This window comes from Haemaphysalis longicornis, unplaced genomic scaffold, assembly GCF_048455015.1.
Source record: "Haemaphysalis longicornis isolate Haplotype H1 unplaced genomic scaffold, Haemaphysalis longicornis Haplotype H1 scaffold_3, whole genome shotgun sequence".
NCBI classification, from domain to species: domain Eukaryota; kingdom Metazoa; phylum Arthropoda; class Arachnida; order Ixodida; family Ixodidae; genus Haemaphysalis; species Haemaphysalis longicornis.
The window spans coordinates 19,805,726-19,945,666 of NW_027526335.1; the positions used below are offsets into that span (position 1 = coordinate 19,805,726).

The following is a 139,941-nucleotide window of genomic DNA, read 5'->3' on the forward strand; positions in this document are numbered from 1 at the left end:
TTTTTTACTGTTTGATACAGGAATTTTCGCCTGGATAAACTATTTCTTTCAATTAGTTGTGATAAGTTGTCTCTGGGTAACAGGGTAGAAACAGAAGTGCACAAGAAGCTGTTATAAATAAATCGTACACCTCTCTTTTGTATGGTTTCAATCTTGTTAATACTGATTCGAGCTAAGGGGTCCCAAATTATAGCTGCATAATCAAAGGAGGAAAGGATAAGCGCTTTATATGTGATCATTCGGAAGTCATGTGTACTGGATTTTAAAGCTCTTCGTAAAAAGCAGAGCTTACAGTAGGCATTTCTTGCGACATAATCAATGTGTTAAGTCCAATTTAAGGTATTTGAGATCCAGCGGCTCAGGTATTTGTAGGGAGAGGTTCCCAGACAGTTTATCGAACGCCGTTTTATCGAACGCCGTTTTATCGAAAAAATGCCCGTTTTATCGAACGCCGTTTTATCGAATGCCGTTTTATCGACCCACCTACGTCCGTTTTATCGAAAGTGCGGTTTTGCGGCTTGCATTGTAATTTTCGGGGTTTATTTTGTTTAACTGGCCATCGCATTAACCTAACCTTCCTCCTACATTGTCTCTGCCGTGCATTACATAAAAAACCTATCTATATATGTTGACGCGCCTTTACAGTGCTTTCGATAACCTTTGTTTTATTAAATTATTTTTACTTTTTGAGTCTTTATTGATTTCACTCAAGCATGTATGACCCCCTTGTTTATATTACAGAATTTGCCCCTATAGTACCAACCCCAACCCCGTGCGCAATATTCCTTAGATGTGTATCGGCGTGTTTAGGTTAGTGTTCAAAAATATATCCCTTGCGCCATGGTTCATCATTACGTGATCCAGAGTCTTGTACCCCACAATTGTTCTAGTCACGTGGTTTACCCGCGACTCCTACTCGGACCTTGGGGTCACACTGTTTGCATCTGGAGAAATGTTGGGCCAAGAACTTCTGAAAGATTAGTGCTATGTGACTGGAACAGGGGGGTTCCGACAGTGATAGTGAGACCCCAACAGAGGTGGTGGAGTCTAGGAGAATCGTCACAAGGGAACCTGTCACAGCCAACTCGTCATAGGTGAACTCGTCAAGTAGGACAAGTCGTCAGAGGTCATCTCGCACTAGGGAAACTCGTAAGCTAGTACAGCTGGACAATTGCCCATCCCACCACAATTTACGTTTTTTGTTAATCATGCTCAAATAAAAAAATACAGGATTTCGTATAATTTTCTACTTTTGCGTCAACACTCTTAGCCCCTCTTTTGATTCACCAACCTTACGTTTTCGTGGTGGCCTTGGAGGAACACGCCCGACCAGGCAGCGCATTTTGTTGGTTTTTTGTGTGCCTTGTTCAGGTATAATCGCACGGGCCATAGTATTGCTCGTTCTCATTTTTTTAATTTTTCCATTTTTATTTAGAGGTAATCGGGTCACGACGCTGTATTTTGAGTAGACCTTCATGATTTCTCCATTTTCGGTGTTTACTATTTTGATCTTACTGTTTTTATGCCTTATGATAAAAAGGCAAGAGCATGCACCCCAGCAGACATGCTGGGGTGCAACCAGAGGGAGATGAAAACGAACCAACCTGCAGTACGGTGACAATTTTGTACCTAACGTTTTTCTCGTTAGTTCATGCAAGGCAACGAGAACAGTAGTACAAGGCTTGGTAACCTCTTAGCAACTGAACTCAGATCCCATTAAGAATTAGGAATGCAGAAATCGGGAGAGACTTTTGCTAGCGTTCCAGTTAGGTTTTTGACATTGGACCCTCAAGCGCCAAGAAGTGCTTTACAACATACGCGGCGAAATAATTAGATTATGTGTCGACACAAAAGCGGTTTATACAAAAAGGTACGAAGCATATCGAGGCATTTTAATCAATACGCCACAATGCCGTGATATGCTTCGGATCAGAGGGGATAGAGACACAAGGAGATTCGTTATGGCAGTACCAGTTGCGCAATGAACACAGCAAAAAATTCTGGTGACATATTTCGCGCATCACAAAAACAAACAAAAAAACACGCAGGAAATAAAAGTCAACTAGAAGACAGACTATAAATGTTTTTAAATAGGCCTGCTGTGGAGACAAGATTTGCAAATTACATAGAGAGGAGGAAATTAAAAAAACGTATCGCAAATTCTGTTACTCGAAAAGGCCGAGAAAAACGCTTTCGATAAAACGGCTTCGATAAAACGTCCGTCGATAAAACGGCGTTCGATAAAACGGCGTTCGATAAAACGACTTCGATAAAACGGCGTTCGATAAAACGGCGTTCGATAAACTGTCCGGATCCCGTAGGGAGATACTTCCTGTACGACATTGTTGTTCGCGGAATAAGTAAACGTTAAAAGACTTTTTCGGTGAGTAATTCTCATGAATATTGTTTTTTCAAAGTTGATGCACATTTGCCACGTGTCACACCAAACAGCAATTTTGTTGAGTGTGTCATTTAAAGGGACACTGAAGTGATTTGTAAACATTGCGGGATTACTAGCTCAAATTGTAGTCCGGCGTCCATAGGCCAAGTTTCGACCATTCTGAGAACGTTTAGGCGAATTAAAATGGTAGAAAAATCAATTCGAAAAAGCTGTCCTCCTCTCTGCATCCTCGCCCATTTTCTGTGGCGTTTTCGTGTGACGTCAGGAGGAGATGACTTGGCTTGATTGAGCTACTGCACGACTCGCAGACCTTCCGGCAGAGTCAGTCGTCCCAGCGTTTAGTCCGCCGGCCGCCGACGGGTCGTCGCAATCCGTTCGCTCAGTTGAAACGAAGCCACGACACGTTTGTGAAGGGAAGAATGTGCCTTTCTTTACTTTGTTAGTTTGTACACTGTATCTATCTCCATGTCAAGGTCGCTCCACACAAGCGCTGCACAAGCGCACATGCGACGCTTCGCTAACTGATACGCTATAGTAGGAAAATCTAAGGCCACTTGAAGGCGGAAGAAGAGTCAGCGAAGTCAATATAGGTACTAAGGAAATGAAATCAACTGGAACTTTTACCGTTGTTACGAATCGGCCAGCAACACGTGTTTTCCCGCATCAGCGACCACGTGGGAATCGACCATGTGCGCCCGCGTGTTGGTGAATCATACTTTCGTGTCTCGACATGCCGGGTCAGTCACCTCGCTTTGCAATGTGCTTCCGGCAGCTGCCAGCGCCACACCCTTCAGGCACCTGCCTGACCTTCCCGGCTCAGACGTTTCACTATCGGCACGATCAGCAGTTGATAGCGCGACCCCGGCACCTTTCAGGGACACTCTCCCCCCTCTCTCGGACGCCACAAGGGGCGAAGATGACTCGCGATCTTGGAAAGACTGTGCGTGTGTGTGTCCATGATTTCGTGGCGTGTTACTCTTGGGGGCGTTTTTTGGGTATAAAAGAAGCAGCACAAACGCTGATATTCATTCCTGTCTGAGCAGCGAATCCATGCGGTCGCTCTGCTCTAGTCCTGTATTGTAACCTCGCCCGTCAGGGCATTGTACGTTATTTTGGCTTCGGCTCACCTGTCGCTATGAAGTAAACAGTTACGTTATCCTACTGCTCTGGAATTCTTCACGGCTGCAACACCGGCTGGCCGCTCGCACCATACACGCTACCCATCGTATGTTGGAGGCCACGGAGAAAGGATCGGGTGCCCCCGCCCGGTCGCAACAACTGGTTGGCAGCGGTCGGATGACAACTTCGTGACACCTGGAGCCAGCGGTGCGAGACCCAACACCACGGACGTCAAGGCGGCTTCGGACTTCGCAGAATTCACGGCGGTCAAGGGTGAGTGCGGAACTTTTCTTCACTGAGTTTTACCAGGCTTCTGAGGATAGCTGGTAGGGCGTCTGTTTTTGCCGCGTGGGTTATTCGCGCAAAACATTTTTTTGGAACAGTGGGAAAGCAGTACTCTAGACCGGCCATGAATTTGAAAGCGTTGAAAAAACCGCAGTTGTTGGAACTTGCAAAAGAGTTGCGCTTGGATGTTACAGACGCGCTGAGAAAGCCAGAGCTGATAGAGGCTATACTTGCTGTTGGGGCTGACGATGACGAGCTGTCTGAGTGCATTGAGACGATCAATGGCAGGGAGACCGCTAAACGTCAGGCTGCAGAGGCAGAGGCTGTGCGCCAGCGTGAGGAACGCGAGGAAAGAAAGCGCGAAGAGGAACGCGAAGAAAGAAAGCGAGAACAGGAGCAAGAGAGGCAGAAACAGGAACGCGAGGAGAAGGAACGGGAGCGACAGCATGAGCTGGAAATGAAGCGTCTAGACGTCGAGGCGTCTCGAACTAGACGTCAGAGTGGCAGCAGCGTGCAGTCTGCGGCGACTGACCGACCTACGTTGCGAATGTGTGACCTAATGCGACCCTACAAGGTAGGAGAAGACATCGGTCTTTTTTTGGTCAACTTCGAGCGTACGTGTGAGAGGGCCCAGTTTAGCCGAGACTCATGGCCGCAAAAGCTGCTTACGCTTTTGCCAGGTGAGGCATCCGACGTGATGGCCCGCTTGCCAAAGGAGGAGGCGGAGGACTACCAAAAAGTCAAGTCGAGCCTCCTGCGTAAGTACAGGCTGTCAGCAGAAGCGTTTCGCCAGAAGTTCCGTGAAGCCGAGAAAGCTAGGGGCGAGTTCGCCTACAAGCTTAAGGCCAATATGGAAGAGTGGCTCAAAGAGGCAGAAGCTTTCGGAGAGCACGACAAAGTGGTTGAGTGCTTCGGTCTGGAGCAGTTTTACCGCCGACTACCGGAGAACCTGAGACTCTGGGTGCAAGATAGGCCAGGGGTAAAAACTGTGGATCAGGCAGCTCAGCTAGCTGACGAGTTCGTCGCACGTCGAGGGGCGCACGGGCCGAAAGACGGCCAAAAAGAGTTCAGGCCGAGGCCTGATAGGTCAGGGCCGAAAGGCAGAGCTCCCCAGGTAGACGGTGGAGCAAGGGAAGTCGTTCTCGTGGATAGAGAAACTGGCCACGATAACGAAGACAGAGCAGCAGACGCTGAGGAGCAACGCAGAAGGAAAGCTTTTGAAGCGCGTAGACAGGCTGCATGTTACAACTGCGGCGAGACGGGACATTTTGCTGCCAGTTGTAAGAAGGGAAAACTAGTCTTTCACGTACTAGATCAGAGTGAGGACAGCAGGCAGTTTCTAGAGCCGTACGTACGGGAGCTAGTCGTCAATGGTAAACCGTGCCGAGTTCTTCGTGACTCCGCGGCGACGGCAGACATGGTCCACCCTTCGTACGTTGAACCGGATCAGCTAACAGGGCAGTGTGTTTGGGTGAAGCCAGCCGTAGGTGCACGAAACGTTCGTCTGCCGATTGCTAAGGTCAGCATCGGAGGTCCGTTTGGTGAACTTGTGACGCACGCAGCAGTATCCCCACAACTACTTCCGGAGTACAAGTACCTATTCTCGAACAGGTCGGATCAGCTGTTAAGGGAAAAGGGGTACAATTTTGAGAAACTGCCGAGGAAAGAACCAGCTGAGCTCGCTCCGAAGAGCTCGAGTAACGATAGGGTCGCCACCTCTGTGAGGAATGGCTAAACTCAGACCGAAAGCGATGATTGGGCATTTCCAGAGGCTCGCGACGGAGGGCAGCGTAAGTACACTGTGTGTAAGGCCCCTACGCTGAGCGGAGATGTTTCGTCGCCATGTTCGAAGTGCGCTAGATCACTGGAATCCTTGAAAACGGTTGTCGACCCGAACGCGCGCAGTTCGCGGGCAACTGAGCCGTCTTTTGAGACAGGGCAGCCTAGGTGTAGTGTGGTTCTGGCAGGAAGGAAGGAAAACGGAAACACACTTCGGTCTTCGCGTGCCGAGGTTGTCGCTGAAAGCGCGAGGGACGACGAGGTAGTGACTTTTGGGAACTGCAAGGTGCCTAAAGAGCTCGTCGTGCCCGTTTCACTCCCAGCTGATGCTCCCGTCGATAGGCCAACATCAGCTGAGCTAGTTAAGGTTCCGGTGTCGCCTGTGGCTGAACCGAAGTCTGGAAACGACCAGCCTAGAGGAGTGAACGTAAACGCGTTCCGAGGTTCGTTTGCCAAACGCGTTCGTAAAAAGGCGAGCAACGAGGAGGTAGCAAAAACTTCAGCGCGTAATTGTGGCGCGTGTTTCAGTGCGAGCAAAGCCGTGAGCTCGCATCGCGCCGAGGGAACGCCGCCTAGAAGCAGTGCGCGCATAACGTACGAACGGGGGAAAGTCCCGCTCGCTCCTCCGCGCGCTCGACCTTTGTCGAACAAGACGACCGGTGTCATTTCACGCGGTCACAGCAGCGTTGAGAGAACGGCTGCACCTAAAGTGCGGTACCGAAAGGGAAAAACTCAAGGCATTGACGAGAGCTCTAATCGCAGCTCTCGGCGCGAGAAGTGGCCTGTTGACGCCTGACTTTCTAAAATTTCTTTGTTTTTCCTGAAGCAGGTTTCCCCTTTATGATTACGTTTTTTTTTGTGGGTGTATGGGACATTTCCAATCACGCGAAATGTCACCTTTCAGGTTTGTGCACTTGTCTCAAGTACTGCTGGGCAAAAATATAACTAGTGTAGTTAGTTATTAGCGTATTTTTTCGCCAAAAAAAGCCTGGTAGATCTTCAGTGTGGATTTGTCTTCGCACTTGCCGGCGATGCGGTTGTGTCTTGCTGTGTTGTTCTGTTGCTTGCCTGTCCAATCCAGAGACGTTCTTGGGGAGCCACTACTCGTCCAGTGATCGGCCCTGTGAAGCTCCAGCACGGTGTCGTACAGCCCCGGCCTGGAGTCGAGCGTCTGCTGAGCACTTCACTGCGAAAGCATCCCTCCGGACAACGGTTGCAGACCCTTATCCATCGGAATCTCGGACCCCCGGCGGAGAAGCTGTTACGAATCGGCCAGCAACACGTGTTTTCCCGCATCAGCGACCACGTGGGAATCGACCATGTGCGCCCGCGTGTTGGTGAATCATACTTTCGTGTCTCGACATGCCGGGTCAAGCCCGTACTACATGGAGCGATTTCGCCTGCGAATTCGCTGATGCGGCGCCGCTCGTGCGGCAAAACCACCTTTTTTCGTTGCTGCGGCAAAGTGCCAAACATTTGAAGCGGTCGAGCAAACGCCGCTCGTGCGGCGTGTGCGGCGTAGAGGGGCCGGACCTGCGGCCAATAGGAGCACAGCTCGGCACCACTTGCACGCTTGGAAACCAGATGGCGTTGCTTGTCTGAGCGCGACAAAAGCGCGGGCACACCAAAACGTTTGTCTTTTCTGCTGTGTGTGCGTATATTGATAAAGAATTGGCGATTATTATATAAAACCGCAAATAAACTTATATATACCGCAAACCAGGCAGAAACAACTTGCCAAGAAAGTAAAATAAAACCACCCTTGTTAAAATCACAACCTTTGCTGGCGGCAAACTTAATTCAGTCTGCAAACAAGGCACATCTGAAATGCGAAAATCGCGGCGTTCGCAGGCCCCATGTAGACGACAATTCCAGGCATTGCGAACTTCGCAAGTGCGAATGTTCGTTCCAGCGGATTCGCAGGCGAAATTCGCTCCATGTAGAACGGGCTTCAGTCACCTCGCTTTGCAATGTGCTTCCGGCAGCTGCCAGCGCCACACCCTTCAGGCACCTGCCTGACCTTCCCGGCTCAGACGTTTCACTATCGGCACGATCAGCAGTTGATAGCGCGACCCCGGCACCTTTCAGGGACACTCTCCCCCCTCTCTCGGACGCCACAAGGGGCGAAGATGACTCGCGATCTTGGAAAGACTGTGCGTGTGTGTGTCCATGATTTCGTGGCGTGTTACTCTTGGGGGCGTTTTTTGGGTATAAAAGAAGCAGCACAAACGCTGATATTCATTCCTGTCTGAGCAGCGAATCCATGCGGTCGCTCTGCTCTAGTCCTGTATTGTAACCTCGCCCGTCAGGGCATTGTACGTTATTTTGGCTTCGGCTCACCTGTCGCTATGAAGTAAACAGTTACGTTATCCTACTGCTCTGGAATTCTTCACGGCTGCAACACCGGCTGGCCGCTCGCACCATACACGCTACCCATCGTATGTTGGAGGCCACGGAGAAAGGATCGGGTGCCCCCGCCCGGTCGCAACACCGTACAGCGTAAAACTAGGGAGTAGGAAGCACTTTTTTGCGCTGGGTAGACAAGCACAGCGGTAAGCAGCACGACTACGCATCTGCGAACGTCTTTCCGTCTAAGAAATGGAATTGCTAGACGTGAGATATTGTGTAATTTTGGGGGACGCTTACTGCACTAGCGCTTTGCAACAAATAGTCACCTAAGCTGCTTGAAATGCTAAAACTAAATAAAAGTGTAAATTGGTTATACGTTATATACCTTGTATTTCCACTACCGGCAGCGCTGGCCCGTGGCCGAGTAGTCCGGGGCGCTAGGTATATAATTTTGAAAGTCGAAAGTTCGTATCCCCTAGGATATGTGCTTTTTTTAAGTTGCCTTTTTTCGCTTTCGGCCGATGTTTTCTTTTCTGAGGTCACCATTTTTGGGCCATAACGTTCACTGCTCCACGAGCGAGTTCGCAGAACGCGCGCAGACTGACACTGATGCGCTAGCGAGTTCTCGTTGGCGTGCTGTTGCCATAAGCACCGACTGCTTGCGGCAAGTGGGCACAGGCTAGAATCAGCAGACCCTTGGCCTGGTGCGAACACGCTTTTTACGATACAGGCATGAGTGAGGCAAGCTCCAAATATGGGGGAAAAGCGCATGGCATTTGAGTATCTGCGGTGACGCGGACGGCGTTCATCCACTGCGTAGGTCTCGGCTAGTGATTGCTACGATTCCAAGCCGTCCTGGGAGGCTTATCTTAGGCATTTTACAGCCAACATGGCAGAAGCGCGGTATGACGGTTATTGAGATATCGAGAATGCCCGTCCAACGATAACATCGGATGTCAAGCATGTTGTTTTACAGAACCGAAACCCAAACTTGTTTGAATGCTAATCCTGGACATCGTCCAATCACGGTGCATCCCCTCCCGCCGTCACAGCCTTTAGTTGGTGCAGTCGCCGCAGACCGCGCATGGTTTTTCTTCTTTCGCGCTTTATAGAATAATTACCGACTTATCAACCGGATAAGCGATGAAAAGTGTGTAATTTGAGCCAGTCTACGCAGTGCAAGCAAAACCGGGAGCTTGACAAATTCACTTCAGTGTCCCTTTAAAAGCGTCTGATCAGCTATACTGTTCACTTCCGTATAGATCACACAATCATCGGCATACAATCGTATTTTTAGAGGAATGTTGCACACAATGTCATTGAAAAACAAAAGAAAAAGAAGGGGCCCAAGCACCGACCCCTGAGGAACCCCAGAGTCCACACAAACTTCAGAAGTTTCGCCATTGAACACAACAAACTGGTTCCGATTGGTAATGTACGCGGCAAGCCAATTTAAGAGTTGATGGTTACTTATAATTTTACTTAGTTTGTGAAGTAATTCTCTATGAGAGACTTTATCAAACGCTTTTTGGAAACCCATAAAAATTACATCGGTTTGCTTGTCGCTATTAAGGGAAAGCGCGAAATCATGCATTATTTCCGCTAGTTGAGTACACGTAGAATAACCCTTCCGAAATCCATGTTGACACTGTGTTAAAATATTATGCTTATTATAAATATCTACATTACGCAGTTTATAAACTGCGTAACGTAGATATTTATAATGTGTTCTAAAAGTCAACATGGCGTACAAGTTAGGGAGATAGGACGATAGCTTCTCCTGCAGTTTTTTCTCCAGCTCTTACGGATAGGTTTTATTCTGGCGATTCCCCAGTCGTCCGGTATTTGCCCTTCAGACAAAGATTTAGTAAACAGAACACACAAGTATTTTCATGTCCATTCTGCATTTCTTTAAAAAAAAAAAAGCTTTTGGTATGTTGCCCGGCCCTGGTGACTTTTTGACACCTAGTTTATACACCATGTTCAAAATTACAGCTTCACTTATTAGAACATCTTGTGCGGGCGGAAAACTTGCGTAAAAGTGTGGTACTACACTATTATTCTGTGCCTGTGCATCTCCAGGATGTCACTGCCAGAACCAGGAGGCCTGTACAAAGCACCCATAACGTACCCAACCTTACCACAGTACACTTTGCAAAAGAGAGCTTCTACACCAGGCACGTCAGGCATTCTTTTAAGGCTTTATTATACACAATAGCGACGCCACCATCTTTGTTGTTGCGGTATTTTCTATGCACGCTGTATACAGCAGGCACTGTTATAAATTGACGCATGTTACCACGTTTCAGTGAGGATGGCTATGTCAACGCTGTAAGTCAACAACAATGTCTTTAGCTCAGTGCTCAGCTCGCGCTAAAGGTTCAAGGCTGGAGAAACCGCAGAGCTGGCGGCCCCTCTCCGTTCGTCGGAGAGCCGGCTGTTGCACCTCGCATGGATTTCCGAACTTGCCGCTGAAAGTTCCCCATTGCTGGCAGGCTCGGATAGTTTCGTCCGCAGCCGTTCACACCCCTCACAACCTCCTTGGTTCAAACGCGCTAGAACCCGCGACAACTGGCTTCGCGAACTCGGCGTCTGTGCTCCCCACTTCAGGCGCGAACGTAAGTGAACTGGCGAGGGGAAGAATGAACTGGCGCCACGAACGCTGGGCAGAGCGTTTTCGAAGGTCGAGTTGGACGATGCCGGGCGCTCCTCACGAGGCGCACGATCACGTGTGCTCCGTTTTTTCTTGGTATTTTTTCTGCTCATGGACGGCACAACCAAGAGTACAGCTCTGCTGTTAAAACAAGGATGGCTGCCTCGATAAAATAGCGCATGCACCACTAACTATAGATAATGTTGCGTACGTTGTCATTCCACCGCTATCAACCGGTTGCTGCATGCGAGAAGGCCGACCCGAGCAGAGCTCCGTCGCGTACGACATACGTGTGGTAGCGTAGTTTGAAGCGAGCGGCCAGCCAATGTTTCAGCCGAGAAGAAGACCAGAAGCCGTAGGCAAAACGTAACTTGTTTACGTCATAGCGAGATGAGCCGAAGCCAAAGAACAATGCCTTGACGGGCGAGGTTACAATACAGAACTCGAGCAGAGTGATAGCATTGATTCTCTGCTCAAACAGGAATGAATTACAGCGCTTGGAGGTGTCTTATTTATACCCAAAGCGCTAACGGTTGAAACAAGCGTTCCCTCTAGATTGTGCACCCGAATGGCACAGACACACACAACACTCTTTCCAGAGTTCGTGAGCAGTCGGTAGTAGCGGCGCACGCTGAGTCCGAGAGAGGGGAGAGAGGAGGTCTCCGCTGCGAACGCGGGGCTTCCGTGTCCTTGGGCAAGTCTCGGCCTGTTGCGTCGGCACGCACCGAAGGTTGATCGCGCCGATAGATAGGCGCCAGAGATCCAGCCTTGTCGGAGCTTGCTGCAAGCGTGAGTCACCGACAAAGGGGGCCTGCTTGAAAGGCGCGCGTAGTGGAGGCTTCGCCGCACAGCCGCGGAGTATTGAAACGAAGCCCAGCGGCGGGCTCATTAGTAAGAATAATTTATTAGAAACAATCAGCTCCTATTTGCTGAAGTACGGTACTATAAGTTGCGCTGATACAAGGCACGGAACTCTCGAAATAAAATACGTAACTCGCGTTTCTTCACAAACAGGAGTACACCCGCTTCCTACAATTTATAACTACGCTACAAACTGCGCACTCCCTTGCCGACACCACGAACGCATTGGTTCGCTGCACCGAGCAAGGCGAAACCGAAATACCCTATTTACATTTCTTCATTCCTGGGCAGCGCGTATACAGCTGCTAGCCCGGGTGTCTATATATGTTGCGTCGCTGAACATGTACATATAGGCACGCTAGCCTTGGTAACTTGGCTACATGCTTGAAATCCAGTATAATAAGGAAATGAGCAAGGAATCACGCATCACAGTTTTTATCAACAGTTAACCCACTCACCCACTAACCCACTGTACTCACATGTGCAGTGCTGGTTGCTAAAGACTTGGCTAAAATACCAGTAAGCTCGGTACGGCACCAGAAAACAGACTCATAGAAAGCTATAGAAGAACCAACTAAGCATATGAATGCATAAAACTTAGAACTGACGGACCATCAGGGCAACAGGCCAAGGGATGGGTATAGAAGCATACACGAAACGAAACGATGCAAACACAATAGTGCACGTCGTTCTTTTTCACTGCACGCGCAGGACCCACATTCAGAGGCCTGGATCGTTGCATTTAATTTGTCAAAGGACTTAGCATAAAACTGTATTTCACGCTAATACAGTTGGTCTTAAACCAGACAGGAGGTGGCAGTTTAAAACCCACATTGTGCTCACAGATTCCGCGCATGAACACTTGACGTCGCCTTACCATGGCGACACTCACTCTGTCTCGATTGAGTTAAGCACATCGCACGCTTCAAATTAATAGTTCATTAGAAAGGGTGCTGTAGTAACGTCGATCCAGCCTGTTCCGAAAAAAAAATTCCCCGCATTTCCCCGAGGGGAAGAATGTGAAAGTGCGAATGCACGAGTTGAATTTGCGCGGTTCGGTAATGTTCGCGAAAGAGAGATCACACACACACACACACACACACAACTACAAAGAAAGAAAGATGCATTTATTCACAAACACCTATTTGTGTTGTCGTTGTACTTGATTGCTAGAGCGGATCTCAGCTTTGAAATTTCGTGTCAGTACTCCTTTAAGCGGGTGCATTAGCCCTTCTCACGCCCGATTCTTGGCCAATCCCCCACGTGGGTATGTGCCATGTCAGCGGCCAGGCAGCGCGCGCCCATCTCCCCCCGTTGCCAAGAAAGACGAGGAGCGCGCGCACCCGCAGCTGTTGCTATGCGGACGGCGGCGGACGCTTCAGGCTCGCTTAAGAAGTGCATTCGCACTTAAAATTAGGAGTAGCGCGCGAACAAGCGGTACCGACGACGACGGTACTGGGCGCTTTGTCGTAGTGCCCGTGTCTTGTGTACGCTTGCATCCCTCAAAATGAAAACCAGCTAGGCCAGGCGCCATGCAGCTTTTCCTACCAAAGTCGTAGCTCCGGCATCGATACATGTTCTTAATCTGGTAAACAGCATTTGCATATGCGTGTACACACATGCTATACTGCCCCACGTGTCGGAGGCCCATCCATCTGTCGAGGTCCACGTGCTGCAGCCGCAGGTAGAACAACCGGAAGAGAGGAAGCCTGGGAAGCCTCCGCCATGTCGGTTTATTTACACTGCGAGGCCCACGAGGCACGAGCGTCCCGCCATTTCCGCCTGCAGCGAACACGTGCGGTGTCGAGCGTACATCGAACACGCGCTCAAAATCCGCTACGCTACGTCGGCGGCGGCGCCTGAATGGAGCGGTTGCGGCAACGGCCTGCAGATGGCTCGAAATAGCTACGCGCGACGCTTTTAGTAAGCCGATTTATATATACCTGGAAGCGAAGCCACATGTTCGGCAGAACAGGAAGGTGTTGCGTATACAGTTTTAGAGCTGAGCTATATTGGCTGCCTTCTCAGGATTTCTCCGTGCCGTGTCCGTCAGCAGAATACGCTTTGTGGCACAGCCAACTTTCTCGCGAATGCCCCGTAGCCCTCAATGTGACACAGTAAAAGCTCGTTAATTGGAAACGAAAGGGGAAGCCATCTCAGTTTAAATGAATGCAAGGTCGAACTAATGAAAGTGAGGAATAACAACAGTGCACTGCGATTGGGAAGCATTGGGGCATGCCAACACTGTGGTAATTGAAAAAGGCCGTGAATGCAGACTTCCTTTTGTCCTTGAAAGGCGACAGTCAGCACTTATTCCTCAAACGAGGGAATGTAGCGGAGAGCCTCCTCTTCACCTTTATCACAACTGAACAGGCGTGCGGCATTCCACCCGGCCATTACCCCCCTGAACGGACAGCCGAGCTGGTGCTTCGTGGATATATCCCGCCGCGGTGGATCTGTGGCTAAGGCGTTGCGCTACCGAGCACGAATTGGCGGGCTCGATTCCCCGCCGCTGCGGCCGCTTTTCTTATGGAGGCGAAAAGCAAAAACCGCTTGTGCGTACGAGATTTCGGCGCACGCAAAAGATCCCCAGGTGGTAAAAATTAACCCGGAGCCCTTTACTATGGTGCGCCTCATCGCCTGCGTTGCGTTGGCGCGGTAAACCCTACAATCAATCAATCGGTGCTTCGTCGTCACTGGAAGCGACAGTTTCTGCGCTTCTGACCCGATAAATGATAGATCATCCTGCCAGCGCCACACACACCACTGCACTCCTGTCCGCCATGTACGTACGCCATAAAGGTTTCAGATAGCGTTTACCTTGATGTTACGTTTTTTTTTTTTTTTAGTTCTGGGGGCGACTCAGCCTCTCTATGGCCGTTTGTCAGGCCCCAATACGCTGGCGCGTAGTTTGAATTCCGTGGCGGAAACTTCCGGAGTTCGAATTAACAGCTTTTTTTTTAATACATAGACTTATGTGGATCCTGGCCGGACTAAATCGTGCCGTTCGAATTATCTATAAATTCGAATTATTGAAGTTCGATTGAACGAGCTTTTATTGTGTCTTGATAAAAATAATGGCGCGCAGTTGGCCACTAAGACGACTTACCCGAATTTCATTTACTTGTCATAGATATCTTGGAAAATATTTTAAGAAGGCCGTTGTTTCGACACTACCCTCGAGCCCGCCTGGTACCGGGGCCGCGGTGATTTGGCGGCGGTGGTCTGAAAACAGTGCTTTGAGGTTGTTCAGTAGCTTAGTGCATAACATGTGCCGCTTCTCGTGGGTCCTCCTGCGCCATTCGCACAATGCGGACCACCGCCCACCAACACTTGCAGATTTTTTTTTTTTTTTTTACTGCGAAGCAGTATACCTCCGCCAGCCAAGGAAATTTCCGTGTCCGCGTCAGCAGAAAACACCAGGCTAAATGAAAGAAAAGTACTGCACCGCCAGGAGTCCAACCTGGACCCGAATAGAGAAACGGAGCGAGAGCCCGTCGCCTTACCAACTAAGCTACACCCACACGCCCACACGAGGAGACGGGGAGACAGACGGTGTACTCAACGAGCACAGTGGCGGGTCTATCCCCTGCGCCCATTCAAAGCCCTCGTGTGAAGTGCAAACAACATTTTTTGATATGATAACGGCGTTCACGTGGTTTGGATTAGCGGCGAACGGAACAATGTCTGGGGAGAGTGTCAGGGCCTTGGCGGCGACGCATGAAACAAGAGTGAGGGGGAGGCAGTGAGAGAGATGACGCCATAGCCGCGCGTGCCACCCTCCTCCTCACTATCGCCAGACGCTCCTCTCGTTTTCTTTCTGCCGTCGCTGCTGCGTTCGGACGCCGCACCTGCGAAAGCCAGGTAACGGCTGCCAGTCTCTGGTTTCACTCTTTGTAGAGCCACGTGTGCGTATTCAAGTGACGTCGCATTGGTAATCGTTGCGGGTGTCGTTTACAGCTTCGCAGTCAAACCACCTTCACAGCGTGGATTGGAGCCAATCTCTTTTTTATTTCGTGCACACTACTTTCATGGGAAAAGTCTGCCGGGTTTGCGTTAAACAGCGCGCATTATCTGGCCGGGAGAAAACATTTTTAATCGTGGGAGTAAAGAGAAAGTGTGTGATAGTAGCACTTCAATTATTACGGAACTTTGCACAACACATCAATGCGATCGTGACTGCCTGTTAATGCCCAAAAACTATTCTATTAGTGTGAATGTTTAGTGTTTTAACGGCGAAGCTGTTTAGCAAATAGTTAGAGTTTGGCGCATGTAGTTAAAAAACAAAAAAAAAATTCCGAGCGCACGTGACCGCATGCCTCGCGGCAACAGTTAAAAAACCAAAAATGCCGATAACTCGTGTGTGCGTGTCTCGTGGCCACCACCCAGCGTCACCGGCGCACGTTTGTCAAGCTTAGCATACCCACTTAGGGAAGTTGGCCGAGATTGGCCAAAAAATTTTAAAAATCGAGCGTTCGCCGTAGTCGTGACAAAACTTGCTCGGAACGAGAAAAACACGTCATATCGTACTCTCCTCCAGGGTAATGTGCAGTGATTACATTATCACTTAAAAAAATGAAAGAAGATAACATGTATAGCAAATGATGGAGTAAAAAAATTTGTTGCGTCAGCGAAGAAAAAAGCAAATCGGCTGCAATAGTGGACTTTGCCTTCGTGATGGTCTTGACGGGTGCGTACAGCTACGCTATCTTACGCGTTGGTGTGAGCTTCCTTCATTTTTTGTGCTTTTTTTTTACCGAGCGACGTAGGTACTTGCGCAGGGATTCCCCCGCTGACTATAAGTCTGAAAGGAAATAGTCTTTCTTGGCCGTAAACTTTGGTCTGGCTGTCCCTCGATTCAGCCGTCCAGCCAAAAGTTTACGATTCTCTAAGAAGAGGTCTATATAGGCAAAACCGTCCCAAAGTACTAAATTCGCTGGAGCAAGTCATACGTACTACATGTCCCTTTTTTTTTTTAGCGCGAAGGTAACCTCAGGCAGATTTGAAGCAAAACGCGAGCACTTAACCGGTGGTACCCGTGTTCTTTGGTTACGATAACACGTTGGCTTGGTTTTAGCGATAGCAAGTGAAAAACAGAACGCGTTACAAATGGCGCACGTGCGAGATAAAAGCAGTTGAGCACAAAAAGAACAGAGCTCCCGCTCGTGCTGTTACAGAATACAGACAGAACAAGAAGCAATACACAGAAAAGGATATGCACGATGGCCCCACAAATGGCGCGCGAGCAGTGTGAAGGCGGGAAAATCGAATTCAACAAACCTCCATTCAGTTCATAACGACAGGAGCGAGAGCAGAGCGGAAAGAACGTGGGGGGTTGGCGCGCAGAGCGGAGAGGTTGCGTGGAGGAGTGGTACACGGATATCGTATTTCGGGCGACATTTGCAGTTAAACAAGCACGTCCGCGGCCATTTCTAGCCATCTTTTTATACACCCACCCACCCACACCCACACACACACACACCCACCCACCCACCCACCCACCCACCCACCCACCCACCCACCCACCCACACACACACACACACACACACACACACACACACACACACACACACACACACACACACACACACACACACACACACACACACACACACACACACACACACACACACACACACACACACACACACACACACACACACACACACACACACACACACACACACACACACACACACACACACACACACACACACACACACACACACACACACACACACACACACACACACACACACACACACACACACACACACACACACACACACACACACACACACACACACACACACACACACACACACACACACACACACACACACACACACACACACACACACACACACACACACACACACACACACACACACACACACACACACACACACACACACACACACACACACACACACACACACACACACACACACACACACACACACACACACACACACACACACACACACACACACACACACACACACACACACACACACACACACACACACACACACACACACACACACACACACACACACACACACACACACACACACACACACACACACACACACACACACACACACACACACACACACACACACACACACACACACACACACACACACACACACACACACACACACACACACACACACACACACACACACACACACACACACACACACACACACACACACACACACACACACACACACACACACACACACACACACACACACACACACACACACACACACACACACACACACACACACACACACACACACACACACACACACACACACACACACACACACACACACACACACACACACACACACACACGCACGCACGCACGCACGCACGCACGCAAGCACGCACGCAAGCACGCACGCACGCACGCACGCACGCACCAAAAGAAATAAAAAAGAAGCTGCAGAAGTCCTAGAGCTCCTGCTTCAGTGCTTCAGTTGGCTAGAGCGACTCAAGCAACTGCGTGCACTAGTCGGGTCCCACATGGAAGACGCCGCCGCAAGGCCCGTTAAGCACACAGGCAGAACCGAAGGTCGAACCCCGGGTAACTGCATACGGCCCGGACTAGCGTCCCTAAATAAAGCAGCGCAGCTTATTCACTCCCTCTAGTAAGGGTCATATAGCACGCTGGCAGCCTGCATTGAGCCACCAAACGTGCCCGCTTCTCAGCGGGACTCGCTGCTCGCGGTGTCTGCCGCCGCCGCCGTTGCGTAACCTCCCCGAGCATGCCCGGCCAGGAAGGGATCGTGCGCCCCGAAGCCCGTGGTTGCGCAGCGCACGCCGCCGGTGCGTGACAGCCGCTTTTGCATAAGGGGCGCCAAATTGTGGGGTCAAGGGCGAAGAATTCGGCTGCGAGGGAGACAACGTAAAAAGAGACACAGCTCACGAGCAGTTGCGACAGAAAATGCCACTGAAAAGTTGGTAATTAACGCTCGCGTCTTCTTCCTGCTTTTCGTGCGCGTATGTGCGGACCAGCAATACCATGTACAGGTGCCCCAAAAAGTAAACGGAGCGCGTCATCGTGAAATTAGATTAATTTTTATTTTATGCGGCTGCCAGCATAAACAAAATATGTGCGGCCCGATTTTATTCTAGAATGACTTTCTTGAAAAATCACTTAAAGGAGCCATGAAGAGAAAATACAAGTTGGGTTTATTAGAAAGACTGCTTAGTCCCGATAACAATGATACCAATATCATCGCAATCTTCGAAAAAATAACGGAGATATTAACGAAAACGTGTGAAGCCGTGGCGACCCCCTAGCCAATTTCCCGCAACTTTTCTATGACGTCACGGAACCTTGTTTGTGCAATTGGCGCCCCCCTAACTGACCTGTCGCGACGACACATGACTGGACGTCTGTAATGGGGCCTCTAGTTCCATTTTACCGCATCACTTGAATGCTAACGTGCAGTTAACGGACTGAAAATTACGTTTTATTGTTGGCCCGTATGACGTCATTCTCGCTCATAACACGTCACTGTGGCGCAAAATTTGAAAGTTATTAAATACTTTTTGCTTTTTTTTGTTAAAAAAACATCTTTTGGGGCTGCAATGGAGCTGAGTGAGATACTGTATCCTAGTTCTTTCAAATTAAACGAAGTTGTATTTTCGCTTCATGGCTCCTTTAAGGGTTGCTGGCTAGGCATATGGCGAAGAAATCCCCTCAAAATTTTCAAACTGTGCTCCGTTTACTTTTTGGGGCACCTGTACCAACAATGCCCTAACAATCACGCCCAAGGTGTGAGAAGGCCGACGAAGAAGAAGAAAATAACTTTATCTCCACAAGGGTCCCTAGTCCAGAGCTGCCGGGGTAACCGATAGGGTTTTCCCAGCGCGTTCAATGAGTGTCCTTTGCACTTCCGCGCTGCAGAGTCGGCCAGCCTCCTTTGGGGTAGGATTGGGTATAGGGGGAAGACTGACGAGGCACTCGGAAGTTTTTGTGCCCCACAACATGCCCTTCTTTTGTGGGCGAAAGGTGATGTAAAAAAAAAATTACTGCCCTTCCACTCTGTGAAGAAGGATGACCTGCGAAGCTGCCCGTACGCCACGGAGTACACGAAACAGAACACGTTTGTTTGTAATTTACGACTGATCATACTTCCTAGCCAATTACCTGATTGAAATTTGGGAAGGCCCGAGCTTTATCCTAGCCGACAAACGCTCCCGCGTCGCAGACATCTTATTGTTTGTGTAACCCGCCAAACCAATCCGCTTTACCACTGAGGACACCGGACCGGTCGCGCTGGGCTGTTGACGGCCCCGTTTAAACCTCACGCCAACACAACGGACATGTCTTTAGTAAGGACATGAAACCTTTAGCTGCGCGAGCCCCCCTCCTCCCCCCCCCCCCCTTCTCCACTTTCATCAGCGGGTGCTTAGAAGTGAAGACACTGTCGAACATGTCGCTCTGAAAGTCCTTTTGATATTGGCCAACTTCGGCGTTCCAAGTGGGACAGTTGCTGTTCATCCGGGAGGGATTCGCAGCTACTAGACCAGCTGAAACTTGAGGCGGCCACGGCGGCGGCAGCGGCTTTCCGTTGTTTTCGCGCCCATTCACGCTTCTGTTCGGTCTGACGAATCTTCAGTTTCCACTCTTCTTCCTCCAAGCGAACGACATGTGTCCGTCCCATAGCGAGTTGATACCTCGTGGGCCTCGACCATTATCCTAGCGGACACACACGTGGGTGTCCCTTTCGCTGCCCGGTTGTAGGCATCTGATTGTCTGGGCAACACACCAACCCAGACCCAAACCGCTCGATTGCGTTGGACAGCTGACAGGGCGCATTGAGCCATAACACTCCCACGTTTAAATCTGCCACCACCACAACGAGTATGTCATCGGTAGTGGCATCAGGCCCTGCTGTGCGTGCATTCCCCCTATCTCCATGCCCTACCCGTGCACGCCTAAACTGGTAACCGGGGATGGGGGCATAATTAGGCGCGAAATACAATGGCGAAGAGACAGGGATATGCGGCCAGACTAAGACCTATTATTATTCTTCCGCCATAAGCACTATGACAAGCCGGTCAACGAGGGCTGCAAACGCGACAATGTCACTCGGAATGGCTTTCAAGGTAAAGAAGAATTATATGTGCTCGCGCCGGCGTTCCAAGGGGCAAGTTGCTTTCAGCCGGCAGGGACCCGCAGCTTGTGGGCAAGGTGGAATTTGTGGCGGCAACGGCCGCAGCTATATGCTTTATTCTCGGCGGCAGCGATGGCAGCGACTTTCGGGCGTTTTAAATGCAGAGCATTTCTTTAACTCACGATGTCACCCGTTCTAGGCGTCCGTAGTAGTCCGCATCGCTCGCAGGTGCGCCCTCTCGGCGCGATCGTGGCGTGATAAAGACGGGTGTCAGCGAGGCTGGAACGCACTCATCGCCGGGCTCTCTCGTCAGCCCCGCTCCTCCTCGCCTACTCTCCGCTCGCATCGCGCGCTCTCTCCGCGGTCGGTTCGCGCCCAACAGGTGGGGGCGCGCGCGTCGCGGGATCAACAACATCTGTGGCGTGATCGTGACGTCAGCATCGCGCGCGCGTGGCGCGATCGTGGCGTGATAAAGGCGGGTGTCGACGAGGCTGGAACGCACTCATCGCCGCGCTCTCTCGTCAGCAGTTGCCACAAGTCTTCTTCTTTATTCTTTATTTAAAAAAAAACCTTACAGGCCCCAGAACAGGGCATTTGGTAAGGGGGGAAATCGGGAAAGTACAGGACAGATAACATACAGTTTACAGGCAGGGTCAGTGCGCAACAACAAAAAATATAAATGAAATCACATATATCGTGCAACAACATTAACGTAACGCAAACTACTTAACGTCGTGCGCCCCCGGAAATGCTGTGCATTTGATCGTGCCCCTCGCGAGGGGGATTTTTTACACCCACTCGCGCTGCTGCTGATTCTCCGCAATCATCTGATAACGGCGCTACGGCCGCTGTCATCCGACTTCGCAACTTGTGAAAGAGGCATCGATGGTGGCGAGGGCAATAACCGTTGTGATAACCGTTGTGAAAGAGGGGTCAGCGGCGGCGAGGATCGCCAGAGCGGCGCCGAGTAAATCGGGTTCACCGGGAAGGCAACTGGGGGGGGGGGGGGGGGGGGGCGGGAGACAAAAACTGCTTCGCAGAAAAATGCGCTGACGATTGCTATACTCCCTAATGCGAATTTGTGCGCAGGGCGAACTGCAGTCTCTGTCACGGCGCATATCTGCTGCGTCTCAGGAAGTGAGCCTGATGAGGTGTCGACAAGCATCGTCAGACAGTTTCGGGCTCTTTCCATCTCTCCCTCAAAATCTCAAAAGAAAAGAAGAACAAGATCGCGCGATCAGCGAACGCAGGAATGCCACTAACCGTGCCAGTGCTTTTGTCTTTTGGAGGCACGAAGCTAGGCCACTGCCATGGGGATGTCTGTCACGCCATTCATTCCTTCATTTCAGAGACGGCTCGTCTGCCTTGCTAAAATGATACTGATCAGGCTCTCTCGCTCCTCTTTCTTTTTGTATTCCTGTCTTCAACCTATATACTAAATTCTTTCTTCGACTGCACTTTTTTGCCTATCTGGTTCTTTTTAATAATACTAAAAAATCTTCTTGGCCAATCCCCCTGAGTGGGTATGCGCCACCACCACCACCACCACTACGACGCGCGCTACTTAGAGGCCCAACCACATGGACGCGAAATGACGCGTCGTACGAGCGTCAGCGAGGAAACAGCCATAGCATTGGCTGTGTCCCACATCACCACCGCCCGACCCGCGGGAGCTGACGACGACGACTACATACCTGGGAAACTATAACAGACTTGCAAGCCGCCTGCCGTGCATATTCTTCTGGAATCCTCTCCATCCAAGCGAACAACATTCTTCAATACTGCGATCCATCCAAGCTTCCCTTCATTTGTATCGTCTGGACCCCTGGCCATGCCTCCCTTCCTGGAAATGAGCACGCACATGCGCTCTCCCGAGTAATGACCCACCGGGCGTCAGAGAAGCGGACAGAGAGATCCAGGGTGACTACAAGACATCAGCTTCCATCATATCATACCATCCCACGAACCTCTCAACTATACACTCACACTCGCCTACTACCGCACACAAATAAAAACACTACCTCCACCCCACCACTCCCTATCCCGCGCCGACGCCACGTCATGGCGGCAGCTCCAGACGCACAAGTTCCCAAACTTACACCACAAACACCTATTCTTTCCCACCCAATACGCTAGCAACTGCCCGGCTTGCAAAAGCCCCACTCCCACCCTCTACCACTCTGTATGGGAGTGTCCGCGTCCACCAGACGGGCTCCCCACCCTCTCCTCTTGGGAGGCTGCTCTGTCCAGCACTGCCCCGCAAGACCAGCAACGGCTGATCGAGCGGGTCCGCCGGATAGCGTCCGCCATTGCAGTCCTGGACTGAGGACCCCCCTTATCGAGGCTGCTCTTCGGCTAACAAATGAGTTCAATAAATGTTTTCACCACCACCGCCACCGTCGTTCGGCGGCGACGTGCGACACAGAGGAGAGGGCGAGGCACGAGACCGGCGAAGTCACGCGTCAGCCGCTGCGTCGACGTGCGTTACTCGCCACGTTTGTATGAACTCTGCCATCCCTTCTAAGTTACTTTTGATCGTTTATGAGCAGTTATTTTAGATTATTGCTTAAATGCAGTAATTAGGACCTTACATTTGACATAAAAAATATACTTGCCTTACTTTATTCATTGCTAGGGATGCTTGCGGGCCATTTTTGAAATGCTGTAAAATGTATTTCAAGTTATCACAGTCAAATCTGAAGAAGATAACACAGCTTGATGAACAAGAACGCACTTCGAACAACTTATTTTCTTGCAACTTGGTGCGCTACCTTGATGTTTTGTACGAGCTGCTTCATGAATTCAAAACGTGAGCAAAACAAATTTCAGCGCTGCCTTGCTACTGAGGTTGGAGTCGAACGTCACTTGTACATTAAAAGGCACGGTACCCTTTGCTTGCCCCAGTAAAAAAAAAAAGCTGATCTAACCCTTACCGCAAGAAAAAAAAAGGGGGGGGGGAAAGAAACGACGACTCCTTGGCTAGATTCGAACCATTGACCTTCAAAACAGAAGCCCAACACCTGACATCTCGGCCACCTAAGGGGATTTTTTTTTTGTTAAACAACTTTAAAACTTTATTTACACTGTCGTGCGGAAGAGATACAAGTCCAGACCAGCCATCCGTCCATAGTTACGTCCGTGGAAACAGCGGTCAACAGTTCTATATTAACTATCTCCTGATCTTTCAAGGAGATTGGCCATTTAACGACAAAGGAAAACGAAGAACCAGGGAACCGGACAGGGATCATCATCAGCGTGGACTGTGAGAAAAGCGCGTGAGAGCCAGCCGTGTGCCCCGCTTGCTTTGGACTGCCTTCGCTGAGCTAGCATCCTGCTGCATTTTCTTCGGAAATAAACCCATCTTACAACACATAAATGTACACGTTATGCCGCAGGTTACACATGATTCAGGGGTAGCTAGCGGATGTGTCGGTTACACGTTTGGTGTCGTGAGACGACAATGAACGTAAATTAAGGAAGAAAAACACGAAAGAGCAAGAACAATGACAACAGCAACACAGGCTAAGACTTAGATGCACCGGCCCGTTGAGGGCTCCAATTTTTAAATGCGAATGCATTTCTTAGGCGGGGGTTGTCGTGCGTTGGCCGGCGTGCGCCTAGCAACAGCTGTGGCGCGCCTAGCAACCGGAGCACGTCGTAACTCGGGCGGGAGTAGCGGAGGGCAAGGGGAGAGGAGTGCGCTCGGCGTGTGAGGGCGCTCGCATCGAGGAGCTCGGGCGGAGTAGCGGAGAGTGAGTGGAGAGGAGGAGCGCGCTCGGGCGTGTGAGGGCGCTCGCATCGCGGAGCTCAGCGGAGAGAGCTCGCGCTCGAAACCCTCTGACCCCATCGTCTTGGTTGGGGACTTTAACGTTGACGTGCGCAAGAAGAGTGGCGAGTGGCTGGTGGAGTACATGCAGACCAAGTACTCTATGCAGTGTGTCTCTGCCGGCTCCGACACGTGCCCCACTACCATTAACGGGAGTTGCATTGATCTGGTCTTTACGCGAAACTGTGCCGCGCGTATGCTTCTCAAAGACCCTTTGACCGTGCACTTCAGCGACCACAAGGCGGTGATTGTGGCCGTCAGGTACAACGATAACACAAACAGGTGCTGATGAATCAATAAATGGTTACGTTCACACTCTCGTCTCTCTTCATTAAGTACGCCATTAAAAATAATTATTTGCAGCGCACTCATCGGTGCACCCAATGCATTCGCATTTCCGCACGATCCCCTTCGGGGAGGTGGGGGGATTTTTTTTCTTGGGCTTAGAAGTTTCCTTGTCGGCGCCTCTCCTCGTTTGTCTTATAGCGCTTCAGTGCATGACTGCCTCGGGAGAGCGCTCTTCGCAGTTCTAGGTCAGTGTCAGATGTGCCCAGTGCGCTAACCGTCCATTCCACTTTCCGCAGAAATTGTTGCCATGCGGGCTGTGGATGGTGGGCGCACTCAACTGCGTCTACCCACGAACAACGGGGTGGTCCGTTTCCCCGCACAGGAACTTCAGGCCCGACCAGGTGACGTTCCACGTGGTTCGTCAGCATGCTTGGATTTCGTCCCAGAAATAGACTGCCGTGTTGCAGCTCAAAGAAGACGTGTTCTGCAGTCTCCCGCTTTCCACACACGATACATCCTGCGCCGCAGGGTAGGAAGAAGACCGTTCCTGCTCACGCGCTGGCAATACTGCTGCATGTAGTAGTAGTAAACGTTTATTGGAGCAAAAGGGAAAGGGAAAAGGGTGGTGGTGAAGCGTCCCTAGTCTCTTGACCGGGCCGACTCAATGGCCCGAGAAACCAAGGCCCTCTGGCGGGCCGGGTCCGGGCTGGTCAGCTCAGTCTCCCACTGCTCCGGGGTGGGGAAGGGGGGTGGGTTAGGGGAGTGGGCAGAGGAGTATACGAGACGGAATGTGGTGAGTGGGGTGTCGCAGTGTTGGCATTGACGGGGGTAGATAGTGGGTGCGATCTAGTGGAGGATGACGTGATTGTAAAAGGTACTGGTCTGAAGGCGACGATACATTATGGCTTGCTGGTTGGTTAGGGAGTGGTGTGGAGGGGGGTAGACTCGGCGGGTAAGGGTGTAGTGGGACAGAAGGGCATTGTACGTATAATCAATAGGAATTTGGAGGAGGTCGTGGTCGTTCGTGCGGGGTGATGGGATCACTTGACCATTGGTGGAGAATGCCGGAAGTGCAGAGCTCGGGCGGGGGCATGGGCCGCTTCATTCCCCGGAAGGCCAGAGTGTCCGGGAGTCCGGACGATCGTAATGGTGGTCTCGTCAGGTAGACGCTGGAGGAGTGGAATGGCCTGGGGTGGGGCTAGACCTGCCTGGTAGAGGCGGTATGCCTGCTGTGAGTTATAGACTACAGGGATGTGCGGATGCTTGGCGTGGGTAGTGGCTGCGAAGGCGATTGCCAGAGCTTCTGCCGTCTGTATTTTGTTGGTGTGCGTGGTGGCCGCCGTGGAGATTCGGCCGGCATGATTTAGAGTGACCAAAGTTACATGTGCGTCGAGTTCAGGAAGCGAAAAAAAAAGTCTTTGGTGCCGATGGGCTCCGTGATGGGCGCTTGCTTGACTAGTTCGAGCCCATCGTCTGCCCCCTGACAGACAAAAGGCTGACGGTAAAGTGGTGGTGGCAGTGTCTGTGCTACCAAGTCCCAGTAGAGTTTTCGCGGCTTAGCGGCAAGCAGGTAGTTCCACGAAAACAGCATCAGCATCTGCACCTCTTGTAGAATCCGGTGATGCGGGAGCCGTACTCCAGTGAAGCTGGTGAGGCAAGTCATGGCCGCAAGTGAAAGGAGCCTATACATTCGATGGCCGCTTGAAGGAACAGGTCAGCCTGCTGGCAGAAATATAAGAAGCACTGGACTACGAGCTTGAGTTCTGCGTTTATCAATCCAATGCATCCATCCTCCACACTCCAGAAGAAATTGGTGCGTCGCGTGGGTGAGTATTGGGACCGCCATACAAACACTGCAGCCACGACCGGTGTAGCCTCAGTACAGAGCCTGCATCGATGGTGGTAATGCACGCTGCCAGGGCCGTACCCAGAATTTTTTTTTTTTTTTTTGGGGGGGGGTTATGGATTTTGGGAAGGGGGTAGTTTTGCTGAAAGCAACAGTAAGTATTGCTTACGTGCTGCCTGGAAAAGATTTCGGGGGGGGGGGGAAGTTCGAACCCCCAACACCCCCCCCCCCCCCGCCCCTCTGCGTACGGCCCTGCACGCTGCGTACAGAATCGCGGGGCAAGCCACCGTGTCGCACAAAAGGGACTTCGTGTAATTGAATATGCTCCGTTTTTTCCAGGGGTGAAGCTTCCATTCTGCCGCGGCAACTACTGGTTTCCGCCGAGGCGCCACAGCCTGGCCTACGCCGATCTCCACCCTTAGATATGTCTCAACGCGGTCCGAGCACGGCATGTTGAAGCACTTGCGCGGTTTTCTTTTCCCCGCAACCCCACCCATGGGCCCCCTCTGATTATTCTAGGTTCAGCTCTGCACCGGAGAAACGGAAGAACTGGTGTGCCAGTCGGAGTACTTCCCCGGCTTGGGTGACTGTTGAGCAGACAAGGGAGACTCGGAGCTCCCGTCCGTCCATAACGAGGCATTCGATCTAGTTGGACGCAGCAACCATGCGGCACAGTGGCTCCAGATAAAAAGAAAAACTGTGGTTGATTACTCTGTCATAGGAATCGGTAAGATACGAAAGTGATTGACTGTAGGGTTTAACGCGCCGATGCAACTCAGGCGATGAGGCGCGCCGTAGTGGAGGGCTCCGGATTAATTTTGACCACCTGGGGATGTTTAACGTGCGCCGAAATCTCGTACACACGGGCGTTTTTGCTTTTCGCCTCCATCAGAAAAGCGGCCGCCGCGGCCGGGAATCGAACCCGCGACCTCGTGCTCAGCAGCACAACGCCTTAGCCACTGAGCCACCGCGGCGGGTGTAAGATACGAAAGTGAAATGCGCAGCGAAATCTGCAGCTGAGCACGTTTTGCGAGTCGGCGGCTGTCTTGTGGTTGTGCTTGGTGAGCGACGCCCTGCTGGCAGGTCGCTTCGGCAAAGGTGCACTGGCGTCCTATCCGTGACGGATGTCAGTGAAATCTTGGTGTATACCAGCATCAAACACTTTCGTGTTAAAATATAAAACCCAAAAACGAACCCTAAGTATAACGTATTTTTAGTACTAAAGTTTGGGGAGGGGGGGGGGGGGGGGCACCACCTGCGCTCGAAGAAGGTAGACATGTATACCATAGGCTCCGTCTTCGACCTCTGGTAGTGCCGGACTTGTTGGTGTTATCTCCTTGAGTGTGTGCTCTAAAGTGTCGCGAAGTGACCAGCTTCCCGTTCGTGCTCGTCTCCAGCAGATCTGACCACGCGGTGACGCAGTCCTGGCCACTTGAACTGTGCCCGTCAGCTAAGCCTCTTGCACCGCAGCGAGGCGGCCGGCTGCGATGGCGCTCCTTCGAAGACAGCCGGCCGTACCAACGGAGCTTGGACTGAGGACCACGACCACAAATATGCTCACTTCAACTGTGATTAAAGTTTCCCTCTCTCTCTCTTTCTCTCTCTCTCCTTCGGACGTGCTCGGACACCTCGCGCTTGCTCCTCCTGCGAGCTCGCGTATGATGTCGGCGGCACCACCGTCTTCCTCAGAGCACCCACAACTTCCAAGATCGGCGCTTCGTGCTCCCAGTGGCACCTTGCTGGCCCCCGCTGAACTGGTCCTCGCTTCTTCACCGTCGGCGCTCTCGCAAGCTACAGCCTCTACCCCTGCATCTAGTACCCCTGAAGACACGAACGGTCAAGTGATAGAGAGAGAGATAAAGAGAAAAACGTTTATTCGAGCCTTCTAAAGTGGGAGTGGTTGCCTAGTCCGGGAATCCATAAGGTGAGCAGAGAGCCTTCGCTCTGGATGCCAGGAGCTGCTGTACGTCCAGATGGTCGCTGATCACCAGGTTCTCCCACAGCTCAGGGCTCAGGGGTGGGAAAAGGGGATCGGAGAGGTGGAAGTTTGGGATTGCACCCACACGGTATTATAATATGAGCTAGAGTTCCGGGTTGTGAACAAAACTGGCATACAGCAGAGTATTGAGTTTGAAACATACGATGCAGGCGAACTGAGTGAGGAAAGGTATTGGTTTGTAGTCTGCGGAGCAGCGATTCTTCTTCCTTGGATAGTGCAGGGTGAGGGGGAGGAAAGTGTTGTCTGTCGGACCTGTAATATTGCGTGATGTCTTGATATGTTAGGAGCGGGATTGACGATGTGGTCTCTTCGGAAGCCTGGAGAGAGAGGGCGCAGGCTTGCTGATGAGCTAAGTTGTTGCTCGTCAGGGAGGAATGGCCAGGAGTCCAGATGATATTAACTTTCCGGCGGGGTTGATGTGGTAATAGTATAGCTTTAAAGTAGAAGGGGCCACCCTCCCGGCTAAGAAGCTTCGGCAGGCAGCTTGGGAATCCGTGATAATGATTGGGAACTTCGTGTGTATGAGGGCGAAGGCGATAGCTAGCTCCTCGGCAACCAGGTTGATGATGTCTTGATTGATGCACAGGTAATGAGGGCGCCCTTTGTGGTGGCTGCGGCTACTTTGTGTTGACCATTAGGGTAGGTACTATCATCCGTATAGGCGACATCTGTGCTTTTTCCATAAATATTCTCATGTGCTTAGCTTCGGGCTTGTCGGCGGCCGGGATGGAGGTCAGGGTGCATATTTTTGGGTAAAGGGCGAACCTGAATGTTACTTCTCCAATGGTCAGGGAGGGGCTCACAGACAGTAGATTGCGAACATGTGATATGGAGGCTGTTTTGGAGGGCTAGCCCTGCAGGTGTTTGTGTTAAACCAGTGCAAACCTCACTCTGCCCCTGGTCATGATGGCGTGACATGGCAGCAGCCGCGTAACTTTGACGAGTCTGCACACTTAGTACTACTAAACATAATTAACAGTTACTGGGCCTCTCGTGACGTTCCGGACGAACTCAAACTGACACTGGTTCACCCAATACCGAAGCCAAACAAAGACCCTTCTGTGCTGACTAACCTCCGGCCTATTTCTCTTACACCTACCATCTGTAAACTTACTGAACGCCTGATCAACAACCGCCTTCAGTGTTATTTGGAATATTTACGCCCATGGTTCCATCGGCTTCCGTCCTCACGTCGGTACTGACGATTGCCTTTGGCTACTACGACGCGTTCTGAACCGTACGTCACGAGCTGGTAATACAGATTGTCCTCACTTTCGACGTGCGAAAAGCCGTTAACAATGTTAGTCAGACAGCGATCCTTGAAGAGCTCGCTATAGCCTTTCTTAGCCAAAGGACCCAAAACTGGATTCGATTTTTTTTAGAAAATCGACCGATTCCGCTCCACAGCACGCATCCAGGATGGAGCCCCAGGAACTTTTATCTAGATAAGGGCGTTCCACAGGGTTCTGTCCTTGGACCCGTACTTTTCAATTTGGCCATGGCACGCGTCGCCCGCAACCTAGAACGGGACACTGCAGCTCGTTTTGCCATCTACGCTGACGACCTCACAGTATGGGTTGAGGCCGCCGACTACGACTGGACGGAAGACATGGCATCAGAATTGCAGGCGGCGGTGAAAAGCCTTTCCACTACTCTTCCAACTCTCGGCCTTGAGTTAGCACCCGAGAAGACCGAATTTCTCCTGGTCCACGGTCAGCACCAACCACCGACTAGTATGCATCATACAATTTACATCGGCGACACACCCATTTCCTCCCACTGTGGTCATATTCGCTTGCTCGGCATCCCCCTCGCCAGCCACAACAGCGCTCGACATTGGATAAGTCAACTGCGGAAAAATTGGAAGCCAATGATCCACTTAATCTCTCGCCTCTCAAATAAATTTGGCGGTGCTCACAAATCGGCGTGCCTCACGCTCTGTCGGGCGGTAGCGGTCGGTCGTCTCGCTTATGGCGCTCCGGTCTACAGCCTATCCTCGACTCATAAACATTTAGCGGTCCTTTATCGGGCCATGCTCCGCACCATCACTGGACTTCCCAGGCATACCTGCATCGTTGCTCTTGAACGGGCTGCTCCTATGCCTCCCACGGAAGAGCTCCTCGCGTAAACTCTCGGACAACGACCTTAGGCGGACATTAACGCCACAGGGGGCTGCACTCTTCGCCTGGGACTTGCGCATTCTTCCGACGCTTCCCTCGGCCTCACCACTTCCACCTCCTTGGTCAGTCCCTCCTGTCACAATGGCCCATCAGCGAACTGGTATCCCCCGTACCCAACCAGTTGCCCGTGAGAAAGCTTTTCAGCGCGTCCTTGCGACAAAATTGCCAGATGAAGTGGACATTTACACGGACGGCAGCCTTTCGCCTTCCCATATGGGTCTGGCCTGGCGCTGCCCAGCTCGGCCGGACCTGGACGGCTCTGTAATTCGGCCAGGACACCACTCGTCTCCCTTGGAAGCGGAACTTTAGAGCATCCTCGGCGCATTGGATCACCTGACCTACAGTATTGCAACGCCGCCCCCTCCACGTTTTCGGATCCTCACGGATTCCCATCAGGCACTTCAAGAACTCCGCAAGCCCTTCAGTGATCACCCAACTGTGCACGAAATACAACACGTGATCGCCATTCTGGCTCGCAATGGGACCACTGCCCGATTGACATGGGTGCCGGGTCACACGGACTCGGATGGGGGCAACCAGGCTGCACACGATGCAGCAAGGGAGTGTCTCACTAGTACCCCTCCCCTGGACGACGACAAGTTGCGCCCCTCTCCTGACCCTCGCCTTCAACTTGACCACGCACGCCATGCTCGGAAGGTACGCCCTGCGTCCGTTACTCCCGCTGGCTACCTGGCTCTGGCTCCTCCGATGCCTCGCTCTGCGGAAATCTTCGCAGGAACGACGCGGCACCGGCAATGTTTCTTCCGGAGCGGTATCAAAAACTAAACTTTAAATCACGCCTTGAGCTACTGTATGCGATTTTAAGTCTTTTATTATGATAAAAAGTTCCGCATACGCAAAATATAGCGCGGACAAGCATCCAAAGTCAACCGAGCGCAAAAAAACTGCAGGGAGAACGAACCCAGTGAAGCAGACGTCATGGAGACGCGCTACACAGCGCCGCCCGTATACTATAGACGCGCTCATTGCGAATGGAATGGAATACATTATACACCGCTAGAAATCTGGCGTTGATAGCCTTTGTTCGTCACGCACCGGTCTTGCAGACAAGCCCATCATGCTAACACTACAAGCGATGTAGCCAGGGCTCCCTTATTCAACTCGCAAAAAGCTATCACAAGCCCCGATCTCCCCGATGAAAGCTAAGCAAGCTACGAAGGAATGCGCACTTTCCAACAGAAATAGGAGACAAGCGCAGTCCGGAATTTTTGCAGAGAAAACAATGCTGACTACTCATTATGACAAGGCATTCTCAAACCCACGAATCACGCAGAAAAAACACCGTCCACCCGAATGTTCTTGCCAGCACCACGCCGCAAACTACGTTTCCCGTCGGGGAACGCGCTGCCGCGCGGAGTGCCACCTCAAATATTACGTCGTCGCCACCGTGCAGGTAGCGCCGCCGCGTGGTCCAAAGTCCTGTGAATACGCCCATATACATTTTGGCGACGCGCGCCAATGCGTGTCAACGCGGGAAGACGTCGTCGCATGAAAACGCGGAACATACGCGCATGTCGTTCCGCTTCATTTCGCAGCGCGTCGCCGCCGCCGGTGACCACGTTGTTGCAAATCGTGTTTGAAACTCCCGCGCAAATGTCGAGTAGTTCGAATGGGCCACGCACATAGTGGGGCTCTTCGATTTACAGTCTCGGACTCACCATGGACTCCCCGAGAAGCAGTCCAAAATTCGACTTTCCCATGTATCCCGAGAGTGTAAATCAAAGAGCCCCAGTAATAGCGTCTGCCGAAAGTGTGAGGGGGGGGGGGGGGGGGGGGGGCAGTGAGAGCAGCCATAGCAGCGCGTGCCGCCCTCCCCCTGACAATTTCGCCAGAAGCTCGGACCAGCGCCTTGCGCGTGTTCAGCACACTGCTCTCCTCCGCCATTTTCTTCCTGCCTTCGCTCACTCGGTTACGCCATCGCGCCGCCAAACCCCAGTAGCGGCAACTAAAGTGCTAGGGCACTAAAAAAACCCGCCATCACAGGCTACCATGCACCTTCCTTCACCAAGCACTCCACTGACAAATCCAAACACACTACCTCTACTCGAGCCAATCCCACACATGGCCCACCACAACCCTTCGCCATCCCCTTTTCCCACCCCCGCTCGCCTGCATTGCGGGGGCTACGAAGATGCACCCCACGCAATATGGCACAGCCGAACCACGAGTCTTTTCTCCCATCCCAATGTCCCCCACCCCATACCCCCCCCTGACTTGTAGGAGGCTGTCTACCCTCACACACTTGGACGCTCAGTTGCAGTGCGCCATGGTCGACAGGTCTCGGGCCCAGGCAGCCACCGTTCCGCAGCTCAACAGCCCATACTAAGCCTCGACAGGAATAAAACAATTTTCTCTTTTCTCTGTCCTTCTTTTGTGACATCATCAACGTCATCATCAGCCTATCATAAGTCAACTGCGGGACGAAGGCCTCTCCCACAGATCTCCAACCGCTCCTGTCCTACATCTGGTGGCAACCGATCGATGCAGCACCAGGCCACAATATAGTGTCTAGAATATACTGAGCAAACACAACCTTTAGCCTTTGGTCTCCAGCAGCTGCGAAGCACCTAACCATTGTAGTGGTCAGGCTAATGATACAGCAAGGGGTGCAAGAACCCCTGGGCCAGGAAAATGTCACATAATAATGTAGAAATTTTCTTGAAATGTTTTTTTCAAGGAGACATTCTCTATGCAGACTCAAGAAACTTTAGGTGGGGTCTGCAGGGAAAATAACAGATACATAATGCTTTCAGACCAGCGCTGCCAAATTCCTCATGCTACCTTTCTTTAGGATTATGAAAGCAAAGGTAGTGGCAGCGTTTGCTTCTGGGTTTCCCGTTTGCCCGCACTGGCAGCCGACTAAAAGTGGAGCAAAGCAGGGTAACAGCAACACTTTCCTCACAGTCACTTCCTGACTCATGACTTCACCAAATTTTTGGCAGTTCGCTTAAACCTCAGCTCAGTGCCACACAACCTAGCTCAGCTTACGCGAATGCACTCCAGTTGCCTATGAAAAATTGTGTCAATGACTTTTCATATGACTGACTTGAACACAACAGAGAACAGGACATATAGGTATTGGCTTATCAAACACGTAATTAAATATTTTCACCTGAAAAACAGAGACAACAAAAACAACACCACAACAATTTTGACAAATTCGACTTTCCCATGTATCCCGAGAGTGTAAATCAAAGAGCCCCAGTAATAGCGTCTGCCGAAAGTGTGAGGGGGGGGGGGGGGGGGGCAGTGAGAGCAGCCATAGCAGCGCGTGCCGCCCTCCCCCTGACAATTTCGCCAGAAGCTCGGACCAGCGCCTTGCGCGTGTTCAGCACACTGCTCTCCTCCGCCATTTTCTTCCTGCCTTCGCTCACTCGGTTACGCCATCGCGCCGCCAAACCCCAGTAGCGGCAACTAAAGTGCTAGGGCACTAAAAAAACCCGCCATCACAGGCTACCATGCACCTTCCTTCACCAAGCACTCCACTGACAAATCCAAACACACTACCTCTACTCGAGCCAATCCCACACATGGCCCACCACAACCCTTCGCCATCCCCTTTTCCCACCCCCGCTCGCCTGCATTGCGGGGGCTACGAAGATGCACCCCACGCAATATGGCACAGCCGAACCACGAGTCTTTTCTCCCATCCCAATGTCCCCCACCCCATACCCCCCCCTGACTTGTAGGAGGCTGTCTACCCTCACACACTTGGACGCTCAGTTGCAGTGCGCCATGGTCGACAGGTCTCGGGCCCAGGCAGCCACCGTTCCGCAGCTCAACAGCCCATACTAAGCCTCGACAGGAATAAAACAATTTTCTCTTTTCTCTGTCCTTCTTTTGTGACATCATCAACGTCATCATCAGCCTATCATAAGTCAACTGCGGGACGAAGGCCTCTCCCACAGATCTCCAACCGCTCCTGTCCTACATCTGGTGGCAACCGATCGATGCAGCACCAGGCCACAATATAGTGTCTAGAATATACTGAGCAAACACAACCTTTAGCCTTTGGTCTCCAGCAGCTGCGAAGCACCTAACCATTGTAGTGGTCAGGCTAATGATACAGCAAGGGGTGCAAGAACCCCTGGGCCAGGAAAATGTCACATAATAATGTAGAAATTTTCTTGAAATGTTTTTTTCAAGGAGACATTCTCTATGCAGACTCAAGAAACTTTAGGTGGGGTCTGCAGGGAAAATAACAGATACATAATGCTTTCAGACCAGCGCTGCCAAATTCCTCATGCTACCTTTCTTTAGGATTATGAAAGCAAAGGTAGTGGCAGCGTTTGCTTCTGGGTTTCCCGTTTGCCCGCACTGGCAGCCGACTAAAAGTGGAGCAAAGCAGGGTAACAGCAACACTTTCCTCACAGTCACTTCCTGACTCATGACTTCACCAAATTTTTGGCAGTTCGCTTAAACCTCAGCTCAGTGCCACACAACCTAGCTCAGCTTACGCGAATGCACTCCAGTTGCCTATGAAAAATTGTGTCAATGACTTTTCATATGACTGACTTGAACACAACAGAGAACAGGACATATAGGTATTGGCTTATCAAACACGTAATTAAATATTTTCACCTGAAAAACAGAGACAACAAAAACAACACCACAACAATTTTGACAACAATTTTGAACTGGTCAGCACATAACATTATTGATGGAGGAGAAACATTTTTTATAATAGGGGAGGCAGTAAAAGCAATATTAAGCAGCTTTTAATTAAACCCCCCGGTTGTATTATTTTACTCTGACCAAAAACAAAACTGCTTGACACCTCCAAAAGCAAACTGATCCCAAGGTTAAGCTCCAGATCTGGAACCTGCTACATCCAGTGAATCAAAATCATTTTACGCTATGCAAAGCCAAAAACTTATTGTGCAAGGCATCATTAGCAAGTGCAACTGATAAAAATTTCCCAGAATTACCAGCCTTGTGCCTTTGCAGGGCCTATGGCATGCAGTCTACGGGTGAGTATTGAAACTCAGTAAACGAGGAGGGCTGATGCAAGGACGGGCACTTGGCTGCAACATGTGTGCCAAATCAGTGCCGAGTACGTAGCTCTGTTTGTGTCAGTGTCAGTGGCAATGCATAAAGGTCACGCATTTCTTGGGCTGCACAGCCCCGTGAATGCTCATGGGCTGTGAGGAGTGTGCGATGGTTACTACCATCACCAGGTGGGCGCTACCAAAGCGAGCTCAGGCTTTCCAAATTATCGTCACCGCGCTCAACATCAGAATCATAACTGGACTGGAAGCAAGCCTGATGAAATCTACAAGATTTACACCATTTTTGAAAAAGAAGCAAGGTGCGAGGCAGTGCTCAGATGTTTTGCCAGACCAGAGTTCCCACGAGCTTAAAATATCTTAGCAGCTCATTGAAAAAGATGCGAGGGTAAAAGATTCTCGTAAACTTTTACAGGTAGGAAGAAAGATAGCCTCACAGCTTAAATTCTACGTACAGCTGGATTTTGCATTAGTTTAAATTTACAAATTTTTCCGATTAATAAAAACTAGGGGTGTGCGAATATCATTTTTTTTAATTTCGAAGCGAATTCGAATAATAAAAACAAAGTTCGAATCGAATCGAATATTTTTCGAATACGAATACTTATTGTTTTTTGTAAAATTAAAGTTTTCACCATCTAGAGACACAAAAACTGCAACTTTATTGCACAACAAATCATACAAAGTAAAATTAGAAATTACACAATACCATTGCACTCAACAGGTTAAGGTCTGAACTCACTTAAATGTTTATATGGAGAAAGGTTAACTGCTCGACATGTTCGGGGAGCAGTGACAACCTCCTGCTCATCACGACTCCACCAAATACCGAAAGTAGCCGCTCACTTGAGACACTAGTGGCTGGCATGCCCGAGCCCGTGCACATTGCCGCGCGCTGATACAGTAAAATCTCAATGATACTAATCTTGCGGGACTGCGAAAAATATTCGTATCATCCGAAATTCGTATGAACCAACACAGACCGAAAAATTGAGCGCTAAAAAAAGTTTTCGTTTATTTCTTCTCTTACTTTCGCGTGAAGAAATTCGTGATTTTTTCTCCTTTTTTAAACCCCCATGTCGCGAAGCAGTCCTTTCTGGAGCACGTAAAGCTCCGCGCTCGTCTCCTCACTCGCTGTGCCCAAGCTCGCTACACGCCGCAACAGTCAAGCGTGAACCGCATGGTGCGTTTTGCACGCGATTCGCTCGCCTCGGCTCTTCGAGCGCTGTATTTTCACGCCCGCATCGACGATTTCGCGCCCGCGGTAGCGCCTACCTCGGTCAGAAAATGACGCACGACGGGCGCGGCAGAATGGAGGAGCCTGACTACTTGCGATGAGATCGAGACAGCCGGCTTGGCTCCGCCGGAGACGGTTAGGCTTAGCACCCCGGCAAATATTTTACGGGCGCTTTCTAGCGGCGCGGGTGATGTTTTATGGTACCGTTTTCGCATGCATTATCAGCTCCTTTACCGCACAAGCAACTTCGTGTCTCCCTTGAGCCGCATTTTAAAGAGCGGTTAGAAACGGTCGCTCGAGCGCCCGCGCCACTTCGCGGCTGGAGCCGACGCCATGTTGACGCCGCCGGCCGCGCCGCGCGCAGCGTGGGGGTGGTTTCCCGGCGGTGTCAGCGCGCGTTGGGCGTGCGCAGAGCGTTTTCGCGAGCAGAAAACACCGATACAGTCTGCGAAAGCACGTACCGTTCGCCGTGTATATGCTTCGCCACTTTGCTGCTGAGACACGCTCTGAATTATTTTTTTTTTTTCGTTTTGGGTGGTTCGAATATTTCGAACCATAAAAGTGTCATTCGAATCGAATCGAATACCAAAAAATTCGAATCGAATATTCTAAGTTTCGAATATTCGCACACCCCTATTAAAAACCTTTAACAAGATTGGCTTCAAATCTTGAGTTTAATCTTTGAATCTAAACTAACATTACATGTTTGTTTGTCCTTGCAAACGGCAGAACACTTCTTAAAGGAGCACCGACACAAAATTTTCATGCCATGTTTCTGTCGCTGCTATGGGGGCCTGTCAACACAGTAATCATAGAATGGCACCTTAAATGCTTAACTGCAACAGAAATAATTATTTTGAGGACTGGTTTATTCATTTCAGTTTCGGTTTCAACGGCATGAGCATCGAGATGAATGGTCTTGACCTTCTTGTTAAACCACGACCGGTCTAGATGCGCGCGCTAGAGCGAGCGAGCACGTCCCGACCGGTTGTGGTCGCACATGCCAGGGCCGCATGACGTCAGTTCCAGAACTGTGATGTGATACAGAAGGCTGAGCAGCGCGCGCCAACAGCAGCCAGCGCTTTGGCTATGTCACAAGAGCCCCAACGTCAGCACTTTGGGGCGAGGCGCATGGCGCGGCACTCAGCGCGGCACTCAGCGCATCATGCTGATGCCCATGCCGAAAGGGCATCCATTCCGAGCTTTCTCGTGTGTGCAGAGTCTAAAATTGATTTAAAATATGTTATAGTGAATGGTTGCTGCTGAAGTTTCCTGGTGGGGGTATCCCCACACACAAAGGAAGCTTTTATGTAGTAGTCTCAGCTTTGAAATTTCGTGCCAGTACTCTTTTAAGGGAAAGCAGGGAAATGTTCTCCTTGGTGCATATACACAGGGGGCTCAAACCAGCCTGAACCATTTGTTGTGACAGGTGAAGCCTCTGTATGGGTGTCCTTATGTCATGCCTAGACACTAAGTGAAGATGCAAGCTACAATGTCATCTGGCTGCAATAACTATCTCCATCAAAGTCCATTCCCTCCAGACCCATGCCTTTTGATGCAGCCTACAACAGGCATAGTACACACCAAGAGTCGAGAACTGGGTCAGTTGGTAAAGATTTATTGTGATGAAACAGCGCGCAAAACCAGGACACAAGAGAAGACAACACCACGAGCGCTGACAACAACAGCGCTCATGTTGTTGTTGTCTTCTCCTCTTGTGTCCTGGTTTTGCGTGCTGTTTCATCACAATAGTACACACTAACGCTGTCTCAAATTCTCTAGACAAATGCAAACAGTTTAACAAAAATTTATACTTGCCTCGAAGATATGCAACATTTATTTCAGCCACAGTCACGTTTCATTAGCTTCCTATTGAAAGGCTGCAACGAGTTTCAAAGTTTTTTCAGACCCTGTGGATGTGCATATTTTACCTTCATTGCACACCCTCAAGAAGAGAAAAGGCTTTGCTTTAGTGTCAGACACAGGGTTCGTACAGGTTTCGAAGAGAAAAATTCAAGGAAACAAATCTGTTGGGCAAGTTGGTGCATTATGCTTGAAAAGGTAAAAAGCGCGACTTGGACAACGACAGTAGAGAAGGACGACGGGACAAGCGCTCCCGTCCCGTCGTCCTTCTCTACTGTCGTTGTCCAAGTCGCGCTTTTTACCTTTTCAAGAAAAATTCAAGGGTTTTCAAGGACTTTCAAGCCCCTGTGGGAGGATTTTTCAAGGCCCTCTGCGCGAGGTTATTTTGATTTTTTTACATCAAAGATCTGCAGACAAGGCTTTCAAAAGGCCCGACATATTTATTGCACAAAGAAAAAAAATCTCACAATGCAAATTTGCTTGCACTGAACAGAAAAAATAAGAATAGGTTTATCATATATCACAATGCAGATTTGTTCATGTCACACACAATAGAAAATTGTTCTATTGCCCCAAATAGCATTAACTGCACAAAGCAAAAAAAAATTAAGCAGCTCCTCCTAGCCACCCTCTTCAGGGGAGCTCCAGTCGCTTTTGCTGAATTTGGACCTTGATCGAGTGAAGCTCAGCTGTGTTGTCCTTTGCCGTCTTCCTGAGGCTATTTGACTTGACAATGTGTGTCACATCATTTTCTGCCTCTGCTTTTTCCGCATAGGCATCTGCAGAAGCCACGAGGTCATCAATTGTGGCCTCCAGCTTTTGTTTCTTTTCATTGCGTCAAGCTCTTCCTCTATGCAGTGCTTTTTCCTCTGCTTTGAAGCATCAAGGTCCTGCTTTTTCTGGGCTTCCAGGTATGCTCCGTACCTCTGCCTAGCTGCCGACACAGCAATCCTCAGTTCCTTAGTGATTGGAATTTGTAGGACACCACCTGCCTTCTCAACCGCATCACACACAACCCGTTGCGACACGTATGAAAGCTCCTTCAAGTTCTCTACGCACACCTGCCGGTTCACACTGAATCCACGTTCAACTGTTGCTTGGCCGTGACTGAGGACAAGCAGAAGTTTCACAATGCTCCACAACTCCGAGTAGGTTGAATTGAACTTCAAGAGGTCAGCATAGAATTCATCCAGCCTATCAGTGCCCTTGTCAAATTGTCTAAGTTTATGTTTTTGCTCATGCAGGAGCTCCGTGTACTCAGCCAACACTGTCTCGAACGTGGTCAGCCATTCTACCCACAGTGATGAGGGTATCCAACACTTTTCTGAAAAGAGGAAGGCATTCGTCTGGCTTTGTACACATCTGTCTTGGGTCCAGTGAAGAAAGGCCCCTAACAAATGCAAACTTCAGGGGGCTTCTCTCTAGAACCTTCTTTGTGGCATAGATCAAGAACTGTTTACATTCCATCCGGAACTGAAACACATCCTTTGCGCTTGCATGAGAATTCTTGATGATTTGCTCTGCCTTGTAGCCTATATCCACCTTTTCTAGTGGAATATGGTTCTCAGCATTCTCAAGGTCGACCTTCAGCAGGCCCACGATTCCTTTGGCAGACAGGACTGAACATTTCAGAAACTTTGTGAACAGCTTCCTTAGAACAGTCTCTAAATCCCTTGCGAGGAAAAAGGCCATTGCTTTGTCTGTCTGGTACTCTACCAAAAAAGGCTTCAGTGCATTTGCCACACACAATGCAAAATTCAACTTTGCTGGGAGCAAAGCATCACAGCTGAACTCCAACAAGTTGTTAAACGAGGCACATTTAGGCAGGTTGACAGCTGTTTTTCTAGCAGCCTCAATGTACTTGTTGATGTCAGACCACACCAACAACGCTCGCTCAATTACAGGGACATTCTCTAACCACCGGTGGGCGACAAACTTGAGAGGAAAAGTGTGCTGGCCGGTGACTGCAGAAAAGTCCTCTCTCCGTGCTGGGGCATCTTCAAAAAGTGCATTCAGACTAGACAACAGGCAATCAAGTCCCCATTTAGTTGCTGAAACTCCTGCCCTGTAAGCGTTGTGCACTGTGTGAAGCCCGCAAGTGCCTAAGTCCACACATTGAACCTGGTAATTTTGTTGCAAGTGCACTTGGATGTGCCTAAAGAACTTCAGATTAACATTTGGACCATCCATAGATATCTGAAGAACTTTTGCAAGGGGCAATGGCTCAAGGGCACTCAGCAACTTCTCCTGGATGTCATCAGCTGTAGAATGCCCCAGAAAAACGGAGGTATAATACCTCGTCGTCACTTTCTGAGCGGTGTCCCAACACCTCACGTGCACATCCATTTGCTTGCTTTGGAGACAGTCATTTGCCGACTCATCGAAAAGTACCACAAAAACTTCACACTGTTCTATCTCTCGCTGCAAAGCTGAGAGAAAGAAAGGCCTCAGACCATGACATGTCACATAGGCGCATTTCTTTTCACCACACGAAAACGCCTTTGCCACTTCACTGTCCGGGAACATGCGCTGAAATAACTCCCCTGCTTGCGATGACATCCGGTACGACATGTGGGATGTGACGAATTTCAGAGTCCAAATAATTTCAGCGTCAGTAACAAGCTCGTGCGTTTTGCAAGCGTCGTTTAGGCTTGGTGACGGCAACGGAGCCGTGGTAGCGGACTGCCCTGTCTCTCTCGCGACAGCAGTGAGATGGCTGTCCAACACGCGACCTTGCGTTATATTCACTGCAGCAATATGCTTGGCACTTTTCATGTGGCTCTTCAAAGCCGATTCACCCATGGCAGTCACATCAAAGGTTTTGCAGCAAAGCTTGCACTTAGCCCGATGCGGACTTGTTGTGTCCGGTGCAATCCACTGCTTGTAGTCGTCATGGTGGAGCCACGTAGTCTGAAACTTGCTTTTCCCGGGCATTGTCTCACATATCAACGCATCACTTTCACTGAACCGAAGAAGCCACGTTCAAAAAGCGCTGAAATCACGATTAGACGAATACTAGCGCACGGACGCGGCCGTATGACTCAGCGAGTGATGGCGAGGTAGCGATGCGATAGCGATGGGGATGGAAACGGCTCGTTGTCTTCAGTGTTGCCAGCTGCCTAACAGAATCGGCTACAGAGGTATAAAAACCGGTGTTTTCTTGACTGCGGTTCAGAATGATTAAACAAGAACAAAAGTTCAGCAACAAAGTCCGTTTTCTTGATGACAATTACTAAATTAAATATAGAATTCAAGAAATTCAAGACTTTTCAAGGACTTGTAAAAAATTCAAGGTTTTCAAGGGCCTTGAAAACAGACTTCTGGAATTCAAGGGTATTCAAGGTTTTCAAGGACCTGTGCGCACCCTGCCTGAGACAGGAAGCTCTCAACATCAAAAGCTGGCCTCACTGCATTGCTCTTTTTTACTCTTCAAGTCTGTGCAGCAAGTGCAACAGCACCTTACAATGCTGTTTATCAATGGAAATAAGGAAGCACTATCCTGCTACCAAAACACTGAGATGCTCAATCACTCTTCATAGCACTTGACACCTTCTATGAACCTATACATGCCCATTCGAATAGAGCGGCATAGGGCAGCCGCAGCATTACTTAGTCCACAAGCTCCACCATACTACGGTAGTAACACTTTTAGATGCTTAAAAGAAGCCGTCAGAAACTGCTTCCTAGTGTGCTTTCAAGCAACAGCATGTGTAAAATCAGTCAAGGTTGTCCTGCCAAGAAACACTTGTGCTTTGCGGCCACGATGAACTCTGGAAGTAGGGCTCATTTTCTGAGAACCTGCAAGAAGACACAAGGCCAAGCTTCCTTACGAGCTTGAAACCTCATCTTCTCAACGCCAATTCTGTCGTTTCAATATTTTATTGTCAACATGAACACTCGCTAGTTAAAAGCAGGCAGTAGGCATAGTTGTCTCTGCAGCCAACAAAAATATAATCTTCAAACATAACCGGTGATGAGAAGACCTCGTTGTCAAAATGGTACAAGCTCAACACCTCTCCACTCTGGCTGTGAACAATGAACAAAACACCCTGCGTGACTGCCCCGACACAGACGTCCCTGTCGTTTGGGCAAAACAGTGTGGAATAAATGGGCGCACCCAGGCAGGTGCGCCACAACACCTGCCCGTCCTTGGTGGAGATCTTGTACACGTGCCTGTCGTGGCAACCAACGACCACCGCTGGACCCTCCGCACTCACAGTCGGTGACAGTGTTGAGAAGATGGGGCCACCAGCCTCAGTGATCCACAACTGTGTGCAGAAAAAAATGTGAAACTAGGCACAGAGAAAGATCAAGAGGGGGTGGCATCGTCGTCCAACCACCACCACCATTACCACCACCCCCATTAAAGGGAAGCTGAAACACTTTCCGAAAAAATGAGTTAGAGGCAGGTTTATGTATTTTCTCGCATGCTGACTCCAAATATAGCATTGAAATTTATTATACATGGGTCCAACTATCATTTATCTTGCAAGGCGCGCAGAAACGGTGTGCGCTTCGTCTTTGATGCCTCTGACTGGTCACACCTTCACAACGTCAAGAGAGGACACCCTTCAGCAACGCTGGCTGTCGAAAGTGTTGGGAACAATCGCACTGCAGCGGCGCTTGTTTTTTTTTGCGATTTAGCTTGCAGTTCAGTGTTTGCACGTGGCTCCAATGCCATTTTCTACTTCCCAACCTGTTAGTTGAGCTCGAGCTTGAATCTTGGAGCTTGAATTAGCTTTACACGACCGGTAACCGCAAAGCAGTGACTTTGTGGCATCGGCTGGAGGTTTTCATTAGAGCATGTGCAAAGTTTAAAAATGCAGGCAGCTAGCATAGCGCGTTTCTATTGCTTAGGTTAACATGAAGTACTATTCCAGCTGTTTGTTAATATAAAAGTAACCATTCGTGCCCAAGAATCAGCGGTGTTTTATAAACAATGTACTATCGTAGTGCAGGTGCGTTCCGTGTGCGAAAATATAGCGTTCATCTACTGCAGACATATGCGTATGTGGGATAGTACTTGTGTTACCAGTACATGCACAAACCAATGAACGGACTCTGCTCCCCAATTTTCTTTGTTATTTGTTCCCCCCCATCCCCTTAGCACACACATACACACACTCACACACATGCACACGTGTGATGTTGGAAGCAGCTCTACAGTGCCTGCAGTTGTTTAACCCATAGCGTTGGCCTGTTTGACTTGCATTTATTCTTGAAACCTTGTAGCCTCTACAGCATTAGTGGCTCTAGTGGAGCTTGATTTTCATGAAAGAACGAAAAACTGGGCAAGTTGGTAATAATTAATCTTGCTAGAAACAGCGCAAACCAATGTAGTACAGGGAAGAAAGAAGGCAGTGACATGTTCAGCATCTCCTTCATCATCTGTAATAAGTCAGTTTGCTATTTCCTATCAAAGATTTTCGCATGTGCGTTGCGCTTCCTATCAATTATTTTTGCATGTGCGTTGTGCACTCCCACCGGACAATGCAGTTAGATTGTAGTTACATTACCTTCGGTAACGATCGCCACGGGTGTGTGACAATAAATCGTTGGCCTGTTGCACTATAGCTCGATTTAAAGGGACCCTGCAGCACTCTTTGAGCAGTGCATGTAAACCTGCGCGACGTTTAGATTACACTGCCAGGAGTACCTGAGCCAAATATTACACGTGCATGTGAAGCGGTGAGCGCGCAAGTCGCTGTAAAAGATGCGGAAAAACCAACCGCGCTCTCTTAAATTTTCCTCATTATGCACCCCTGACATGGCCTAAACGATGTCATTGTGGCCATGGCTGTCCTACTGGCTGTCGCTGGTCAACTTCACAGCTTATTTCTCGCATTTCCTGTGATGCTCCGCTGTTGTCCGCGCTGTGTACCAACCTCTCCCATGCCTTAACTCAGTGGTTCTCAAATGGGGGTCCGCGGACCCCAGGGAGAGCATTTGAGGGGTCCGCAAAGCCTCCAAAAACTTTTCCCCGCCATTCTTTCCTCCATTTTGCCAGAACTTGCGGCCAATGCAAAAGGGTGGCTGCGCCACATGAAATGCATGTTTAGTTTTTCTGCATAGCACTTATTTTACATCTTTTTTTTGTGCAACATGCCAACTATGATAAGAAAAAACCAGGCACAAAAAAGGCAGCATATAGGTGTTCAGAAGACTTTCAGATTCGAGAAAATCGTTCAACATTATGACGCGCATCATGATAAACGTCAAGGACAAAAAGCAGGCATTGAATAAGTGTGTGGGTGATGAAGTTGCAAGTGCAAATTGTTTGACATTATGACACCGATCCACATATATTTCCTGGTGGGGTCCCGCATCACTTTCGCATGCTCAAACAGGGTTCCCAGTGCACTCATGGCTGAGAACCACTGCCTTAACTTGTATGCCCAGTTTTGGCAATTCTTTTGTGTCTTGAGTGCGTGCGGAGTTTGAGTGACGAACTCAATACTCTCCTTTCAATGAGACTACTCGGCAACAAATGTTTATTGCTTCAAAAACACCCTAGCAGCCTGCGTGCGCACTTGCAAGCAGGCAGCCATGCCTGCTTTTCCGTGGCACCAGACCGGAAATAGACCCCTCCACCTTGCGGAGAAAAGAAGAAAACTCCCCGGCCTGTGATATACCGAAGGCCGCAGAAGAGAACACCGCGAGCCGCCCCCTCTCCCGAAAAGAGCGCGCAGCTTCCACCGCGTTGTCCGCAGTCGAGTTGAGAGGGAACAATTATGCATGATTCCTTATCGTGCGTAGTTTCAGTGATAGGGAACGGATTTTCCTAATTCTTGCGGGAGGAGTTTGCTGAGACAATAGACTTTACCCCAAAATACATCCCGAGCAGTCGATGGTAAATGCTGCAGGGTCCCTTTAAGAATTTACCGCTATTCGGACAAAGGCTGTATATGCACTTTTTGCTCCTACATTTATTTATTTTTTCATTGTGATTTCTGGTACATTTTGCTTTAGGTGTTTCCTATCATCAAATATCTTTTGAGTGCAGGTGAGCTTCAACAGTAACCTGTGCATGCCAGGTTATAATATGCAGGCACACAGCATAAATAACCCTTAAGATAATGCAGTGCACCTTGGGCAAAGGAACTAAGCGTTAATCTCTAGCAACTCGCAAACTTGTAATACTTCTTTTGAGGTTCGGAGCATTATTTTTCCATTTCAGACAAACTTTATCTTCTCGCAGCATGTATATAAATACGTAATGTTATTGCCTTGGTTCTTTTCCTTTGTAAGAATACCACATTTAAATATTAGCCGGGAGAGAAGTTCTATCAGGATTGGAACGTTGTTTTAATTTTGCTAAAAGTTGGGTTTTTCTAACACATTTTTTAACACTCCAGCAAAAAAACAGATATTTCGAGAACAGATATGACTTTTTTTTTTCTAGAACAATAAAGAAACAACCCGGGCCAAAGTATATAAGTTTTCACCATCCTTCCTATCTCTAGCATCAGATGTGAACATTCAAGTAAAAAGAAACATTAGAGTGTTTTGCAAAGCATTCAACATTAGGTAGTATATTTGCTGTCACCAAGCACAGCCACCTCGGCTGTTGGTTCTGTATGTTATAAAACTGCCTGACATGGCAATATCCTGCTTACAAACCCAGCGTGGGAACAGGCGTCTGATTTGGGATTTTATGCATACTTTTGAACATGAAAATCGGAGAAATAATAGCTATCAACAACAACAACAACAACAACAAAAAGTATCATTCTCCCTGTGGTGATCCTTCAGAGGAAAAACGACGAAAAGAACGTCGCACAGACGGCCGCAACGGCCGGGTGTTCAGCTATGACGTATACTGGCCGTTTTCGCCTCCGCTGTTCACTCCTCCGGCATCGCGTGCCCAGATGGGTGTGGAGCATTGGGCCACTTTTGCTTGCGTATTGTGCTGCTTCTACTGCCGGTATTGTGAAAATATTTTGTTCACGAGAACTATTAAATGTGTACGTGTGGCTGGTCAACATTTCCTTTAGTTTTTAAAGCCTCTTCACCTTCCCTTTAAGTGGTCTATCTCTACTTTTAGTCAAAACCAGCCAAATGATTCAACAGACAAACACAGTGTAAGCCACTTGTAAACAGCTTGTAAAACACCCTAGAAAACAGCTTGTCTTGTAAACCCGAATCTTCTATGCAACTCTATGAACACTGCAGCTGCAAGTAAAAGCTAAATGCAGCACCAAAACTGAGACTGTAATGTTAAACCTACACAATGAATGACAGCACATGCCTGCTGCTTTCAAATGACCTACGGCAGCCCATCATAAGGTCACCAGTCACCACTAAATTGCTAGACTAAATTGCTACTGCGTATCTCTGTTGCTCGTGTTTCAGTCATGTGGAGTAGTACACTGCATAAATTTCTTCTACTGTAAGACACGCAACAGGTATGAAAATATCAACTGGAAAAAAGTTAAACGCATCAGTGACATACCTTGCTCCCACTTGACTGGTCTAGCAGGCAAATCCTACCACCGACACAACAGATGCCCACAGCGCTATCACAGATGATGGGGGAGGAAAAGATAGGCTTGTCCAACTTGCACGTCCAGACAATGGCTCCAGTTTCCTAAAAAGACACATCCCCATATGTGATCTTCTTGCAATACCAAAATCCTAACAAGATATTGCCTTGTTCAACAAAAGGTACTATGTTCTGATATGCCAGGGCCACAAAGTACTCGATTTAAGGCCTCTTTTCACCGCACTAAGCTGGCATTTGCCCTCGTTTGGTGCGATGAAAACGTGGCAATGAGGCAAAATAAAATGTGCATTGCCTAGGGTTTTCATCTTTGTCTATAATGTAGGTGAACGATTCCCCTCCCGCATCTTGGGTTTCCTTATATATTTTATTTTACATTCAGTGTTGTGTTTATATTTGTAGACCTTTGTGCATGGGGCGAGCCTCATCCCATGGTCATCTCTTATTGCTTGCCGTCATGTGTGCCGTGTTTATGATCGACCGAGGCGCCCCGGTATGTCCGACATGGGCGGCTCAAGTGGTCTGTCTTTGGGACGCCAGACGGACTGTGCCCAGACAGTCGAGCGTTCAAGCGTCATCGCGGGCATGTGTGTGGTGCGTGATCTGAGTGGACCGAGAGAACGTACGTGAGCAATTTGAGAGCAGCACCTCCTGGGCACATCGTAAGTTGTGCACACGAACTTAAGACCATTATTAAATCTTTTGAATTTGCCTTCTCCTAAAAGAAGTGCGTGGAACTTATTATTCGACCGGCTTGAAAAAGAAGATGACCAGAGCCAAAGTTAGCTATTCAAGATAAATTAACAGTCGCTACCACAATTAGTTTAGATGGTTTGAAATGTGATAGCATTTAGAACAATGTAGACTGTGCCTAAGTGCGAAATGTACCTAGAAGTGTGGGTGCCATCGCCGATCTGTTATCCTTGCTCAAATGGCAATTAGCCCTTTCTAAACACATCGGGCTAGACATAGAAAAACTGAGTGAATGAAGCTTAACTGACTTGAGGGTAGCACGTTGATCCTGAGAACTGAGAAAAATGCAATACTATGTCCATTGCAGAAAGCTTGAAAAGTAAAAGTGAATTCTGTGACGGCATGATTTCGCAACACAGGTAAGGAAAGTTTCGATAAAGTTGTAGTGTGAAGAGACTTGTGCTGAAACTGTTGAAGCATGTTAACGAAGCATAATTTGGACAAAATACGGCAAAGATTGGCACAAAGAAAAGTAAGACCCCAATAATGTCCTCAATGCACAAAGGCTCCTTAATATGACGCAATCAGCTAAGGCTAGTATGACTGGGCTGAATATGATGCAATCAGTTAAAGCTCCTTCCTCTGTACGTCCAGTTAGTGCAATTTTCGTAATTCATAATGCACCAACTAGCCCAACAGCACATTTTACTGCAGTTAAAGCTCGTACGATCAGGTGGTGTCATTCCATTTTGTAAACGGTACAGAACTGAAAGAACCCACTGATATCTACTGGTTCGCTTTCAATACTAGCAACATTCTTTCCACAAACTTCATTTACTTCGGGGCCGGGGGGAAAAAAACATACATACAGAGAAATAAAAAGAAAAGCCCCAACCCGTGCCTACTACAGTATAACAGGTGCTAAACAGGACACACCGTTTGGCCTTTGTGGCTTTGAGGTAGAATCTCGAGTTCCTGCTGTGATGGCCTTGGTTTGAGCCTCCACAATTCTACATGTTTTATGAAAAGATGTTACCAATCAACACTTGTGCCCATTTTTTTCGTAGACAAAGGTGGCTTGGTTTGTTTTCAAGTACTTTAGTCGCTGTGTGCGCCCTATCACTGTATTTAATTGATGCCTTGCACTGTGCACTGCGCAGGAAGGCCTGGTTCTGTACTGTTGACAAAATGGAACGTTGCGACCAGGTACCTGGTTGCAAGCATTGCTGGCTGTGTGCAACTGTTGGCTTCTCACTGATGAAATTGTTGACAAAAGTCAATTTTAGGTCTTTAATTGTTTCATGAAAGCAGTGTATCACTTCAGCTTGAGCATAATGAGACGCCAAGTACTGCTGACTACTAACGAGGTTGTCAAGGTTCGGCAAATTACTGACAGGGAATGGACTCTAGGCTGCCACACCTGAGGGCCCCTCAACCCAGCTGTATAGCTCTAGACTGTGTGTCTCCTTTCAAAGGCCAAGCTGAGATGTGAATATTTCAAACCACTCGTTCAATTCGATAGCCCGGCTGATTTCATTTCAACTTAATTTATGCCTTCACAAGACCCCACTGGTTACAATTTTCACCTGAGTTGCCATACAGACACTTGTTTTGATGCAGGTTCTACGCATCTGTGAATTATTCGCATGGCTGAAAAATCATGTGCATAATGCTACTGTGACAGCATGTACAGTGCACTGAGGCTTGGGGGATGTGCGGAATTTGCAGTAACACCAAATTTTAGTTAATCTTCCCCCCCCCCCTACTTGTCTACCACCCCTAAAAACTTGGGTACAGCAGACTCTCGTTAAGACAAACTTGGTTACGACCAATGTTATGGTTAAAATGAACAACATTTTTGCTCTCTTGTAATGTGCACAATGCAGAAAACATCCACTTAAGACGAATTTGTGATACTAATATGAAGAAATGTTCCCGGTCCCTTCAAGTGCGTCTTAACGGGAGTCCACTCTGAAAGTGTGCTGAGAATCAAATCGCATGACTGTGATGAGCACTTACGGGAGACAGGGCTGCAACCAGTCCACCAAGTGTTGCCGCGTAAATCTGGTACGGCTGGTAAGAGATGGCTGGAGAAGAAAAAACGCTCCCTTCAGCCAAGGACTGCTTCCACAGAAGATCGCCTGTCTGAAATGCACATGCCAGATGGACACAAGGGATAAGAAATCTACAACAGCATCCTATCCTTCCCACAATTTGTTATTACAGCATACCATTTAGGCCTTTTTAGCAGAAATTTGCGTCTGCACGCACACATGCACTCTTGTCACATCATCATCACTATAATCGTGACCAACACTGCTCGTGACAGATGTGGGTGGGCAGAAATGAATTCAAGGGGGTACTCAAGAAAACGAAAACCGGAAAATCAGACTGAGACAAGAAGAGATTGAATGCAAGCCTGCTCACATCTTGCTTGACGCAGTACACACACTGGTCATGAGATCCACACACAAAGGATGTGTTCACCCTGTTCGCAGCAGGTGAGCTTTTGACTTCAGCACCAGTATTCACGGTCCACGTGACGGTTCCATCCACAACATCAGCACAGTAGATACGGTGATCATAACAACCTGAAAGTAAATTAAGGCATGAAAAAGGCATAACTGAGGTATAAAAAAGATGTGAGCCGGTCCCCAATTCAGAAAAACTGCTGCCTGACTGTTCTCACAACACTTCTCATGGTGTAGCTGCCTTGCCCCCTACCGGCGTGGTGCCCCTTCCTTTTCTCCAATCGTTTCTGATTACAGAGGCCGTGCACATAATAGACACAAACACCCACATGCCAAGACACACACCAAGCGCTGCTACACTCCCCCAATGTGGATGCATGGCATGTGCTATGTCACGCATTCTCCCTCTTCTCTGCAGCACTATCATTTGTTTCCTCTCCACTCGGTGCAATTATTTATTGATTTATTGATTATCCCGCAGTCTCTCTCTCTCTCTCTCTCTCTCTCTCTCTCTCTCTCTCTCTCTCTCTCTCTCTCTCTCTCTCTCTCTCTCTCTCTCTCTCTCTCTCTCTCTCTCTCTCTCTCTCTCTCTCTCTCTCTCTCTCTCTCTCTCTCTCTCTCTCTCTCTCTCTCTCTCTCTCTCTCTCTCTCTCTCTCTCTCTCCTTTTTTTTTGCAGAGGACTCAGAGCCACGCACAGATTTTTTTACTACAGTTATGTGTACGAATTTCCTGTGGTTGGTCAATAAAAGCAGATGTCACTGAAGCAGCCAAATATTGCCGCTGAAGATAAGCAAGGCATTGCACTAGGAAAGGAGAAAATGATTGCAGAATCACATTACAGATGCAGTGCCACTTATGTTATGCACCAACAACGCTGCAAACTTGGCATACAGGTGACCTTGTTGTGTGTCATAGGAATTGGGAAGCTCTACTCAGCAGCATTCTGACAAAACAGCTGCTTTGTGTCTCAATGGCTGCTAACAATGGTTCAATCTTTACCACTACTGCTACAGTAATATGGCCCAAAATAGTGAGCTATACGCACAAAGTGTGGGACGCAGATGTGCTTCTTCAGGATTATTTTTGCCTTCATCGTAGAAAGAACAAAAAGATAAAAGCACTGACAGTTTGGTGTAATATTACAAGGCACAGCAGGTGTAAAACAGCTCCAGATATCGCAGAAGCATGCGCAGTGTTGATTAGCAGACATAAAAGCACATAAAAAAGTACAAAGGCGTTTAGCTTCCTGTGGTGTTGGAGAAATAAACGCACCAAAGGCAACGTATCTACCGCAGCTTGAGAGACCAGCTGAAGACTCGATTCTGTCAGGAACATGAATTTCCCAAAAGCATTTCCCGGAGTCTAGACTCAGGGCACAGAAACGTCCAGCATGTGATCCTATGAACACCAGTGTGGCCCCTCTGAAAGGAAAATGAGAGAAACAAGCTTCCATGGCAGATTAGGCCTTCCTTCGAGAGAACAACAAACACTTGCAAACAGCATCGGGCTGCAAAGGAGCTTGAAAGACCAGAACTTCAAGGCAGAGGTTTGGGTAGTATTTAGGATGTGGGAAAGGGCAGGCATAGTGTTAAATGCTATACATGCCCAAAAGTATTAACACTGAGATCAAATATTTCGTTGGTGGAGAAGAAATATAACATTTAACATTAGGTACTAGTACTTGTCCAAAGAAATGAACACTGATATAAAATACTTATCTTTAAATAAAAAGTAACCTATCTGTATGGCTTAAAAAAAGTTATCTAGGCACTGAGGAGTACCGTATGACTTAAACGACCCTAAGTTTATTTATTACTTACACTGACAAAGTGAAAGCATAATACTACAGTCAAACCCGTTTATAGCGAATTGCAATATGCACCGCGATTAGTTCCATATATCCAATAGTTCGATATAGCCGAACCCGCCTATAACGAACTTATCGTTACAAGTTCGCAATCCACGGAAGCCCCCCTCTCCCGCCTAAGCTCCACCATCGAACACCATCGAAAGTGAACACAGTAAAGTAGCCGTTACCATACCCAAAATAATCCATTTATTGCAAGTATTAAAGCTACTTTCCGCCTAAACTGCCTACTTTGCAAAAAAAAAAAAGCGGTGATTTTTGTTTTCACTTTCGTTTTGGCGGCTTCAACTAGCATAGCATTCTCTACACGAAACATTATTTGCACCAGTTCGAGTCCGCGTCCTCAAAATCTAAGAAGCATTGGTGGAGCACATCGACTGCCGAAAGCGCTTCCTTATAAACGTCGGACGGCTTTCACTCGCGACATCATCGGGAATGTGGGGGAGCTCTTCCCACAGTTCACCGATGCTGCTGTCTTGGTCCGGACTCGCTGACTGCGCGGGTTCCGTCGTGAGTCCCGTGCGTCGGAAACAGTTACGGAAAGTGTCGGCGTCATGTCGCTCCGTGCGAGGCGCAATGTCTAAGTCGCAACTCTTGCTCCGATTGATTGATTGTGGGATTTAACGCGCCGACGCAACGCAGGCGATGAGGCGCGCCGTAGTGGAGGGCTCCGGATTAATTTTGACCACCTGGGGATCTTTATCGTGCGCCGAAATCTCGTACACACGGGCGTTTTTGCTTTTCGCCTCCATCAGAAAAGCGGCCGCCGCGGCCGGGAATCGAACCCGCGACCTCGTGCTCAGCAGCGCAACGCCTTAGCCACTGAACCACCGCGGCGGGTGCAACTCTTGCTCCGTGGTCGCGGCCAATTCACATCTCAATCGCCGCTCCGAGACCATGCATTTCGGCAGCCATTCTAGGCGTGCAGAGTTCGATATATCGGATGTGAACTTCGGTATAAGGAATATGTTTCCCATGTATTTCCGTAACTTAATTATTTTTGTTCGATATATAGCATAATTCGCTCTATCCGGGTTCTTTATAGCCGGGTTTGACCGTAGGGAACCACATCACCCAGCATAAGCAACCATTTTTCAGTACACACTTTCAGCAACAGCGCCAATACCAACTTACATTAAGAAGTTTTCTTCAGCAACCAAACATGGATGCTAATGCCCTAAAACAACGATTCTCAGGAACGAATATGACGAGACCTACTTTTGACATGCAAAAGATGCGATAAAGGATCTTAAGGCCTGAGAAGAATGATCACTGGCAACGTCAAAGCGATTTCCTCGGGCACTGAATGCCTTTCCAATAGTTTGTTTACAAATGACATTTGTGAACTTTGCCTCCCCTGCAAGCCATGGTGACGTGCGGTAAAGCTAGCTTCATAAATATCCCAGAATAACAAAGCATTAATAGTGTGCCCTCACAAAAACCAGAAGGATCTATAAAGTAATGATAACATGATGGTTTGATGACAATGGCAACATCCCTGAAGAAATGTAGCTTCCAATTTGCGCCTGTTTAGAAGTGTCAATCTAAGAAAAAAGAAAAATAGCTTCCCGTTCTTGCCAACTTTGTTGCAACGCAAACCGATGTGCACATGAAAATTCTGCTCCAGTCCCAGCCTTACTCTGACAGTGCGAATAAATTAATGAAAATGCAAGACAACGTCACAAAATTTTATGAACAAGGAACTGACCTTTCGTAGTTAACAACGAGTGGTGATGCATCGATGCACTTCCCAAGATCAAACTTCCACTTCTCAGATACTTTAAGGCTTCCAAGAGCCCGATGTTGCTTCCTTTCAGGCTTGAAACACCTCTGAGCACAGCTGCAATGCTGCCAAGTCTCGAACCTCGATATGCACGTAAAACAAGACGTGGTCTGTGCGGGTACCAGGTGATGCACCACGGTTCGAACAGCTCCAGGTCCCACCTTCTGGTGCTTCGGAGCCGAGTGAACAGGGGGACCATGCGCTTGAAACACAGCGCCCAGGTACGCTTCAACCTCTCCAAAGTTATCGTTTAGGATCTTGTCTACGAGAAGAGGCAGTGGTCTGCCTAGGGCAAACTCCAGTTCTTGCGAAATGCTCACAGCACACAGCGAGTTCCCACCAGCAGCAACAAATGATGAGTCTCCAGGCACGAATGCATCCTCATTTTGTACCAATGAGGCCTGAAAAAGAAAAAAAGAGTAAACATAAAAAAGAGTGAAAAAAAAACACAAGTGGACACAAGGTTGACCTGTTGTGACAAACACAGTGCACAGTTTACTACTAATATTTAGTTTTAACCTTGCACATACTAGTACCTACAAACAATACATGGTGACACTCTCACAGACTAACCTTAGTACAGTTGAACCTCGTTATAAGAGACACGGATGTAAGAGACAAATGGGTATAAGAGACACTATTCACCCACATGGTTGGCTGCCCTATCTTTCCCATTAAGGGGGCAGACTGGTCTTAGAGCTATATTTTTTATTTACCAACCAATTTTAATGAAACTGCACTGCGTTATAGAGTTTTTTGTGCTGATTTCAAATCTCCTATTAGATTTTTTGTAAGCTGATTATATTTTGAGTTAATTAATGATTAATTGCCATTATTTTGGGACACCGTTACAAAATAACCACTCCATGCAGAATGGCAATTACCACGTGGCTAGGCAGACAAATGACTAAAGAATACAACATAGGAAGAACTTTTTTGATTTAGCTATTTCTGGTCGTTTTACAACACAGGGAACTTCGCTTCTCCCGCGCTCTGCCAGAAATGGCTCGCAGGTGGTGCCAATTGAACACAATAATAATTTTCCAAAGCCTCCATTTAAAAAAATTGTTTCCTATATTGTATTCTCCACACATTTTGGTATCAGAAGCAAAAAGAATTAAAGTTGTACCTGCTCTGGGTGCCAAGATATCTGAGGATGAAATGCTAGCTTTGCATTGCAAGAAAAGTGCCGTTTCACCATCGAATTCTGCGCTAACTGAGCTGTAGAGTGCACTTTAAAATGCTATTATAATATAATAACAACAAAATATGATGCCTTTTGATGAGGAAATTTACAGACTGTTAGAAAAATGGCCGTGGAGGCCAAAAATTCCATTTTTGAGAAAACGCTTTTTTTGACCGTTTTTCGGCCCCAAAGACCCAACTGCCCCCTTAAATTGACCTCCTTTATAACAGACATCGGTTGTAGACAGTTGGTTATAAGGGACAAGTCATCCTTGAACTTTCGGTTGTAGACAGTTGGTTATAAGGGACAAGTCATCCTTGAACTTTAATCGACAGTCTCGCTTGTAACACACATTTTAACTTCAGATACAGTGCCACCAGTCACTAATTACAGTTGCTTCCATTGTGGAAACACAGGCGGACAACAGACACCTGCAGTCGCTATCTATTATAACTTTAGCAAACACAGAGTGGTTCAGTCAACTATGAAATGACGATGAGAAGCCCTGCCAATGGAAATGCAACTTACAGTAGTGGTTGAAGCTTACTGCCATCCATTGGAGCGCGACCGCACATGCGGGCTCTCCCACTCGCGTAGCTCCCAATCAAGAAGCATCGCAGTAGTAAGTGAAAACATGGTTCCCTGCTTATAAGAGACATCTCGTATAAGAGACAGAAACTGCTCCCCGGTACGTGTCTCTTATAAAGGGGTTCAACTGTACCTACAAACCATACATGGTAACACTCTCACAGAATAACCTAGCGGACAAAAACTGAAATGAGTGAGACGCAGATAACAAAAGAAAAAGACAATGCCTACATTCCAAAGTCTGGTGAGCAATTTTAGTGGATCTGAGCCATGCTGTGGCTTCCTTCGTTTCCTGTGGTACTTGAGGAGGGCCCTGATGTCAACCTTTCCTGTGTAATCAGAAAAGTAAGCAGTGATTACTCGATATTGTACAGTGCGCTCCACTGTTAAAGGGAACATGAGGGTGCTCTTCAGAACGCCGGCTTAAGCTGATGCGTAGGCTTGCATAAAGCAACAGGGCGTGCCTCTAAGATGTGGTCTCTGGCATGCCCGGAGGCCCTCAAGATGCCAGCCCATGTGCTTCTGTAAGCAATGCACTTTTGTGTTCACTTAAAGGGACCCTGCAACACTTGCCATCGACTACTAGTAATGTATTTTGGGATAAAGTCTATTGTCCCAGAAATTCCCGCAGGAATTATGAAAATCCGTTCACAATTAACGAAACTACGCGCGATGAGAAATCGCGCATAATCGTTCCCTCTCAACTCGACAGCGAATAACGTGACGAAAGCTGCGCGGGGGCTGCTCGCGGCGTTCTCTTCGGCGGCCTTCGATATATCACATGCCGGGTAGTTTTCTCCTCTTCTCCGCAACGCGGAGGGGCCTATTTCCGGTCTGGTGCCACAAAAAAACAGGCATGGGTGCCTGCTCGCAAGTGCGCGCTCGGGCTGGTAGGGCGTTATTGAAGCAATAATTGTTTGTAGTCGAGTGGTCCCGTTGAAAGGGAAGTATTGAGCTCATCACTCAAACTCCGCGCGCACTCAAAACACAAAAGAAACGGTAAAACTGTGCCTACAGGTTCAGGCATAGAAGAGGTTCGTACACAGCAATGACGACGACGGAAATGGGAGAATCTAGCCGCGAAGTTGACCAGTGACAGCCGATTGGGCAGCCAAGGCCTACGTGACGTCCCTTAGGCCATGCCAGGTGATGCATAATGAGGACAACTGAAGAGAGAGCGGTTGGTTTTTCCGCGTCTTTCACATCGATTTGCGCGCTCACCGCTTCACGTGCACGTGTAATATTTGGCTCAGGTATTCCTGGCAGTGTAATCTAAACGTCGCGCAGGTTTACTTGAACTGCTCAAAGAGTGTTGCAGGGTCCCTTTAAACCATGGACTTAAACCATAGAACTAAGCAACGCTGTGCAAAAGAAAAATGAAACTAGAGAAAGAGCTTACAATGTGATACAAAGAGAACGACACTATACACAGAGAATCCCCCCCCCTTTCTTCAGTGGGCCAAGTTCATGTTGAGCAAAATGTTCCAAAAACACATCTATAGGTTGTGTTACTGATGCTAAAAAGCAGAAAAGCAGCCCACTGTGCAGATGGAGGATACACATGTACAGATCGGCAACTGTGACTTAAATGATGCTGCTACTGTTAGAAAAGCTGTGCTAGTGGTTCCAACTAACCACATTATAGTACAAGGAAAGCCGACGCTCACACTTCAGGACAGTGCAGCAAGCCAGTTTCCCTGCTTGGTTTGGTTTCCTGCACCCAATGGCTTTGCTCAGACTGAAAACAGTTCTCACCCACACATGCAGTTCCAACAGCCACTTACGTGTATCATACCAAGAGGCCAAATCGTGTAGCTCACGAAGCACAATCCAAAAGTGTAACATGCATTGCCATAAGTGCCGGCACCAGAAAAACACTCACCATGACTGGTAAGAGGCCAGCCATGAACTGCCTCTATTCGGAACGGGCACAGGCATTCTCCTGCCATCTCTTGCCTGAGCTGCGGCACTGCAGTTTCGGCCTCACAACCGGTGCACAGAACGACAAAGAAATACAGCAGCTGCTCCCTCCTGGCAAAGTGACTGTGGCAGCTCTCAACTAGTCGGTTCCCGGCGAGTCGCTTTGCAAGACGCGTGGGGTCGATCTTCTTGCCATGATACTTGAAAATGGAGTCTCTCCTTCCCAGGAACATCAGTCCAGCGGAAGTTTTCCTCACAATGTCCCCAGTGTCTCGCATCTGACAGGCATCCAGACTTTCCCACTTTTCGCTTCCGATTAGGCAACGTCGCAGAGATCCACCTGGGAGTGTGTGGAAACATTTGCCGGTGAATGGGACGGAACATGCGCCAATACTGATGATGTTCAAGTAACCAGATGCAAAAGGACATATGAGAACAAGCAGTGCACACACCCACTAACAGAAATGCCACATTTCCTTTGCTGGCATCCTTCCTCCCCAAATGTACTCCTCCCCTCCCCCAGTTTCAGGTTTTTAACAGCCGAGCTGTTTAGGCCGACACAAATCCGCCTGGTGGAGACAGAAAACCCCGAGCGCACGTGAGCGCGTGCCTCGAGGTGACAGCCCGGCAGTGTCCAGGATTGCGCGTGGGCTTATGCCACATCAGGGGCTCCCGCCTTCGCTGTCGTGTAGCGACCGATGCGCCACAGGTCTGACGCGGCAAGGATGATGACACCGAATCTGTCAGGCCATCCCTGCACAATCCAAACGTGGAGATGGCTGCCGGACCAGCTTATGAAGAAGTGGAGGCCCACACCGAGGCAAGAATGCGCTTTAAGAGTGCTTGTCCATCGATGCTTCAAGATGTGCTTCAACACGGTTGTGACGCAGGAAGGTGACAACAAAAGGGATGATGACAACTGCTACTGAACAAAACACTGTACAGATGTTAATGATCTTTGCTTCACAGTGCTGTCCAAAATGGTTTTGCACTGCTGAAGTCCAGCTGCTCCCTCTCTCCTGGGACCCGCGGTCAGTTTGGGGAGAATCTAGGTCGACCCCCGCACTGCTGTTTCTCCAGCAGCACCAGTGGTGCAAGGCTGGAGACTGGTGTAAGGCCACTGGTGCAAGCTGCGGTAATTTTTTTGCCTCACTTTCTGCACCAAGCCATGCGCTATAATAAGTTATATTTAGGAATTAAAAGAAAAATAGAGAAATTGCTTTTGAACAAAAAATAGCAGCACAGAGATGTTGCGCTTTCACTCCTGCAATCATTTGCTCATCTTACCAACAAACAGTGTGCCGTCGCCTTTTTCAACGACCTCTCCAGAGTCGTCCCTCACCTCCAGCACTGTTCCGTCAAGTGGAGCACCCAGGGGAACTGCTCCCCTGAAGGAAAAAAGAAAAGAAAGAAATAAACTGGGTGCTCAGACTACAGTTTTTGTGTTTTGGTTTACTGCTGGCAAGTTTTACACGAAAGTTTCAAGCAGAAGGTGCTCCACAACAATGCCAGAGTCAGCCTAAAAGTCAGCAGCTTCATTAACAGAAAAAGTAAAACAATGGGCCCCGGCTGTCAGCACTGCTAAGTGAGCAGCAATCGTACCCTGACAGCACTTTTAATTAAGTGCCTAGAGATTGCAACCCGTAGTAAACATTGCATTTTGGTGTCATTCAACAGGCGAAATATTTTGTGCCCTATGCCAGATTATAACTGTACACAGAGATGCAACTTGCCACGCAACTTTCTTGCCATTGAAGAGCTCGGGGAAACCTGACCAAGTTTGGGTCAACCATAACAGATCCCGCATACAGTGTCTGCATGCTTGAGATAGATGGCATTCACTGAAAAGTTTAGCTGTCAATTTCTCCGCTTGGGAACACTGGAAATAGCCATGAACATGGCCGAAGCACTACGGATATGGCGTGGCTCGTGCCACTGCACCCACACGCCACAGAAAAAAAAGACACCAGAGTGCGTTGTCTGCTCCGTTTCAACCCGATTCTCAACGATAATGTCAACAGAAATGTTATTAATCGCACTTACATTGGAGTTGAGGCATTAGTTTGTGCTCCGTGAGGTAGAGTTCAGAACATCCAACACACACATCATGTGCTTAGCACAGACAAGTACCGCCAACCTGCGGAGCCCGGCGTAACCAGTGACAGTGCACTCACATGGTTGCATGCATGCATGCCTCGCAAGTGAATACAACCTATAGCCCTCATAAATCATCTCTTCGAAGACCTGTTACTAATGCTTAAATATTAAGCAATCATGTGCACAATATAAATATGCACATGATAGAGAAATCTTGTGCCCAGTGTAAAAATGCCGCAAGGGCACGTGCATCCTACTGTAAATAGTGTCACACGACAACAGTGCATGCACGAATAGTCAACACCTCAAACATGTTTTGGTAGCTAAGAAGTGATGCCGAAGGGCGACACTTTGATCACGCAACACATCCCGCAGCGAGTGCCCCCAAAAGATTCTCTCAAGCACGGATAAGGAGGACGTGAGGCACAAATGAGTAGCAACCGTTTTGCAAAAGTGACAGCTGCCACCTAAAATGACATTGCACTGTTTTCATAAGACTGAGCATCATTTGTTTAGTTCCAAGCGAGAGTGCCCAAAGAAACGCGTTCCCAAGACGGTGAATAGCAACTTCATGGCACACATGCAAACTGGCAACTTGTACGTTTATTACAGCCAAAAGGGTGACGCTCTTGTAGCCCTATCCCCTCTCAGCCTTTATTCAGTGATGAAAAGTAAACGAAACACTTGTAAGAAATAAGTCCTGTTGGGCCTGGTACACCAAAATGCATCTGCTCTCAAGTGTTACAGACAAATACAAGCCCAAAGCACACATACATTGACTGTTGATAGAAGCTGTGAAAAAGAAATGAGCTGCAGAGACCTTCCGTGGTGATGACTTTAGGGGGACACTGGTCTTAAAACAACATCTAATTTTCAAGTAAACTTCGTGAAAGTTATCAGACTTGCTGCTTTTTTTCCACCGATTTCTATGTCATTATTTTTTCGTTGGAAAATTAGTTCCCAAGATAATTGGAGATAATTCTTTTTTGGTCAAACAATAGACAAAACGGTGTTGGTCATAAAACTGTAATCTTTATATTTTCCAATACATACTATGCACCCTAGTGAGTTCAATAGTGTTTTGATGCATCACTCGGAACTAATTTTACAGCTCTTTCAACTTTGGCGTTTGAAATGGGCACTCAAAACGGTTCCTTGCCACTGGAGCCACCAAAGTTTGATGAGCTGTAAAATTAGTTCCACGCGATGCATAAAAAAACTGCTTCGATTATTGTATTCACCATCGTTCATAGCATTGTAAAATATAAAGATTGCAGTTTCATGACTAACACTGTTTTGTCTATTGCTCCTCCAAAAATGGAGAATTATCTCTAATTACCTTGGAAATAATTGACCAATTGAAAAAATAATGGAATATTTGAAATAGGTACGAAAAAAGCAACAAGACTAACAAGTTTCCCAAAGTTTACTTGAAAATTAGAAGAAGTTGTTTTAAGACCAGTATCCCCCCTTTAGTGACACCAACTTATGACAATTACACGACGCACAAGGAAGGCAGACTTCTTTTTTACCCACAAAACAATTAATCGTACAGCAGGCAACCAAAAGGGATAACAACAAAAAACCACACATACCCATCACCTGCAGGACCAATCTTGTGGCATGTTGCCCAGCATGAAACCTCCGTGATTCCATAGAGGTTGTAGATTTCTGTGCTGTTCTCGGGATGCTTCCACGAATTGATGCAGTCCACAGAAGGACACTCTTCTCCTCCAAAGGCCAAAATCCGCAGGCACGAATCCTTAGCAAGCAGTGAGTTTTTGATGCGATCAATGCCAAGACTGCGGATGAAACTGGGTGTTGCCTGTAGAGCAAAAAGAAATATGGCAGCTTATACTATACAGCTAATATGGATACGGGAATGGTAGTACAAGAGTCAGCAGTGCTTCCTTTCAGATCACTGGGCAATCGAAAGTACGAACCCTTATTTGCTTAAAGCAAACAGATCTTCAAATGTTTTCTGCTACATAAGGCAACAAGAGTGGGGAAAACTGGTCCAGCACTTAGATGCCTCTCACCTGATTGGTGACCAACATCAACAGCTCACTGAGAACCTGCCCTGCCTAGCGCGACTGACGTGTGAGGAACCTAGATATCGCGCCTTTGCAATGCTCATTTCGACGTCCCATACATTTCGTTCGGGCATAACGTTTCATCCAGCTTTTGCCATTCTGAACTGCCTAAATACTAAAATGCTCACAATAAACTCGTGATAGGTATACCACATGACAAAACATTAGCAAAGGTATGAAAAAAAGAGAAATGAAAGAAGTGCTGCTACTGAGTAGTGGAATGGGTCATCCAGTCAACTCACTTGGATGACAGTAACCCGGTTGTCGATGAGCAGTTGAGTGGCAGCGCGGGGGATCTGCTTCACAGTGCCAGAAGTCAAGACTAGCTGGGCACCCGTTGTCAGCGCCAGAAAGATTTCTACCACAGAAGGGTCAAATGTCAAAGGTGCTGCCTGAAATATCACGTCATCCTCGCAGATGTTGAAAATTGACCTGCAATATCAAAAAAAGGATACAGAATGAGAACTGCGCCATGCAGTTCTTAGACTGAGGTGTACGGATTCACATGCAGTCAACAACTTACCTTTGGAAGCCAATGGACAATGCCCAAATAGTCAAGGCAGTACGAAGAATGGAGCTCGGGGAAGCTATAATGCACTACCGGGTAATTACCTAAAATCATTTTAAAGTAAGTACAAGATTTTGGTTTAATTGAATTATCATCAAGTGCAGCCCACTTAAAAGCAGTGAGAGTGCAATTCAACACTGTGTTGAGAGATTGCAGCATGTATCTGGGCTATTAACTGAGTTAGCTGAGCTGAAAAATGTATACATAACAGAAGCCTTCTTTAACAAAAATATTAGCCTTGGCGATCCTCCCAAAAGATACCACTAAATATATTCTCCTCTACCAACCCCAACCCTACAAAAGGGGCCACCTGTTGCACAACACTTTCAGGCACTCGCACGTAAAACGCGACCCAACATTTGATACATGACGGTGGTTACCTTAAATGCAGTACGTTCTGCAAGGCACACTGATGGGGCACTCGAACCACCTTTGGTTCGCCTGTAGTTCCCGATGTGAACATGACGTACGCCATTAGTGGTTCCAGCAATGTCAATGGCTTCTCAAGGCGCTCGCTCGTGTTGTTGCAATGACTGGCCAGTACAAATGCATCGTCCCACAAGGCACCAAGCACTCTCCATTGATCAGACCCAGAACGAAAGCACTGAAAAACCAACAAGAAAGTTTATTTGAAAAAAAAGTATTAACACAAACAGCAAAGGTCTGCACAATGAACCTGAGAGAAAACACATGGCCTGCTAGAACACAGCCCTGTTGAAAAAAAGGAACGCATGACACTGAAGCACATTAGCTACCTGTTAAAGGGGTCACAAAGACAAACTACAAGTTTGTTTTATTCGAAAGATTCGGTGTTTTATAGTGCCCCAAGCACTTGTTCGGCATCCCACGATGCTTTATTCACTGGAAAATTAAACAATTTAAGACAAAATTTTATTTCTCCCGCTAAATCGTGTTTCATGAAGTCTGCCATGACGTATTCAGGGACGGTATTAAAACAAGAGTTGATATGTCGACTATGGCTATTGTGAACGGTGAAACGTCTTCCATTTATTGTTCCCCTCCATAGATGACACGACGATACTGCTCAAGAACTGCTGCCCGCACATGCTCCGTTTCTGGCCAGATTTGACCCTGGCTTATTTTTGTTATGGTAGAAAATATTTTCTCGTGAAAGATTGGGTATCCTCGACAAGCAGGGTAATGTAAGTAGTGATGTCGCTTATGCCAGTTGGCCAGTGTCATTTCAGACAAGCCCAATGTGCCTGACCACTGTGCAGCTTCAGCCAGCATAGCGTGCACCGTATGCAATGGTGCCTATGTTTACCGTAATTACCCGATTCTAACGCGCCCCCGATTCTAACGCGCACCCAATTTTCCAGGCAAGAAACCGAAAAAACTTGCACCTCCGATTGTAATGCGCAAGGAACTTTGTGAGCAAGAAATACGAATGGGAGAGAAACGGGCGATTTATTTCCCGAAGTAATCTCACTCATCTCACTCCTCGTCGCTCTCCGAGAGCTGCTTGTCGCCTTCCGCTGACCGCAACATCTTGTCATCGGTGCCGTCAAGCGCGTTCGCGATGCCACACTTCTGAACTAACGTTCAACCATGTTCGATGGGGTCGTGGCTCACGCCTCGCACGCCCATCCCGCGAGCTTCTCCAGAGGCGTACGCTTCAGCCAACCGCTCGTTGTGAGCACGTGGGAGCCGCTCGTTAGCCGCGGAAGCGGCGCACCTTCGTTGCCGCTGCTGCCATTGCTGTCATCAAGCGCGCAATTGGAATAATTTGACGATTTGTGTGAACGCCGAAAGAAAAGCCTAGGCGCCTAGATCCGAAAAATTGTTGCTAAAGCTTTGACGCCATCTTGAGATGGTGATGGCGATGGGTGGAACGAAATTATAGCTGTTTTGGCAGTTTCGGTTTCGTATCTGATTCTAACGCGCATGCGATTTTTCAGCCTATTTTTGTCGAAAAAAGGTGCGCGTTAGAATCGGGTAAGTACGGTATGTGTTTGTTCATAACTTTCATTGTCTACCCCACTATGCTTACTCCTATAAAAAGGACGTGCCCTAAATTTAATCACAAATAGCTCATCTTTCAACTTTAAAATCCGTGTTTATTTCGTTAGATTTTGCAGCCTCAGCCAATCGCAACAAGTTGCTCATAATATGTCACGAGTTCAGTGCAGAAAAGTGGCCACGGCATTGCATGCCCATTCTCTATTTTAAAGCAGAGCTTTCTACCTCTACTCCCCAAGGGTTCTGTTGCAACCGTTGGTGTCAACAGAAAACTAAAACAAAACAAATAAAAGTAGTTACTGGCACCGCCAGGAATAGAACCTGGAACGAAGAGAGAAACGGAGCGAGAGCATGTTGTCTTACCGATTGAGCTACGAGCCCACTCAGAGACGGGGGAGACAGACGGTGCACTCACAGAGCACATCTTCATGTTTACCCCCTGCGTTCTCGCTGGATGCCAGGTGATAGTGTCACACGACCTCTCACGCCGCTGTGCGCTCCGCCCACGGCACTTTGGTGGCCACGCTTTGGTTGGCCACGCTTCATTTCAGTGACACTTATTCTGCTTATAACGAAACTGAAACCGCTAGAGCCGCATGCGATATCAGCTATAATGAAGAAATATTTCTGGAAGGCTGATAAGCTACTCGAAAAAACTCTCGACGTCCAAAACTGCGAAAGTAGAAAATGCCCTTCCGTGCGTAGAAAATGTGGAAAACTTCATCCTGCTCGGGGCTGTGCAAAGCCACCTGATGAAGATCACATCCTACTACAAATACTAAATAAGAATGCAGGCCTGCTTTGTCAAACACACTTTGTTGTGTTGTAATTTCACTTTCTCGTGTTCTGGTACGTTTAGTTCGAAATGCCATGAGGAGACAGGGAACGATTACCTCGTTTATAGTAGGTTCCAAGCCTACCATATAGTGTTTTTGTATCTCAGATTTTTTACACTAGCCAGACTGCCCATTTGTTGAAGCTGATATTTACCCACACTGTTAAAACAAATATCACATATAACGAACTAATTTACTGCCCTGATGCTACTTTGTTATAACAAAGTTCGACTGTACTGCCCTCTACAGGGCCTAAATACAGAATGTCTGCGAAGTCAAATTTTTCACCTGATGCCAAGAAATACAAATTGCACTGGGCGGCACATGCTTATCTCCATTCGTCTTGAACGACATGATGCTTGAAGTATTCCAATGTTTTGCTCATGAAAATTTCAAACAGGGCTTCATTGAAAAGCTTTGGAATCGCCATGTGCAAGGGAGGTATGCAGACGATAAAAACAGGGAGAAATGCAACTTCAGTATGCCTTCCAAAGCAACACCTTTCTATCAGGAACTACTGAGGTAACTCCCTGGGTTGGAGCCTGCCTGTCCCTAGATTTGTCCAACAAAGTAAAATAGATTGCAGTGAGTGATGGATGCCTCTGGCAGGGCAAGCAAGTGTGCTACCAACTCAGTAAGTAGCCAGTCGCTGTCAATTAAAAATCGCTAATCTAGCTCAGTTGAAATTTCGCCTGGATTTTATTGCTTGTTTTGGCTTGGGCTTCGTCCTTACATAGGCTTCGCTAGAGTTCTGTCTCCTAATCTACAATTAATAGTGATTAATCAACAACCGCGACTCTGGCTAGTCGGTCAGCAGAAGCGGTTTTGCCAGTCGGGTAAAAATCAAGACAGACCTCTCCCACCGCGAGTTACAATGCAGGCATGACATGAGCTTTCAGGTAAGGCGGGTGATTTGGCAACACTTACTAAACCTTTGTTAAAAGCTAACAGATCCAAACCTCCCAGGTGACCCCATGAAGTCAGGAGTGTGTCATAGAAGCTTCCAACAGTCAAGCTTAAAGTGGTTGGCCCCTTCCCCATTGGCCACATGTACATTAAAGTAAACCGACAAGCGGGCTAATTAATTTTGATGTGGCTGGTGGCATCTCTCGGATGTGCAATTTTGGACCCCATTTTTTGTGAGACTAATCCTCTGGAAGGAAATGGCTCTAGGTGGTCATGAAAGTTGCTTCTGAAGTCTATGTTGAGGGTGGTGTATTATGAAGACAGCACCCTAGCTTCTCCTGCACCTGTTTTTCGTCTCTAAGTTGCTGAAAGCAGAATAATAAAGCAGCCGCAAAAGCAACACGTTGGCCGGTATCAAATTTGGGCAAGGTCCTCGGAGGCGTTGCCAAACCACCCCCCTACCCGGCTCGTGCGCTGGCACTCCGACGCTGGCTAGTCAGTGAGCGGAAGCGGTTTGTCCGGTTAGGTAAAATCAAGACATACTGATCAGTTGCAGTTGCGAAACGACACCAGCGAGGATTGCTGTACTAGATGGGAGCAGTCTGTCTTAATTTTTACCCAACCGGCCAAACTGCTTCCGCTCCCTGACTAGCCAGCGTCACTATCAATAATTAACAGTGACTCTGGCTAGTCAGTGAGTGGAAGCGGTTTGGCCGGTTGGGTAAAAATCAAGACAGACTGCTCCCATCCAGTACAGCAATCCTCGCTGTTGTCGTTTCGCAACTGCAGCTGATCAGTATGTCTTGATTTTACCCAGCCGGGTAGGGGGGTGAGTTGGCAACCCCTCCGAGGACCTTGCCCAAATTTGTGTTCCATTTTTGTAGCTAATAATGAGCTTGCAGGAATTATAACGCACTAGAGCACCACAAACTCGGTGCCAGAACAAGTGATGGCTGACGTATGACACTTCGGTGCCGCAAAATGCAGAAATTTATAATAATTTTCAGCAAACTGTTCGGCTGTTTGTGCACAGTAGTTGGCATTTCAGAAGGCTCCCTTCCCCCCCCCCCCCCCCCCCCCCCCTTTTTCTTAAATACTTTGAACAATGCATAGTTATCACTCGACTTACTTCAGTTTGAACACTTTTTGCATTCAGCAGAACTTGAATCAAAAATTTTAGTCTATATTATTTTGTTATAATGCTTTGCTTGCTTTGCTTCTAGCGAGGCGACAGTCGAGCATACCTTATTGTACAGGAAGAGCTCGCCCAGCAGATAAACGGGTCCTGACTCATCCACCAGGCTTTGAAGGCAGTTTTCCCGGCATTCTGGTCTTAAAAACACGAACGCACACGACGACTTCAGCACCCTGGGAATGGAACACAGTGTGGGTTACAGCGAAAAATGCATGCACCATCGTCAGCATACCCCAGGATAACGCAGACGACGCTAGCTGAAGACTCGCAGAGGCAGGCTATGGTTGCACGACAGACACCGTGTGCTGCGATGAATTGAGCAAGCTCCTCCGAGCGGCGTGACAATTCGAGATACGTCTCGGAATACCTAGTAGAGCCGTCATCGTACACAACAGCGGTCCTCGACGGATACTGCGAAGCTGCAGACAAAAAATGGTCGTACAAAGTTCGCATCGCTCGGGGCCTAACTGCAGCACTTCGCGCGGGTGTTCTTTACGCGACTCTGCCTGGGTAAATTGCAAGAATTTGCAAGTTACCACAACCGATGACACAGCGTGGGCGCGTGGGCTGTTCAAGTCGAAACCAAAACAAACACGAGCGCCACCGGCTCACCGCACGGCAAATTCGTGTTCTTCCGGGTTCAGCTGCCCCTGTAATTTGGGTAATTTGTAAATTTGTACTTCTTGTTGTACAAGGAGGTTTTCGCTTGTACTACAGAGCAAGAAGGATTTTTTTTTTGTGCGGCACGAACGATATTTACGTACAGCCTTGGACACAAACAGCCTTTGACGCTTCGAACCTTCGACGACGCCAACGGCACTTTAGGCTTCAGGCGCTCAGGCTTGAAACAAGTCATCGCCGCTTGGCTTCCACGCCAATGCCATCCAAGCTTTCATGTGTTTTCCCAGAGACAGTACCTAGAACCTACAGAAAGTCGACAATAAGTCTCAGCTGATGCGCGCTTAAATTAAAAGCAGAAAAATGTGGTATAGCCAATGTAAAGAATAGGAACTTAGTTCATAGCTCAAAAGCATACCGAGACATTAATATTCCCGCCAAAAAAACCCTCCCCATGTTTGCCGAATTCAATGCATCATAAAGACAGCATACAATTTTGCGTATTGAAAGGATATTCATCGACCGAATAACATGTGTTGCGAGTTTATTGCGAATTGCATCGCATTAAAAAACAGAATTCAGGAGCTGGTCCTATGACTTAGCTCTATGACTGTCCTGTAGTGATGGTATTAAAAGCAATGGTCAAGGATGTTGCGCCGTTTTCGCCGACCTCTTGTAATCTCTATGCTTGACATGACGGCAATGCCTTCTCTAGTGGGCTACGGACCGTTCGTCGAAAGTAATGGGGCAATTTCGTAGCAGTGCAATTGGGCGCGTAGGGCAGTGGGCTAGTTGTCGCTAGTACATCCAGTAGTTCAGAAGAAAAAAAACGTAATGAACTTTTTAGGGCTTAAAGCACAAACGTGTATGTGCAAATAATAAAAGCCAGACACTTCCTAAGAAATAATCAATTCACCCTGAAACTGACAGTGCATGGGAGGCTGCGTGTTCACCAGGCCAATCGTATCACTCAAGGCCGATAATTTAGTGGTTCAGTGAGTCTGCAACTTACTGTACAAACTTTCACAGCTGACAGGATAAATATAAGTTTACCAGCCAAATGCTATAAAATAACTGGTCTAAGCATTTTTTTCGCAGTTACTGTGGGAGTCATCAGGTCTGAAAGAGGCGGGGAAATGCTGGTACGCAAAGGAGTTTTTGCACTGTGAACCAAAGAACTGGGCAAAGCATCTACTGGATATAAAAATGTTCTTGATCTATATCGATGTTTTTAATACCAAGAGCACTATAGGTAAATTCAAGCAAATGAAACACCATGGCATTCGATTTACCCACGATCGTCTTTTGACTGCATCTTGAATGCTTGCGTATTCTGAGTTCTCTGCGCGGAGCACAAGTTCGCTCCAAAAAACCTCATTCTTTGAAGAACCCTGCATTGTCCTTGGCTATGAGACAATATACTTGATAACATTGAGACAGCCCTGCTTTATTTTGGATAAGAGAAGTAAGAGTGCCTCATGAGGTACTACATGCATTGGAGCTTGATGAATGTTATTTGCATACTTTTTCAGGTTTTTAAAAATGTACTATGCATTCATTCTGCGCAGGTGCGAAGGATTGGTCTTTTATTATAAATTGCTTGCTTTCTCAATAACATTGTGCTGTTAGTCTGCATTGTGCTCGTGTATCTTTTCCTCAGTTTGTTGCTTCGTGCAGTAGTAGAGTGAACCAGTACCAACTAGCCCACTTGTTTTTTTAACACATTTGTCGATGCAACGAATAGTCAGCTTGACGAATTGCCCTATTACGAATAACCGTACAACGGGTTGCCCTACTACGAATAGCTTTCGACAAATAGTCCTACAGCCCTTCTTTATATGGCCAGGCACTGTCACAATCAGGAGATATCAGGAACCTGTGGCAGACTTGATAGAGAATTAAATGTTCAGTTACGTTGATGCTCAAGCGTGTGAAGTCAAATATATAAAACTTCACAATCGGCGAAGCATGCACACAGTACCTATGACCAGGCTACTATGCCAATTCTAGTTGGCATAGCGTTCAATAGGTTAAATGGCTCGATAGCCCAATTTCCACACCCTGCTAGACTGCATTCTTGTGGACAGCATGCTGTCAACACATTTGTTGTCTGCCCCAATAAGTATGTTATAAGACTGTAATTAATTAAGAAGCAGACAGTTTAAAATGCAAATTTCTTCGTAATGGGAGCACGGCATCATGCCAAACGAAATTGTAAGTTATGAACTGTTCAATTTTTCGAATAAAGCAAAGTTATCTTCATGGTCTATTTCAGCTAGATAATTAGGGAAAATTCACAGCTTCTCATGTGACCATTGATGGGGACCCTACCACACTATTCTCGGATACCCTACCTTCACTTACCTGAAGATCTCCATGAACATAAGTTATTCTGTGTGAACGCTGTGAAGCTGTCTCCTAGCTTCCACCTCAGCACTACAGCAAGCACCGCATTCTTTTTCTAGCATTCCCCAAGTTACGAAGGCTTCGCTGCGAGGACACCCTGCAAGCGAGTGGCACATTGAGCTGCTATCGCGGCTGCCTTGGTCTTTGACACGGCTGTGCGCAATAAGGAACGTACGTGTGGGATGACACAATGCGACATGAGTTTTCCTTCTCCCCATCCGCTACTGCTCCCTCTGCAGCCACCATTTAGAATGGTGTGGGAGGGTTAGCTAATCCCTGTTATTTAATGTAAGCTAGGAATTCATGAATAAAGCAATTACTGGGACAGTCCAGGATTTGTTTGAGCAGCCAGGTCTTATATGCAAATCTGCTTTCAACTAATCGAGTGCTGGCACCAACTCACTACCTTGGTTAGCCCACACGGCACCGTGCTCTATGTCATGTGCCACCTGAGGAGGTTAAACAAAAAAAAGGCTTTCACAGTGAAACGTGCACTACAGACCACATAGTGACCCAATGGACCACGATGACCGAGGACCCCTTTAGCATCCTTTTCTGTTGCAGGTAATGGCATATACTGGACCTCAAGCAAACTTTGTACATTTGTCCCAGCACCTCAGTTCTCCTTCCTGAAGCTGCCACTTTCTGTGTTTGGCTTGGAATTGGCCAGACTGGTGGCACCTTACCTACCACCTGTGAGAACATACAAATACACTAAAAAATAGCCCTGATGAAAACTTGGACATTTATTGCCACAAGTGTGAGTACATACCATTGTTCCCTTAGCACTCACCAATCAGCACACCCAGGAGATTGCTGAAACAGCCAAAATGGAGCGCAAGGACAGTAATTGCGTCAGCATGACCTCCTTACCTCTGAACACAAAGTAATTGATTGATTGATTGTGGGGTTTAACGCGCCGACGCAACGCAGGCGATGAGGCGCGCCGTAGTGGAGGGCTCCGGATTAATTTTGACCACCTGGGGATCTTTAACGTGCGCCGAAATCTCGTACACACGGGCGTTTTTGCTTTTCGCCTCCATCAGAAAAGCGGCCGCCGCGGCCGGGAATCTGAACACAAAGTAGCTGACCTTCTTGGGGGCAGTACGATCTAGGTGGCAGATAACGGGTGCGTGCCTTTTTTATGCGTGCTCAAGTTGTAGAATTCTCTGTTCGTGTGATTCTTTGTAAGCTGTTCGTGTTGCCAGGAATATAAAAATCAGCTGGAAGTTAGTGCCTGTTCCTAGCTGGCAATCACATCCTTCTTTGAAATCTTTCGCACTAAAGAAGGGGCCATGAAAACAAAATACCAGTTTGTTTCGTGAGAAAGACGTACTTTGTCTCAATAACAATACCAGTTTTATCGTAAACTTCGAACAAATAATGGGGATATTAAAGAAAACACGAAGCAGTGAAAACATGAAAAGTTGCCACTTCCTGACAACTTTTCTACGACGCCCAGAATCTTGTGTGGCCACCAACCTAAACCATCGCCAAGACACAGGACTGGACAATTGTAGTCGGACGTCTAGTTCCGTTTGTGGGTATACGTTGAGAACTGCCGCCCACGATCCCGAGCCGGCGCGCGTTCCGGGGAGATGCGTTGCGCTGAAACCGGTCCGGTGCTCCACTGGTTCGTCGGCGCCCGTCCGAGAGATGGCACCACCGGTCCGTGTGCGGCACAGGCATGCAGGCTGCGCGAACTGTGTTCTCGTATCGGCGAACCTCGCTGGGCTGCCGTAGGTGCGGGAGCGCATGTGGCTGACACGCCAGGAGCTAGCGTGGTGGCCTATGCCGGAGTACTGGCTAGGTTGCCCCCAAGAACCCCACGATATTCCACACGTTTCACTGCGTCACTCGAATGCAAACACGCAGTTAACAAACTGACAATTATGTTATTAGTGCTGACCCATATGACGTTACTCCTGCCCATCACACATCACTGTAGCACAAAATTTGAAAGCTTTCCAATACTTCTCGCATTTTATTTTGTTAAAAAACACCTTTTGTGGCTGTAACGGAGCTAAGCAAGGTACTGAAGCCTAGTTTTTTCAAATATAAAAAAGTTTTTGCTTTTTCTTCATGGCCCCTTCGATGGTGGTTGATCATGGAGTATTGAACCCACACGTTGCCAAGTTACCTTCACGAAGGGTAAACGTTTGGAAGGGTGGATTCTGCCAGCGCTCTCTGCCACACTTCAACCCCAGTTCCCGAGCTACAAGCACGGTTGGGATTTGTTTGAAAGGCCACACAAAAACTGCTCTTTCAGTAGCGCAGCAAGGGGCACTGAGGTTTGAAAAAGCGTGGGAGTGCAAGAAGGATATTTGGTCCCAGCCTTCCGAGCCTGCATGGATATATATATATAGAGAGAGTAAATGTTCATTGAAAAGGAGAAGAGGTTGGCCTGAGAAAGTGACCTTGAGCCTGCTACTTCCCACTGGGGGGAAGGTAGTGGGGATAAAAAGAGAAAGAAATAAATATGGAAGGAAATGACAATGAAATCGACAAATGAACTGTGTACAAGCCGTAGATAGTTGTAATGCATGTGGGTGTTCGATGTACCCATCACTTGCAGTCAGATTCAATGTTTGTACACATTTCTTTTACGGAGGAATGAACCTTGCATTGTTTGGTTCAAAACGTCTATTTTCACTAGTTCTCAGCCTATGCTGTGCAGTAGAAAGGGTTCGGAAAGGGAGGAGGGTTAGAGGGCAGTGTTGGGGAAGGGCGTGTTCCAGGAACGATAGGGTTCAATCTGTCGGGATGGAAAACAAAGCCAACAAATGCATGAAGTGTCTCCTCCGCCTTGCGTTGCGTGGCTAGTGGAGTACACTTGTTCCCAGTACTGTGGAGGCCTGAGGGGCTTCAGAGAGAGTAGAATATGTTCACGAAGATTCCGGTAAACATGGCACGTCCAGACGATGAGCTGCTGCGCCACATGTGATGCAGTTTCCTTGATTAACTTTGTTTCGGTGTCGTTTTTTATGCAATGGATTATTTAATACGCCTGCTTGCACATGCCGTACGACGACTTGTTCTTTGCGGGACCAGGTACGAGGCAGGTTCTGGTTAGTTCCTGCGAAATTGTTCAGGTATACCACACAGGACCTACTTTATATATGAACCTTTGCAGTATCCACCTCCATAGGGATCATGGAAGTTCCTCCACCATGTCGTAAGTCCAGAGCCGCAGCTAGGTGGAAAGTTTCCCATGCTTTCTCGCGTACCTTCATGTTGCCAATCATGTTTTCGTGGCTCGGGATCCATGCAATTTTAATACGATGCCCATCTTCCCAGATTTGTAATACCAAAGTACAAATGTGTACCAGTCTGGCATTCAGTAGTTTTTGTGCCTGGCATTCCTGAAAGGCATCCTGCGAGTGTGTATATGGTACATGTGGGATTTTTTTTTCTGCTATCATGGCATGTATTCCTGAACAAACCATTCAAGCCAGATAAAAGATGTTCAACAGCAACACCAGGTGACTAACAGAGAACAGTTAAAATGGCTGCTTAGGAAGCCAATCTGCAATTTCCCAATTGCACTGTTAGGTAGGAGATGCGAAACAGTAATGAGGCAACTAGCAAAAAAACGAAAAAGGAAAAGAAAAAGAGAAAAAATTAGTGCCCTTCCACTCTTTGGAGGAGGATGAGCTGCAAAGCTTGACGCAGTGCACGAAATGCACGAAACAAAACACATTTGCTTGTAATTCGCGATCAAGCAATTAGCATTTAGGCCGTTGAAACTTTGAAGGGCTCGAGATTTATTCTAGTGGACAAACATGGAGCTATCTGTTTCCCTCCCACATCATAGGCGTCTTAGTGTCTGCGTAACACACCAACCCAATCCACTGGACCACGGAGGGCACCGGAAAGTTCACATTGCAATGGGGTGGTGGACGTACACATTTAAACCTCCCGCCAGCACAAGGCACGTGATCAGTGAGGGCATGAAACCTATCTCTGCGCGTGCACCCTTCCCCCTTCCCTCCACTCACAACTAGTGCCTGATACACCAGCAACTAGTTATGTGAGCGTGCTTAAAAGTGAAAGGCACTGCAAAAATTGTTGCTCTGAAAGCCCTTCAAGCTGAACAAAAAATATTGGCCCACGTCGACATTGCTGTTTATCTGGGAGAGATTCCCAGCTACTCGGCGAGCTAGAACGTGCGGTGTAAATGGTGGCGACAGCGGCTTTCTGCTATTTTCGCACCAATTTGCGCTTCTGTTCCAACAGACGCTCCTTCTATTCCCGTTGTTCTTCCTCCGACTGAATGACACGCATCTGTCCATAGGGAGGTAAAACCCGAAAGGGCTCGAGTTTTATTCTAGTGGACAAGCATTTGGCTGTCTGTTTCCGTCCTGCATCGTAAGCATCTCACTGTCTGTGTAACACACCAACCCAAACCCAAACCGCGCGACCATTGAGTACAGCTTACAGGTCGCAATGAGCTGCGAGGCTTCCAGGTTAAAATTTCCTGCCAGCACACTGCACATGCCATCGGTGGTAGCATGAAGACTACCTGTGCATGCACGAACCCTTTCCACCCCAACCAGTACACTCGTAACCCGGAAACCAGTGATGAGCGTGTGCTTAGGCGCGAAATACACGGACAAAAATATTGCGCGGAAAGCCTTTCATGTTGAAAAATTATCGGCTCATGTCGGCGTTCAAAGCCGGCAAGTTACTCTGGTAACGCCCGATAAGGGCACTTCCACCGTTATCAGCCGATTGGGCAGCTTGCGAAATAGGAATCGGTGGTGGTGAGGGGAATGACAGTTGTGAAAGTGGGGTCAGCAGTGGCAAGGAGGAGCGCCGCAGCGGCGCCGAGTAAATCGGCTACACAGGATTGAAAACTGGGGGAGTTAGACATATACTGCTTTGCAGTAAAAAGGAATGCTGCTACACATGCAACACTACAACCCAATACTTTTCTCATGCTCCCATGCAGTAAAATTTTAAACATATCAGAACAATTAAGTCCAATGCCCTGGGCATGTGAAACATGCATGTATAATGTAATGACAGCAAACAAGCAACAGTGCAACAGAATTTCACTGTTCTAAGTATGCAAAAAAACCTGTTTGCCTTACAGCTGAAACGGTGAGGTACACACAAATTATCAGACTTCATGTTCTCTTGCTATTTATTTAGTACCCCAACCAATTCTCTTGCTTCTCCGTTTGTCTACAAACTTTTAAATGAGGCTATACTGAACCAGTGGTGACTCCATGTTCTTGTGATGCAATTTCCCGAGCATATTAAGTCTGGTTTGAGATAAGCCGTCCTAATCCCCAGTATATTGTGCTAGGACAAATGTGCTAGGACAACCTCGTGTACAGGGAATGTGGCAGTTGGTCATACTCAAAGATCACAACTCACAGGCACCTTTATTTAAAATCATACCTAAACTTGGGTATTTACAATGAAGACGTCAAAATGTCTTTGGGTACAATAAAATGAAAAGGGTAATGAACACACACACACATATGCCAGTCAGTGGGGCAATGTCAAGAAGCATCCACTGCACGTCAGACGAATATGAATCCTTTCACTTCGACTTTGAAGCCTTCAGTGCTTCCAACAGCTTGTTTTGGAATTTATGCACAACATTTTCAGAGACGTTGTCAGTAGCGCCACTTATGTTGGTAGCGCCACTTAATTTATGCACATTTTCAGACACGTCGCCGGTAGCGCCACTGTCACATTTATCCGTAAAGTCAATGCTAGGCCATGATCCCGACAGGTCCTCTGCCATACTCAGAGTGCCAGTGTCAGTGTCGAGCTGGTTGAGAACCTTAGCGATCGATTCCACCTTCTTTTCAGCATACTCCAGATCTGCCAATACAGAAGGATCGGATTTTTCGTACAAGGCCATTCGCAGTTCCCCCCTGCGCTTCTTCCAAGCTTCAAGCTTGGAGCACAGCTTCTGCCTGAACGTGTCATCCCCCTTGCAGCCATTGCCTGGCACTGTGGCCAGAAGCGAGGACACGGAGTCCTGGGTCGAGGAATTGGATCGGCCCAGTCTGCGCTCCAGCTCAGCCAGCAACGATGGCGACGGGTGCTGCAAGAGTCGCAAGATGTCCGGGACAGCTTGCAGGCAGTAGAGGTGGATGCCGCCGGGACGCAGAGCTCCTTCACTGCAGCAGATCTGGTAGTGAAGCTCGGGGTTGAGCCTCCTCTCCACTACGGTGGTTGGAAAATGGATCCCTTTCTCTGCAAGGGTCTTCGTCACAAGGTCCCCCTGCTCGTCCCAAAGTTTCGAAAGCTCCATTCCGGACACATACTGTTCCGCATCCCAAGTGATCACGTGGACTCTAAGACCTCCGGAAAAGGTCCACGATTCTATGCAGCTGTCAGTGGCCCCGGGTCCGCTACCCACCGTCCTCTCTGCCAGTTCATCGTTGACCAGAACATCACCGATGGAGTACTCGGTATCCTCAAACTTTTGCACAAGTTCCACAATGTGGGTGTCGTCTTCCTTGCCCCAAACAGAGCACATGCACTGCCCAGACCGCCCCCTCCTGAGCAGCTCCAAGAAGCGGTTGTTGGCTTCCGAGGGCCACGTGTTCGCCCCTTTGGGCTTCACGCCTGCCAGGGCAGCCTTGATTGCCTGAGCAGGCAGCTCGAGGAAATCACCCCGCAGCCTACGTATGTCCTCAATTTTCACGGACATTACCGTGCCGTAGTCCACATAGGTGACGTATGCGCTGTGCACTCGGACACTTTTTATCACTGCCCGATGCCAGACCGCTTTCTTTCCATCAGCGTACAACGCAGCACAAGCCAAGCCGGGCCGTAGGTCCTTAGACTGCACAACATAGAAGTCGCCTGCTGCGCTGGAGTAAAACTTGTCAAGTTCCGACATCATGGTGTCAAACTTTGTGAACATGTCACTCGTAGTAATCAACACGTAGAATACGGCCGGGTTGAACACCTCCCCTACGATGACGGGAAACGGCTGGTCTTGAGGCACCTCTTGCGTCGAATAAGAATTCACTTCTGCTAAGGAGTCGCACCCATCGGCGGCGCTCGAAAGGGGCCCTGCCCTTCCGTTGACGAGTGCGAGGCAGTCATCTTGCAGCTTTTCTCTGTAAACGCTCACGGTGTACCTGCCATTTCCATGCGACACCAGAGAAGTGCAGGGCAGGGCAACAAGCACATTTCGGACAAAGTCAAAGGTGTTTTGGCAGTGATCCAGAAGGTATTTATGCTTGCCAAACCGCCTGTCGTGCATATGAAGAAGGTCCGAAGCGTCGAGGCCTTCAGGGTAGTCAAAAAGCACTGACATTAGACCGTGGATGAGGTCATCTGGCAGGACTGACCCAGACTTTCCTCCTTTATTGTCGCTGCAAGGCATAACCTTGAACTTCCCTTCAGAGTCAGAGATGACGCACACTGAGGGCACAGCAAACAAAACATCTCGAGCCATTTCAACAGGAAGCTTCTTCTGCATGAAGTAAGCATCATCGCCAAGTTTGTGACGGCACTTTTCCAGAAGTACCTCGATGCTGAGGCCACTGGCATTACTCTCTAGAAGGGACCTCACACAAGAAGAGAAGCCCGGTGGAATCTCAATGGCCAAATCAATCGTCGACGTTTCTTTGTTCCTCATTTCCACGCCGCCAGCAGCCTGTGTCTGCTTGTCAGCAAGCACTTTGCGCGCGGTCGCTGAAGCCTGTGCAACATGTAGGGAGACTCCCTCAGCTTTTCTGGCAACTTCCGGTTTGTATTCAGCCGCAGTGGGATTCAGGACACTTCGCTGTTGCTGAACAGCAGAAAAACCGGCGAAAATTCCAGACTCTGACTGGGGTGTTGGGGGGCAGGGAGAAACTGGTGCCCCCCAAGGACGGAAGACTGGGAGGCAGGCCACAGTGGGAGCAGAGGCAAGTGGTTGTGGATATTGCGCCAGGCCGTTTCCGACATAATAGTCACCTTTCCAGGGGTCGGCATTTGTCATAACGGTGTGATCATGCTGGGGAGCATTCGGCGCCCCCTGGGGGTCAGCTTGTGCACGTGAGGTAGAAGCGGCCGCTTCAAGCAGTTGCTGAACACTAAGAGTGACACTGCCTTGACTGGAACTGTCAGGAATTTGAACTCCAGCCTGACCATTTGTGTCAGCCTCGACAGAGACCATTTTTGATGCACTGCGAGATTTCAGAGCACTGCGAGGAAAAGACCTCTTGTACAACAGGTCGTGGAGTTTCGACAGATTGTCTGGTGCTTTTTCATTATTTGTAGATGAAGTGCAGCTGGGCTGAGGAGATGAGGTTTCTGGTTTTTCAGGCAGAGATGATAACATCTCTGGTTTTTCAGACAGCGATGTCTCCAGTTCTCTGGAAAAAGGAGGTGGCACGGTTGCCCACTCAGCTTGAGTGGTTGGCTGCCGAGGTTGAGGTTGCACCGTTGACTGAGAAGGTTGCACAGTTGACTGTGGAGGTTGCATGGCTGAGTGCGAAGGTTGCATTGCTGACGGCAGAGGCTGCATGGCTGATGGCAGAGGCTGCAAGGCTGCTGCCCGAGGTTGCATGGCTGCCGGCTGATGTCGCATGGCTGCCGGCTGAGGTCGCATGACTGCCTGCTGAGTTCGCCCAGGTGTTGGCAGTGGCTGCCTGGTGCCTTGGTTGCGGAATCGATTTCGTTGGCCGAAACTTGATGCAGGCCTGCCTCTTTGAGACCTGTTGTGCACCATAGAGTGCTTAACTTTGGCCTTTGTCGCACTTGGCTTTTGTTGCTTGACCATACGGTCAATGTGTTCTAAATCAGAGTTACCCTTTGCTTGAACCCTTTCTTCGCCGTTAACGTTTGCGATTCTTACAGTGTCGGAAATTTTGTTCAGAAATTCACGAATGCTTCTACAACCAAATTTAGCATAAGGCACAGGCTGCCCCTCATTCGACCTGTACTCCCTTTCTAACTGCGGAATAGTCATCCCTCCCTTCTCAGTGACCAAAATGGACCTGACGATGCACTTCACGTCCGTCAACAAGTCTTCCATTTTGACTTCCTTCAACGTGTCTTCAATTATGCCCCTCTCAAGCTAGGACCAACACAGGCGACACAGCGCAAGCTTCAAGCACAGCAAGCAAGAGTCCTCGGGTGAAGCTGAGCTGTGCACTCCAGCAGCTGCACCAATGAGTCAGCGGATACAGCTGAAGGAGCGGCAGCCGACGCTGGTGAAGTTGACCTTGGGCATGCTGGAGACGTTGGCCTGCTGAACGGGGGAGTGCACCTTGATCTGGCGAAGGTGGGTGTCCCGCCCGTTCTGGTGGTTCGACAACACGGCAATCTGCACGAAGAATGTGCGCACAGGGTTGCCCGCCGAATCTCTAGTTGCGATGTGGACCCAGCCAGTGGGCTCGTTCAGGTCAACAGCCTCCAGCTCCTGCAGGTCGTGAAAGCTGCTGCCCACGCGTACAGAGATCCTGCATAGACAGCATGGGGCAGAGGAGCAGTGAGCGCATCTAGCAAACAAACGAAAGATCGACGAAACGAAGCTCCAAACAAGCGTCTTTCCGAGTGTTTGCTCCTGTCCACCACTTTGCCTTTCCCATACCACACTTTCACCTTTTCCTTCTCTCAAAACACATCACAGTTGTAAAACAAAACAGACTGCGTCAACACAGTCCTTCTTAGGCTCCTGTACGCACCTTACCACTCCAAGCGTTAAAGTACAATCAAGCAGCACCATGTTGTTCACAATCACTACTAAAGCTAATTTCGACAAGGTACCTATACAATAGTTGAGAGTGCTGCAAATTGCCAACACATACAATGCAGTGCAGACAGAGCAAGCACCCCCATTCTCATTCCTGTGCAATTTATATGCCAGCAGACGTATTAAAAAAAAGTGAGGCACAAACATGACCGGCGATCGATATAACAGAGCGCTTTGCATTGAGAGCGGAGCAGAAGCACTACTTTTACTTGGGTGTCCTGGTGAACTTGGGTGTCCAGAAACAAGTCTTTTTATAACAAGGTTTTTGATCTCTCAGCCTATCGCTGACACGTCTACCATAAACGCCAGTGCAGAGATGTTGACGTTATCTCTGTGCCTAACAAACTTTCCAAGCTTCGCCCAATGGTGAATCGCGGGGGCAGAGAAAAAATGTGGTGCTCGGGAAGGCACAGGAGTGATTTGTTGCGAGCAAAGAAAAACATTATTCATTCTCTCCGCTCTTTAGAGTGCACAGTCCCTTCCAAAGAAAAGGACAAGTACATGCGAAGTGATTGAGGTGCTTGAAATTCACCTTCTTAACAACAAATGCATCAGCATGCCGTCGTTTGCACTCTCGAAAAAAGAAATAGAATGTATTAGTGAAGCTACGTAGTGGGCAGAGGGCAAGTGTTTTTGTTCGGTTTTGTCAGCCTCCCTATTGGCTGTGTCAGGGTGTATATATATGTCAATCTGACTTGAATAAAAATTCAGTTGTAGTTTAGCACTTCGTCCAGTCTTTCTTTCTTCGTTTTCCTCGTCTTCGTATGCTGTCAACCTCAGATGCTTCACTAATAAGCCCATTAGGCCATCTCCGTTATACCCGCCGCGGTGGCTCAGTGGCTAAGGCGTTGCGCTGCTGAGCACAAAAACGCGGGTTCGATTCCCGGCCGCCGCGGCCGCTTTTCGATGGCGGCGAAAAGCAAAAACGCCTGTGTGTGCGAGATTTCGGCGCACGTTAAAGATCCCCAGGTGGTCAAAATTAATCCGGGGCCCTCCACTACGGCGCGCCTCATCGCCTGCGCTGCGTCGGCGCGTTAAACCCTACAATCAATCAATCAATCTCTGTTAATTTACGAGTGATGTTTTGATGTCAGAATCAATAAAATAAAGTCAATATGTGTACACTGATAGCTTACCTTCAGGAGGTTTTTAAATTTGTTCTGAAGAAATGGTGCATCACTGATGCATGGAAGTTACCAGAAATTTCAAGGCATCGAAGGCTTACCTATTCAGCTGACATGGCCTCAGCTGTCCTTTTCCTAGGTTTTACTTTTTACATTACGTTTCAATGTAGTGTCCTCTTTCGCGCAAAATTTCCCGAGAAACTCAGTAAGGCAGTTCTTCATGGCCTTCACAGTGTTCTTATTTTCAGCATTTGTAAAACAGCACCTGAAGAATCTACTTTTGTGGCAAAGGCCACTTGAGTTCAACAGTGACAAGTTCTTAGAGCATTAGAAGTTTCCTAGTTCTGAAAATCTTACAGGCCACTTATACTAACTGAAACATTCTTCATCAACAGCTTCCGCAAACCATTTGTTCCAAACAATTCGCTGCTTTATTTCTCTTGTGTGCTTCGAAGTATGTTCCATATAATGGCTGCACATTTCCGTGTCAGCAATAATAGGGGTGTTAGTATTGGCAGAAACATTTAAAAGTGGGGGTGTCAGGGACATCCAGGCTTCCCACCTGTATTTGTGCAAATTAGAGCGAGCCACTTGCCTCTGAGAAGCTCGATGACGGATTTAACGAGCCAACGCCGCCTGTATAAACATTGCCTGACGCGTCGCTCGCTTTTCAATGGGAGCGGTAGGGACGCTTAGTTCAGGCACTTATCCGCTATGTGGCGCGCGCCGGCGAACGTCTTGCTTTACGTCACACCTCGCGAGTGGCGAACGCTGCACCCACTTCTACTGCGTGTGTCTGTCAGCTTCCCGAAGGGTTTCAAGAGCCGTTTCGCTCACATCTTAGCCGCAATGGGGCACTAGGGATCTCGTTCAACGTGCCGCTCGCTTCATACCTGCGGCATTTTTCGAAAGATGACGGATGGAGGTGGAATTCAAATAGTGTAAGAACATTATTATTGTCTGGAAGAAAAAAAGCAAACAGAAAAACTATATTTCCGGATGGTACAGCCATTATTTTACTGATATTTTTCTCTCGGGAGGATATAGTGAAGAAAAAATTGCGTGCACATCTTTTGTTCAAGCGCTCACTTCTACTATTACTTTCCAAAAAATGCCACTTGCTTGTAAATTGCAGGAGATTATAGAAAACAAAAGGATAAGCAGCTAAGGGTCCAACAACGCTGTCTGGTCGCTTCTACAGTACAGTTCTCAATTTTAAAACTGTGTACTGGTGCATAAAATGAACAGCGTGGACAAAAGGCCGAAATGTGGAGGGGACAGAGGGGGATGCCCCACTCAGAAAATTTTGCGGCACCTGATCCAAGTGGCTAAGCGCGCAAAGCTGGCATCAGCCTGCGGTAGCACAAATGGTTTTACGTCTGGCGTGGCAAAGGCAATTTTATCAGTGACAGACCAAGACAGACAGTCATGGTGCAAACAAGAAGGCGTCGGAGCGCCGCCTGGGGAACACTAGACAAACTGTCAACTATTTTGCAGTTTCCGAGAAGCGGCGCTGGCTGGCGGACATGAAAGCACGTAGGAAGGCTACGGAGCGGGAAAGGGTAGGAGAGAGCAGCAGGAGAGTGGCTGTTTGGCCATTTTTCGCTCACGCGTTAGGCAATGTTTATACAGGCGGCGTTGAATGAGCGTATTGCCTTTCACTGAGTAGTCCGGCGTAGAGACCACAAAAATGTAAAAAAATAAGTCAAGTCAATAAAGATGGCAGCAAAGAACAATAGGCCTCTGTTATTTGCCATTACGGACAGCTGACCTGCTCCAAATCAGCAGCGTATTTTATCTGCCCATAGAATTTCTGTTGCGACAGCAGTTTTGGCCAGCCCAGCAATCGCTCAAAGCGGCTCGACAAGCACATAAAGGGCCTCTTTCATTTGTCATTTTGGTCTGCTCAGAATTGCTCTAAATCAGCTCAGCATTTTGTTAGCCCATAGAATTTATATATTCCGAGCAGTTTTGGACGGCCCAGGAACTGTTCTGCGCAAGCAAATGAAAGAGACCAATTACTACGTCAGCTGGAATGGGCGGAAACGCAACATCAGCGAGTCATCCACCATATTTGTAACATGTTACGTGCCCAGACAAAGCGAAATTTTAGGCAATACATCACAACTACCACCACGAAAGCCGGTACCTGTTGGGTGTGTAGCTTTCATCCAGCTTGTAATCAGCGTATATACATATTCCCTGGATTGTGGTCTTGCGCCGAAACTGGATGTTCACAAGGTGTGGTTGCGGCCCGTCAGACTGCCAGTAGGTGTCCAGGCAATTGTCTCGCAGCTGGTCAACGCCAAACCCTGCAAGCACAGTAAACGGACTTATGATTCAGTCCAAAGACGCCGGGACGTACTGAATAGGAACCCAGACGCGGGTACTAGCTTACCTGGTTTGCACGACGAGAGGGACCACACGGCCTGAGCCCCAACTTCCCTGACCTTTCCCTCGCGCTCCAAACTCAACGAGTCACGGACGTAGCCCGAGTTCATGGCAGTAGATTCGAGCCGAGCACAGTGCTCGCACGCACCTGAAATCACAGGGAAAGAAACAGCGTCGCGACTTGCGCGGGGCAGCGACCCCGGTCAAAGGGAGAAATTTACCTGACGTGCGAGCTGAAAAGCCTTGCCCGTAGAACGAAGCCGCTGCTGCCGCTCAACTGCTGTGGAACCGCACAACACGGTCATAGGGAATGTGGAATGGTCGTTGTCATCCAACTTTTTTCAGATTTGCAGCGCTAACGGCACCGCAAGTTGCAACATCCACGGCTCTGTTGGATACACAGTGCGGCAACGCCGCTCGTTGAGAGCGCTGCAGCAGCCACAGCGCACAAAAGTCTGCCACGTGCTTTCCGTGGGGCGCTCCAGTCACGAGCGTGGTCACGAGCGATCGCGCGTGAAGCCCACTGCTCCGGGAGAAACAAAAAAATTATTTTGCACGCGATAAAATAATAAATACATTTAAAATAAGTCACTCTAAAACAAAATAAATTCAAATAAGAGTTAAATAATTTCTTCAAATGCCGGCGAGGTGCTCGTTACGACTAAAGTCCCTTTGTCCACCTTCCTCTGCTCTAACAACCACACGATATATAAAAAAAATTGTTGTATTTATGCGTACGGTACATGATGGGTACAGCGCGAAACAAAACAAAACAAAGCCTGGCGATATGGTTCGTTCCAGGACAACATGGGACGGCTACGCTGTCATCGCTGGCTGGAGACCAGAAGACCATGGGAGTTGCTGGGCGTTAAACCCTGCAACACTCTTCGTGCAGTGCAAGCAAACCTGCGCGACGTTTAGATTACACTGCCAGGAACACCCGAGCCAAATATTATACGTGCACGTGAAGCGGTAAGCGCGCAAATCGCCGTGAAAGACGCGCAAAAACCAACCGCGCTCTCTTCTATTCTCCTCATTATGCACCCCTGGCATGGCCTCTGCGACGTCAATCAGGCCATGGCTGTCCTGGCTGTCCTATTGGCTGTTGCTGCTGGTCAACTTCGCGGTTAAATTCTGGCGTTTCCTGTGACGATCAGCCGTCTTCGGCGCTGTGTATGAACCACAGGAACCTCTTCTATGTCTGAACCTGTCCGCATGCTTTTGGTGTTTATTTTGTTTTGAGTGCGCGCGGAGTTTGAGTGACGAACTAAATATTCCACTTTGAACGAGCCCACTCGACAACAAACGTTTATTGCTTCAAAAACTCCCTAGCAGCCTGAGCGCTTGCTTGCGAGCAGGCCGCCATGCCAGCTTTTTTGTGGCACCAGACCGGAAATAGACCCGTCCACGTTGCTGGTCAAAAGGATCGACAAAAAGCCGCCCGCATCTTCCCACGGGGGGAACTCGAGTAAATGCGTCGCATCTACTCAAGTCAAGCAAAGCGTCACGTCAAGCGAAAGCCAAGCAAAGACGCCCTTGACTGAATTCCGAACGCGCGCTCCGCCGGTTATATACGTTGAGGGGACTGCGTAAGCCGGTCCCAGTCGACGACGTTGGAATACTTGTAAAGCGGCGTGGACTCTAGGTGTTTGAGCCAAGCGCAGATGTTGCTTCGCCGGAGAACGGCACACCGATTATATGTGCAGCGCGCCCGAAGGAGAGGAAACCGCGGAAAGAGAGAGTACTGCACATGCGCAGGCCCCAGCGCGTCTGCCGCGGCTATGACGCAACGTGCCGCGGCTATGACGCAACACAATCCAACACAATCCACTTTGATCCAATCCAATCCAAATCCAACCCAAGCCAATCCAATCCAATGCCCCTCGCGAGAGAGCGTTCGAATCCAATCCAATGCCCCTCGCGAGAGAGTGTTCGCTATCGCCTCGACTCGACGCGCATGCGCAGTGAGCGTGCGGACTACGGACGCCAACGCGGGTGACATCGTGAGTTACTGAAATGCTCTGCATTTAAAACTCTCCGGCCTGTGACATATCGAAGGCCGCCGAACAGAACGCCGCGCGCCGTCCCCCCTCTCCGGGAGAGAGCGCGCAGCTTTCGTCTTTCGTCGCGTTTGAGTGAACTAGAATACTTGGGTTGGCAGTCAAGAAAACCTCGGAAAGCAAAGGGGAGGTTGTGGAGGGTCATAGAAACAGATGAATTTTTTTAGTCAGAAAGAAAGTGGTGAAAAAATTCCCGCCGGGTGGTATCCGAAGCCACGACCTCCAGAATACCCGTCTGGTGCACTATGACCCACCACAACCTCCCTTTTGCTTTCCGATGTTTTCGTGACTGCCAACCCTTATTTTCTATATATATATATATATATATATATATATATATATATATATATATATATATATATATATGTGTGTGTGTGTGTGTGTGTGTGTTGTACAAAGCTCGGTCCAAGTTTATTAAATGCGATATATCTGTATATATACTCGCTCTAGGTTGAAAAGGCCGATTTTTTTCGGGGTCATACTCTGTGCACACTTGCACACACACACACGCAGGCACGCACGCGCGCGCGCACCCGCGAACACACATGCATGCGTGCCAAGTATTCTAGTTCACTCTAGTCGCGTTGTCCGCGGTTGAGTTGAGAGGGAACAGTTTCTGTGATAGTGAATGGATTTTCATAATTCTTGCGGGAGGAGATTGCTTGGACAATAGACTTTGGCCCGAAATGCATTCCGAGTAGTCGATGGTAAGTGTTGCAGGGTCCCTTTCAAACGGCGCTGGTCATCTCTCCCACAGCTAATGGGGAAATGGGGGCAGAAGGAAAACTGATAAAGGTGCAAGCGCTGGGTTATGTGCGCGTGCACCCCAAGATCATGTGAATGAAATTACACGGATGTAGCCAAGTTGGGTGAGGAAAGGATGGTTTGGAGTCTCCGGTTGCACTTGCAAACGCTTTTAGCCAAGTCGCTCCCTCTCAAAAATTTCACCAATACAATTAGTGCCAATTATGCCATTGCGCGGGGTCAACTTACTGAGCCTTAATTTCTTACGCGGGAGTCTGTGTCACTGTAATTTGGGACTCTATGAATTGAGCACAGAGCAGATCTGTTTCTCGTACAGGCCTAAGCTACCTAAGCACGGCCCGACTCGATTCTCCTCCTCAGCGCGGGAGGAGGAGAGGCCTAAGCATCTGGAGCGGGGCGCGGCGCCTGCGCAGTGGGAGAGTGTAACCGGCGTAACGTCACCGGCGGAGGGCCGGCGCGTGGGCCTCGCAGCAAAATGCGCGCCGTAGAGTGGCACGCGTTGATTTTCTGTAAGCACGTTGAGCGAAAGGGCATAAAGGTGCGTCACAACAGCAATCGAAAGTGAACGCAGGTGTATAAGCACAACACAAAGAAGGATCATAAGCAAATCAAGGGGTCTGATCTGTGCTTCCACAAATAGATACGAGCCAGATCACCTTAACAATATTTTTAGTCACGCCAGTCTCTTCGTCACTGCGTCCATGTGGCATCTCGCGGGCGCGGCTTCCAGTTTGTTGGTGTAAGCGCGCCTTCGGAGCAGTTCCCCAAGACGGAAGCATAAATTAGTGACCTCGGCCTCCGTAGGCATTGATAGTGGGCGCATTTTGAACGTGTAGGTCGCGCACCACCTATTTGCTGCGGGCTCTGCAGACTGCATTTTGGGTCAGATCCGAACTTGGGTTGACGCTGTTGCGTTAGTAGCCAACCAATTCAGAACTGGTAGAGCATCCACTTGCTCTGCCTGGGGCATTGCTGTTTCTGTGGCGCATTAAGTGTCAGGCTTTGCCTTTTCACTACCGTTGCTAACTAGGCTGTTATATACGGTGTTGCAAAAAGGGCAAAAAAAAAAAAAGACGCCTTGCAGCAGAAAACGTCCAAGGCTCAATTTTAGTCCAACATTAATGTTTGCAACGCAGCCAAAAGCAATGCCCGCTTTTTAGTAACCAGTTTTCACTTGTGGAAGACAAGCTTGCCCAATTCCTTGCTCATGCAGATACACACCAAAAGGACGTGTGCAACCACAGAAATTTCTGATGGTAGGGAAAAAAATAAAATCAGGCTATTGCTGTTGCCTGTACTGGGCACCCTCAGTTTACCAGACTTGGATAGCCTACGGGCAGTTGGCAGGCTGCCCTTGGACTGGGGTGCCAGAGAAAATTGAGCATTCGATCGAGTTCCAGGCAGTCTGGGACAAATAGCATGCCCATTATTTCCCAGTAAACAAATCGCAATAGGACCTTTGCGGAAAAATTTATTACAAGTCAGCTAGCCGTTTGCTGAAAACACTTTACACTGCTCGAGGTGATTTATTGCTTAGTACCCATGCTTGCTTTCCTTTCGCAACCAATTTGTTTCATTCCGCTGCCTATTCTGCCTCACAGGCATTGGATTGAGTCCCAGCCATATTTTGTTTCTACTGAAGCGAACAGCTGAATCCTTCACACTTCTGTGTCACATGTGCAGGTATGCATTTGTCTTTTCATACGTCTCTGGCATAAATTTCAGTCTAGCATGTGTTGACAGGGCCAATTTGCTGTTCACTCCCTATAGGCAAAACAAGCAAAGCAACTGCTGTGTTCAGGGCTGTTTATTCATCAAGCGCCCTCAGACATTCTCCAGCACAGGGGGCTCGTAGCCCTCGGGCCGGTCCACCTTGACGCCCTCCTCGCCCTTGGCTGCACCAACGGCCGCGGGGGCAGCGCCCTTGCTCGTGCCTTCGCCGTGCAGCTCCAGAAGCTTGCCCACTGCGAGAGGGGAGACAGAACGGGCACTTAGCGATTGCTTGAAATAAACCGGACCCAGTACGCGCTTTTTTTTTTATTACAGCTGAGTGAGTCACACAAATAAAACAGCCACAACCTAAAACCAATCATGAACAGGAAAATGCCTTATACCAACAGTTTTTTGCAGCGAGAGATGTTGCCATTCGAGAGAATTTAAACTGTTCCTCCTTAAAAAAAAACTAATTGTTACTACAACAATATTCCTCCTTGGTCTGGGGAAACAACCGTGACTAATATTACCAAACTTCAATTGCATGAGAAAGCAGTGCGTGCCATTTTAAACTAAATTTAACACCCACACAGCAAAAGTTTAAAAATGGTGCGGGAGCTACAGTACACCCTCTGAGACAACTAGCCTGACCTTATAAGATGCTTAAAACCATTTTGTTGGCGACAGCTGTTCTGACCCATCGAAACTCAGAATGGCCAGGGTCAGAGCACTTGAGGCTTGGCCTGGCATACGAGTACTAGTTTCAACACTACTTCCAAACACAAACAAAAGCAATGTTTTGCAAGCACTTGGGTTGAATTTCGGCCAGCCCGTGCTTTTGCTTAGGTGCTGTTCAAGGTGCCAGTGGCTGTAGTAACTGATGCGTCCATTAGTGAAGCTGACACCTCTGAAATGCGTGCTTTGCAAATCTGTGCGATCCACTCATACTGCCGTCACGTAAAAGCGCTACCACCAAGACGAGTATCTGCTTGGTTGTGTGGCACTGCTACTTCTCTCAATAAGAGCCGCTGCTGACCCATGCTTGCACCTGTTGGAAAAAGGTGTGTGTATACATGTGACACACTATGCCCAACGAGTTAACTCTTTCGGTACCGCGCCTATCAAAATCGATCAATTTGATCGATACTTTTGGGAGCGCCTTTTCGTAGCGTTCCAGGAGTTTCTCGAACAAGTAAAGCTGTTCAGAGTTAGATCAGGAAATGGCCTTTCAAAATCAGTTTTTTCATTTTTGCAACGGAAACGTGATTTTTGACACGCTTTTCAATCACCTGGGTGTGGAGAAGGGGCGTGGTCATCGCGCGTCACGGCTGCGAACGAAGAATGCGTGCAACTCGTAATTACTCTGCACCAGCGCTTTTTTGCTATCAGGGCGTGAATGGGGAACTAGCAAACGATTTTCAATAGTCAGGTTCGCGCTCTGACAGTAATAATCCCAGAAATCGGCTGAAAATGTCAAGATGTGCCTGGTTGCAAAGCTACTTTATGATTTTAGGCAGTTTTATTGCCTTTGCACACGTTGTTCTAAGTACTGTGGTAGTTCTACTTACCCCAGGGCTATTCGCAAACAGTTTACAACAGTTTCGGTTTCGTTTCTGCATCGCGAAATTCATATTTAGCGCTACTACGCAGTTACCCAACTTCAAGGCTACCTGCCATGGCGCCTGAAGCATCCCCGACTGATCCTCGAACAAAGCATGGCGCTCCTGATTTCCCCCTACCCTAACCCGATTACTGCGACAAGAACTTCAGATGCAAGTCAAAAGGTCACACCCAGTTGCCTGATATCTGTTCCGCCGAGGACAGCGCTTCAAACCGGCCTTACACTGCCAGCTGTTCGCCTTCCAGTTTCGTTTCCATGCGAGGGTATATCCAGGTGTCTAATGTTGCTGCTTAGTTGAACTGTCTATTTGGACGGAGTCTCTGATAAGTTTTTGCACTGTTTCATTTGAAAAATGTTAGGTGGCGCTGCAATAAAGGAGGCTCGTTGTGCTGATCTTTTTCAGCGCGCAACTGCTACTCGGCCAAAGATTGCAGGGCATGATTCTAGCTCATCGTACCTCATTTTTGCGAGCAAGGCTACAATTGCGAGTGAGAAGATGATAATAAAGCTCAGCTTGATGTTTTGGGAGATAACTGACCGTGAACGACAACAAGCGTCAGCCACGGCGTTCCGTTTTCAACTTCATGCATGTTTTTTTCCGCATCGCGTGCTTGTCCCAAATAGTGTGCTCGCTGCAAATGCAAAGTCAGCCATTGACAAGATGTTTTTACGTTATGCGGGGGCAAATTGGTGCCTCTGATAAGGACAAACCGCCAGATTTATTCCAGGAAACCACCCGAAATTGCACATTTTGAATTGGAGGTCGGGCTTCACCGCACGACACGAGCACCGTGCATGCTAACATTTTTTCTAACATTTTTTCTATATCTGACTAACTGTTCCGTGCAAGTCGACATTTTTTCTAGGGCGTGTTTTTGAAATGTTTTCCTACAAAATGTATATTCTAATTTTTTTCTACTACCGGTGGTTTGATATACACAACTCCTTTTTTATTAATGTGTCGAATTAATGTGTCGATGCGAGCTTTTTTATCATTTTTTTCGACAACTTGACAAAAAATTTTGGCTTGGATATTTTTTTTACAATTATGATATATAAAAACCTTTAAAAAACTGGTATTATTGGAAATGCCGCTAAATAATCTGCATTTTGTGCTCCTGCAATTAGTGCCTAACCAATTTTTTAGCAGAAAAATTTTCCAGCGGTAGCGAAAGAGTTAAGTACCCCTAATTAAAAAAAGTGCATAAGCACACTAAGCAGCAGTAAATAATAATAATGAACAGAAGCAGTAACTGGCTCGAGTGCTTTTTGAGCACTCAGCTATTCACAGCTCAAAACATTGTCTAAACACACCTCAAGTGCAATGGCAGCATCTCCGTTTTCAAAGGGAATGTCTTGCTGCATCTAAACAACCCACCACTGTTGCGAACGTCAACAACACTGCACGTTCTTTCCCATAATGTGGCTCTTCAATTAAGAGTCCAGGGCTCTCCGCAGACTGCCAGAAATACAATCCAGTATGTTTTTCACGTACATTCCCATGGGGAGAAGTGTCAGGACTGACAAACAAAAGCGCCAGTGCCGCTGACATACGAATTCCACCCTTAGCGAAGTACGACCAATGTTGCCCACCATTTAGAGAAGAAATGGGGCTAAGCACAGTCTTTCTTATCTATAAGGTGGGGGACTGGTCAGGAGAACACAAAGGCATTGCCCCAGAGCTAGGAGGGCGCTCCACAACCCCTGGTAAAAAAGGTCACACCCCTTTATAATTTTTGTGGCGCATGTTCTTTATCTCAAATGAAAGGGCATCACTTTTTTTAACTGGAACGACTTCCCTGACAGGGCCCTAAAGCCTTAGAATGCTGGCAAACAGGACAGTGAACAGTGCAGCGACACACTTTTAACTGTGCATGATATGAAAATAAGCATTTTTTGTACCAGGCATTGAAAACAACAGCTGTTTGTACATGTACGGTAGTGCCACCTTCCAGACTTGCAAAAGTTTAGTGCCAAATTGAAATTATTTCTTCCAATTTATGTAGAAATTCACTGGTTACCCCACTATACAGAACCATGGCTTTCAGAGGACCCACACACTCCACAAAAATGGCTTGTCTGCCCCTCAATATTGCACCCCACTTACGTTGCTTTCATTAGTAAATTAAGCCTACCCTGCGTCACCAAAGACCAGCCAGGGCACAAAATGTTCAGTCAAGGGAAAGCTGCGTTTGCAACATCATGGTCTTTAGGGCTCTGGGAACCATTTACGCCTATTCCTATCAGGCTTTAGTGCAGGGCTGTAGTAGGAGGTGTTCAACACACCACTGAGCACCCCGTCTTTATTCATTGTCGAAGTGGAAGAAAGACCAGCAGCCGGCAGCACTCACATTCAAACTTGGGCTTCTTGAGCACCTTCACCTTGCGGATGAGGACATCGTGCAGTGGGTAGATGTGTTGGCAGCTCTTTTCGATGTCCTTCCCAATGCTCCCAGGGATGCTGTGATGGAGGAATAACATTAGGCCCACGGGCATCTTTCATTCCCAGCCAGCAGAGGAGGAGGACTCACAGCTTGTTGACGACCTCCTTGAGGCTTGTAGAGGAGACCTCCTGGACCATCATCTCAGTCATCTTCTTCCTGATCAGACGCACCTGGGGAAGGGGGGGGGGGCAAGCTCACTTTTAACCGTGCCTCTTTGGACCCACAACATATTCCCTGCCGGCAAGCAGCTTTCTCTGGCTCCTCTTTTCGCACCCATTTTCCATTAGCCGTATAGCCCTTTACAGCTAGTTTTGCCAGCATGCATGCCTCGCCAGTGAATACAAGCTATGCAATGCTTACTTTACTCCTTGCACAATTAAACAGGTTCGCAAAGGATTCAAATACAAGAATTCAAGGATATTCAAGGACTTTCAAGGCCCTGTCAAGGCATTTTCAAGAGTGCCGGGGAGCACGTGTACCAAACTGTTCTACTACTGCTCTGCTCACACGCAAAATATTTGCTTCTTCAAGTTTAGAAAAATCTCTGTGGAACAACTCCACCTTTTGGAAGTGGTCAACTTTAGTGCACCCCGCAATAATAATGAGAGAGCTTTGCAACAGATTTGCAAAATTAATAGCAGGACGAGGCAATGCAGAAAGCAGCATCTAAAATGGGAAGGGGGCGTATGTTAATTTCCCCTAGTCTGATACGGGGCTTTCATTCCATACGAGCCTTTGCATAACCCGCCTGTACCCACAAGCTGGCCTTGAAATTAGAAAAGCGCGTTTTTGATGGGGAGTGTGCAGGGCCACAATGATAAGCCATAAAAAGCAGGTCACATATCCGGGCCTCTTTATCGCCCAAAGAATTCAAGGGTTTTCAAGGAGAATGAAAAAAATTCAACGCTTTCAAGGCCCTTGAAAACGGAATTCTCAATTTCAAGGGTTTTCAAAGTTTTCAAGAACCTGTACGAACCCTAGCCAAAGAGGAACATCCTATCACTGGTGCAGTACTCCTTGTTGGTACACACAGACGAAAAACGAAGCTCGAATGGGACAAGAAATTGCGACAACACTGGATGCCGAATGAGCGTGCACGCCGGCAGTGCACCCCACCTGGTTGTGTTGGGCATAGCAGGTCTTCTTGAGCTGGTTGGCACACTTCTTGGTGAAGCCAATGCAGAACATGCGCAGGAGGTAGCCATCGGTTGTCCGCACATCCACCGTCGCCTCAATCAGGGTCTGCAAAGGGCACACAAGAGGAAGCCTCGTGAAATCCAGTCTCCCCCGCAGCTCACCGCACAAGCGACGTGCATCATGGATTAGAAATGAATTGTCAGCATCGCGTACTTCACCATGCTGCCCACTGCAGCCTCGGCAAGGAAAGCAATGCCTCATAGGGTCAAAACGCTCTTTCAACATGCTGCACTGCCACATGAAAGATGCCCCACAACAACCATCAGCTAAGTAACTAATTTCGAAATCTCGACACTTTAAGGGGCCGCAAACTGCTCGGCGCTCCTTGAGTAACCACCAACATATTGAACGAGCTGTAACGCAGAACCCTGTCAAGGTCCTGCGTTGTGCTGACAGAAACTAAATGAAAGTTTTAATTGAATTATGGGTTAAACAAGCCTAAGTTAAACTTTGGCTATGAGGCGGGTCATAATGAAAGTCTCTGGATTAATTTTGACCATCTTTAAAGGGGACACGAAGACAAAGCACGCACAAGTTTCTTTTATTCGAAAGATTTTGTTTTACAAAGTACCCTCAGCACCTGTCTGGCAAGAATACTCAGCGAGAAATTAAAGAATTTAAGCCAAAATTTCAATTGTCCCACCGCATAGTGTTTCAAGACGTCAACAATGACACATTCAGGACAAACAAGAGTTAGTATGTTGGGACTTAGGCTGCCGCCCACGGCAGAAACATTTTTCGTTAGCTCGGTTAGTCGCCATAATAGATGGCTTAACGACACTGCTGAAAAACTGCTGTCTGCACGTTTTATTTTTTTTTTTCTGACTGGACTTGTACCAAGCTTATTGTGTATGACTCAACAAGAAGGGTCACGTAAGTGGCCAGTGTCATGTCAGACAAGCACAACGCACTTGATGGTGGCGCAGCGATGGCCAGCACAGTGCACGCCGTACACACCAGTGCTATTATGTCTACGTGTTTTAGTAAAATGTTATTACTGCTAAAAAAACAATGTGCACTAAATTTAAGCACAATTGCGAGTTACGCAAGCCTATAACCCCTTAACCCATTAGTTTGCTTTGGATTTTGCCAGCATCAGCTTATAGCAAGACATTGCCCTGGAAAAGTAGCTAGGGCGTCACGTAACCCATTCTGTTTTCCTCATTACGCAACTTGTTTTCGCATCTATCTTTTCTGAAAAACAGCCACGGCAGCCAGGACTGAACCCATGTCCTAGGGCTCAGCACCACAAACTAAAGTTCGTTAAAAAGAAGAAAGATCTTTCGCCCGTGGCATTAAAATTCCACTACATGCCCCACAGAGCACACACCCAGCAACAATTGCTACCAAGCTGGTGCTGAACGCAAGGTGCTGGTATTCAGCCTGTCCTATTTGATGCATGCACATGTTCCTGCCATTGTGGATGGCAATCACCAAAGTGCTGAATGCCAGTGGTGGGCAGATGGTAATGTAGCACAACGACAGAGAACCAGCAAGAGGTTGCGACCTCAGGCTAGAGGGTTCAGGTGCACAACTGGGTGTCGGTGAGGTAGCATGCAACAGCAAAGCAAATGCTGGGGTACCGGGAGAAAATCCTGAAACCCCAAGGAGGTGTTTCCCCAAGCTTGGATGCAAGACATTTCGTGGAGGTGCAAAAGGGGGCAGCAAATGTAAATTGTCGTGCCCAGCCTACAATGCTGCCCCATCGGAATTCCACTGGGAGTGCACACCTCCAAAATAAACCAAAAGAAAAGGAACATGCCAGTACACACAGGCAGCTCACTGGGCATGACTGGCAAGCCAGGTAACAGGCAAGATGAGAGAAACAAAACTTATCTGTACAAGAGTTTCGGATTTCCCTCGATAAAACCAAAGCCGGATAGTGGTACCACAACAGTGTTGGCAATGAACAAAGCATTTACGTTTGAGAAAACAGACCAACTTCAACAATGCATCGCATGAGTACCCCTTGACCTTTAATGAAGTCCACCGTAACAGTAAGTAAACACACCACCTTGCATGTTCTTTTATACAACTGGTGCGCCTTCACTAGAATTAGTCGAAGCTCTGCAATTGCTGCCAGTCTAATGCCCTTAACAGCTCTGGTGCACGTACAGTACAGAGTTAAGTGAGGCTTTGTGAAATGGCAGGATTCTCCCGGTCCCCAGCAGTCACCTCCTACTGTCCTTCAAAGTCCCGTGACAAGCTGCAATTTTTCATGGCAGTTGGATGCGCAAACTGCTAGTAGATCAGCGGTAATTTAATGACCTGCTAGTTAGCAGTTGATGCCTTGCTAGAGCCAGTGCCCTTCAAGCATACAGTTTTGAACTATAGTTCATATCAAGCTAGCTGCAGCACTGTGGAGACTACATTGTTATCAATAGCGCGCCCACTGAGGGCGCCTAATCCGCCGTGAAGGGGGTCCTGAAAGGACACTCCCTTCTCCCCTCTCGGCAAGTGGCACTGCACGGCCCCGGCGCCTTTTGTCGCTTCCGAGTTAGGCGCTCTGAGGGGGACAACAATGTAGCCTCCACAGTGCTGCAGCTAGCTTGTGATATCAACTATAGGTGCTCAATCCAGGTAGGGCTAGTGCAGCAAACACAGAAAAATCTATGACATGATCATGCATTTAGTCTGAGTTGGCTACGACATGGTTCGCTAGACTTTCGCCATTTGAGCAAAGGAGTGACAAAAAATTAGCTGACTGCGGAGGCTGCATTTTCAGAAAGTCAGTTTCAGAGACACTTTCACAAGACTATGGTTAGACGTGTTCGGTTCTACTGGAAGAACCATACAAATTGTAGCCACCAATGCCTTTGGTGTTAGACAAAAATGATTATTTGATAATGCCAACCCAGTAATTAATGCTCTCATATGCTGTGTCACGCTGCCTGCATACTTGTGCCCCAAACAGCTTGACAGCAAGCTTTCGCACGCAGTTTTTCACCGTAACAATTATTCTCATCCTTAAACCTAGCCAAACAATTTTCTGCACTTTAGCCAATGACCCATACTTCAAGTTTAACAAAACTGTCGAAGTGATCACCAACCACAAGTCATGCTTTGCTAGTATCAGTCTCGCGCATTGGCGAAGCACTATGGTCTTGGGTGTCGCGTGCCTCATAGTAGATAATAAAGCACTGACAAAGCAGCAAAAAATTTGTTGTGCACGCGGGCACTCCTGCCGGCAGCGAGCACAAAGCATTTGAATAGCTTCAAACATGTCGGCAACCATCCAGCCTTTGTGCTCCAGTTTTTTGTCTCGTGTGTAGCCATAGGCAAAATCGCGAATGGGTACCGACTTGTTTAGTGAAATCATTTGCTCGGCTCACCTGCCACTTCTTGACCATAGAACGCAGCTTGTCCGTGGTGAGATCCATGCCATGGAAGTTCGTGAGCACGTTGCGACCCTGAACTTCTTCGGCAATGAGGCGGAACTTGCGGAAAGCATCCTCTCCGTTTGTCAAGTCAGCCTGGGACACCTCGAACACACGGCCCTTCAGCCCTTCGGACGCAATCTCTGCGGAAAGTCGTGACAATTCATGAACATAAAAACGAAACCCCACGACCCCTATCAAGCAACAGTATAGCAATACAAAAATACGCCAAAGGTGGTGTGTCTGCCTCTGTGGAACGCAAGCGCCGTGGTGTCGCTTGCATGTGGTGGGCAGAATTTGTGTAGCACAGATTTTTGAGAACCGGCTAGAGGGAAAACGACCTCGAGCCAGAGGGTTCACGTGCACAATGGTACGCAAAGGGCGCTCAATAAAAGTAACATGCGGCCGCAATCAAAGAAAAGTTTCACTTACTTGTGCCCTGCGTACGGTTGACGAATGTTTTGCCGATGTTCCTGACGGCATACATAGTAGGCGCCTTAACATCGTACCAATCCTTGCGCGTGAACGGGTCGACACTGCAAAATCATAAAACGAATAAGATATGCGACCACAAACAGCGAAAAATTGCTACAGGATAGCAGGCGTCCCATGCAGCGGCTGCCGGCCACACCACAACTTTATCGACTTCAATCAGCCAGAACTAGCAAATAATCCTCATAGCAGCTTATACTGCGATAACACCAAATGATCCTCCTATTTATTTCAAATAATATTTTGACTTACATCTTCTTCTTGACGCCCTTTTTGCCACCTTTAGAAAGCCCCTTATTTTTGCCGACCGCCATCTCAACAGCGCTGAAGGCGAAAAAGACCGGAACTTGGCGGGGTACTCTCGAGACAGGCCGCTCCTGCGACGCCTGCTGGAGAACTTCCGGCGCTGCAGCTGCTGCTTTCCAGAGTGCACGAATACAACCACCATCCTATGTCCGTGCCGTCCGTCTCGAGCGTTTCCGTCTGTTTTGTTGCGGAGAAACGAAGAAAGAAAGGAAAAATACACAGTAGTAGTTATGGTCTACAAAACACTGCTATGCACAGATAAGCGGCGCACCTGGTTGTGTAGCGTCTAGCTACGGTCCTCTTTGGCGTCGACCATGACTGGAAAACTAATGGGCCGTATCGCTTGGCAACTTGCATGGACCTGCATAGTGCGATAACTGACCGGGATATAGGAAGTGCGAAAAACAGCGGCTCCTCATTATCGCTACCGCACCGCATGGCGTTGAAGTTGACTCTTCGTGCCTCCAACCTGATGTTATGAACCTTCAAAGTCTCTTTGAAGACTTCAATCCTAGGTGACCGAAATCACTTCACGGGTCGGCGCTTCTTGCGCGCAAAATTAACCGCCCGGATAAATGGGTCATATTGTGCATGCATTGACGCCTTGCACGTACCGCGGATTCGTAATTCTGAGCGGCTGTCCCGTCTCCCCGAGCTGACAGAACCGTTGCCCTCTGTCTTTTCAGTCGTTTCCTAGTCTACTGCTGCCTGCTAGCGTTTACGCTGCTCTTCTCATTGAGGCTCGATGGTGTCATCTCATGGAACTACTGGGTCGTGTTTCTTCCCCTCTGGATCTGGAAGTTTATGGTCATCGTTGGAGCCGTGGTGGGCAGCTACGTGTGGTGGACGCATCCACAGTACAGGTACCGCTTTCGAAGATGCGTTGTCATTTTCAGCATTTGCAGCAGAAAAAAAGAAAAGCGCAAATGCTATTGCTAATTGTCACGACGGATTCGTCAGTTTGAACACGGCGACACAACCGTACTAAGCGTGGTTTAAACTTTTCCATTGAGGGTAAACAAATTAATGCAATTATTTTGCTGCACGTAAAGTACACATGCGAACTCCAGCTGTTTTCTTCTTTTTTTTTTAACATAAGGCAAGCGTTGTCATGAAACAACGGCATTCTGATGTGGTGTCAAGAGTTGAACAAACCAGTAAATTTTAACAAAATGTTACTCAAAGTCGAGTGTGATTATTCAGTGTTGTGCAGTCTGAAAAATCCGTATTTGGTTTAGGTGAATGCTAGTCCGCAGGATGCAGCTTTCAAGTTAATTTAGGTGACATGAGGTTCTTAAAGCTACATCAGGCATGCCAAATCTCAGGGCATTTCCAGATCTCATTTTGTCTTCAATCTAACTCTGTGACCTGATGTGTGATAGTATGTGCAAATTGCAGGTCGGTTAGTGTGTCTATTGCATTTCCTTAGCTCAAGAAGAATTTTCTCCACAGCTTAATAATCGTATTGTGCTCATGCACAAGTGCTTCGGAAATTTTTTTGATGGGTTTGTATCACTGCCAGTTAAATTTTGCACTTGCTTGCATATTTGGACTCGAACTTCAGATTATTTCAGCCTCTGCTGAAATAATACGCTGCCCGCTTGCCAGGTTCTGTAGCAGTACTTTACATGGTATGTGGGAGAGATTTGGGCATTATTTGTCTAGCCCAGGGTTCAAAACGGAAGTGTACTCGTAATTTATACACCAAAATTTGATTTTCGTTATGTTGGTCACAATACCGTACTGAATGCAGTAGAACCCTGCTGATACGTTCCCGGTTCATACAATTTCCTGTTTACTACGCTTTCATTTGTGAGCACTAAAAATGCCCCATAGTACGTTTATTCTCAGATAGTACATTTCTCCCTCTCATTTTTTTTTTAAACATGTCAACGAGGTTCTCCTGTATAGTAAAGTTAAAGGAATGTGAAAAGTAAATTTGAGTTTCTCTCTTTTTTTTTTCTTCACTCTTGGGAGTTTTTGATAGCTGATAATCTATAGTGCATGACTTAAAACTGACCAAGATGCTGCCGATTATAAATTTTGGTCTCAATTGTTGAGAGCTGGGGAGCAGTTGCCAAGCTGATGTCATTTATTTTTGTCCAAGCAAGACGGCAGCTTTGTCATTAGCTTCGAAAGCGTCCGAGGCAACCGTACGTGGGTTCCTTTGCCTCAATTAAATGTTAGTCCCTCTGAATTCAGGCGGTTTGAAACTATCCAGAGGTGGGGCTAATGGGGTGAAATGGAACACAAGATGCCACAAGCCCCACCAAAATGTTTACTTTGTGTTGTTACTTTGCCGCGCACAGGTTTGTTGGTTTTTCGCTGACTGTGCATGTTGTTGATGGGGAAAGGTCATGCCACTTTGAGTTTGACGGGCTAGGAGACTATGTTGAACCCCTTCCTAGGCGAAGCTGCTGTCACAGAGTGGCTGAGCCACCGTCCCCGTGACTCTCAAAACTGCAGTAATAATACTGATTTAAAATTGGTTCCAACCACATTTGCTACTCATAATTGCAGGAAGGCATCTCAACATCTTCACGAAGTGAATGTTATCACTTTTAGTAATTGAACTTAAGTGTCATTACATATTTAGGGCTTTATAGTAAAAAGAACATGGTTGGAGTTGGCCAGGGTTTGTTTCAGAGCTGGGTTAGCCAACAAAAAAAAAGTCATTATTTTGAGGCTAACATGGTTTTGGGACATTGTAAGACATACACTGTGTTGTGCCCTCCCTTTTGTCTTTGTCTTTCATGCTGGGAAATCGTGTCGACAATGTATGACCAACTCGCCAGAGCTCTCACTCTAATGGTGCCATGAAGTGTACAACCAGTTAGAGGTGTCAGCTGAGTGAGCGTGTGCATTTTGCAAGAAGAAAAAAAAAAAACTGCATTTGGGATAAATTTTGCATCACAGCTCGGCATCAGACTGCAAAAGGCTCTAAAAGCCAGCCTGTAGTCCTTGAAAGGAATTAACCATTTTTTTAAAGGAAATATAGGGCAGTAGTGAGCTACCGATTTTTCCAGGTAAATTTTTGTTTCTACTTGCGGGCAGGGTGGCTTCCAGCTCAGGCTAGTCCTGACGTTTCTCTTAACATTTTCACATTCCTGTGGCAAGGCACAAAGTTATGTGCGTCTCTCCGCACTTTCTCCAGGACATGTAGCTAATTCCAAGGCTGCACCCAAAGATGTGAGCATAGCAAATGGCGGCAGACCTTGCAAGGCTTGTGACAACACACATCTCCCCGCACACAAACAAAGCTGTTACTGTTGGCTGAAGCCTTCTCTCCGTCAGTGCATGACTGCTGGTGGGCATGCTGCGTGGATGCAGGAACGAGGGCGATGGCCAGGTGCACTACAAGGCCATGGTCATCAGCCTGTTCTTGCAGCTGCTGCTGCTGGTCTTTGAAGTGCTCGCGTGCGACAACCTCCAGAATGACCGGCACCTCTGGACACTGGTCTTCATCCCCCTCATCTTCATCTCGGTCCTCTCTATCGCCGTCTGCATATGGGCGGTCAAGCACGACCGCTCCTTTGAGGTGAGTGCGACTCTCTCCTGTCCACACCTGAAGGCCAGTGGAGAGCTGTGGGCAGGAGTATCCTCATTATCCTTTTTTCCCGTCTTCTTTGTGCAGTTGGAGTTGTTCTGTTCTGTGAACGTACTGCAGTTCATATTTCTGGCTCTTCAACTGGACAAGTTCATCCACTGGAGCTGGGTGGTAAGTTCCCGAACAATTGTTCAGCCACTTGCAATCCTCAGTTGAAAGCAGTGTTCTTAAAACATCCGCAAAATGACAGCGGGTTACTGGCTCAACGTTGCAGTTATGAAGGGGTCACATGCCCACCGTATGGCTCATCAGTCTGTTCTTTTCAAGCTAGCAACATGTTAAACCTGCATCCACGCAAAAGTCACTAATGTATAGCATTCTTGCTTGCAGCACCAGGCTGCCATTTGTGCATTTAAGGGGACAAACAACCGATTTTTCTGGAGTGCAGGTGCTCCAGCTTATATGAAAGCCAGCGTTTTATATACTGGGTAACAAGAGATTTCTAAATGAACAGGCGGGAATAATTTCAAGTTTGCACGAATATATCTGAAGCCTGAAAGGTGGCGACATGTAGCGTCTAAACATGGCACTGCCATGAAGGCCAACTGCACTCAAATTCCACCTCGACCAAATTTATTTTTAATGCGTATTAAGTACCCCCCAAATCAGCGGGGACACAAGTGGTAGCCCCGTGAAATGCCTCATTAATCAGTCAGAAGCCTTTAAAAAAGCTGCGCCGCAGACCATGCTGCACCTGCCGGCGGATCGCGTAAACAGCCATGATGCGCCTGTGACGTTCCAGCCGACGGGGCCGTCTTCCTCTGCCCAGCCACGCAGCTGGAGAACCGGTCGAGCTCTGCTGCGCACGCTTCACCCATTTGCTGCCCCGTGCATGCGTAGAGCTTGCACGCAGACTTTCTCCGTAGCTGGTGACCGTATGGCCGTTCGCTGGACGGCTGCAACGTCACTGCAATGGCCGCGCTCTCCTCAGTTTCGGTTTCAAAATCGCCGATTTTTGTCAGCCGCTTGCGGCGTCCACGCACGTATTTCAGCTGTTGTATTTTGCATGTTGCTTTCTTTTGAAGCAGACTATACAAAAATAGGGTTTTCAAGAGGTCAAAATTTCGAGTGCAGTTGGCCTTTAAGTGTCCGAACAATTCTGTCGATTTCGATGCAATTTGAAGGCCGCGAGAAGAAATGGGAAAGGTAGCACATTATTGTTGTTTTAGCCGGGGACGACTTTTTAGATGGCTCTTTTAATCTCACGTGCAGTTAAAAGTATGTTGCAGCATGGCGCACTGCCATGGTTGCCAGCATTCCTTTTGGCAGGACACGCATGGCCAGTAGATGTACACATTCCGATTTCAAAACTTCTAGGGCACTGTCAGCAAAACCATTTTGGGTTGAGGGGTTTCAAGTGCTGCCCTTTCATTGGGGATAGAGAAAATATACTTGACAAAGATCGGTTATCTGTCCCTTTAAAAAAGCATGAAACTTTGCCTTAAAATGTTCAAAGCATTTTTGTTAAAGTGATAGCATTTTAGAACACGTTTTTAAAGGCCAACTGCACTCAAAATTTCGACCGCGCGAAATCACTGTTCCTGCATAGTATGACTAAAAAGACCGCGATGTACGAAGTATGACGCCTAAAATGTGCGTAATTACGCCGCAAGCGACCAGCAAAAATCGATGATTTTGAAAACGAAACTGGGCAAAACGCGGCCATTACGGGCAGGCGGAAGTGACGTATCAGCCGTCGGCGCGAGCGGCCAGACGGCCTGGCCTGACGGAGCGAGCTGTGCGGACCGGCCGACGCGGCCGGCTCTATGGCCGGCTCGGCCAGCCAGGATGAGAGTGTGAGCGCGCGCGTGCGGGGGTGCGGGAGGCGCGAGGAAAAGCGAGCGCTTGTCCCGCCACACCGCGTAGGCATGATGTCGCGACGACACTCGAAAAGGAGAGAACGGCACGGTTGACGAAGCCTTTTCGGAGTCACTAAGGCCAGGCGTACCGCCGGCGCGAAATAGAGTTTCCTGAATTCTCCCGCTGCGAGGCAGGCCGATCGGCCTGGACGGCTGGCATATCACTTCCGCTAAATGGCTGTTTGCGCGGCACGCCGGCAGGTGCTTTGTCGTCTGCAAGGGCGTTATTTTGAGTGCCTGAAACTGAATAACCACGCATTGCACAGAGCTACCGGTCGCGTCGTAGTAGTTCTCATGGTACCTACTCCACATTTCGAAGGCATTTAGCCAGGGTGAAATTTGAGTGCAGTTGGCCTTTAACTACTGGAAAGGAGCAGCTTATAATGTGTGAGGACCGGGGTTCTCACGGCGACCTAGCTCGCACTCGAGACTCGATTGATTGATTGTAGGGTTTAACGCGCCGACGCAACGCAGGCGATGAGGCGCGCCGTAGTGGAGGGCTCCGGATTAATTTTGACCACCTGGGGATCTTTATCGTGCGCCGAAATCTCGTACACACGGGCGTTTCTGCTTTTCGCCTCCATCAGAAAAGCGGCCGCCGCGGCCGGGAATCGAACCCACGACCTCGTGCTCAGCAGCGCAACGCCTTAGCCACTGAGCCACCGCGGCGGGTCCGCACTCGAGACTCGGCTGCAAGGCTAGCTCCACTGAACTCCGCCACGGACCGCCAACTGTCGTAGCGGCAGCAAACAGCAAAGAACACACAAGGCACAGAAATCGCCAACACCGACGTTTATTGCCACCGCAATAAGGAATGTTGGGCGCGGCACTCTACAACCGCCAAGACCACCCTGGTCAGGACGGGAGAAACAGGCACGAGGGCGGACAAAGGAAGGCCAAAAGGAGCAACTTGTACTTACGTCTGCTCCCGATGATGTTGGGTATCCAAAGAGAGCCTTCCTCCGTCGACTGCCCCAGACCAGACCGTACGGAGCTCCCAAATAAACCAATCACGTGAGGGAGTCGCCCCCCCCCCCGCGGTGGGGAAATACAGCTGCAGGGGGAGAGAGAAAGAGAGGGACCTCCCCCTTCTCGCTCCCGTGGCAAGTTGAGAGAGATAGGGAAGAGAGGGGAACTCTGTAATTCCCAGAAACGTTTCAAGAATGCACCATGTCTGGAAAAAGAAATTCTTGTTTTTTGTGGCAGCTTTTCTTCAGTTAAGTAGCTTAGGAGTAAATTGTGGGTAGCTTTTTACTGGCTGCCTAAAGTGTCTTGAGGTTTTGTAGTAAAAGCTTTCCAGCATGAAGAATCAGCATTTCTAATGAGCTAGTTCATGTGTGGTAGGGCGTTGTTGTCGGTGTACTGCGTAAACAATGTGCAAAGCAGGGAAACATCGCCCAAACATACTGAGCTACAGAAATTACGGTAGCACTGAGCTATCACCATCTGGCTGCTGAGACGGGGGGATAAAGAAGTCCTTAAAAAAGATTTAATGAACAGAACAAAACACGAGAAACAGAGTACAAACAGGCACAGCGCTGAGTCACAATTAAAATGCCTTTTTATGGTATGAATCTAGCTGAAAAGAAAACTACAAGTACGGGTGATTACAAAAGATTATGTATGGCAGCATGTGCAAGGGTTGCTGGTCAAGGGTAAACAGATGGCTAAACAGGGGAGCATGATGCTCAAAGGCTCTGTCTTTCACGGTAAAATGCACCTTCTTTTTTCGAAAGGAAAGTGAGGGCCTGCTTACACAATTTTTCACCTAGTCTAGGAGCTCCACAGGTACTAAGAAATAAAAAAAAGAAATTAGAGGAGCGGTCTGCACAGTGAACTCGTACTTTGCATGTGCACCAGCCTTTATTTCTGCTGGCATGGTTTAGCTTGTAGTTCTTTTGTTTTTCTAGTTGTTTGAGGGTGGAGGAGCACCGAATGATTATGCAAAGTAGCAGGCGATTAGCTTCGAACGCTGCTGCCTGTAGTACCACACACCTGCTATCTTGGGCGTTGTCTAGCAGTGCGTTTTCCTTCTTGCGCTGCATTCTCTCTCCCTATGAACCTATGAACCTGATTGAGGAGCTTCACACTGTGACAAAGCAATGTTGTCTAGGAACAGCACATGCCATGTGAAAATGAATATGCCGATGTTTGAAGTGAGCTTTGTACAGTCACGACATACGCTTGCAATGCGAACCTTAGAAGTGAAAGAGTATACACTCACGCATAAAAACCTCCCCAATACATTTCAACCCACAAGTGAGGTGGATGGAGTTATGGCATCCAGCATGAGTAGATAATTTCTGTCAAGACTAGTTGTACTGGAGTTGACAGAAATATGTAGAAAAAGGTGTCATTGTTTCCACTTTATTATGGCTGGACGAACTACATAGGGAGGTTATGATAACTTTGGTACAGTACGTGCTGGTTCAGTACAACCTATTTGATTCAGCTTGTCCTGAAAATGTGTAGGGGATTGGAGGCCTGTGAAAAGCAGCCTCTGGTTTCTGCAGTGCCGGCCTGCATTTGTTTTCTTGCTGCAATTCACAAACACATTCACTCTCTCTGGCTTGATGACAGCTGCAACAGACAGCACAGATCTTTCTGCAGAAGAGTGGCACTCTCTCATGCTCTCTGTGTGTGCTTGTGGAAATTGCTGTTCTTCCTAGCAATCACTGTAATTGCCTTCAGTGTGTGAAGGTTGTGCGGCTGTGCACTGAGCAGTTCAGTGTAAAGTTTATAGCTATTTTTGGATTGCAGGGCATTTACAACTGCCTGATAATTGGGCAATTTCTATGGTTTGGTATAGCCCTGTATTATCTCTTCAGACTCAACCTTTGGGGCTGCCTAACTCTTTCATGACTGCGGAAAAATTGACCGGTTTTTAGGGGTCCAAGAAAACATTTTTTTTTCTGCTAGAAAATTTGTTTAGGCACTAATTACAGGAACGCAAAATGCAGAATATTTGATGCCCTTTCCAATAACACCAGTTTTTAGAATGTTTTCATACATGATAGTTGTGAACAAATATCAAAATCAAAATTTTGTCAAGTTGTCAAAGAAAATGATGAAAAAGGAGTTGTGTATAACCACCAATAGTATAAAAAATTTTAAATATACATTTTGTAGGGAAACATTTAGAAAACACGTCCTAGAAAAAATGTTGACTTGCGTGAAGCAATTTGTCAGATATATAAAAGAATGTTAGCTGGCGTGGTCCCCACGCCTTGTGGTGAAGCCCAACCTTCATTTAAAAATACGCAATTTTGGGTGGTTTCCTGAAAGAAATATGGTGGTTTGACATTATCAGAGGCACCAATTTGTCCCCATGTGATGTAAAAACATTTTGTCAATGACTGACTTTGCATTCACAGCCATCACAGTATTTGGGACAAGCACGCGATGTGGATAAATCTTCATGGAGTTGAAAACGAAACCCGGTGCAACACGTTCACTGACAGTTATCTCTCCAAACGTAAACTTGCGGTTTATTATCACCTTCTCACTTGCTGTTGTAGCCCTGCTTGCAGGAATGAGGTGCGATGTGCTAGAATGGGGCCCTGCAAGCCTTCACCAACTGGCTGTTGCGCGATGAAAGTTTTCAGCACTACGCGCCTCCTGCTTTGAGCGCCACCTAACATTTTCGAAAAGAAACAATACCAAACCTCCATCTGAATAGACAGTTCTACTGAGGGGCAACACTAGACCTCCGGAGATACCCTCGTATGGAAACAAAGCTGGCCGGTGAACAGCTGGCAGCGTGCAAGGCCTGGTTGGAAGTGCTCTTCTTGTCGGAACTGATATCTGGCTACTGGGTGTTATCTTTTGACTTGCATCAAAAGTTCTAATCGCAGAAATCGGGTTAGGGCGGGATGACATTATGAGCGGCATGCTTTTTTCGAGGATCAGTAGCGGATGCTAAAGGCACCATGGCAGATAGGCTTGAAGTTGGGTTACTGTGTAGTAGAGCCAAATATGAATTTTGCGATGCAGAATCAAACTCGACACTGTTGTAAACTGTTTGCGAGTGGTCCGGTGGTAAGTAGACCTACAACACGACTTGGAACAACGTTGGCAAAGACAATGAAACTGCCTAAAATCATAAAACAACCTTACAAACAGGCACTGATATGTACATGTAAACTGCTTGATATGTTCAGCCGATTTCAGGGATTATTACTGTCAGAGTGCAAACCTGACGATTGAAAATCATCTTCAGATTCACCATTCATGTCCCGATAACAAAAACCAAATGCTGATGCAGAGTAATTACGAGTGGCACGCCTTCTTCTTTGGTAGTGGCGACGTGCGGGGACCACGCCCCTTCTCAACATCCAGGTGATGCAAATATGTGTCAAAAATCACGTTTTTGTTGCAAAAATGAAAACGACTGATTTTGAAAGGGCATTTTCTGAGGCACCCCTAAATAGCTTTACTTGTTCCAGAAGCGCCTGTAACGCTATGAAAAGGGGCTCTCAAGGCACCGTTCAAATTGAATGATTTGTATAGGTGCGGTAACGAAAGAGTTAAATGATTGATAGGTGTTCCAGCCCACCTGGTATGGACATGGTAGAAATGTAAGGCCGGCTGGCATATCACACAGGCCTGTCAACGAGTTTTTACCACCTAGTCATTGGGCAGTATGTCATGTGGCGTCTGCTCTAGAGCAATGCATGGGCCTCATTTTAAGGCTCAGACCCGGCCCGAGCCCGCTTTATGAAGCGCAAGCATGGCCTGTGCCCATAACACGTAGCCCGCACCAAGCCTGGGCCCATCATCTCAAGCCCAGGCCCGTTCCAGGCCTGTTCCAGGCCTGTCCCGCTCTCCCATTGCCGCCACTGCTTTTGCGACACGTTCACGACTGAGATTTACCGTTTTTATGCGCTGGAAATACATATTTATGTGGAACAGTCGCTCTGTTCGCAAATGTGGTGTATTTACGAGAGTGTAATTGTTTCTGACGCGATCTTGGTGTGGTACATGCCAGGTTTGTGTCACAGGCTGGCATCGTGAAACCAGCATATGCATGGAGCTGATTGTCATTCCACTGCTCTGAAATTTACTATCAGTGTCTCTGTAAGCAACGTTTCCTCAGATGGTCATGCTACAGCTCTGCACTGCAATGTAAATCGGTTTTTGTGCTTACATAATCTAGCGGAGCACTCATACCTGGCCAGGCCAGTTACTCTTCATACCTTAGATATTGATCACTACCCTGGACAAGCAAATGTAGCATAAATTTTACGAACCTTCTACTAAAGAAGTACGATAGATAATGCCAAATTATTCTCGGGAATCTGCACACGACAGAAATTTAATGTTGGGTTGTCTTGTCGCGAGCCAAGCGCTCGCAAACATTCATATGTCCTCCACGAGTAGCGCAGAGAAGGGCTTATAAAGTAATCTGTGTCCGTGACTGAACGCTTCTTCTAAACGCTGCGGAGAAGTGGCGACAGGTGGTGCAGCGATCGTGAAACTCAAGGCGTATGCATCCGTACCCACTTGTTTTAACCTGGCTTCAAGCATTGTTTGCAGCATGTGGTCTCGGCGACAGCACTGGTAGCAGGCGTGCATAAAGATATATGAAAAGAAAAATTGTCACTTCGTATCCCTGTGATAGCACCGCTTCCCCAGCAGCTCACATGCTCTGAAAGTGTGCGACAGATGCTGCCAAATGTGCCTCCGCTATCAGTGCCGTCGCTGAGATCAGTGTGCTGTGAAGAGTGCTCTTGGTCACGCTAAAAGAAGTATGTTCAGAGGTATAGATGCGTTATCATCGTCAGCATGGGTTATCACCATTGTGTTCTGCTCCTTTAGTGTACTGACGGTGCAGCTTCTATATGCAGTTCGTCTACAGCTCCTGTGTTCCAATTACTTCTGATGGTGTGTGTACGTGAATTGAAAGGTTTTACCTGCATTGGTTGCTAAGCACTGGTGTTTCTCTAGCACACGAGTCCGATTCCCGGCCACAGCAGCGGCATTTCGATAGGTGTGACATCTAAAATACTTGTACGTAGACATAGGTGCAGAGCTTCAGGTTGTCTGAACTAACCCCTTCCCCCCTGAGGCATTCCTTGTAATTGTATGTTTGGTATGTTATACATACACCAAAATATAAAATCTTGATGCAGTACGTGAAATGCCATTAAAATTACAGTATAGTAAGTATCAGACCTAGCAAAGCACGTTTTTAAAGCAATGCATTCAACTGGCATCTAGAATCGCATAAAAATAAGCTCAGCACATACATTATAATGCTCTGTTATACATTTCGCGTCAGAACTATTAATGTTCGGGCCCATCAATTCAAGCCCGAGACCGGGCCGGGCCCAAGGTGTCAAGTCCAAGCCCGGGTTGGGCCACAAGTTGATTTGCGGGCCAGCCCGGACCCGTGCAGTGCTCTAGTCTGATTACTGGCTGTATTTATTCCCCGGCTGTAATGTAAAGTGGGACTAGAGACACGGCGTCCCTCCCTGGCTCCCCTTGTCGCAGGTGGTGTTTGTGCCGTTGTGGATAGTGATGTGCTTGGCGGTGATTGGGGTGCTGTACGCCATCATCTTTGCGAGCATCCTTCTGCGCACGCCCGAAGTGAGCCCCGAGCAGCGACGCACCAGCCTCCACTCGGCCGTCTCCTACAGCATGATCGTGGGCCCGCTGCTCGTGTTTCTCGTGAGTACTGGAGCACTGCGTGCGTCACTGGGAGCCTGCTGGCCCCTCAGGTGCACACGGTGCTTTCTCAGCCATGATAACAAGAACTGGCGCCTTGGAGAGAGCTAAGCACAATGGGGATGACCTTGATGATGCCTTGCATAGTGTGTGTGCTGATCGTGTTTGCCTTTGCCTGTGTCATAATGCTAAAAAGTAGGCATTGTGCAAAGTTGTAGGTTTGATACCCAGCCGTTGTTGTCACATTTCTATAGAGATGGGGAATGGGGGGTACAAAAGCTTTTGTAAGTCAAGATTTTTGGTTCACATCGAAGAACCGAGTGGGCCTAAGTTAATCTGCGCTGCCTAAATTAGGTTTTGTCATGCAAAATTCTGATATCAGCTTTCCTTTTGCCATGAAGCATACTTTTTATTTCATTCGTCATTATCAATTAGTATTAATACTGATGTCATTGTGATACTATTACAACACATAAAAAGCACAGTGGGTGAAATTGGTATTTGTGGGTTAGACAAAACACATGTTCAAGTGCACTAGTATGATCTGCTAGTGAAGAATACTGTAAAGTCCAATCGACGATGCTCACGAGAGGGGAGGGTGTAATAGACAAACAAAAACAAAGGATGGAGTGACAAAGCCTTGTCTACTTACAAACTGGTTTAAAAAAATTGTTATTGCAGAACTATCTGTAAATCCGTGCAGATAGGTTAGAACTTGTTGCAAAACAGAAACAGTATGCGACCACGTTGAAAGGCAACTGCTGTGATAGTGTCCTTCAGATTACAGTCGCCGACCGTTTATTCGGACGCCGAAAATTCCGACAAGCTTGTTTATTCGAACACATTCGCGGCACAACCACTTGTCCCATTCAATGGTGTGGAATGCATGCAGGCAACCAAGTGTGCGGCGCCATATCTGTGGCCAAGCGTCTGGTTCTAGGCGACGTTGTGCGCACGGCCCACAGATCAGGCACCCCTCTTCTCCTCCATGCAACCGTGTGAGTGCGCCCGTGGCCTCCGCGATCGGCTACCGGCGTGCCGCCGGAAGCAAATCGCGGAGGGCACGGTGCGCCGTCACTCGTTACGTCGGGCTCTGCGGGATGGCGGCACCTGTCCGTGCTAAGCATGACTGTGAAACACATGACTGTGTTTCACATTACGAACTCTTCGCCGAACACAAAGTATTGCGTTGAGTTCACTGTGAGTGCGATTAATAACATCTCTGTTGGTGCCACAGTTTATAATCAGATTGGAACAGAGCAGATGACGCACGCCGGTGTCTTTTTTTTCTTCGGCGTGCGGCCGCAGTGGCCCAGGCTGCGCCGTGTCCGTGGCGCATCAGCCATGTCTGTGGCTGTTTCCCGTGTTGCCAAGCGAAGAAATTGACCGCTAAACTTTTCAACGAATACCGTCTATATCCGCAACTGATAGTTTGGATGTCGCAGAGCACGCCATTCGATTTTTCGGACACAAGCTTCGGTGCTCTTGGAAATTTTGCCGCCGAATACCACCAGTGGACCAAGTTGTCATCAAGAACTTGAAGCTGCACTACCGATTGCGCCTTCTGAATCGTGTGCTGTTGTGTGTGGACAGTGACAAAAGCTACGTTGTGGATGTGCTGCCGGCTATCGCCATCCTGTCTGATGCTTGGAGGGTAGTGACGCAGGTCACGATCCGCAACTGCTTTCGTCATGCGGGATTTGTGGTTGGCATTGAGGACGAGGATAGTGACACACCCCCAAACCCCACAGCTGAGATGCTGCCTGCCGCAGCATCCGACATTTTCGATAACCTCTGTGCTAGCGGTGTCGATGTTGGAGTGGCTATGTTTGAAGATTTCACCAACATTGATAGTGCCATCCTGCCGTAGGCCGAGTTGAGTGATGAGGAAATCGTACGCCAGGTCCTCGAACCGGCGCAGATTGCCAGCGACTCCGATGATGATGTGCCACCAATGCCAGGGGCATCAAATAGTGATCTAGAGTGAGCCCTTACAGTGCTATTATCTGCCTACAGTGACAGACAAATGCTGGCTTAAATACAGGCGGACATAGCCGCGCATAGGCGTGTGTGTGTACAGACGCGCATACATACGTTTTTCCAGCTGTTGGGCCAATGAAGGTCTTTTTTTTTTTTTTTTCTTCAGTGAATCCTTTTTTTCGAACTCCCGATTATTCGGACTTATCGGCGGTTCCCATGCAGTCCAAAAAAACGGTCGGCGACTGTAGTTCTAACTTGCATACAATTTTTTTTCTCCAGTTGCTTAGGAAAAAACTTATGTGCTTACACAAGTTTGGTGTTGTACTAGCCGTCTGGTCCTTTAAGATGTGTGTTGTGTTGCTGCTGCTGCTGCAGGTGCTGCTGTCCAACAAGCTAGACACTGAGGACAGCCTGGGCTACACGGAAACCTGCACGCCGCTGTACTTCACGTTCCTCGTTCTCATCTTCCTCTCCTTTGGCTCCAAAGGGGGAAACCACTGTGCGTATGCCACCGCTGCCTGCTGCTTCCTCATTGTGGCCAAGTTGTGTACTTGTGTTCCTAAATGGTGGCGAAATGCAGTGGCTAGCTGATGCAGTATCTACGTAATCAGCCTTTTGTATGTGAGGCATAAAGGCATATCTTTGCAATGCCTGACTGGGGTTCTTGTCGGTGCTTGTATTTTCTGGCATCGTTTCTTCAGAAGGCCCTTTGGGACTGTACAGTTGCAAAAAAAAAAAATGAAAGAGCATCTATAATGTAACTGTGTCCCTGAGCAGGTAGTGTGTGTGTGTGTGCGTGCATGCGTGCGGGCGGGCCTTTAAACAAAATGTTTCTTCATGCAACCCGTGATCAGCATTGGCGCTTTGTTTAGAAAAAGCATATTGTCTTTTTTAGGCTGCGTGAAGGTTGGCACTGAACCTGCCGCTCGTGTGCAGATTCCTCCTCACATAGATAGAGGTATCTCCACAGGAGTGGGTGAGTGGCGCTGCCCAATCGCAGCCAGGGAAGACGTTAATACTGACTTTAACCAAAAATAAGCGTTCCTGTGCTTCTTTTTAGTGCAGCAAGAGCGCACAGAGGGTCATAATAAAAGTGGCTATGCGCACGGTGCTCTACAAGGGTCACACAATTATCGAGACGAGTATTGCACTGGGTATTGCACCAAAACTGAAACAAACTTGTTGGCATTTGGGGTCACTGTGTGATCTATTGGCCGGGCTCCCGTGATATTCTGTCTAGCTTTCTTTTAAGGACAATAGTCTTTCTTGGGCTACTTAAACACAGAAATTTTGGTCTGTCTGTCTGTCTTGACTCGATTCAGCCACCTGGCCAAAGGGAAACAGAAACTGCGCAATAGTCCTGTATACCCACAGCCAAATCTAAATGTCTAAGTCCGGTGTTAATGTTCATACTTGTCAACATTGTTGAACAAGAACAACACATTATGCAAATATAAGGCAGAAAATCAATACATGAGTGATATTTGCAATGTTCCTTAAAAAATTCACGGATGCTTGGTTCTTGCGATAGCAAAATGAAATGCTACACCAACTGCAGAAAATTGTCGCCTGCTGTTGCCCGTGCTCCTGGCGGCAACAAGAAATCAAACGGCAACAGCAACGAAAGGTTTCACTAGATAGGTTCCATGTTCCATTTGGAACACTCATGGAGTAGGGCAACGTGGTTCTATAAACCTTGTAGTAGGGTGCCTCTATTTACGCGCGTCTCTGCCGTACGGCAGCCCTGCCATCGAGGTACCTGACTTGGAGCAGTGGAACGCAGTAAATTTAAATTGACTTGAGCAAACCTTTAGAGTGTTATCTTGGGAGGAATGAGATGGGAGAGGAACAGCATGAGAGATGAGTAGGAAAGAGAAGGGAGGCATTTACTTGCCAGGGGCGCCAGCCGGCTGTCGTCTTTTGTCAACATTTGCAACAAAAGGAGCAGATACACGGTCAATTTTTTTGTTCTTTGATGTTCGAACAAAAAAATTCTAGTCAAGTTTTTGTAAACTTGTGAAGGCGTTTTGAAAAAATATTTATCAGGCAATTTCAACCTCTTCCAGTGCAAGTTGTGCGGTATAGCCAGTAGCGGCTAAATCGTTCTTTACGTTTTGGCTATTTTCTACCTTATTTTACAAAAGCTACGGGTAAGAGTGGTACTATATTTGTGTTCTCGGTGAGCTAATCTATCGATCTAGAGCAACTTGTATTTTGACTTCAGTGTCCCTTCAAGCAAATGCACAATGTAATGTTCAGAGGACCAGATACAGCTTAGTAATGGTAAGAGAAAAGTTATAAAGGGAACTGATTGCACAAAAAGCAGAGGAACAGGTGAAGATTAAAAAGGGTCAGCCCCAGTCCTTAGTGGCTGGTGTGGCACAAAACGGTCAGGCAGAGAAGAGTCGGGCTAGTGGTTCTGGGGACTCGACTGCATGGTGACGGTTTATAGGGAAGCTGATGAGCTTCATAGATGGAGATGTTTTCCTCTTGGAGTGGAAGCGTAACACCAAGATCGCAGCCTATGGCCAGCAGTGAGTGGAGACCCTAGGCGTACGCCGTATGGAGGCCTCACTGTCCAGACATTGCAACATTCCTGCGTCGTTTGGCAGACACCCAGGGGGCAGTTCAACTGGCAGTGTCAGGGACAGTACTTGGGCCTACACCACCATTCGTCTGACTTGTACCTCTACCTCCTTTTTTTCCATCTCGCCTCCTTGCATAGGCTGTGCACATGTCCTTGAAATTTCAGGTCCAAGGACAATTGACAAACTGCGCCACAAAATTACTCCCACGCTGGCAAAGTGCTCCTGCACCTGCTTCTCACTGGCATCGCAGGTTAGCGAGACAAACGAGGAAAGACGATGGGATGACTGCATACTGTCATTCGCATGCGAGGAAAGGATGTTTAGGGGCTCATCCCCGGATGCGTTATATCATGCAGGGTGGTTTGGAATCCGCAAGGACTTCTGCCAGTTCCTGCTGGGGGCCTGCCCGCTGCTGCAGGAGTACGGCAACATCTCGTACAGTCTGCACAACAACGAAGCTGACAGCCCGGCCCCCTTGGAAGCAGTGCGCTCCTCCGAAGCAAAGCCCGTGCCTCGCCAACGTCCCCGGAGCTCGGTGCTCTCCGAGCCTCGCCCCATCGTGGCTGCCCTGGCCATCGATACGCCCGACTGATGATGGCGGTGGTGGTGGGACAACGTGTGGGCTGCGTCGTCTGCGAGTGTCCGGTACACAGGAATCGGCAGAGAGCAGGCATCGTACGAGAGGACTGAAGAATGTGCAACACAGGGCTGTGTGTCTATGTACAGGGCAAAGCACTGCGTTGTGCGCATTCCTCCCGTTCTGCACCGTAGGATGCCTGTTCTGATGCCTCTCTCACCAAGGTCAGCAGGCAGTCGGGAGACTTTTAGTGTGGCCATTGAAGGAAGACATGGAACGTTCTCAGGCAGGGCCAGATCGAAAAAACCGGTAGCGCCTATTTTTGGCCTGTGGTTGCTCCGTAATCTGTTCTCACACCTGCCTGAAAAAAGGGTCGCTGATGGAACTAGACGGTGTTACGTTTGCTGGGGTAGACTTTTTGTTAATGTCATTATTACTATCAACTGCTCTCTTACTTGCAGAGAAGACAAACGTCGTAGATCATCCTGGAGTCAAAGTTACTTTTAGTCGTAAAAGTTTGTGTAAGCCGTTTGCCGTCTTCCTTTCTTTTTGTGGCAAGGAGAGTCAGTGTAAATATTGTCTAGTGTTCAGACTTCAGCGGGAAGTAGTAAATGTTTTAGCTGCGGACACCTCATTTGGCCCTCTCTTTAGGGCTGAGACACTTGCAGAGTTCTTAATCCGGCCTAGTGCTTGAATCTTGCGTGGCTCCATCTAATAATTCAGAGCCTTTCTGCAACAATGCAGAGAAAAATGGGTTTAGGGTGCAGACTAGACTAGTAGTCTGCCTCCAACACTTCAACTGTTGCATGCGCCGCCTCTTTCCTCGCATGTAATGTCACTGCTTTAATTTGCAGCGCTGCAGCACTTTCTTATGCAGAACTCAGGTTCACCCTGTGTCACAAAGAAAAAAAAAGATTAGGGGATTGGCCCTCTTGGTTGTGCCTATGCATAATGTACAGTCGGGATCAATTTGAAGGTGATCGCTCGGGTGTCAAACAAACAAAAAGCAGCGCCATGTTATGGGTTGTATAAAGACCGTATCATGCAAGAGACAACGACGGCAAGAAGGCACTGCTACATTTATCTTCGAAGTTCTGAAAACGGCCGCTGTGGAGGTATAAAGGGCCGCTCATCGACGCTCCCGCGATCACCTTCAAATTGATCCTGACTGTACAATGAATTTCAAGTCTTCTTGAAGGCCAACTACACTCAAATTTCACCTCGACCAAATTTATTTTTAGTGCGTAGTCAGTACCCCCAAATCAGCTGGGACACGAGTGGTAGCCCCGTGAGACGCCTCGTTAATCAGTCAAAAGCGTTTAAAAAAGCTCTGCCACAGACCACGCTGCACCTGCCGGCGGATCGCGTAAACAGCCATGACGCGCTTGTGACGTTCCAGCCTACGGGGGCTTCTTCCTCTGGCCAGCCACGTAGCCGGAGAACCGGTCGAGCTCTGCTGTGCACGCTTCACCCATTTGCTGTTCCATGCGGCCGTAGGGCTTGCACGCAGACTTTCTCCCGATTTGGGGACCATCCGGCCGCTCGCTGGACGGCTGCAACGTCACTGCAATGGCTGCGCTCTCCTCGGTTTCGGTTTCAAAATCGCCGATTTTTGCTGGCCACTTGCGGTGTCCACGGGCTTATTTCAGCTGTTGTATTTTGCATGTTGCTTTCTTTTTAAGCAGACTACAGTCGAACACGGATATATCGAACTCCAAGGGGATCACGAAAGAATTCGATATATCGATAATTCGATATATAAAATACGCCTATCTGAAGATTATCTGACAACTCCGCACATCACTGAAAGTTCTCTGAAGTTGTGGAAAACGGTAGTTTACCGTTTTGACCCTCAAAGCACGGAAAATCTGAACCACAGCATGATGACCACCGCACTTTATTTATCATTGAAATGTCTTTGAGCTTCGCTTGTTTTTTCTTCTGCGTCGTAAAGTTCGCCAAATTGTCTTCAAGATTACAAACACGCACAAATGAGAAAATCAACGCTGTACACTGTGCCACAATAGAGGCGAATAACGCTGACGGAACCTCGGCTGCAGTAGGCGGTTGGGAATGTTGTCAGGCACTGAGTGCCGTTATCTTCAGTATCCGAACCGAACACCTCCCCCATCTGGAGGCGTGCAACGAAGTCGCTTTGCACCCGACACGCTCCGGAATAGCCGGGGCGGGTTGTGCTGCATTTGCCTTTCCGTCAACGTTGATGCGTGCATCGCCCTCAAAACTACTGCGAGGAATTCCGAACGCCTTTTCAACCAACATCTTTTCAGCAGCCTGCACCTGACGAATTCCCGCTTTCGTTGCTCCGAAATGAATGCCTTGGACAAAACAACCATACAACGCCGCATCGGTCCCCCTGCACGAGCCACCAAACAGCTTGATCACAGAAAAACAGTGCCTCCAGTCAATTTCTTTTGCTCCTTTATGTTCTTTCGCCCCAACCACTATCCGCGTTCTAGCTATCATGGAGCTACCCCTCGTGCTAGCGTGAAAACAGCTGTTGAAGGCCATCGAAGCGACATAATGCCGCGGACGCCGCCTCTGTCTCACCAAGCCAGGCAGTTCCTGCGATGAGTCAATATTATCATCAGCTCCACCCCATCAGAGGAAGCAAACTTTCAGGGGCACCTTCGGCGCAGAATTCGATACATCGAATTTGCCCGTGATCAGGAGTTCGATACACGCACACAACAGCCCTATACTTTTTTGCATGGGATTTTCAAGGGGATGTTTGCACTGTTCGATATAGACAATAATTCGATATATCCGTGTTCAACTGTATTTGAAAATAGGATTTTCAAGAGGTCGAAATTTTGAGTGCAGTTGGCCTTTAGCTGCTGCTGCTGTTATAGCTGCTTGTTCTGATGGAGAATGGATTCAAACGTAGTCGGGCCTCTGGACTGGGCTTTGTGAATCGCAGTCATCGAGGGGTTTGACATTCGCATGATTGGCTCGTTTTGCATAGGCTGTACAGCGATTGAGAAGTTGGGATTGTGATGCTCTTTATGAACAAGTGACACTTACAACTCACTGTCACGCCTCGAGGAAAAAACAACGGTGACAAGAATGAGCCCGTGCTGTGTTTTTGTATGTAGTGATCCTGTGTTCCTAATCAACGGTTGGTCTCATGAGGGGTTCTCATATCTTGTGAATCACATGTTCTGGTCTTGTTGTGTGGTAGTGAGGTGGCTGCAATTCAGGCAAAGCCATAAAAGCAGCAGAAATAACGCATGAAACCGCGCCAACTTTCGAACAACATTTACTTTTGTCCCGGTTTACCGTATAAAAAAAAAAAAAGCTTAACTGATTAGTGCTTGCTGATGGAATGCTACAGAGTCGAAGCTTGAAGCACAGAAAGCTCACATGACGGAGGAGTTTGTTTGCTGCATATTTCAGCATGAGTGGCGTGCTTGCTTTGCATGCTGAGGTAACATCATGCAATCTACACTGAGTTGGACCAGAATTTCTACACCTTGTATTGTCAAAAGAAGGGGAAAAATTTCAGTGAGGCTAGTGGGGATGCACAGAACATTTTTCCAGGAATGTCTGTGATTTTTGTGTACCCGTCACGAGGTGTCAATGGATGTTGTTTTGTGTGCGGTCACAACAGTGAGGCGTGGCTTGCATTGCAGTTTAGACCAATAGCACAAACTGCTGGAATGCACACAAGACGCCAGTGTAGCACGCCACTTATAAAAGCACCTGTGCCTTATTGAGTTTCCTGTCAACGCGTGGTATTTGGACGTGAAACAAACGTGCGTGGTCTCATCGAAGCAAAAGCTGTCTTTCTTCTTGCTGTCGAGCGCTGGCAGAAGTGAGCTTGACCTTGCCGAATGTTTTGTCGATGCCCGTTGTGACGGCCATCCTGTTGGTCAGTTTTCTTTGTTATTTAACCCTGGGAGTCTTGTTGATGTTGAACCCCCACACTGTCCTCTCCTGCGTCGTCTCTTTTCTCTCTGTCAAACACTGGTAGGCGTGAGCTTGACATTGCCGAAAATTTTGTTGGCGCTCAATGTGGACGCCATTTCTTTTTGTCAGTTTTTGTTATTTAACCCTGGGAGTGTTGTTGATGTTGAATCCCCTTGCTACTCTCTCCTCTGTTGTGGCACGTAGTGTGTTGTCGTGTTAGTCGTTTGTACTCGTTTTCTTTAGGAGTACAAACTGGTTTTGTCTTTTTTGTCTTGTTGACGCTGGTTTGGTCAGGCGACTATTATGCATATCACTACACCGCCTTCCCTACCCTCAGTTGCTCCCTTTTTTCTTGTGAAAATCGGGTCTTGCTTATCAGCAGAAGTAATAAGAGCTCTGCATTACTTGCAATGCTGCAAAAATGCATTTATGCAAAACCTGCTTTGTAAGACTTGCTGTTATGTCCAGCTTACTTTTTAGTGGTTTTGGTGTTGGCCTACAAGTCGCCTTGACAGGCAGGGGAGCAATACTGAAAATCACCGAAAATAATGCATGCATATAAAGGCAGAGATATCACTTATTTATGCACAAATAACTATCCGATAACTACCATGCACTTAGGCCTAGCAGGCAATAATGGTAACCATGCACCATGGATGCAAACCCGCACAATTGGGTGGGTGAAAAATGCAAATGTGTATTTTATCAGTCTGTTTCTGCAAAAATGAAATAAATATGTTATGTAACTACAGAAACTTCGTAAAGTTGCTTTGTTTTCTCTTAGTTCAGTTGCCTGAACTACTAAGTATGAGTGAATAGCAACCTTCATGAGTGTCGAAGCTCACTGGAACAGTTTAGTGCTTGCCCAGTATTTGTGATATGTAGCTACAAGGATAAGCGAATCCTTTGTCACAAATCTCGGTGTACCTTGAACTTAATCATTAGAACACATCATTGCTAAGGAAGAGGAAGGGGGTACTACCTGTTTAAGTGCGTCGTCATCCATTTAGAGGAGTGGGATCTCATGATTCACCAGTGTGTTTTGGGGAGTGGGATTGCCAACTGCTGTTTCAAATGGGGAGACAAGTAATAGTGCTGCCACAGTCTCTTATTATGGGCCCGTTTCACAGTTGGCTTCTTAGTGAGATGCAGGTCATGATAGTGGAACGCACACCTTGTCATCTTGCTCTTCGAGAGGGCCAGTTGCATTCATTCCGTTTCACTGCCTTGTGCACACCCCAGCCAAGGGGCCATTGAAGAAGGTCGGAGCCAATACCAATCCCTGTGGCACATCACAAATGAAGGACTTAACAGCTTCTTTGTGAAGGCATATTGCAAATGCCCCATCTTGAAGGAATGACTGGATGAACTGCTGCACCCGAATGGGCGGGTGGACGACATCAGTTGAGTTTAGGATGGTAGCATGACTGACGTCGTACGCTTCTTGTCTAGGATGGCCCGTACACCATGACTGAGGGTTGATGACAAGGTTGATGCTGCTAAAACGCTAAACCATAGCTCCATGCCTAGTGATGCACGGAAACCGATTTGTGCGGGGTGGTAATACCCATGATCTTAAAGTGACCACAACAGGTGAGTGGCAGGCATTTTCTCTGCATGCTTGCAAACCGTTGGCGTGATATTGGCCGAAGGTTTTCTACCACCATCGCTGGCTTGCCAGGTTTTGGTATAGGGATGGCGTGCGCTGCTTTCCAGCTGCTAGGAAGGACACCACTAAGCCATGCCTCATTGATTGAATAGAGGAGCTGAGCATGAGCAAGCACAATCAATACTTGAATTAAAGGAGTACTGACACGAAATTTTTATGTTACGTTTTTTTCGCTGCTATGCGTGCCTACCAGCCCACTAATCATAGAATGACAGATTAGACGGTCGAGTGCAGCGTAAACATCCATTTACGGCGTCGTTTATTCGTGCCAGTTTCGGTTTCGACAAAAAAAACGCCGAGAGGCCGCCATGACAGCATGTATCACATGGCGTCACCATTCTTGCCGTATCGCTGCCTCTCTGGAAGCGCGCGCGAGTGAGCGCACGCGCGCGCCCAGACCGGCCGAGGTCTTCGCCGTCCCCACAGGCCCGGGCAGCATGACGTCAGTCCCAAAACCATGACGTGTACACACGCCCGAGCAGCGCGCGCCAACCACAGCCAGCGCGTCGGGTTCGTCACGGGAGCCCCGACGTCGGCAGTTTGGGGCACGTAGCAGATGATGTCACGTCGGCCCGCTCTGGGCTTTCTCGTGCGGGTGAAGATTAAAATGGATTTTAAATATGTTTCGCTGAACGGTTGCTGTTGAAACTTGCTGGGAGATATCTCCTGATAAAAAGGAAGCGTTTTACATAGTTATCTCAGCTTTGAAATTTCGTGTCAGTACTCCTTTAAAGGCTTTGTAGGGAAGTCTCCCAGCCTGAAGTGGTTTTTCATTTAGCAGAGTCTATTGCCACAACAAATTCTGCCATGGTAAAAGCCGTGCCAATACCATTGACGTCAGAAGGCAATGGAGGCGTGTCCACTTGTGCAGGAAAAAATCTTGGGCAAAGAAGAGTCCGGACAGGTGTTGTGCCATAGAACGAAAAAAAAACGCTCTTGCCGCTTCCTTTGCAAAATCTTCGAGACAAAGTTTAGCAGCAAAACAAGCATTGGAAGTCGGATCCGGACCCGCCGCGGTGGCTCAGTGGCTAAGGCGTTGCGCTGCCGAGCACGAGGTCGCGGGTTCGATTCCCGGCCGCGGCGGCCGCTTTTCTGATGGCGGCGAAAAGCAAAACGCCCGTGTGTTCGAGATTGCGGCGCACGTTAAAGGTCCCCAGGTGGTCAAAATTAATCCGGAGCCCTCCACTACGGCACGCCTGCGTTGCGTCGGTGTGTTAAACCCTACAATCAATCAATCAAAATCAGTCGGATCCGGGCGTCACTGTCCCTGTTCCATTGCTCGTAATGTTCTCCAGGGAGAAGCATTGGAGGTCTTGGAGGAGAACTGCTCACACCAAGTATGCCGCTGATGACAGGTCCTCTTTGTATCAGCATGCCTTTGCTGTTAGGAACTGCAATTGCATGCTCATGGGGAGCAGGATCGCAAGAGGCTGCAAGATCTGCTTGCCTGCAAGCAGCCCACAGATTGAGGAGGCTGATATTCGGCACCGACAGATCCATGGCCACAGATCCATGACATATGCCCCTTCAATGTCCAAGGACGTAATCCATAATGGTCTATTCTGAGCCTTCACAAATAGTGGCACATTTGAGCTCAACCCGAGGTTTGTGGCTTCGTGGTCACTATAGTATTTATGAGCCATTGCATATTGCTCTGATTATCAGCTAAAATAACAATGTTGTGTGGGTATAACATCTTTGGAATACGCTGTTGCACCACTTTGCCTTGCCACATATGTGCTAATTAAGTTGAACCCTAATTGACTTCTTCCTGTTTCTTTTCTAACCTTACCTGCTGTGCGCATTTCTGCCCTTCCCATGCCAGGTGCACTCGATTATCTTAATAGATTGTTATGAGAAACTGTATTAACTCTTCATTAAGCCCTGGAGTTTCAGCAGCCTCTACAGCAGTTCTCTGTTTACGTTGACATATGCCCCTTCAATGTCCAAGAACGTAATCCAGAATGGTCTATTCTGAGCCTTCACAATTACAATGCACGGTGTTATCACGAACAAATTATCATCCAAGCACCTGTCTTGTCTAAATTCATTCTGCAGTTCCCCAAGGATTTCACTTTCTTCCATCCATGCTTGAATTTCAGATTTTATCGCCTGCAGTACGAATCTATGACGTTACTGTGAGTGGTCTGTATGAATCAATGCAGGCTTCGTTGCCTCTGCCTTTATATACTAAATTCCTCCTGCTTTCTAGCCGATCCTCCGTATTTGCTTGGTTTGTATCACCTTATCTATTTCCCGCATTAACGATACCTTACTTTTTGGTCTAAGCTGGTTTATTAGCTGCCTTGGTATTCAGTCTGGGCCCAGCTGTTTGGGGGGAAACCTTTTGCGCTGCTTTTTTCCAATCAAGGCTGCTCATATTTATTCACCCCCCCCCCCCCCCCCCCCCCCCGCCCGCCTCATGTGTTCTGGTAAAGATTAGGTTGCAGCTGCTCTCGAAAGGGGAGAGGGGTTGACGTCATTCGAGGGCGGGCGCATGCGTCAGGCTAGGCAGGACCCAGCAGTTCTCGTCCAAGACGCCGATCGCGTGCGTCAGTACCAAGCTTTTGCCGCCAGGGGAGCCTAGTGCAAGCGACACGCCCGCCGAGACAACGAGGTACATTTCATACCCTCCCCCATCAGCAAGTGTAGTGGTTTACAACAGCTGCGCTGGACGTCCTCTTTCGCAGGGCGGGATGGCGTCCATTTCTTTCTGACCACGACAACTGGGGATGACCATGGACTGTTGGATAATTGGATAACTTCATTGTCAAGCATTGGTCAATCTGTTTACTACACGGGAAGAAGATTTCAATCGAAGCCATAGAATCACGGGGCGAGGCCCATAACGAGCTTCTGCTCGATAAAGGCTTACTCTCCTTCTCTCTCTCTTGAAATAAAACCAACCCGGGCTTTAAATTAATGCCAGACCCAGGAAATGCAACCTCTCTTTCCGAAGTAGCCGGAACATTGTACTTTTGTAGCTTACTTTTCGTGCCGATAACTTCGCGACGAGGCGCCCTTTCAGCATATTTTGTCTTGAAACGCGTCTTATACTTGAGTTAGGTATAGGTTTTCGAATACAGAAGCCACGTAGCTCCCCTGGCCGTTTTCCTCGTCTTGGGTGCGAACTTGCGGATGCACGGTTCTCTCTTCTTTTGATGGACGGAAGACACGGAGGGGGCCTGCATATGGTGGCCATGACGGGGACGCATCTATATGAATGATCTACAGGTGAACCGATAGGTGGTTTATGAGATAAAGGTATCCTTTTGTACTCCTTCTTCATGATCTATGCGTGTATTGTCTTATCTGGAGATGTTCCTTTTTCACGTTTTCCAAGTAACTGGTTTGACACAATGGAAGCACGGTTTGGCGCAAGCGCCGTGTATCCAGAGCTTTCGGTCGACCTACGGGAAAATGCATTAGTTTTTTGACAGGACGCCACCGGTCCCACTAAGAAAGCTTTCGCTTGAAAAGCACGGCTTAAGACGCCTTTATATCAATCAAAGAAGGAGCGATGCGGAGTGGACGGGCAGACGCGGAGCGTAATTTTCACGCATTTGGTACTCAGTCATTGAACCCCGCGCTTACCCTCTCAGTGTAGAACGAGATGTGCAACCCTAAGGTAGGGTATGCAATTGCGTTTAAAAATATGGGCTATTGGTCTATAAAGCACACCAAACGACACCGCCATAATAATTAAAGAAGGAGCCACGTGGAACAGCCGGGCACGCGCGGAGTTAAATTTTCACGAATTTGGGACTCGGCCATCTAACTACGCGATTAGTCTGTCAATGTAGAATGAGATGCTCAACCTAAATGTCGGGCATATTGCAATAAAAAAAAAGTATTTTTGGTACACAGTCATGCTTCTGGGTCCTGGCTTATGTTTTCTACTTTCGCATGTGCAGCTTTCCTGCTCATGGCAGTCCTTTCAACAGCGATGTAGTAGTATTCACTGTAGTTATTAGCGAAATGTAAAATATTTTCTCTCAGCTAATATTGGGGGTGAAAACTTACTTTGTACACAGTTTCAAGTCTGGCACGTTGCGCGACTAAGCTCCAGATCCATGGAAACTATCCCATACAAATGCATGGGGAGTAAGATTTGACAGCGAATTACACAAAAATATTCAGAATCCCGGAAAGTTATTTTAGAGTTTTCATCTGCACGTTGACTTCTCGCTTTATGCGAAATATCACTTTCCTGAAGTGGTTTTGCTAGGTTCTTGAGAGGTCGGAATTTTGAGCAAGAAAGCTGGGTATGCTTGATATGAATTAAGTGCAAAATTCACATTTCGGCATTTTCGCTAGCGAAATGTCGGTCAATTTACGCTCAAACCGTGGTTTCACTCTCCGTAGACTAAACGCCCGTTCACACTTGCGACGAAGCGACACTATTTCTGCCGCAGCGACAAAAAAGGGTCGAGACCAAACGACGAAAACGATCGCCAGGCGACTACATTAAGCGATGGAAATCGCGTCGCTTCGTCGCAAGTGTGAACGGGCTTATGGCGTTTTGGTCGGACTTCTGTGGCCGAGGGGCTACTGGCGGGTACGTTACCAGTATGTCCCATTTTTGGCGAGTTGGTTATTTAAACGAACTGATTCTGTTCAGCCGAAAATGTGCGTGTCCCAGTCCGTGCTGTTACATCGCGCATCAGACCTCCTCCCGCAATACAGTGCCGACGTCCCCCCCCCCCCCCCCCCCCCCTCTCTCTCTCTCTCTCTCTCTCTCTCTCTCTCTCTCTCTCTCTCTCTCTCTCTCTCTCTCTCTCTCTCTCTCTCTCTCTCTCTCTCTCTCTCTCTCGAAAAAGCGCTCTCGGTTCTCCGACAGCTGAGGGGGGACGTCGGAGCCACTGGAGGTCATTTCAGAGCAGATCAACTGAACGAACGAGCTAAAGGTGCGAGTGCGAAAGTCTGCATAGGCGTTTCGCATTAAAACGACACCGGAGGAAAATTCTGCGGCGTTTGGGAACTGAGAAGGGTGCAAATCGTGAACCTGTTAATTTTATTGGACACAAACTAGGACTGCATTGTGGTTAATGAAGAACACTTGGAAAAAGCAAGCACAAAACCTCCCCTCGCGGGAACCCCTGTGTAGATGCGACGCATAGGCGGAGCGGCGAAGGGACCGCGTTTTATAGCGCGCATAACGTTGAGGGGGCTGCGTAAGCCGGTCCCAGTCGATGACGACGTTGGCGTACTTGTAAAGCGGCGTGGACTCTAGGTGTTTGAGCCAAGCGTGAATGTTGCTTCGCCGGAGAACGGCACACCGGTTATATGCGCAGCGCGCCCGAAGGAGAGGAAACCGCGGAAGAGAGTACTGCACATGCGCCGGCCCCAGCGCGTCTGCCGCGGCTATGACGCAACGTGCCGCGGCTATGACGCAACACAACCCAACACAATCCACTTTAATCCAATCCAATCCAATCCAAGCCAATCCAATCCAATCCAATCCAATCGAATCCAATCCAATGCCCCTCGCGAGAGAGTGTTCGCTATCGGAGAGGAGAGGGGGTGAGCGGCGGAGAGCGCAGCTGGCACGGCGAGGAGAATGGGGGAGGGGTGGACAACGCCGACGACAACGACGACGACGACGCCGGAGGGACAAGGCGAGTGAATCAGATGCTCTGCATCTAAAAATCACGTGCACTAGAAAGCTTGCAATACAAGGAATGACGGAGCTGCATGTGTGTATGCATAAACCCTTTCCTGTCGTTCGTGGGTACTTGACGGCAGTATTGCGACTGTTTGAAATCCCTTGTGCCGTGTGCTAATAGAGAGTTTTAGCAGTCCGTCAGTTCCGTCGTGTACGTTGTTACCAGGTTTACCGGGACCCGTCTGCGCCTGCGCACGCGGAAGGGCGAGGAGGCGCGGACATGGCGAAGGCAGGCCCGCGGAACTAATCCCCCTACTGCGACGAATGCCCACGTGCCCAGACGGGTCCGGTCAACCCGGTAACAATTCGTACACGACGGAACAGACGGACTGCTAAAACTCTAATGTTCGGCCGTTAGGGTGACGCCTATGGGTAGTAAGAGGCTTTTGCGCGCCTTGAGCCAGTGTGTGTTGGACAGAGGTCGAGAACTGTTAGGTTTTCGGAGTGAGCACTGTGGGATCCTTTCACGCAACCCTGACAGGGCACACCCAAGCCAAATAAGTTGCTGTGTTTGGGGTGCCGGGACAGTATGGACGATTGGGGGATGGGGATATCTAATGGAGGAAGGTGTGGTTGTAGAAAGCTTCGGTGTGGAGTCGTAGCCAAATGTGTGCGTCCGCCACGCCTAGGGATGGATTTGGGGGCGGTAGGGCCCCGCGAGAAGCTCGGTAGTGATGGAGGATGCATAGTAGTTTCGTGAGGGGGGTGCAGGGCCAGAGGGCCGCGAAGTGGTTCGTCTTCTTCCCCTTTTGGGAATGCGCGGTGGGTAGCCAAGTTCCATAGTCTGACGCAACGGTCATGTTTTGTAGTTCTGCTAAACGGCCGTGATCTGTAGCTTCTTGACACGGAAAATTGTCGGTAGTTGGAAGTGCGTAACAATTCCGCAGTAGCATGGCACAGTCATGTCCTGTAGCCCTTCTAAACAAAATTTATTTATTTATTTATTTACTTATATAAGTAAATTTTTAAATTTAATTTTTTTAAATAAATAAAAAAATATGTATATATATAAATATATATATAAATATATATATATATATATATATATATATATATATATATATATATATATATATATATATATATATATATATATATATATAAGTAAATAAATAAATTTTGCTTAGAATGGCTACAGGACATGACTGTGCCATGCTGCTGCGGAATTGTTACGCACTTCCAGCTACCGAAAATTTTCCGTGTCAAGAAGCTACAGATCACGGCCGTTTAGCAGAACTACAAAACAGTCATGTCCTGTAGCCCTTCTACACAAAATTTACTTATATATATATATATATATATATATATATATATCAAGGTTGCAGTCGTCATTGCCAGTGCTATTCGGCTTTTTTTCGAAATATATAATAGGGCCGAATGACGTGTGCTTGTCACGTTTCTTTGATTCATTGATAAATAAGCGAAAATATAAGTCGAGAAAAAATCCGCCGTTTTCCGGGAGCGGGACTCGAACCCACATCTCCGCATAACCGGTGCGGTGCGTTAACCAATTACGCTATCCCCACAGCGGCTTCTCTCTCGACTTTAAAGCGGGGGTTTATATTTACAAGAGCTCTGAGGCCGGTCAACTAGCGCCGCCCCTCGACTACCGCGGGAGACGTAGAACGTCTTCTTTCCCAGCGGCCGCCACGTAGAACGTGGTCGGAGGTCGGGGTTAGCAATTGGCATATCCGAACTGCTGGAGCCAGTGCCTCGTAATGCATGTAGCAGAACAGAGAGATACGGGACGAGGGACTCGGTAAAGATACATATCAAGGTTGCAGTCGTCATTGCCAGTGCTATTCGGCTTTTTTTCGAAATATATAATAGGGCCGAATGACGTGTGCTTGTCACGTTTCTTTGATTCATTGATAAATAAGCGAAAATATAAGTCGAGAAAAAATCCGCCGTTTTCCGGGAGCGGGACTCGAACCCACATCTCCGCATAACCGGTGCGGTGCGTTAACCAATTACGCTATCCCCACAGCGGCTTCTCTCTCGACTTTAAAGCGGGGGTTTATATTTACAAGAGCTCTGAGGCCGGTCAACTAGCGCCGCCCCTCGACTACCGCGGGAGACGTAGAATGTCTTCTTTCCCAGCGGCCGCCACGTAGAACGTGGTCGGAGGTCGGGGTTAGCAATTGGCATATCCGAACTGCTGGAGCCAGTGCCTCGTAATGCATGTAGCAGAACAGAGAGATACGGGACGAGGGACTCGGTAAAGATACATATCAAGGTTGCAGTCGTCATTGCCAGTGCTATTCGGCTTTTTTTCGAAATATATAATAGGGCCGAATGACGTGTGCTTGTCACGTTTCTTTGATTCATTGATAAATAAGCGAAAATATAAGTCGAGAAAAAATCCGCCGTTTTCCGGGAGCGGGACTCGAACCCACATCTCCGCATAACCGGTGCGGTGCGTTAACCAATTACGCTATCCCCACAGCGGCTTCTCTCTCGACTTTAAAGCGGGGGTTTATATTTACAAGAGCTCTGAGGCCGGTCAACTAGCGCCGCCCCTCGACTACCGCGGGAGACGTAGAACGTCTTCTTTCCCAGCGGCCGCCACGTAGAACGTGGTCGGAGGTCGGGGTTAGCAATTGGCATATCCGAACTGCTGGAGCCAGTGCCTCGTAATGCATGTAGCAGAACAGAGAGATACGGGACGAGGGACTCGGTAAAGATACATATCAAGGTTGCAGTCGTCATTGCCAGTGCTATTCGGCTTTTTTTCGAAATATATAATAGGGCCGAATGACGTGTGCTTGTCACGTTTCTTTGATTCATTGATAAATAAGCGAAAATATAAGTCGAGAAAAAATCCGCCGTTTTCCGGGAGCGGGACTCGAACCCACATCTCCGCATAACCGGTGCGGTGCGTTAACCAATTACGCTATCCCCACAGCGGCTTCTCTCTCGACTTTAAAGCGGGGGTTTATATTTACAAGAGCTCTGAGGCCGGTCAACTAGCGCCGCCCCTCGACTACCGCGGGAGACGTAGAACGTCTTCTTTCCCAGCGGCCGCCACGTAGAACGTGGTCGGAGGTCGGGGTTAGCAATTGGCATATCCGAACTGCTGGAGCCAGTGCCTCGTAATGCATGTAGCAGAACAGAGAGATACGGGACGAGGGACTCGGTAAAGATACATATCAAGGTTGCAGTCGTCATTGCCAGTGCTATTCGGCTTTTTTTCGAAATATATAATAGGGCCGAATGACGTGTGCTTGTCACGTTTCTTTGATTCATTGATAAATAAGCGAAAATATAAGTCGAGAAAAAATCCGCCGTTTTCCGGGAGCGGGACTCGAACCCACATCTCCGCATAACCGGTGCGGTGCGTTAACCAATTACGCTATCCCCACAGCGGCTTCTCTCTCGACTTTAAAGCGGGGGTTTATATTTACAAGAGCTCTGAGGCCGGTCAACTAGCGCCGCCCCTCGACTACCGCGGGAGACGTAGAACGTCTTCTTTCCCAGCGGCCGCCACGTAGAACGTGGTCGGAGGTCGGGGTTAGCAATTGGCATATCCGAACTGCTGGAGCCAGTGCCTCGTAATGCATGTAGCAGAACAGAGAGATACGGGACGAGGGACTCGGTAAAGATACATATCAAGGTTGCAGTCGTCATTGCCAGTGCTATTCGGCTTTTTTTCGAAATATATAATAGGGCCGAATGACGTGTGCTTGTCACGTTTCTTTGATTCATTGATAAATAAGCGAAAATATAAGTCGAGAAAAAATCCGCCGTTTTCCGGGAGCGGGACTCGAACCCACATCTCCGCATAACCGGTGCGGTGCGTTAACCAATTACGCTATCCCCACAGCGGCTTCTCTCTCGACTTTAAAGCGGGGGTTTATATTTACAAGAGCTCTGAGGCCGGTCAACTAGCGCCGCCCCTCGACTACCGCGGGAGACGTAGAACGTCTTCTTTCCCAGCGGCCGCCACGTAGAACGTGGTCGGAGGTCGGGGTTAGCAATTGGCATATCCGAACTGCTGGAGCCAGTGCCTCGTAATGCATGTAGCAGAACAGAGAGATACGGGACGAGGGACTCGGTAAAGATACATATCAAGGTTGCAGTCGTCATTGCCAGTGCTATTCGGCTTTTTTTCGAAATATATAATAGGGCCGAATGACGTGTGCTTGTCACGTTTCTTTGATTCATTGATAAATAAGCGAAAATATAAGTCGAGAAAAAATCCGCCGTTTTCCGGGAGCGGGACTCGAACCCACATCTCCGCATAACCGGTGCGGTGCGTTAACCAATTACGCTATCCCCACAGCGGCTTCTCTCTCGACTTTAAAGCGGGGGTTTATATTTACAAGAGCTCTGAGGCCGGTCAACTAGCGCCGCCCCTCGACTACCGCGGGAGACGTAGAACGTCTTCTTTCCCAGCGGCCGCCACGTAGAACGTGGTCGGAGGTCGGGGTTAGCAATTGGCATATCCGAACTGCTGGAGCCAGTGCCTCGTAATGCATGTAGCAGAACAGAGAGATACGGGACGAGGGACTCGGTAAAGATACATATCAAGGTTGCAGTCGTCATTGCCAGTGCTATTCGGCTTTTTTTCGAAATATATAATAGGGCCGAATGACGTGTGCTTGTCACGTTTCTTTGATTCATTGATAAATAAGCGAAAATATAAGTCGAGAAAAAATCCGCCGTTTTCCGGGAGCGGGACTCGAACCCACATCTCCGCATAACCGGTGCGGTGCGTTAACCAATTACGCTATCCCCACAGCGGCTTCTCTCTCGACTTTAAAGCGGGGTTTATATTTACAAGAGCTCTGAGGCCGGTCAACTAGCGCCGCCCCTCGACTACCGCGGGAGACGTAGAACGTCTTCTTTCCCAGCGGCCGCCACGTAGAACGTGGTCGGAGGTCGGGGTTAGCAATTGGCATATCCGAACTGCTGGAGCCAGTGCCTCGTAATGCATGTAGCAGAACAGAGAGATACGGGACGAGGGACTCGGTAAAGATACATATCAAGGTTGCAGTCGTCATTGCCAGTGCTATTCGGCTTTTTTTCGAAATATATAATAGGGCCGAATGACGTGTGCTTGTCACGTTTCTTTGATTCATTGATAAATAAGCGAAAATATAAGTCGAGAAAAAATCCGCCGTTTTCCGGGAGCGGGACTCGAACCCACATCTCCGCATAACCGGTGCGGTGCGTTAACCAATTACGCTATGCGTTAACCAATTACGCTATATATATATATATATATATATATATATATATATATATATATATATATATATATATATATATATATATATATATATATATATATATATATATATATATATATATATATATATATATATTTTTTTTTTAATTTATTTATTTAAAAATACCCGTAAAGGTCCTCACTAGGAGGGTATTACATAGGGGGCGGGATACATTGTAAACGAACAATGCAAATAATACTAACAGCACGTTAATAGGCAAACAAGTAAATACATGCGGGTGCGAGGCAACAAAAACCAAGAAGGAAGAAAAAGAAACAAAAAATTTGGAAATGACTCGTAAACAAACACATAAAAGCACTTTTTAGTGAAGTTAACATACAACGTAAGTGTGTAAAAGCTTTGAAATTTGGTCGGATCGGTTACAGTAACAATGTGAGATGCTGGGCATTCTGTGCGAGGCATGAAGGATTGTGAATATTTAAAAGTGTGGCATTTCACACGTGTCACTTTTCACACTGGCATTTCACACGTGGCATTTCACACAGGTATGTTCTTTGCATATACGAAACATGTTCGTATTCATGCAATATGCTGAACGTTCCATAATACGTAATACGGAACATGTTGCGGCAACAAGGTTCGCACACACTTCCCCTTCTTTGATTGTGGATTTTTTTTGCAGTTATATGGCTGCTTTAAAAGCACCACGCAATGAATGCTTGACGCGGGTTTGGGGGGGAGGGGTGGGGGGGTTGGAGGCTCTTACGGCAATCCGTTGAACAACGCGGAACAGGCATTGCGATACATATATTTTTGACAAAGCAGGTACCCTCTCTTGGTATCCTTTGTACTTTCATAGATGTTAAAAACAAGAAGTCCTTCTAGTGATGTCGTATACACAGCAATCATTTGATGTCGTAGATGTCAAGTCCGAATCTTGCATATTGCGAGCGAATACTATTTTGGGTCAACCTACTTGTCAAAACAGAAATCTGTGCTTTTCTGTGCTAATTCTTGCTCCGCCAAGCTGCATGAGAGGTTGCTTTGTCTTTGAATGTGCACGGTGCATAGCGATATGTTCCCCCAAACACAACCCAGCTCCACACGAGGTAGAAGCAGCCTTGGGCAGTGACTCTATAATATCCAAATGCATAAGCAGCTTCATGCTGTTTTCTGCGTGTTTTTTGAGCCGAGTCGTGCTTTTTGTATAAGTTTGCGGGCAATTTTCGAAGGCCCTGTATACCGAATTTGTGCCGAAGACCCATCGATCCAGAGCTGTAAAACCCTAAAGGTCGTTGGTCGGGTTATGCTGGCGAACGGCGCCTGCCGGGTGCGCAGAACCTCGCCCAGCGGCAACTCAGCCACCTTCTTGGCTTCCTGAGGTCCACATTTTATGGCGGGCCTCGTTAAACTCTTGCAAGACCGTGCGCGCGGTGTCGAAAGAAGCTGTAGAGAAAGATCCCAAAAGCTTCAGCTTTGTTTTAGATTTTATACATTCTTTACTCACGCCTACTTTAGCGCCGCTTTAGAGAAGAATTACTGGGAACCCAGAAGCCATTCTGCGAAAAAATTCGGTTGTACATATGCGTGCATACTTAGTTTGTTATGGAAAGCTACGGAAGCCTATTTTCTCGCTTTTGATACTGCTTTTACGGTATGCGGCTTATATCCTGACCAGACGAGAAAAAAAAAAAAGCACAGTAATCCCTCGTTACCTCAAAGTCGTAAGATCTGGATGAAAATTTCGAGATAAGCGGAGTTTCGAGTCAAGCGAAATGCCAAAAAATTGTGGCCAGGACACTGCAATAAGAGCAACAAAAGCTCCACCGCAGGGGCGAGCTTTCGTTATGGACGCAAAATAGTTAGCAGGAAAAAAAGAATGTTTCTTATTACGGAAGAAAAAAACTACGTGATGTTCGCCTGTTTCGCTTTCGCATCTCGTCCCAGAAAAAGGTACTCGTACTGCTCAATGTATCGCACCAATTATTGGTGTCCAGCGCTAAATTTTACGTTGATGCGAGGCAGGCGCAGCGTGTTGGTTATTTCTGCCGTTGTAATTAATTTTTGAGGCTGCTCGTTGTCCCCATTATCAGCTGCGTCGTCCAAAACTATCACAAGGGTGCTGGCATCGGATTGCATTCCGGTAGCGGAGACACCGGCCTCGTACAGCGCGTACTCCGCGTAAATTTCCCGTTCACGTAACCGCGTTCGGCGTGTAGTGGGAGCTAGTCGTTCGAACGGAGACCTTATCAGCTGCCTGTAGCCGACTTTGTCTTGTGTCCTCTTTGTCGATATTTCGAAATATCCGTGGTCCCCCGAGAAAACGTTTCGAAATGAAGGGGGCAAATACTATGGTAAGTAAATGCACGGCGAGAAAATGCTTCTACTTAAGCGATAATTAGAAATACCCCAGCTCGAGTTAAGGAAAGATGACTATTTTTTCCCTTCATGCTGCTGAGATTAGAAGAGCTTAGGAAACTGGAAATTCCAAGCCCCGCGCTCGCGTCAGAAGCACACGACACGCTACGTCGACTGTGTGGGCATCGTTGTATAGAGCGGACACTCTTACATAATCAGACGGGTCACTGTTTAAATCACCATTTCATAGGGAGCAGCAAGCGTACGTGCAGCGCCAGGTCGTTCACAGGTAGCATGTTGCAGACGCCATGTGTTTCCTGCGGCTGCTCCACTCTTTGACGTCTGTGCGGTCCTAATCAAGGAGGTTCTATAAAACTTATACAACCTCCTAGGTCCTCATGCGGTATTATAATCGGAGAAAGCATGAAATTTATTGAGCTCTTTCAATCCGCGTGAAGGGAAATACGTTCATATACGCGTTATCCCTTCACGCGGATTGCAACGTACGTTGGGGAACCATCGATGCCGCTTGTTGAAAAGATTGTGTAATCGTGCTAGTTGACGCTGTACCAACACGCGCTGGATGACATTTTGGAGTTTCCAATTATAAGTTTTCTTTAAAGCAAAGGTTACTTTCGTCCAGTGGTTTCGCCACGGATGCGCAAATCCACTTTTTCACCTCAGACCCCCCCCCCCCCCCCTGCGACACACCCCTTGAAACGCATCGCGGGATTCACCGCGCCCGCTTTCGGCGCTGCGCACAAGGCCCCGTATTCAGTCGTTCTGCTTAACTGATCAGCTGAGCGGCGCGCGTTGCGGGCGCTCAGCTGATCGGCAGCCGACCAACCCCGCCGCCTCCCGCGCATGCGCCGCTGGGTCGTCTCGGGTTACGCGACTCATCTTGCGCCCGGCGAAGAGAAACACCGCGTTCGCCGCGAACGAAAGCGAGGTGGGCCTCCTTCTGTGAGCGTTGCACGGGACCGAATGGCGTTGAGCCGTGGTCGGCAATGCAGCTACATCAAAGAGAGAGGTTAACCAAGCGAAACCAATACTCAACTAAGCCAAGCTTTTGCTTTGCATGTCCAAGGTTAGCTGAGCTAAGCCGCGGCCATTTTTTTATAATAAAAATGCCGCGCGAACAGTGCGAGAACGAGAAGAATTAAGCAGGCACTTGCTGCCCTCATCATGGGATCAGCGAGAAGAGGGAGAGGGGGTGGGGTTGGAATGTTTATTACATGGCGGAGGTGGCAGAAGACTGACGCATTTCAATGACATTTGGAGCGAAGCCAGCAGATAAGCGGTCAATGCTCTTTCTTACTTTTTATCAATTTCTGGTTAGTGGGGAGGCAAGATTTGATATAGCGAGGCATTAAAGTGGTTTAGGTTTAATTATATTTATTAAAACGGAGCTTTCTATGCCTCACTTGCGCCGTAGATCGGAACACCAAAACACACTGCAGAAAAGCCAAATTTACACAATGGGTTTTCACGAAGGGCACATGATGATGATGATGATGATGAAAAGCGAAGCACCTCAAAAACAAAGCGCTTTTCCGTTGGTCGAAATCGTAGCCTTATGACACCGACGTCTATCCGATTGCGCCATCCCGACACGGTCGAAGCAGTTTGGATTTAGAACTTCTATTTCGACTCAGGTTGCACGGGAGAAGGCATCGCGTTTTAACCACCTTTCTCTTATCAAAGGGGCCTCAATTTTCATGGCATATCCGAGGCATTGCTAAGATTGCACCAGAAGCGGTAAGGAATAACGGGCGTGTAGACACACAGACGGATCGGATTTTCGGGACTAAAATTCAAAATAATAGCGATAAATTCATGCAGTGTATATTAAAGGGGCCCTGCAGCACTTCCCATCGACTACTCGGAATGTATTTTGGGGTAAAGTCTATTGCCCCAGCAATCTCCTCCCGCAAGAATTGCGAAAATCCATTCACTATCACCGAAGCTACGCGCGATGAGAAATCGCGCATAATTGTTCCCTCTCAACTCGACCGCGGACAACGCGACGAAAGCTGCGTGCTCTCTCCCGGAGAGGGAGGCGGTGGTCTTCCGCTGCCTTCGATATATCACAGGCCGGGGAGTTTTCTCCTTTGCTGCGCAACGTGGAGGGCTCTATTTCGGGTCTGGTGCCACAGAAAAGCAGGCGCGGCTGCCTGCTCGCAAGCGCGCGCTCGGGCTGGTAGGGCGTTTTTGAAGCAATAAAGTTTGTTGTCGAGTGGTCTGGTTGAAAGGGAAGTATTGAACTCATCACACAAACTTCGCGCGCACTCAAAACACAAAAGAAACGCCAAAAACTGTCCGTAGACGTTCAGGCGTATAGAAGAGGTTGGTACACAGCGCCGATGACGGTGGTTTGTCACAGAAAATGCGAGAAATATGCCACGAAGTTGACCAGCGACAGCCAATAAGACCGCCATGGCCTCAATGACGTCGTTTAGGCCATGCCAGGGGTGCATAATGAGGAAAACTGAAGAGAGCGCGGTTGGCCGCGTCTTTCACAGCGATTTGCGCGCTCACCGCTTCACGTGCACGTGTAATATTTGGCTCAGGTATTCCTGGCAGTGTAATCTAAACGTCGCGCAGGTTTACTTTCACTGCTCAAAGAGTCCTTCAGGGTCCTTTTAAGATTCGGTTCATCGAGCAGAAAATACGCCTCTCTGCACTGTGTTGAAGCAGCTGCTGCTGCTTCTTTTCAAAGAGCTCGCAATGGAGCAAATTATATAGTGGCCAATAATTTTGTTTCGCCTGTTTTACTGCCTAGCAATAGAAGGGGCATGTCGGCAAAAAGTGACCGCCAGTCGCATTGCACAGCTCCGTTTGTGGCAGTGGCAAAGCAGCGACAAAGCAGCAAGCAGTGGCGCAGGACCTGGGGGTCACTCCGACTTCTTTTAGTGCTTCTACCAGAACTTGGCTAGCGCACAACCAGACGCGGGACAGTGAAAGAGACGCCATAACGTCGACTCAGACGTGTGAAAATAGGCCAGCCGAGGTTCGAGCGCTGCTTGCTTCACTATGTAATTTCGCATTCGCTTTCACCCCAGGTGATGCCCGGGAAAGAAGAAATCGTGCCCTTAATGGGAAAATGCCAATTAGAGCAATCGAGTTACTTTCTACTACACTTGGCGGAGAGCTGCGGTGGACTGCGGCCGGTTCTTGCGTTTATTTCCGCGGCACCTCCAAAACGAGAGCAGTGTCGTGCGCGTTCCCCAGCGACTGACGATTTGCGCTGCAGCGCGCCTAGGCGTATTAGTGCATTTCGCTTTCTTTCTGTGCGCTGGTTCTTTCTGTGCGCAGGAGAAATTTGCTTTGTCCTCTGGTTAAAAATTGAACTTGTAGCTGCGTAACTTGAAAAGAAATCACGAGGAACAGGGTGATAAGGAAAAGGAAATATAGTGCAGGAGCACTGTGACGTTCTTTTTTTGAAAGAGCTTGCATACGTGCCGTTATTATATGCGCCTCATATTTCACTCTGTTATTTTTTTTCCTGAGCATACGAGTACGAACCGAATTAAGAGAGTCTATTCATACGAATTAGGTTTAAGCGCCAAGCACCATTTCAAGAAAAGAAAAAAGGATTTTGATAGGACAGAAGAGCTCTATATCGGCCACTTTATAGGAACGCTTCTGTCCTATCAAAATACATTTTTTTCTTGACGCTTCGACCTACTTCATATGACGGAATACCAACTAGCTCGCATCGACACACTGATTCTGAGTCTACTCATTTAAAAAAGACGTATTGGCAGACGTGAATGTAATGCGATTATTCAGCGTTTAACTGCTGTGCAGGTCATACCTTTAGCGGCATAAATTTTCATTCATTAACATAAATTTTTGAATATCAGCCGACGCTGCAATAGTTTCCCTCGCTGGTAACTAGATAAAATTTGCCAACGCTCCCTGCGTCTTCTTCAGCAGATAAAGGAAAACGGATTTTGCGTTCGCTTCCAGTAGGTTCCTTCACACGTAGGAGTGCTTGGAAACGAGGCTGCGGACCAGTTGGCTCGTGAAGCGACATCGTGCACTCGTCTTCTGAAGGTGGCTCCAGATGAACGGCGCATTTTAAAAACAATCATACAAGATCATTTCCGCTGTCTTTGGCGACCACAGCATCGACCTTGTGTCACAAAAGGAATGAAGAGGACAGAGGCAACCTTACTGTTCCGCATCCGGACCAACTCAGCGCGGACACCGGCGTGGCTCCATACGCTGAACATTATCGCTTCACCTCTGTGTGGAACGTGTGGTGCTACAGGCGACATCGGTCATTTTATTATGGACTGCCGAGAGCATGCGGATGAGCGGTTAGCTTTGTTTAAAGAACTGCGAATGATGGCCGCTCCGCATGCCTCTTTGAACGATTTAATTTTCCCGGAAGGCCATTGGATCACGAGGTGGGACATCTTTCGTTTGATCCTGCAATTTTTACGTGTCACAAGCCTCAGCGAGTCATGGTGAATTTCCGCGCAGTGCGGTAAAAAGGTGCTGATCGGGTGAGCAATTGCCGGCATACCACGCAAGGCTAGGTCCACCCGTCAATAAACATCACCACCACCACCACTTTGTTTTGCTGTTTTCACCTCAGCGCAGTTTCGCTTGCTGTGGAGCGCCCTTTAAGGGTAAGTTTCAAAGAAATGATATTGGCGTGAACATGACGAACAGAGCGGCCACCGCTGTACAAACAAATAAAAACGTTCCCTGGATGCACAGCGGGCTGTGCAGACTGCAGCCTAATTTTTTTTTTCAACTCATGATGTTCAATTTCTTTTTTGAAACATTCAACTTGTAAGCCACCCCTGATGGCGCTGTGATAATAAATCACTGAAACGAACGACTCCGTTATTAAGACGTTGTCCATTAAAACATGTCCGCGAAGTGTGCTGAAGCCGTCATAACCCGAAGTATTTGTCGTGTTTGTGAACACTCCCACTCTATGGAAGATGTAATGCGAGGGGGAGACACTTCAATGTGGGTTATGTTCCGGGGCCTGTCGTCCTGCTGAAATAACTGTTTCCGTTAAGCACGTGTTTGCATATTGGCTATGTACAGTGTTATATAGATAGGGTTTTTCGTTTTCCGCTTTTATATTTTTTTAAAATCGGGGGTAAAAATCGGGTGCTATTTTTCAAACAGATAATCGGGGAGAAATCGGGTTTTCTTGTAAAACCATTCCGAAATTCGGGTTTTTTTTTTCGGGTTTAGATCTACAGACATACTAAGTAATACCCCAAGTTGATTTTATCAGAAGGTATCACGAGCTTTTTAACTCTAACCTGTTGAAATTGGTGTTTGTTTCGAGATGGAAATTGGGGAACATCAGGGTTTTCTAGCAACTGTTCTCCGAACTTCGGCGTTTGTTTGGAAATGAATCAGTACTGATGACAGTAAAGAGAATTTATAATTTCTAAGAAATAAAACATTTATTCACAAAAGCTGGTCATGGATTTTTTTTACACATCATTTTTTGCACACATAATCATCTGCATGCGCAACATGTCGGTCTCCATTCCAGATCTGTCCGATCGTTGAACGTACCTCAGCTGGGAAAAAAGTCCTCCCTACATCACAGCTTCTATTAGCTAAACACAACAACGTCAGTGCAGCACCTGTGAGTCTGGCGTAGCGAGTGGTGTAGTCATACCAATACTACCTGAGTTCGAAAGATGTGTTTGTGGGGCTTGCTTTCATCAAGTATATACTGGTTGAGAACGGCGGACCGTCAGCGCACGATTTTGCAGATCGCTACATTCAAAAGGTCGGTTCGGAGAAAAATCGATTCTCCTTGAACATGTTCGGGGTCGACGGGGCATAAGAATCTTGTAAAGACAGGTTTTACCAGAAAACGAGCAACCCTAAATATAGGGCACCGTGCTCTCTTCCGATAACGAGGATAATAATTATTATCATTGGTGATACGCGCATTTTAAGAATCTTCCGTATTTTACTGACCCAACGTTCTCCTAATTTATATACATATACATTTTAATTTAAATTCATTTTTCTAAATTAGGAAAAAAAAAAACGCAATTTTATGCGCCCAGCGGCTTGGCGACGCGTTG

General features: G+C 48.0%; 4 protein-coding genes and 1 pseudogene across 7 annotated transcripts; 1 reads left to right on the forward strand and 4 right to left on the reverse strand.

Annotated features, from left to right (window-relative positions):
• Positions 1-39,277: 39,277 nt before the first annotated feature.
• Positions 39,278-42,223, reverse strand: LOC144174088 (uncharacterized; annotated as a pseudogene).
• A 480-nt stretch (positions 42,224-42,703) lies between these two features.
• Positions 42,704-84,262, reverse strand: LOC144174086 (beta-alanine-activating enzyme-like). 4 transcript variants are annotated; one of them, XM_077702532.1, is made up of 16 exons: positions 84,020-84,262; positions 83,806-83,946; positions 83,557-83,719; positions 67,591-67,714; positions 63,005-63,228; positions 62,299-62,488; positions 61,559-61,788; positions 59,154-59,254; positions 57,829-58,206; positions 56,178-56,275; positions 54,098-54,573; positions 51,795-51,943; positions 50,478-50,641; positions 50,070-50,195; positions 47,310-47,444; positions 42,707-43,125 (listed from the first exon to the last, which is right to left on the reverse strand). In XM_077702532.1, exons 2-16 carry the CDS (start codon positions 83,906-83,908, stop codon positions 42,742-42,744), a joined length of 3,045 nt encoding a protein of 1,014 aa, XP_077558658.1. In that variant the 5' UTR covers positions 83,909-83,946; positions 84,020-84,262; the 3' UTR covers positions 42,707-42,741. The 4 variants fall into 4 exon arrangements, with proteins under 4 accessions (XP_077558656.1, XP_077558655.1, XP_077558658.1 ...); XM_077702530.1 differs by lacking the exons at positions 83,557-83,719; positions 83,806-83,946; positions 84,020-84,262 and adding an exon at positions 67,774-68,344 and having other exon boundaries at positions 42,704-43,125; positions 50,538-50,641; XM_077702529.1 differs by lacking the exons at positions 83,557-83,719; positions 83,806-83,946; positions 84,020-84,262 and adding an exon at positions 67,774-68,342 and having other exon boundaries at positions 42,705-43,125.
• Positions 75,937-79,705, reverse strand: LOC144174085 (uncharacterized). The gene has a single exon (XM_077702528.1). The coding sequence runs from the start codon at positions 79,561-79,563 to the stop codon at positions 76,117-76,119; it is 3,447 nt and encodes a 1,148-aa protein (XP_077558654.1). The 5' UTR covers positions 79,564-79,705; the 3' UTR covers positions 75,937-76,116.
• Positions 84,263-88,412: 4,150 nt separating the features above from the next.
• Rps3a (ribosomal protein S3A) lies at positions 88,413-97,879 on the reverse strand. The gene is made up of 7 exons (XM_077702535.1): positions 97,720-97,879; positions 97,408-97,511; positions 96,931-97,118; positions 93,518-93,643; positions 92,489-92,571; positions 92,309-92,418; positions 88,413-88,587 (listed from the first exon to the last, which is right to left on the reverse strand). Exons 1-7 carry the CDS (start codon positions 97,779-97,781, stop codon positions 88,448-88,450), a joined length of 813 nt encoding a protein of 270 aa, XP_077558661.1. The 5' UTR covers positions 97,782-97,879; the 3' UTR covers positions 88,413-88,447.
• Positions 97,880-97,886: 7 nt separating this feature from the next.
• On the forward strand, positions 97,887-119,735 carry LOC144174090 (transmembrane protein 185A). The gene is made up of 7 exons (XM_077702534.1): positions 97,887-98,288; positions 98,460-98,636; positions 101,104-101,311; positions 101,408-101,491; positions 109,732-109,908; positions 112,261-112,384; positions 114,830-119,735. Exons 1-7 carry the CDS (start codon positions 98,251-98,253, stop codon positions 115,063-115,065), a joined length of 1,044 nt encoding a protein of 347 aa, XP_077558660.1. The 5' UTR covers positions 97,887-98,250; the 3' UTR covers positions 115,066-119,735.
• Positions 119,736-139,941: the final 20,206 nt, after the last annotated feature.

Coding starts and splice junctions, on each gene's coding strand:
- LOC144174086 (XM_077702532.1), bottom strand. CDS start 83,908: ATGAACTCGGGCTACGTCCGTGACTCGTTGAGTTTGGAGCGCGAGGGA. Junction 59,255..61,558: donor ATTGGTCCTGCAGGTGATGG/GTATGTGTGGTT, acceptor TTTTTCCTTCAG/GGGAGCAGTTCCCCTGGGTG. Junction 56,276..57,828: donor CTGGCCTCTTACCAGTCATG/GTGAGTGTTTTT, acceptor CTGATTACACAG/GAAAGGTTGACATCAGGGCC.
- Rps3a (XM_077702535.1), bottom strand. CDS start 97,781: ATGGCGGTCGGCAAAAATAAGGGGCTTTCTAAAGGTGGCAAAAAGGGC. Junction 97,119..97,407: donor CAACCGTACGCAGGGCACAA/GTAAGTGAAACT, acceptor GACTTTCCGCAG/AGATTGCGTCCGAAGGGCTG. Junction 93,644..96,930: donor CTATGGTCAAGAAGTGGCAG/GTGAGCCGAGCA, acceptor TGCCCTTTGCAG/ACCCTGATTGAGGCGACGGT.
- LOC144174085 (XM_077702528.1), bottom strand. CDS start 79,563: ATGGAAGACTTGTTGACGGACGTGAAGTGCATCGTCAGGTCCATTTTG.
- LOC144174090 (XM_077702534.1), top strand. CDS start 98,251: ATGAACCTTCAAAGTCTCTTTGAAGACTTCAATCCTAG. Junction 101,312..101,407: donor AGCACGACCGCTCCTTTGAG/GTGAGTGCGACT, acceptor TTCTTTGTGCAG/TTGGAGTTGTTCTGTTCTGT. Junction 112,385..114,829: donor CTCCAAAGGGGGAAACCACT/GTGCGTATGCCA, acceptor TATATCATGCAG/GGTGGTTTGGAATCCGCAAG.